The sequence below is a fragment of the Leptodactylus fuscus genome, chromosome 2, assembly GCF_031893055.1.
Source record: "Leptodactylus fuscus isolate aLepFus1 chromosome 2, aLepFus1.hap2, whole genome shotgun sequence".
Classification (NCBI taxonomy): domain Eukaryota; kingdom Metazoa; phylum Chordata; class Amphibia; order Anura; family Leptodactylidae; genus Leptodactylus; species Leptodactylus fuscus.
Genome location: NC_134266.1, coordinates 142,080,376 through 142,224,554, shown reverse-complemented (window position 1 = coordinate 142,224,554; position 144,179 = coordinate 142,080,376). Strand labels below are relative to the sequence as shown.

The 144,179-nt window shown below is 41.2% G+C and overlaps 3 protein-coding genes across 5 annotated transcripts in view; all 3 read right to left on the bottom strand.

Annotated features, from left to right (window-relative positions):
* The window catches only part of ALDH3A2 (aldehyde dehydrogenase 3 family member A2), a 24,316-nt gene extending 12,451 nt beyond the window's left edge, over nucleotides 1-11,865 (bottom strand). For both annotated transcript variants that reach the window (XM_075264738.1, XM_075264739.1), the window contains exons 1-5: nucleotides 11,788-11,865; nucleotides 6,900-7,068; nucleotides 5,810-6,041; nucleotides 2,390-2,475; nucleotides 707-915 (exon numbers count right to left, since the gene is read on the bottom strand). In XM_075264738.1, coding sequence (XP_075120839.1) covers nucleotides 707-915; nucleotides 2,390-2,475; nucleotides 5,810-6,041; nucleotides 6,900-7,055 — 683 coding nt within the window. In that variant the 5' untranslated portion in view covers nucleotides 7,056-7,068; nucleotides 11,788-11,865. The remainder of the gene's footprint in view (nucleotides 1-706; nucleotides 916-2,389; nucleotides 2,476-5,809; nucleotides 6,042-6,899; nucleotides 7,069-11,787) is intronic.
* A 17,618-nt stretch (nucleotides 11,866-29,483) lies between these two features.
* On the bottom strand, nucleotides 29,484-106,997 carry ULK2 (unc-51 like autophagy activating kinase 2). Of its 2 annotated transcripts, XM_075264753.1 has the most exons (28): nucleotides 106,632-106,997; nucleotides 96,960-97,052; nucleotides 82,792-82,833; nucleotides 71,483-71,515; nucleotides 69,888-69,924; nucleotides 65,784-65,957; nucleotides 61,316-61,389; nucleotides 56,147-56,248; nucleotides 55,165-55,223; nucleotides 54,807-54,889; nucleotides 49,239-49,289; nucleotides 48,510-48,601; nucleotides 47,560-47,731; nucleotides 46,342-46,402; nucleotides 45,979-46,071; nucleotides 41,922-42,059; nucleotides 41,032-41,171; nucleotides 40,275-40,358; nucleotides 38,809-39,092; nucleotides 38,273-38,466; nucleotides 37,839-37,948; nucleotides 37,569-37,709; nucleotides 36,650-36,858; nucleotides 35,958-36,136; nucleotides 35,630-35,748; nucleotides 35,385-35,542; nucleotides 34,159-34,294; nucleotides 29,484-31,983 (listed from the first exon to the last, which is right to left on the bottom strand). In XM_075264753.1, the coding sequence occupies exons 1-28, from the start codon at nucleotides 106,719-106,721 to the stop codon at nucleotides 31,922-31,924; spliced, it is 3,210 nt and encodes a 1,069-aa protein (XP_075120854.1). In that variant the 5' UTR covers nucleotides 106,722-106,997; the 3' UTR covers nucleotides 29,484-31,921. The 2 variants fall into 2 exon arrangements, with proteins under 2 accessions (XP_075120854.1, XP_075120855.1); XM_075264754.1 differs by lacking the exon at nucleotides 45,979-46,071.
* Nucleotides 106,998-119,227: 12,230 nt separating this feature from the next.
* On the bottom strand, nucleotides 119,228-135,001 carry NLE1 (notchless homolog 1). The gene is made up of 13 exons (XM_075262766.1): nucleotides 134,904-135,001; nucleotides 134,177-134,313; nucleotides 133,455-133,672; nucleotides 133,294-133,373; nucleotides 130,865-130,941; nucleotides 130,335-130,432; nucleotides 127,512-127,704; nucleotides 127,013-127,148; nucleotides 125,701-125,747; nucleotides 123,343-123,545; nucleotides 122,353-122,512; nucleotides 120,291-120,361; nucleotides 119,228-119,590 (listed from the first exon to the last, which is right to left on the bottom strand). Exons 2-13 carry the CDS (start codon nucleotides 134,309-134,311, stop codon nucleotides 119,578-119,580), a joined length of 1,431 nt encoding a protein of 476 aa, XP_075118867.1. The 5' UTR covers nucleotides 134,312-134,313; nucleotides 134,904-135,001; the 3' UTR covers nucleotides 119,228-119,577.
* Nucleotides 135,002-144,179: the final 9,178 nt, after the last annotated feature.

Below are 144,179 nucleotides of genomic sequence, written 5' to 3'. Positions count from 1 at the left end.
AATAGCCTCTCTCTTCTTCTGGCACGCCTCTCTGCAATGTCTTCTTCTGTCGGCTTCCTCTGGATTTAAAATTCATGCATGCGCAGTTGGCTCGGCTCTTCCCACACTCTAAAGTTAGGGAAAATAGGGATTGAGAGCCCATATGGGACAGTGACTGACAATATCTGTAAAAGCGCTGCAGATGATATGATGGAGCTATAGAAGTAAAATAAATAAAGGCTCACTGCCCACACCCACGTGAGCAGCAAATGTAGAGTGAGAGCAGACAGCTAAATCATGGCAACTGTAGTTTGTCCACAGATTCACTGCATGTAAACAACAATGATACAAGGAGCAACAAGTAAAATAAAGCTAAGCAAAGGGTGCCAAGGGAACAGTAATTAGTTAACACTGCTCTGGTTGTATTTGTAGATACGTTTTTGAAGCTGGATAACCCCTTTACATTTTTTATTAATATATTGAGATATTGAAATTCCTTTAACTTTGCATCTCAAAGTCACACCACAGCCAGAAGAGGTTTTCCCATTCTCTTGTATGTGGTGTTCGGTTGTCACATCAGCAGGATAAAAGCATCAGTTCAACTATTACCTAGATGCATAAGTCTTCTACATGATTTGTATATACTTCCAACCAGGCCATTAACTAAAAATCCTGATAACCACAGTTCCCCGTAAACCTTGACTTTTATTCTCTCAGTAAAACTTACCTGCTTGCAATATCAATATCACAGTCCTTATCAATGTAACATGGACTCTTCCCCCCCAGTTCAAGGGTGACAGGCGTCAGGAATTTAGCGGCTGCTGTCATGATTATTTTGCCAACATTTGTATTCCCAGTATAGAAAATGTGGTCAAATCTTTCAGCAAGCAGCTCTGTTGTCTCAGGTACCCCTCCATTCACCACTGGGTACAATTCCTAAAAACCAGAGAAAATACAAAAACAGTATCTTGATTTTAGTATTATGCAGGGGAAATTTAAAATAAAAAATGGAAATAAATGTGCATTTTCTTTTGTATATTAATATGGTTACTTCTACAGATTGTCAGTGGGAAAATATTAGGGCTTGGAATGCTACTTATCCCCCTTACCTAATAACTCTTGATCCTGAGATTACAGTCTTCTAGCATTTCTCTCCTGAAGCCAGCTATATAATTATATTCTACACATATTATTACATATATTTACTATTAGGTTTACATACACTTATAGGCTAGTGATATGATAATCTAGCATGGGAGTATTTTTGTCCTATGTGCTGGATTGTTATGATCTGTGGACCATCAGTTTCATATATAGATCACTATTCTGCTCATCTTGCACAACTTCTACGCAGGCACGATTATAGAGCTGTGCTGTAGGAAGGGAAGCGGAAGTATTCCTCTCAGGGTATAAGCACTATTTTTGGGGGACAATAAGGACCACTTTATTGTGTGGGGACACTAAAGGGGAATTAAATGGTGGTGGTGGGAACCAATATTACATTAGTGCCTCTTACACAGTATAATTCCCCATTATTGCCCCCCACACAGTATAATGTCTTATTATATTGTTTGGAGGCACCAATAGGACATTATGCCATGTAGTGGTCACTACCGTGGCTTTGTGTATGTGCACGTTAACTATTAAAGAGATCCTGTCAAGTCAATTTGGGACACTAAACCTCTGACAGGTCCTTATATACCAGGGGATTCGTGTCCCAAATCTCTCCGTTTTAAATCCATCTGTGGCTACATTTTAACAAACAAACAAACAAACAAAACACCTCTTTGGTGCTCTCCAGAGTATGTCCTGTTATGTCCTCCAGAGTATGTCCTGTCAGTGAAGAACTGAAGACTCCTTTTTTTGCAGGCATGTATGGCTTTGCAACAGGGTTATTTGAGACACTAATCTCCCAGTCCATAAGGACCTGTGGGCGGTTTAGTGCCCCAAATCATCCCGACAGATTCCATTTGACTATTAAAACCCTTTATCTTCCCTAGCATACCAGTTAGAGACATTGATCCCAATAATCCTTTGAGAAACAGGGAAAGTTAAAATTAACCTCAAAAATATTTTTTCTTCTAAATTTTCTTGCTGAAACCTGAAGTACATCTTGTAGTTAGACATATCTCATCATCCACAAAGTACATTACATATTTTTTTTCCCTTCAGATTGCTAATCTTGGGGATTACTGCTGATAAGGAACTTTCATGTTAGGTCAAAGGGCAGGGCATTTCTAAAAGTAGGTTATGCAACTAAAGGAAGATGTACATTTACATGAAACTGTAATTGACTGAACAGCATTAATTCCCGAAATCAATACTTGAAGCCTGCAACCAGAAAACTCATTTTCCTATAAATACACATACACATTGTGTCTAATAAGAAATCAAGGTATACATTAAATACCTTATCCAAGTAGCGTGGAACAAATTTCTCCATAAACTTAGCAGTGTGTTCAGCCACCTCTGACGGTTTGATCACCACAGCATTACCTTCACAGAAATAGGAAATAGAATGTTAATGGCTTCATTTTTGAGAAGTATAGGTTAGCATGAAAGTCTCGGTATTGGCAATTTACTATTTTTTTTACCCACTTAACCCCTTCCTGCCACAGACATTTTTCAATTTGGACTCCCCGCCTTCTAAATCCTATCACTTTTTCTATTTTTCCATTCACAGAGCCATATGGGCTTAATGTTTGCGGGACTAATTGTTTTTCATAATGATAACATTTATTATACTCTACAATGTACTGGGAAGTTGGAAAAAAAAACAAAAAACAAACAAAAAAAAAACTGAATTGGGTGGAACTAAAGATAAAAGTGAGTCTGTGCAACTTTCCTACACACTTTGTATTTACAGTGTTCATTGTATAGCCAAAATGACATGTCACCTGTATTCTGTTTCAGTACAATTATTTACATTTTAATCCCTTAACCCCTCCCCGACCACCCATTGGGTTTTTACATTCGAAAGGTGGTTGTCTAGTTCTGCTTGGACGTACCAATACGTCTAAGCAGATTTCAGCAGCTGCACGAAATCGTGCAGCTGCTGAAACAGGGAGCTGGCTGTAACTTCAGACGGAGCTCCGAGAGTGAATGTTTATTATCTTTCCTGCCTTCCCAATCGCTGTGTATACAGTGCTCAATGCTGTATACACCGCTATGGGTGCCACCTTGATTGCCCTCTGACCTTGCGATCACGTGATCCGCCAGGATCAGCTCTATAGTTAGGGGCTAAATGTACCAGCCCCAGTTACAGGGAAAAACAGCCTTCCCCCAAAAAAAACAAACTGTTAAGATCTTCCCAAAAATCTATTATGACCTTATGGAGACACAATGTGAAAAATACTAAATAAAAATTAATAGAAAAGTAAAATTAAATAAATAAAATAGTACGTCAATAACACGTCTTCATCACATTATATTTTCCTGGATATAACCCCCCCCCCCCCAAAAAAAAAAAAACAACCAAAAAAAAAAAAAAAAAAAAAAAAAACACCATGCAAAAATAAAAACATAAAAATAAAGCCCTAAAGATTCAGAAAGGAGTTGAATAACCCAAATGCTAAAAATGTTATAGCCGTCAAAACCGCACATGCAATAAACCTGAAAATATGTCTGTTCCTGGATCACAAATTGGCCCGGTACTTAAGTGGTTAACAAAAATGTAAAACTTTTCAAAACCATAAAAAACATTTTTTCTTAAAGTCGCCATCTTCTGACACCCATAATTTTTTTTTTAATATTTCCATGTACAGGGATGCATTGGGCACTTTTTTTTTTTTTTTTTTTTTTTTTCAGGGAATGTCTATTGCTTTGATCACTTTTCGAAAAAAATGGCAGTTTGGTACTTTTGATTTTTTTTTTTTTGTCCTCTTTTTTGGATCCTTTCATTGAAATCCTGCATTTTTTCACTTGCATAGGCTAACTTCCTCCATCACAGGCAGGATCAGCCAGGAACTTGGGTGCCTTAGCAGCCTGGGGTCACTGCCTAGACCCCAGGCTGCAAATTATAGATGCTGGCACCCCCCGATCTCGCCGCGAGGGGTGCCAGCAGCAACATAACAGAACCCATTGGATGCCGCTATCATGTTTGACGGCGGCATCCAAGGGGTTAAAAAAAACAATCGGAGCGGAGCTTCGGGGGTTTAAGGAGCAGGGTGTTAGCAGTCAGATACAGCCAACACCCGCTCCTGATGCCGCCGCTGGCATCCTGTAACTCCGACAAACCCTTAGGATTCCGCAATCTCTATTGATCGCGGCATCTTAAGGGTTAAACAGCGGGGATCGGTATAATCACCATCCCCGCTGTTGTAACAATAGCCTATGTGATCTCCATCACGTACATGCACATGGATATGCAGTAAGTAGCTACATTCGCTCACTTGCATGCATGTGATAACGTGTGAAAGGGGTTAAAGCACCATTAAACATAAAAATAACATGTCAGCAATTCCTCCATGAATGCTCTAATCGATCATCTTATTTTGGCTCTTATTACAATCAAATTACCTTAGTTGTCCCAGACATTTCTTCAGCTCACAATCTTTTGGCTGGCTCTAAAATGACTGGCTGCAAAATAAACCTTTGAACTTAGCATAACTCATAGGGCCAGAATTTTGTTCTTCAGGATTTTACAGGAAACTTCAATCTCTTCCCGCACAGCAGATTTGTCTGGTGACCTCTGAGGGTCTCCTTTAGACTCTCAGCAACAGACCCTAAAAAACAGGCATCAAGCCTCCTCTCTTGCATTCTCAGCACAATCTTTTTTTCTGAATTCACTGTTGCTGCCTCAGCCTTTCCAAACCTCTGCACATTAATGGAATCGGCAGACAGCTTTCTGAAACCTAAGGGGACTCTGCAAGATGACTTCAACACAGGACTCCTTTTTGCTGTAATTCTTTGTAAGGAATGGAAGATGCTCTTTCAGTCACAGAATCTTTTGGATGATTTCTGTTTTGTGGAATGTATGGAGTAGAAGTTTACCCATTGTCTGAAGCAAGGTTATGTAGAAATTAGGCTTCGTATCTTAGCTTTTCCAAGATTCAGATGATTATTTATTAAGAACAGTCAGTTATAAAGAAGTCAAGAAAAAATTAAGTCAGAATGTTAAAACAAAAAAAAAAAAAAAACCCATACAGTTAATTTAAAAACCCATTCATTTCAATGGGTTTTTAAAGCAAACCGCTAGTGTTTGTATGCCACCTCTCTGTCGTGAAAACGCTTTTTTTTTTTTCATGGACACATAGTCGGACATGCACAACTTTGTGTCCATGCAAAAAAGCGGTTTGACAGTGGAGAGGCTGCTGCATACGGACACCAGTGGTTTGCTTTAAAAGCCCATTGAAATGAATAGGTTTTTAAGCTGACCATATGCAAGTCGTCCCCAAGCTGTTTTTCCTGTAATTTTAGTAAAAACACAGTGGGTGGACAGAAGCTCAAATGTTCTGTTAGGTAAACTATAAGAGATCAGGAATAAATGAACCTCTGAATAATTTCCAGAATTTTGGTTAAGGAACATATAGAACATGCCGCGGCCTAACAATCACTTCACTGTTACAATGCCAAACGTAGTTAGGAGAAAGACTCTTTCAGTCATCTCAGAACATCTCACAAAGGTTTTTGCCACAAAATCAAACTTAGCGACATATAGTAGTCTTACTTAGTTTTTAGAACAAACATTTAAAATAAACGCAGGACAAAAATCTGTCTCCTATTCAAAAATGGCAAGTCATGCATGTGGAACAACAGTGTGACAAAATAAAAAAAAAATATATATATTAAACAGACTCACTAAAGCAACCACATTTACAAGAACATTTACCTGCTGCAATAGCCCCCACCACAGGCTGCAGAAGAACAACAAGGGGATAGTTCCAAGCTCCAATGACTAGGACAACTCCAAGAGGTTCATAGTTGATATATACATCATCTCCCAGAGTCGTCAGGTTCTTTTTCACATGTTGTGGTGCAGCCCATGTATGAAGATTGTCAATGGTCAACTCAATTTCCGCTAGAAGACCCATGATCTCATAACTATAAGCTATAAAGCCGCTCTAGATATTAGAAAAACAAAAAGACAGGTTATATCTATCAAATGTTCGCCAGCTTAGCTCTATGAAAATATGGCACTGTACACTTAGTTTTAATAATGTACACATCACATCCCCCATGCAAGCAGGACCTTTAGCTCTGACGATTTCAGTATAAAAATTTGTGAAGACAGGACAGGATTTCCATTTTTACGGGTCCCCAAGCAGATCTGAAGAATGGAAACCCGAACGCTAGAGTGAACCTAGAGTTAGTAGGTGGGAGGTGCACAACATATATATATATATATATATAAGACAATATATAAATGGAAACTGATGTGACTTCATTATTCACAAATTTTATTTTTTTATTTTTTTTTAGCAGCACACAGTGCTAAACCCTAAGATTAGGGTAACTATGGCAACTAATTTTTTTTATTTTTTTATGTAGATTGTGAGCCCCACATAGAGCTCACAATGTACATTTTTCCCTATTAGTAGGTCTTTGGAATATTGGATGGAAATCCATGCAAACATGGGAGAACATACAAACTCCTTGCAGATGGGTTATTCATAAATTTATGATAACAAGATGGTTTAGAACATGTCACTCTCCATCAGTGATTTTCAATTTTAAGACTTAAAAACGCTGTTCAGGCTAATTTTATTTATTTTTAAATTGGGCAGGTAGAGATGAAAAAAAAAACACAAATATACTCATTTGTCCTGGTTATATGTGTTGAACCATTTCTGATTGGGAAACTTATACTTCATAGATTCCACCAATAGTCTAAAGCAAAGTATAAACGTAGCCATGGAGAGATCGGGCTTTGTCTGTTAGATAATATAATTTATTATATTAACACTAAATTACTATAGTACCTTGTGTAAGTCAGCGTTTAAAGCCTGCTTAATCTCTGCATCATTCTCAATGATCATTCTCTTCATAGCCTCCAACTGCTGTATCCGAAAATCCAATGAACGAGTCTTCCCAGTGGCAAATGCTGCCCTTGCCGTGTTCACAATATTTTTCATCATTTTGTGCAGTAAGCTTAAAAATATGAATGTGCAAAAAAATTTAATGTTTGCAATAATACCATTTGAGCCAGCCAAATAAGGCTTAGCTACCTTAGCATCATACAAAGCCTATTCTATTTGCATTTTTGATATACTTTGGTAATAAACAGTACAGTTTTCACAATGTAGTACAGGGTTATCAGTTTATCATTGTTGTGACTCCAAAGATCAGTTTTTATCATTACATGGCACTACGTGAAAGAAGTGCAGGCCTGTGCAAGTTTCCTTTGAGAGGGCAAGAATTTAAGTCTAAGGCCACATGACGTCTTTGGCCGCAACTCCCACCACATGACCAAAGATTGCCGTTTCACACTGACTTCTAGTTGCAAAAAAAAAAAAAAAAAAGTCTATGTTGATGGCACCATCGGATTTGCAATGCCACTCCATTACGAACATAAGAGAAGTAGTCGCAGAGCAACACGGCAATCTTTGGTGGAACAGTGCTGCTGAACATAAAACCTATCACCTGCCCTTTGTTTCCAGCAGTGACTGCTGTGTACAGGCCCCCTGGCTTATAGTAGCAGTTATTTCCCATTTGTGTGAGGTGACTGAAAGTCAGTCACAGCGGTGACCTCTTCATAAACGGTACGTAACAGAGGTTTTCTCTGTCTCATACAGTAATAAAGGCTTAATCTGGGATCATATTTGCGCTTAGGTTTCCATTCTGCAAGTCTGCTTGAAAATCTGAAAAATGGACACCCAATCCACTTTCTAAGCGATTACCTGCAGATCCCATAGACTATAATGGGGTTCGCCCAGTTTCAGCATTTTTAAAGTGGAATGGGGAACGGAATACCAGAGCACTCTCCAAGCACAGACGTGAACTTACCCTTACCATCCATTTGGCGAATAAGAGAAAACTTACATATAATCTTCCAGTGGCCATATCTTTTGAACAGCCAAACAGCGACAATGGGAACAGCGAGAACCAAATGATGTATGAAAATTAGTATTTTGTTCTTGTTGACAAAACCACTTTAAAGAGGACCTTTCACGTCCTCGGGCACATGCAGTTATATACCATTAAAAAGCAGACAATGCGCTGAATTCACTGTGTGTAGCGCTGTACTGTGAGAGGGCGTTCCTTACCACCCAAGAATGACGCTGAGCGGTGAGGAAAGCCCTCTCAGTACTAGTCTATAGAAGAGTAGTGTCAGGAGGGGGAGGGCGTTCTTCACCGCTCAGCGTCATCGCTGGACAGTAAGGAATACTCCCTCACAGTACAGCGTTACATATAGTACTGTCAGGAGGGGAGTTCACAGTTACACTGTCAGGAACGTCCTTCTGACAGTGAAGAGCTATCGGTAACAGCACAAATAGCTCTTCACCCGGGGCACATAAAAGGAAAGCCAATAGTGTTCATCGTACTGTTTGCTTTCTAGTGGTATATAAAAGCGCATGTGCCTGAGGACATGAAAGGTCCTCTAATAGCGATATATGTCAATATTGCTTAACAATATTTCAGAACAATTGAACAGTAATGTTTACTGGTAATAATGAGGCCCCAGGCACACGACCGTAAGAATGGGGCTCCGATTTGACAATTATATAGCAGGTCCTATCCTGTTCTGTGATAACAGATTGGTACAGGATGGAACCCTCCCCCATAAAATTTAATGAATTATGGAAGGTACATAAACTGTAAAAAGAGAAAAAAAAAAACCCACAAACATACACAAACACCCTCTTGTCCTGCACACAGTTTTGTACATTGGTTTTTATAGAGGACCTTTCACGTCCTCATTGATATGCGGTATTACAGCTAGAAAGCTGTCAGTATGTTGTATATGGGAGAGCTGTAGGGCTTAGTTCACACAGGGGCATACTGGCGGATTTTGGTCCCGATTCTGATGCGGGAAGCTGCGTCAGAATATGGCCAAAATCCGCTTGCCGCGACTTCCGACAGTCATGGCACTCCGGTCCGGAATAGGCCCAAATGAATGGGCCTAATCCGGAGCGTGATGCCGCAACGTGGACACCGCAGCTGAATCAGCCGCTCAATCCGCCTGAAGAAAGGGAAGCTCATTTCTTCATTTCTAGCTGTCTACATAGACCACCATTGAGAGGGGGCGGATTATGACGTGGATTCTGCGCCAAAATCTGCCCCCTCTTGCCCTGTGTGAATGGGGCCTAAGGCCCACCCTTCCGACAGTGAGGAGATATCGGTGCTGAAATTAACGGCAGGGATGAGGACTTGAAAAGTCCTCCTTAAGGTGCCATGCACATGACTGAGTGTCCAGGACAATAGGGTGCCGATGTTTTTTCTATTTTATCTTTTTTGTTTGGGGGGGGGGGGGTTAATATTTATGTACCTTCTGTGGTTCATTAATTTTTATGAAGGGGTGTTGCATACTGTACCAATCTGATATCACGGAACAGGATAGGACCTGCTATATAATTTTCAGATTAGAGCCCCATTCTTACGGTCGTGTGCTCTGTGCATAATTACTAACAGTAAACATTAATGAACAATTGTTAAGTTGCTAGAAATATTGACATACAATGTGATACATTGCTATTATGGAGGATTTGTCAACAAGGAAAAAATACTTTACATATAAATTAGATAATTTACATACTATTCTCATTCTCACAGTTTTACCTGTTCAAAAGATATGGCCACTGGGAGATTTCATATAAGTCTGTGCCCTGTTGCTGGAGATATCAGTGCCGTTAATTTCAGCATTGATATTTCCCCACTGTCAGAAGAGCGGGCCTTACAGCTCAGTGTCATCACTAGGCCGTGAGGAATGCTCCCATCCCAACAGTACTCTTAGGGAGCGTTCACACGAACGTCGGAGTCCGACAGCTAGTGTCCGCTGCTAATGTCCGTTCAAAATCTTGTGCAGACATTAGCAGCGGACACTAGCTGTGTCCATGACATTTTGCATTCATTTAAATGGACATCGGGTGCGTTCTTTTACTGTCTGTGGGTGTCCTTAAGTGTCCGTTCCCAAAGATGTCCGACTTTTCAAGTGGACAGCAAAACCTAACATGAAGGTTTTTGCTGTCCGCCTGAAAAGTCGGACATCTTTGGGAACGGACAGTTAAGGACAGAATCAGACTATAAAAGAACGCACCCGATCTCCATTTAAATCAATGCAAAATGTCAGCTAGTGTCCGATGCTAATGTCCGCACAAGATTTTGAACAAACATTAGCAGCGGACACTAGCTGTCGGACACCGACGGTAGTGTGAACGCCCCCTTACATAGACAGTGCACCTCGGCTTCAGTGGCCATGGGGTGGTCCTTGGACATGTACAGTGAAGTCAGTGTATACATCTTTGGCTTCATTGAAGAACAGCACAGGCAGCACCAGAAGAGAGTCCAGTGAAATTCCATTCTATGCAAGTGTAAAGCTTTTTTATTTTTATGCACCTGCAGATGGTGTTATGACAGAGCAACTTTTTGAGACAATAAACACCTGGTCCATAAATACCTGTAAATGATTTAGCGTTAGTTCACACGTGAATACCGTGTGGCATAATTTGGTCCAGAAAAAAAAACGCTTCCTAATTAGTTAGCAGTTTTTTGATCTTGAGGCATTTTTTGGAGTGTTTTTTGGCAAAAACCTCAGAAAACGCCAGGCGGTGACTGGATCTTAAAATGCAACGTGGTTTCCGCCTCCCATTCACTTGTATTGACTTCCTGAGGCGGAATCCACCTCAAGAAAGGATCATGTTGCTTCTTTTTTCCGCTAGCGGCAAAAAAACACTAGCAGAAAAACGAACGCTAGCGGTCTACATAGACCACCATTGGGAGGGGGCGGATTATGACGTGGTTTCCGCACCATAATCCGCCCCCTCTGTGACCGTGTAATCGAGCCCTTAATGTTCTAAATTGCCCTGACAGGTTCCCTTTAAGCATATTCACTCACTATGAGGACTATGACATAATCTTAAGTGATTGCTTCATATTGAGGATTGCATCATATGAAGCCAAGAAAACAATTGTGGTTTGGATGAAACAGAAGATGCAGATTATTTTGTTTTTCAATTAAAAAAGCATTTTCACCCCAGTTTGTGTATGGCATGAAAAGAGCTTGACCGATCACATGTAATTGGCGCTGTAGCCTGTACCCATATGCTGTAATGTATGTGTATAGTGTTAGGATAGGTACAGGCTTGGTAGACAGTACATACAGAAGTGATACAAGAACAAAATATATACATTACACACAGTACTGTAAAGTGGTTTGAAGCAACAGTGTTAATAGTTTAATAATGGGAAAAGAGGAATTTTCCACACCTGCCTAAAACTTTTGCCCGTCACACCTACAGTATATGTCGCACTGAGGTCTCCCATGACAGGTTCCAAGGTGCATGCAGATAACATCCTAGTAAGTTTGTGACCCCACTACACTATTACTGGACACAACACAGCCATTAGAGGAGATGCTTCCATGTAGCAATGGAAACCTAGCCTGTAAGATAGCAGCTAGGCTTCAGTAGCAGATTTCCGCCATAGCTGTGCTGCCCTGTACTTACCTCACACCACGGGCTCACTATGGACCCGCAGGACACCCTGCCTGTAGCAACCCTGTCACACAGTTGGCAGGAAGCTCCAGACCGCCGCACGCCCTGACACCAGCTCGGTTTGTTTTGGTCCAGAGCAACGTCTATGAGGAGACGAGTTGCAGATGGCCGGAAACGTACAGTGACGACATAATCCCCCCCTCCGGTGCAAACCTACCTGCTGAGGTCTGACGAGAAGCAAAGAGGACCCGCGAGGACACCGGAACCCTGACTGACTGAGCGATCCACTGCGACCTCGCCCACACTCTAGTCACGTGATCCCGGGTTGGACGAGCGACTTGATAGAGCTGTGCTGTGGGTGAAAGGTGAACGTGGGAGTGTACGGAGAATAGGCAGCCTATGGAACTACGAGTCCCAGCACACCCATTTACTCCGCTCTTCTTGTACCTGCCATAGAATTGAATGGAGTCAAGTAGACTCTTTACAAGCATCAAAGCTATAGTACCCTGTACACATTGCTAGCTTTTTTTTTCTGCTAGCAGATTTTTCCAAAAATAAGCGACACTTTTCTTTGCAAAAAAACGCACAGAAAAAAACGCGATGCGGTTTTTTTTTCAGCCCATTCACTTTACAGGAGGGCAAAACAGCCTGGCGTTTTTCTTGAAGCTGTTTTTACAAAAAAAAAGCTCCAAAAAAAGCTTCCTAATTAGGAAGTTTTTTTTTCCAGTGCCAAAATAAGCCACACGTTATTTACGTGTGAACTAACGCTAATATCGCAAGTGCCTAGTTTTTTAATGGAACCAAAGCCGATAATAGAATTATAGGCTGCGTTTATTTTTTGTTTTGAGGAAGGAATAAGTTGTTTTTCTGGATTGAAATGCAGAGACATCGGTGCTTTTCTATCCAGCAAACAAAAACTTGAATTTTTAACAAGATCAAACAAATAAGTCAGCGGATATTATTTATTTATTGTTACATTCAGCGGAAAACGTTATTCCCTATTTTACACAGATTTCGATGTCTGAGGCCACTTCACATCTGCGTTGGATTCTCCCATATGAGACTCTGCCACAGATTCCACTTGAAATCGGAAGAGAGAAAAGTCAATTTCAGTATAAAACCGCCAGAAAACGTAGGGTTCCACATGTAACCGTTTTTTAAGAGGACAAGGTCTTTTTCTTTTGGGTCCCCATGTGGACCCTAATGACAGAGACTCACAACGCTAGTGTGAACATAGTGTATGGCTAGGTTCACATCTTTGCCGGTCTCTCCGTCGTTCAAATCCGCCTGGGGCATAAATGGAAGAGAGCAGGAAGATTAAAACAGTGGTTACACATAGACACTGACGGACCCCATTGAATATAATACTGAAAATACCATTTTCATACTGAAACCGGCAGTGAGAAAAGTCTTCCATGCAGGGCTTTTCTCTCTGCCAATTTTTGGCGGTTTCCGTGGCAGAATCTCCAACTGAAACTTTGGCGCAGATGTGAATTTAGCCCTACAGGGGATGTCCAGGATAACAAGGTGAAAAAAAACCAAAAGCATAAGACCAATTAGTGGCCTCAGTAGAGGACACAGGACATCACTACCTGTGACGTTACGTGTCTTTTCCCTAGGCTGCTGATTGGCTTCAGTCATGTGACCGCTGAGGCCAATCAGTGGCCTAAGAAAAAGGAGATGGGACGTCGCTATGTGGCAGGGAGGTCTGCTGGAAGAAAACACCAGAGTAGCAGGACCAGACTGCGCTGGGAGACACTGGAGCACCAGGGTCAGGTGAGTACGTTTTTGTTTTGTTTTTTTACCTTTCCCTGCCTCATAATTTTTTTTATCCTGGACAATCCCTTTAACCAAATGAATTTTCTTCCCTACTTTAATAAAGCGTGGTGGTAGATTGCCTGTGGCCATGGTCTTCCATAATTCTCCGTTTTTTAACCCTTAGGATATGTTCATATGACTGAATTTCATGATGATTTTGAGATGTATTCTGCCCTCAATCTGCCTCTCATCAATGGTTGGCAGAGATCAAAGCAGGAAAAATAAGCCCCCTTAAGGGAAGTTCACACTGCCATTACTAATGTCAGTTGCTGTCTTTGGTCATAGGATGACAGCAACGGACATTAAACTGTCACAGACTGATTCTGTGTCCATTTCCATTTATACCAATGTAAATAACATGATGGAAGCTATTTTCTGTCATGTTTTTTCCTTTGTAATGGAAGATAAAGAGTGATGATAATGTCTATAAAGTGGTGCAGAATATGTTGGCACCATATATACAAACAAACGAAAGATTATGAAGATAATCTGTTTTCCCTTAGCCCAAACAGCGGCACAACATGGGGTATTCCTGCCCCTGTGTACTGTTTAGGACAGGTGGAATAAGTTTAATCAACTAACAAGTCTGACCTCCCCCTCCCCTATATTAGGTCAGAGAGACCTCTCCCCCCCTGTGTTAGTCACAAGAATAATCCATCTACCTTACAGACAGTAAATCTGAAAATAAAGGGAGGGAGCCTTGTGCCGCTGTTTGGGCTAAGGGAAAACAGATTATCTTCATAATCTTTCGTTCCCCCTACGCCAAACAGCGGCACAACATGGGGATCTAGCAAGAAGGTACCCCACTAGGGAGGGAGACCCTGGCAGGCCGCAGCTAAGACGGTCTGACCAAAGGCTACTGCATCGGAGGTGCGCCAGCCAAGTTTATAATGCTTAGCGAACGTGAGGTGAGAGCTCCAGGAAGCTGCACTACATATTTGGTCCACTGAGAGGGAATGCCTTTCTGCGCAGGAAGCAGATACGGCCCTGGTAGTATGGGCCCTTAGGCACTCAGGAACAGGCAGGTCCTGAGTTTGTAAGGAGCCAATGATGGATCCTTTATCCATCTAGACAGGGTAACCTTGGATGCCTTGTTACCTTTGTTGTGACCAAATATATTTATGAGTAAGTTCTCCGACTTCCGAAAGGGGCTTGTCCGCTCCAAATATATCCGCAAAGCCCTCACCAGGTCCAGGCTATGCAACTTCTCCTCCTGTTCTGAGGTAGGGGAAGGAAAAAAGGAGGGTAGGGATATTACCTGGTTAATGTTATCAGGGGTGGGAACCTTGGGTAGAAACCCGCGGACAAACCGCAATTGAACCCTGTCGGGAAAAAATTGAATATAAGGCTCTGAAGCTGATAGAGCCTGTAGCTCTCCAACCCTTTTGGCGGATGTTATAGCCAATAAAAATGTTACCTTAAGTGTGAGGTATCTTAGGTCCACCTCAGACAAGGGTTCAAAGGGTGGTTCACAGAGACCCTGAAGCACAGAGGCTAAGTCCCACTGCGGGACCGGCTGTTGCACAGGAGGGCGGAGCCTAGAGGCCCCTTTCAAAAATTGTTTAACCAGAGGATTCTGGGACAACCGCGTCCCTAGATGAGCAGACAGTGCCGACACATGTACCTTCAAAGTGGCCGGGGTTAATCCCTTGTCCAGGCCACCCTGCAGAAATTCCAGAACTGTTTCAATGGACGAATTGTCGGCCTGACTCTCTATGCACCACTCTTGATAAATCCGAGCAATCCTTTGGTAACTGCGGTTGGTAGAGTCTGCTCTTGAGCTGGCCAATGTCCTCAGGACGGCCTGGGATAATCCTCTGTCTCCACATACGGTGCGGTTAACCTCCAGGCAGTGAGGTTGAACCTGTCCAGGTCCTGGCAGAGCTGACCGTTTAGAGTTACCAGGTTGTGGACTTGTGGAAGCCTCCAGTAGGTCCCTCGACTCATTGACATGAGGTGGGTAAACCATGCCCTTTTTGGCCAGAATGGCATGATCACTATTGCCGATGTCTGGTCCTGCCTGAGCTTCGCCAATACCTTCGGAATCATTGGAATTGGAGGAAAAACATAAGCTAGTTTGAACCTCCATGGTATTGACAGGGCATCTATTGCCAAGGGATTGTCCTCCCGGTAGAGGGAGCAAAATACCCCTACCTTGGCATTGTATTGGGTGGCCATCAGGTCCACCTCGGGGAGACCCCATCTCTCCGTAAGATGATGAAATATACCTGGATCCAGTGACCATTCGCCTCTCGTCGCTAGGCCTCTGCTCAGTTGATCCGCTAGGATGTGGAGCTGCCCTCTGATGTGCACCGCTGACAATTGGGATAAGTTGTCTTCTGCCCAGGTGAAAATGCGGTCTGTCACTTCCATGAGTGAGGGGGACCTGGTTCCCCCCTGGTTGTTGATATAGTGAACCGCCGTCAGGTTGTCTGATCTTACTCTCACCGCCCTTCCCTCTAGGTAAGGGGCAAAGGCTAGGAGGGCGCGGTATATCGCCATCAGCTCGCGCCAGTTGGAGGAACGGGTCTTCTCCAGTTGACTCCAGGTACCTTGGGCTAGGGTCTCCCCCATATGCGCTCCCCAGCCCGAAAGGGAGGCATCCGTGGTCAACAGGGTCCAGGAAGTCTGGGCCGTGGACCTCCCGTCCTTGAGATGAGACCACCAACTCAATGATCGAAGGGCCCTGATGGTTAACTGGATTGGCTTCTGCAGTCCTCTGGGACTGTGGTTCCATTCTCTCAGGATCTCGGCTTGAAGAGGGCGCATGTGCCATAACGCCCAGGGAACTGCCTCGATGGTCGCGGACATTAGCCCTAGGACCTTCATTGCCGTCCTTATCGTAACCTTCCGGGTTCGGGAAAGGTGTCGTGCCGCTTGACCAATCTTCTCCTTGCGCGGAGAGGGCAGGGAGATCATCATGCTGAGAGAATCTAGTTTGAATCCCAGGAATTGAATCCGGGTGGAAGGAACCAATACTGACTTCTGCCAGTTTACTAGCCAGCCCAGCTCGGTTAAGAAAGCCACGGTGATACTCAACTGTGTGGCGAGGGTCTCTCTTGACTGGGCTTTCAGGAGCCAGTCGTCCAGATAAGGGACAATAAATATCCCTTGGAGACGCAGGGCGGCTACGACCGGGGCCACCACCTTGGTGAAGATGTGGGGGGCCGATGATATACCGAATGGGAGAGCTCTGAACTGAAAATGGCAAAGTTTTCCGCCTAAGCGGACAGCAATCCTTAGGTACCTCCTGTGAAGGGCAAATATAGGTACATGGAGATAAGCGTCCCTTAGATCCAGGGTGACGAAAAAATCTCCTGGCTGCAGAAAGGGTAGGACCGACTTGATGGTCTCCATACGGAACCATACTCTGCAGATATACTGATTGAGGTACCTGAGATCTATGATCATGCGCCAACCTCCGGACGCTTTTGGGACCAGGAACACGGGGGAGTAGACTCCTAGACCCTGTTCCTCTATAGGTACCGGTTCCAATGCAGCCTTGTCCACATACTCCTGTATGGACTCCTCCAAATGAAGTTGTTTGGTGCCCTGAAGAGGGCGGGTCCTGATGTATTTGTCTGGAGGTAGTGTAGCGAAGCTGATCTTGTAGCCGCTGTGAATGATGTCGAGGACCCATGGGTCTTTGATGTGTCGGGACCACTCTGAGGCGAAAGCGGAAAGGCGACCCCCTACAACCGCGGCGCGGTGCATGGAGGCGTGATAGTCATATGCCTCTCTTTGCCTCCTGGGAGGAGCCCCGACCGCCGCCTCTGGATTGACCTCCCGAGCGCCTCTGGAAGCGACCTCTTGCTGTTCCTCTTGAAGGGCGGTAGGTCCGAAAGGAGCGCTGGCCTCTTCCGAATGACTGTGGCAGGCATTTGCCTTTAGAATCTGCCAGCCCTTCCATTATTTTATCCAGCTCCTTCCCAAACAATCTTCCGGCCTCAAAGGGGAGACTGCACAAGGTAAACTTAGAGGCGTTGTCCCCCCACCATGGTTTAAGCCATAGAGGCCGCCTTGCGGCCGTAGATAACGCCATGGCTCTAGAGGCCAGTTTAGATTGGTAAAAAACGGCCTCGGCAAGGTAATCCACCATGAGACTAATGTCCGATATGGACTCCAGTAACTCGTCCCTATGGATTCCTGCATCTGTGTCCTTGTGCAGGGTGGCTAGGTCAGACCGAAGCTTGGACACCACCTCCCCTGCAGCAATGCTTACGGAGGCCTGAGCTGAAGAGGCGGCATATATTCTCCTTAGGGATCCCTCCGACCTCCGGTCCATGGGGTCCTGTAGATTGGAACCGTCTTCTGCTGGAAGAACTGTGCGTCTAGACAGTTTAGCGACCGCCATGTCTACTTTCGGCGGTGGTCCCCAGGAGCTCAGCTGGCTTTCGGCAATGGGAAAGAGGGTCTTGAACCTCCTGGACGTATTAAACGCCCTCTCCGGCTTCTTCCACTCCGCCTCCATCCTCTTGATTACCTCAGGGCTTGCTCTGAAGGACCTGAGAGATCCAGACGGGCCCTCACCGGACTCAGCCTCTGGTTCCCTGGCCCTGACAATCTTTAGCAGCCTAGGGATTTTCTCAAGCGGGAAGGAAGCCTTTACCGGTTCTTCCGGTTCTTCCTCAGAGGATACCTGATCAACAATCTGTAGGCCTTCCAAAGACGGGAGGGACAGCTGTGGAGACTCCAGTCGAGGTCTCTTGCCTAACTGGGCAATGGAGGTCTCCAGTTTCCTCATAGAGTCGCCTACGAACTCCTTCACCCATCCCACGACATCACGCAGAGAGGTTTCTTCTGAAGGCAAACCTCTGCACCCACGGCAGCACTGGTAGGAGTACCCATCAGGTAGCGGGATGTTGCACTTTACACATGCCAGGTGCTGGCGCTTAGCGGCGGACTTCCTTGGTGGGATGTCCCGTGTAGAGGAAGAAGACGACATCTGGAAGGCAAGAGACAAGGGTTAACCCTGTATTGGAACCTCACTCCCCCTCCCCCTCCCCCAAAGAACTCCTTAACTTTAAGCAAATAGGGCACAGAATCCTAATACCACAAGGATACCAGTGTTCCAGCTTGAGTGCATGCAGTCAAGCACTCAGTAGCAGGAGCAAGGGCCTTATAAAGGCCGGTGGAGGAAAGGAGGAGGAGAGGAGGACAGAGGGAGGAGACAGGGCGGGACTCTACAAGTCCCACCCCCTTCCAAGGAAACCCCCCCCCTAAAAGACCCCCCCTCCTTCTCAAAAGGGGGGGCAGGGGGCAGCCTAAGGCGGGAGAGGGGACCCCCGAAAGCCACAGCCAGATAGAGTCTCAATCCGAGCTCTATCGGCTCAAATAGGCCGGGCCGCGGCGCCAGGAACCTCTGCGCATGCGCGGCGGCCCGGCCGAGTGCACAGCTAATACCGGCCGCCGGGAACCAAAACCAGGAGGTAGGTTCCCCGGAAACAAGGATCCTATGCGGCTGAAAGCTGCCGTGCTGCTGCAGACACACAGCGGGACCCGCGTCCGCAGGCACAGGACGGAGGCTCCGAAGATCCCCCAAAGCTAAGTAACTCTAAGGGGGAGGAGAGAGATCTCTCCCCCCCATCCACCTGTCTCTGTCCACAGGACAGAAAAAAACACAGGGGGGGAGAGGTCTCTCTGACCTAATATAGGGGAGGGGGAGGTCAGACTTGTTAGTTGATTAAACTTATTCCACCTGTCCTAAACAGTACACAGGGGCAGGAATACCCCATGTTGTGCCGCTGTTTGGCGTAGGGGGAAATAAATAATACAATTGTATCTGAGGCTAATAAAGTTGTGGTAGAAAGCACTGTGCCAGAAGATGGAACAGAATCTGAGGCAGAAGACAGCCACAAATTCCATTTCTCCTGTACTGTGAACCTGGCTTAGGATATGTTCACACAAGGGAATGGGGAGAGGAATTTCAAGCAGCTTTCTGTGTTAGATTCCTCCACAAAAATTGTTCTTGTTAAAGTAGTTGTCCCAAAGCAACATACAGAACTGCCAAGTTCTCACAGGGATTTGTGTTCAGAACGGTCCCACTTCTCAGCTACAAGCCAGGCCTGTTATGTCAGTCCAGGTAGCTTAAACGGGGCTAAGGAATAGCAGTAGGAAATCTCGCCCTGCACTACTCCCACTAGCTATCCCGGTCCCTGCCTCACGGGTGTGGGTCGGCTGTTCTCAGGCTAAGCCTGACCCCGACGGCTCCTCTCTCACTGATACCGTAGGCCTAGAGGGAAGTGGGAGAAGGAATGCCCTATAAGATCTCTAGGGACTGGAGACTAAAGGGGTCACCCCTAACGAACAAGTGAAGCTGCTACTGACAGGGACTGACAAGGGTGTGCGCTGACTAACAACACAAGCAGCACACAGGAAAAATGTGGGAAACGATTCCCCCAAACCAATATGGGAAGGAACCTTACACTAGGAAACAAACACAGGGAAACTGAGTAGAAATCAAAGGATAAGGCAATTCACTCACACAGTCAATAACACACAGAGGTAGGATTGGTGAACACAGAAGGGAAAACACCCAAACCAACTTGTTCACCCAAACCTCCCAAAAACCAACCACGGAACTTCCTCTATCCCAGATCACCACCTACTCCTCCTGCTAAGGCCTAGCTCTGTAAAAGCGACACTCAGCACAGAACCATGGGAGGCATGGGTTTAAATACAGAGTAGAGACCACTCCTCCCAGGTGCAAATGGGAGGACAGACTAATCAACCAGGAAATAAAGCTGCCTACCAACAGTGCGCGCGTGCAAGTCAGAAGGTGTGCACCAATACTCACGACAGGACAACCCCGCAGGGCCAGGATGCCACCCCAGACACCGCGCAGCCAAAAACTCCCCAGGTAAGAAAAATAGAAAGCAATGAACCAAAATACTCCTAACAAGGCCCACACTACTAGCCTTAGGACAAAATCAGACCAATCCTGGAATTGCACCACATGGATGGGTAGCTGCAAGCATAGGCAGGGAAAAGCTCTCATTTATAGGAGTCTTTACTGCCCAGTGTGACTAGAAAGTGTGAGGGTTGTACCTTGGATGGGGGAAAAGGACATTGCCTGGGGCATAACCAATAGACCAACTCAGGTTTGTTAGAATCATCACTCCACCCTATTCTTAGAAAGTGCTAGACCGAGGAAGGGTTAGTGACTTGGCAGAAGTACAAAGTGACTGATGCATCATACAGTGCATACAGCATATACACAACAATAAACAGTGCTAAGGCCATTTTATTTTTATCTAACTTACGCCTACAGTTGCCACCTAGCATCCATGACAACCACTTCATTCTTCAGGGGCATCAAGGAAATCAAGCATGATTGTTGGCAAGAAGCCATTCAATACCTAGGGATTCAGGTGACATCTCCCAGGTCGCTCTTCCATTGTAAATACTTACCTATGATTAAAAGATGACACTGAAAGAATGCTGGTGGCAGACGTCTCTTGGATTGGACACATTGCTGCACTTAAAATGTTGCTGTTACCGAAGCTCCTTTATTTGATTTGCATCCTCCCAATTAGAGATGAGCGAACAGTGAAATATTCGAGATTCGTTTCGAGTAGAGCCCCAATATTCGACTACTCGATCGAATATCGAATCCCATTATAGTCTATGGGAAAAAATGCTCGTTTCAGGGGACACCACTATTCGACTGAAGGAGAGTCACCAAGTCCACGAATAGCAGGAGGGGAGTGTTTAGGAGGAGCGCTGTGCAGTTAAAGCGCACAGACCCTATTATAGTCTATGGGGTCAGTGCACCTTAACTGCACAGCGTTTGCAGTTGCGCTGATAAAAAGTAAGCTCCCTCGTAACCGCAAGCTGCCAGCTCTCCCGACTAGCAAAGACGAGCCTGCGAAAAATCAATGCTGGTACTGCAGCAGGCTCGTCCTTGCTAGTCAGGAGAGCTGGCAGCTTGCTGTTACGAGGGAGCTGACTTTTTTGTCATAGGAATGAATTGACCAGCGTTGATTGGCCAGTGTACAGCATTCGGCCAATCAACGCTGGTTCTGCCGGAGGCGGAGTCTAAGATCGGACCACAATGGAGACTGCTATGGTCTGAACTTAGACTCCGCTTCCTCACAGACGAGCCTCCGGCAGAACCAGCGTTGATTGGCCGAATGCTGTACACTGGCCAATCAACGCTGGTCAATGCATTCCTATGAGAAAAAGTCAGCTCCCTCGTAACAGCAAGCTGCCAGCTCTCCCGACTAGCAAGGACGAGCCTGCTAGTAGTATTCGATTGAGTACGAATATTTTGAATATCGTAGTATTCAATCGAATACTACTCGCTCATCTCTACTCCCAATATCTCTCTCTCTTTCTTATTTTGAGACTATACATAGAATGATATCTAGATATATATGGAGTGGTAGGAGACCTAGAATTAACAGAATGTTTTTTATTTAAACATAGGCTAGCTGGAGACCTGGGTGTTCCAATTGCACACAACTATTATCTGGCTACCCTCGCAGCACAATGTGCTAGATGATGGACGGCAGATATTTCCATTCCATGGATACAGATTGAGCATTGTGGCTTAAGGATGTTCTTTTGCTGCTCTTTTGGAACATCTCGCCAACCAAGTCATTTACCCCGATTATGCGAGCCTCGCAAAATCTCAACCCCAATTCCATTATGGCACCTCTAATACTCTTGTCGCTCTTATCTTGGGCGGTTGCAGACCCCGTTGTATCACTGTGGGAAAAGCAGGGAATTACCCAAGTCTCACAGCTATACTCAGAGAACAACGAACTACTATCTTTATCCGAACTAAGGCAATGGTTTAGTATCCCATCAGGACATTATTCTAAGCATTTTCCGATATCACACTTCCTATCTACATGTTCCTCTGCACCCACATCACATAATCATATGGTTTTTACTTGGATGTCAAAAAATATGAGGGGTCTGTGGCTTCTCTATGATCTAATGTATGACACCTCATCCTTTACTAAATCTGCTCCCTTCCGCTACTGGGACAGAGACTTGGGTGTAACCTTTACCCCATTGAAGTGGAGTCGAGCCTTTAAATTGATTCATTCTTCTTTGAAGTGCAACACTTGAAACAGCGATGGTACCGCACTTCGTCACTTCTACAAATTGCATACCCCTCTGTCTCCGGGGAGTGTTGAAGAGAATGCGGGGGCAGAGGAACACTATTTCACATCCTATGGCAATGCCCTACTATTTCCTCATATTGGGGATTTGGGTATTCCTCATATTTGATATGCTTTCAGAATTATTTGGTTTTAGACATACTCTTGCCCCACCTCTGGCCATTTTGCTGCTCCAAATTCCCCACACTACTGGCCCCCATAAAAAGCTTCTCAGCAAAATTCTGACCATGGCTAAACTTGTGTTGGTTCAAAAGTGGAAATCTATAGCCTCCCGCCCGTCTCTGTCTTGATAGACATGATTAACACTACCTTTCCTTATGAAAAGACAATAGCTTTGGGTAATCATTCCTATTGTTCATTCACAAGAATCTGGGAGCGATGGTCTCAATCTAGGTTTCTGAAGTAGATTTTTGATACGCATTTACTTGTCTTGAAAATATTTTGCTGTATTATCCTGTTTGAGCTGCCTCTGTGCCAGATCTGCTGCTTTATACATCCTTGCTCCCCCCCATCACCTCCAATACCCTGCCGTGCCGCCTTTCATCTTGCCCTCTTCATTCTAGCCAGACTTGATCTTGATTGGCATACGCACTGTTTTGATACAAGACGGTAACGTGTCTACTTGATAATATGCTGCACATTTACTGTTAACTACTGATAAGTTGTTAATGTTTTATTTTGTTTTAAAATCAATAAAAAAAATATTGAAAAAAAAGAAATCAAATATGTGCCAACACTACTCACCCTTTCACAGTACAGTCACCTAGACTCAACTACAGTATGCCTCTACAATGGTCTCATTTGCAGTCAGCTTTTGTGTCTGCTACAGAAAAGCAAAAGCAACCACACAGACATAGTACTGGGACTCCACTCTTCAGTCACCATTGACAAAACTTCATGACACAGCTCTTTAGATGCCACAGTTGTTTAACCCCTTCCCACTGACGGCATTTTTTGATTTTAGTTTTTGACTCCCCTTCTTCCAAACCCCATAACTTTTTTATTTTTCCACTCTCAGAGCCATATCAGGCCTTAATGTTTGCGGGACAAATTTTTCTTCATGATGCCGCCATTAATTGTTCTGTACATTGTACTGGGAAGCTGGAAAAAAATTCAGAATGGGGTGGATTTGAAGAAAAAGTGCATTTGTGCCATATTGTTATGGGCTTCATTTTTATGGCGTTCACTGTGCAGCCAAAATGACATGTCACCTGTATTCTATGTTTCGGTATGATTCCAGGGATACCTAATTTATATAGTTTTATTTACGTTTTAACCCCTTAATAAAAAAAATACAAAACTGTGCCAATTTTTTTTTTTTCTAAAAGTCACCATCTTCTGACATCTGTAGCTTTTTTATACTTCCGTGTACGGGGATGCATAGAGCGTCTTTTTTTACGGGGCCAGGTGTACTTTTTTGTTCTACCATTTTGAGGAATTGCTTTTGCTTTGATCACTTTTTATTCAAAACAGTGAAAAAAACAGCTATTTTTCAATTTTGACATTTTTTCCAGCTACGGCATCTACTGTACAGGAAAAATATTTTGCAACTGCATTGCAAAAACCCAGCTCTTCTATTGCAGGGTACATAGAGTAGCCTGCAATAGAATCCATTGAATGACAGACCGGGGAGCCTTCATAATGCTCCCGGCTGTCATGACAATGCAATCCTGGCTCCGGAGCTTGCTGTAGGGTGCTGGCGATCACCGGCAAAATGGTGACGCCCATGCGCCGCTGGGATAATGGCGGCTCGGTCAGCTTTGATTGAGGCGCCGGAGGGGGTTAACGCCCCCGATTGGTGCGGGCACCGACCGGGCATATCAGCGTTGGGTGTCTACTGTATAAAACAGTAGACACCCGGCGACTATGGCGACCGCCCAGCTCCTGGGCAGCTTCCATAGTTAAACACCCGGCGTCCGCCGTACTAGTACGGCGGATGTCAGGAAGGGGTTAATGTCCATGCATACATCTATATTGTATTGTTAGGGTTAGTTCACATGTGAATACCGTGTGGCATAATTTGGTCCGGAAAAAAAACGCTTCCTAATTAAGAAGCAGTTTTTGGACCTTGAGGCGTTTTTGGAGCGGTTTTTAGTAAAAACCACTTCAGAAAACGCCAGGCGGTTTTTGGACGCGGTTTCTGCCTCCCGTTCACTTGTAATGAATTCCTGACGCGGAATCCGCCTCAAGAAAGGTCATGTCGCTTTTTTTTTCCGCTAGTGGCAAAAAATGCTAATGGAAAGACGGACGCTAGCGGTCTCCATAGATCACCATTGTGAGGGGCGGATTATGACGTGGATTCTGCGCCATAATCCGCCCCCTCTGTACCCATGTGAAAGGGCCCTTAGATGTCTCTCAACTCCAGAAGCTCCTTCCTGCAAAGGAGCTGTGCAGAGCGTAAGTATCCAATTACTGGGACTCGACCGCCAGGAGAAAGGGGGAACCGAAAATCCCCTTAAAGCCTACTTCTGAATGTAGCCCACAGTCCGCTTGCGTGACCATCACTCCATCATTCACTTCTACAGGGCTGAGGGCACTGTCATAGTTTATAGTCCTAACAGCCACATAATAGTAAATGGAGCGCCAGTCACACAAGTGCACTGGTTCTCCATTTACAAAGGGGCTTTACAGGGACCTTTAGTCCTCTGTCTTCCTTATTGTTGGTTGTCTTGACAGTTGGACCACAAGCAAGTGGACACTTATCGTTTCACTTTTGGGGGTTTCCATTGTCCTGGTACATTGAGGCTCTGAAAATGTGACATGGCACCGAAAACTATTCCAGGCAAATCTGCCCTCCAAAGGCTCTTTCCATTCTGAGCCCATACCCATACAGCAGTTTACTATCGCATGTGAGGTATTCCCGTATTCCGGAGAAATTGTGTAACAAACTTTGGGAATCTTTTTCGCTTTTATCCTCCTGTGAAAATGAAACATTTGGCGCTAAAATGATGGTTTATTGGGGAAAAAAAAGGTAATTTCATGCCTGTGTGTAGAAAGACCTGTGATAAAAGCCATGTGATCTTGGGAGGGAGACTGATTCCTCCTTCCCAATGTCACATAGCCATGACATCATCGCAGGTCATTGTTTTTTCCTTTTAGTTTACCTACATCTAAGTCAACAATGGCACATTCTTCAACCAATATTCATATGTGTAGCACTCTCCTTAGCTTGCAGATGGGTGCACTTATTCCACTAGTGGCTCACTGGAACCCACCAATTTAAATAGAAGCTTGTTTTAAAGGATGCACAGCGCTCCAGAGCTTGCTAAGGGAAGACATACATCTCCCCCAATCCTTGGGTTCCCTACCAGGACCAGTTCTCCTGGGCCCCATGAAAAATATATTTTTGCTAGATATGCGGCAGCTATCACACCTTCTTACTCGGATTCTAAATGCCTGAGGAAGAGCTCTCAAAGCCCGAAACGTTACTCTTGGCTCTTTCTTCTTACAATAGCTACACCTTTTATATGATATATTGGTCTAACATGGAATAAAATAAAACTAACAAGCAAACTCAATTACCTGGAGTACATTCTTCAACCAAGGGCTTGATGAGTGTCCAAGAGATTAAAACAATAATTTTTGAAAGTGATGATGAAAGTGAACTTTCTTTGTCTGATGAAGACTACCTGCCACCAGATAATCACTCTGCTTCCTCGTCCAGTGATTCTTATGATGATGATGAAGAAGAAGAAGAAGGATGAGGTAGAGTTAGGAAGCTTCACCACAGCAGGAGGATGAGTACAAAGCCCCAACCGCCGTGAGGAAGGCCCCTGAAAACCCAAACCTAGTGAGAGTGGCAGACATAAAAGACCAATCAAGACGGTCAAAAGCCTTTTCAGCATCAAGGCTCAAAAGGAGTGCAGGGGTAGCCAAACAGTTAGCCACATCAAGTTCACAGCCCTCCTAGTGTTATCTCCCTCTTGACGACAAGGGACAAAACCCACTTGGTCTTTGTGGATCAAAATGACAGAAGCCAAGCGTTTAGCCTGTTAGCCAAAATTTTTGTAAAAAGCTTTAAGTCAGTATTTAACAAGGAAATGGGGCGGTAGTTAGAGCAGTCTTGATGGTCCTTATCAGGTTTGGGAATCAGGGTTATGTGGGAGTTAAGCATAGAATTGGGAATGGAGTCACCATCAAGAAATGAGGTGAAGAGGCGGCGCATGTGGGGGAGATGGTCGGGGCCATAGGTTTTATAATATAGGTATGTGAGGCCATCAGGGCTCAGGGCTTTGCCATTTGGGAGCCCTTTAAGAGTATCACTGATCGCTATGCATACTTTCTAGTGCAATCTATACCAAATTTCTCTCCCATTGAGATAGGATGTGATGAAATGTAGAGATTAAATATTAAAACACAAGACACTGAGGGACATACTGCAGAGGAATAACAACACAAAAACTTTTCTAAAATTACATTCAAACATCAAAATCCACACCAAACTCCATACCTAAAGTCTTGATAAATTTACATAATCTTTTGCATCCATGTGTACCCAGGGGCTTAACTACCGGGGTAGCAGCAGCCACAGGGCCCAGGACATTAGGGACCTGGCGACAGCCACTACTGCTGCATTTTTTTTTCTTAATAGGCCGTTACTGACTGGAGTTACGCTGCGGGCCCCACAAACACTATTATTATACTCGGGGGGTCTTTTCAGACTCCCACCCCCGAGTATAATGATCAGAGGCCCGAGAGATAAGGGAACATAAAATACAGTGTTACTTACCTCTCTGGGTTCAGACAGGCTTCGGGCCTACTTGTGTGACATCCCTGACTTTATTTAAGATGGCCGACACCACCAAGGAGTGCAGCGGAGCCAGGGAGAGGTAAGTAACAGTGGTTTTTAATGTTGATATCCCCTCTTGGTCTCTGAATATTATACCCCAGAGTATAATGGAGCATAATAGTATGTGCAGGGGCCACTATGGGGCATAATACATTCATTTGAATGGGTTTTAAAAGCAAACTGCCGGCGTCGGTATGCAGCCTCTCTGCGGGGAAACTGTTTTTTTTTGGCCAGACACAAAGTCCGGGGTTTAGATATAATTGAAGAATGTGCTAAATATTTGTCTCGTGGTGATGCTCGACACCGTAAATGACATTTGAATCAGAATGTTGGTGCTTCTAAAAACACTCCTTATTTATGAAGGTCCATATGACAGACAAATTCATAAATAGGTCTAAACGTATGAACCATATTTGCAGTTTAAATTCAGTGCAAAGTTCAAAGGTATTGTTAAATATGCCCCATTAAGTATTATATTCTCAACGTACAGTAAGTGAATTTAAGCTTGCCTGGAATAAACATGTCTTTTCTAAAATAGCATTGCGATAATATAAGAGCAGGATAGATGTGGTCATTTTTTGCCATCAATCTTCTATGATTAAACATTGAATGGTCAGACAACAACTTTAGGTGCCTTTTCACTAGTATGAACAGTGCTTACATGGCATATTTAGATCAGAGCTATTGCCAATTTAAGGACATTATGTGCAATCTATCCTGTTTAATCGATCCTGTTTTTTAACTTGAGATATTGATTTCATTTGAAAGACCGCAAAGCATAGGTCAATGTTTCTGTCGAACAACCAATAGAAAAGAAGTAAATATATTCTGCAATGTATGACAGTGATTTTTTTCTATTAACATATACTGCAGCCTAGGGTTAGCAGCTGATCAAATAGTCATGTGACATGACATACTCTGAGCCCTCACTGTAGCTTCATTCTGGCCATACACATCGGATGAATGTTGGTCAAACCCTTTCGCCAACTGTTCAATATGTACAAGTTAGTCCCAACTATTCTAATTGGGCTTGTGAGGGTGACTTTCTAATAGTATACACATAATCATTTAATATTAAGCCTCAATCACATTTCATATCACCATTTCGCCTCAATGAAAGAGAAAAAAAAAACAAAACCTTAAATAAAAAATGGCTTCGGCAGTAAATAGTTAAAATGGTGAACTTCAAAATGCAGCATTACCACATGGCACCAGGGCCAGTATCTGCACCCAGCAAACCCAGGAAAGGGCCCCAAGCTCCTGAGGGAGCCCACTGGGCTGCCGGGTGTTGGCTGTGTTTTTTTTTTTTTTTAAATAGGCCAGTGTTTTCATAGGTATAATTGACATGCTGCAAATTTCCCATTCATTGTGCAAGAAATATAAAATGCCATTGTTTTTCCCATGGCGTTTTTGCCACGTGGGGCCCCATCCCCCACAGTTTTTGTGCTGAAAAAGCCCCCCTCGGCTTATACTTGAGTCAATATATATACATACATCTATATTAGATTTTTTTTTTTTTCGGGGGGGGGGGGGGGGGGGGTTATGACCAGCCGCAATGGTAATGTATAGAACCTCCCATAAAATAGTGGGAAAAAAAAGAAGCTTTAAAAAAATAACGAAGTAGTAAATTAAATAAAAGTTCTAAGTCACTCCTTTCCCTAGAATACATATAAAAGTTGAAAATGACTGTGAAACACAAACACATTAGGTATCCCTGTGTCTGAAAGTGCCCGGTGTACTGAATATAGGGTATCTGCAGTGCTCCTGTTCTGTCGGAAAGGGGTTAATAGGAGCACTGCAGATACCCTATATTCAGCCAGGCTGAATTCCAAGTGGGGGGGGGAAAAACCCAGTAAGGACAGTAAGCTCAGGGAAGTGGCAGACAGACAACCAAAACACCCCCTCCCCTTCCCCAGCAACTACTGCACCCAAAAACTCCGACCATTTTAATTTTTGAAATTTTCCAGTAGCTGCTGCATTCCCCCCCCCTTGGCTTATACTCGAGTCAATAAGTTTTCCCAGTTTTTTTGTGGTAAAATTAGGGGCCTCGGCTTATATTCGAGTAGGCTTATACTCGAGTATATACGGTACAATTATAATGACTGGATTATTCTTAATTTCCTAGCGATAAGTAAGGAACCTAGCAAGACAAAGAAACCAGAGAAACTTTTCCTGTTTGTTTTATTTACTCATAATATACATTTATACAAGCCATAATAAAAAGGCTATTTTTGCAACGGTTCTGTGAGTTATCTAGATTTAAGAATAATGCATGCAGTTTACAAACGAGAGGTAGAAACACGGTATTAAAGACCTAGAAATGCACAGATAGGCATCTGTATATTTCACAAGCAGGTACATAAATAAAAACACTTCAAATTAATTGGCAGAATTTGAGATAAATAATATAAAAATGGCTGTCAAGTAAAATGAAACACATGGTGCGTTTAAACAATATTAATGTATGGCAGCCATGGTGTATGTATTACTTTATGACCAACAATATCAATAGCAGACATCTCAATATCTGCTATTAAAACAATGTTCAAGCATCAGAATTTAGGAAAAGAAATTGTACTGAAATTTGGCTGGAAACAGATTCAGGTTTTCTCACATACTGTCCTGAAGTATTTAATAGTGAACATTAGTCTTGTTATGTAGTAACAACCATTATGTAATGGGTACATGCAATACGTCAATCTGCTTTTAGTAGGGGCTTTAATACCAATACTCATTGTGGCACACTGATAGTAGAAACCTGTAACATAAAAAGTAAGAGGTTGCATACATATCAAAATAGTATTCTGTACCACATGGTGTGAACACATTGTTTTACTCAAGCAGAGACCTACGTCATATATGCCATGCATCTGTTCCACAAGGGAGCATGCATGCATATTTTCAATCTGCATAGCAGGTCAATGAAATGCCTCCATTAAATTTAGTGACCAAGTAATATACATATAAAGATGAAAAAAATCATAACCACATGTAAAGCCGCTGGTATTTTATCATCACCTCCAAATGCTTTCTAAAACTTAAAATATGACCACTGCGCCACTTCTATGTATTCGAAACAGTGAACATAAATGCTTACATCTTAAAATCAAAAAAATCTTAAACATCTAAAACAACAAGCTTAAGCTGGCATAAAGGTTTTTGTTTTTCTAGTTTTTTTTTTTCATAGGTGAAAATTCGGCATAAACCTAGAACTGTTACAATAGCACTAAAACTATGAAAATGTATATAAAAGTAAAGAAAGAGTCCGTTTGAAAGGACTTGGACTTAGGTGTGACCATTTTTTGCTATTGCAGTTTCATTAATGGAAGATGACAGAGGCGTATCCAAAATGGCTGTGAACTGTGACATAAAAAAAATAAAAAGTGGCATTGTAGACACAAAATTAGTGGCACCACTGTTCTTCAAATAATAAAAAAAAAAAAACCCTTTACCAAGTACTGGCCTAGTGACCATAACGCTAGTCATACAGGTCACACAGTAGTTTTGTCTACTAACCTTTGGTGCCATAGCTGTGAACTGCTCTTACTGCGCCATCTACTGTTCAGACATGTGAGCTGCACCCTAATATTTGCAGGCCACACTACAGACTTAGGGGTATAGTTTTCGGATAGAAGCTACTGTCTATTAATATCTAACAGAGTAGTAGTAGTCACACACATGTCTATATTACAGCACTGGTTTCCTTTTCTAACACTGTCCATGGAACAAATTTACGTCTGGTAGGATAACACCCGATTAGAGAACTAGTAAGCACATAACACATGCACAAACCAATATATATGCAACACACAACACCTGTATAGAAAGCAAATACCAACAAAATAAAACATTATTGAAAACAAACATATTAGTAATCAAGTATTAGACAAATAGATACAAAAGGGTCACAAGTCTTTTTTTTACAGTTTGTAAAGTTTTTAGGAAGCTACATATTAAATTCCAACTTTTTGATACATACAATGAAATGATAGCTTTTTTTTTTTCAGTAAATCCATTGTGCCTTTTCATAATGATAAGAGTTCCATACAAGATAATTTACAGTTTTAAGAAATTAGTGCAAAATAAATTGGTTTAAAAGTAGAACATCAAGTAGCCACATGAAAAGGAGCGTAAATGAACCAAGACTCTGCATGGCCAAGTTTGTTTGTTTTTTTCATCCGTTCCTACTCAAAATAAAGTGCTTCTCTTTTATTTCCGTTGGATGGATCCTCTGGGTTCAGACATTGTACCAGAAACCCTGTGTGAGTAGGTAAACATTGAACACTTCACTACTGGAATACTGGGTTGCTGCTTGTGAAGGTTACGCCTACTGGTGTCATCACCTCCACCCTGTCTCCTGGTGCAACCATAGTTTATTAGCGAAAATACATTTCCAAGGATAAAAATTTTCTTCCATATTACATGTATGTTGAAAGGCAAGTTTTGCAAGGAGTGTAAATAAAATAAGGCAGCCTTCCTGCAGTCCCTTGACGTATTTCAACTTGGAAAGCCATCAATGGAGGTTAGTTTCCACGTATTAGATGTACATTTACAGAGAACTACAATACAGTGGTCCCTTGGTTTGCTCTTCAGCAGTCCAGTGGATACCAGTACTATTCATACACAGCTACGGCTCCATAAAGTGCAGATAGTCTTCCTTCCACACTGGCTTTATCTGGAAGAGAAGAGGCAGGAAAAGTTTAGGAAACAATCAGAACAATAAAAACTGCACAAAGCACATAAGTGTATGATGTAGCTACATTAGTAACACTATAGACACAAGGAACTCCTACTCATCTATCAAAGTTAACGGAACCCCACTTACCCCTGTCCCACAGGCCCGATGTCTTGGGGTAACCCTGGACTCTGACTTATCCTTCAAGCCACATATTCAAACCCTCAACACCTCCTGTCGCCTCCAGCTCAAGAACATCCATCGAATCCACTCCTTCCTCACCCCTGAAACTACCAAGATGCTCGTCCAGGCCCTCATAATCTCCCGCCTAGACTACTGCAACACCCTTCTCCATGGACTCCCAGCAAACACCCTCGACCCCCTCCAGTCCACCCTAAACTGCGCTGCTCGTTTAATCCACCTCTCCCCCCGATCTTCATCGGCTGCTCCCCTCTGCCAGTCCCTCCACTGGCTACCCATAGCCCAGCGAATTGAGTTCAAGCTACTAATATTAACATACAAAGCCATCCACAACCTGGCTCCTCCATATATCTCTGACCTAATCTCCCGCTATCTGCCCACACGTAACCTCAGATCCTCTAACGACCTCCTACTCCGCTCCTCACACAACTCCAAGATTTCTTTCGTGCATTCCACATACTCTGGAACTCCTTACCAAGACACATAAGACTGATCCCCACAATCACAGGCTTCAAGAAGGCCCTGAAGACTCACCTTTTCAGGAAGGCCTACAACCTCCAATAACACTACTATCACCACACCGCCATCTGTACAGTCTCCCCCTCTCCTTCTGTCTCTACCCCCTTCCCTCATAGATGGTAAGCCCTCGCGGGCAGGGCCCTCTACCCCACCGTGCCAGTCGGTCATTGTTAGTATTATAACTACCTGTATATTTTGTGTATTGTATGCATACAAATGTAAAGCACCATGGAATTAATGGTGCTATATAAATAATAATAATAATAATAATAATAATAATAATAATAATAATAATAGTGCGGAGACCAATTCCAGACAGGCATTTAACACGGTACCAGTTTTCAGGCAAATACAAAATTCTCTCAAATATTCTATTATTACTAATGTGTTAAAATATAAAAAGCAAAAAAAACTTTGCAAGTCTTCAGTAGGTGATACCTTTTTTAATGGCTAACTCATAATGATGACAGAATATGACGTTTCGAAGCTTCCTCTGAGCTTCTTCTTTTTTGTTTTTTATATTTTATAACCACTGGCTAACACGGTACCAAAACAAACATTTTCCTTTTACTTTATGTGTTAAATTAATCTAACAAAGAAAAAGCTAAATTCAGATACTAAATCACTGCAGGAGTAAGCAAAAATCTAAAACATAACAGTGAGGTTTTTTCTACAGTTTTTAATGAGTCATGATTTATTAATAATGGGCCAATTTTAATGAGCAACATTAAAAGTTATGTTTTAGATTTTTGTTTACTCCTGCAGTGATTTAGTTGATACGTGAGTAATTTACCCGTCAGTGACAATAAATTCAGATACTGAACACTTCAAACATAACTGGTAAAGGACTGTACATACTTGGGTCAGCTTTCTATTTACTTTCTAACAACATTAATCATATTTTCACTATAATTTCCGTCAGATTTCATGGCCTTTTATAGTTATAGTTCGTATTTAAGGCCACACATTTTGTGTTTGAGGCCCCACAGTGCGGAAACGCAGCTTTTTTTTGTTGCAAATTTTCCTGTGTTTTTTGAGCCAAAGCTAAGAATGACTACAAAAGGAGTGGGAAAAGATATAGGTAGTTCTTATAGTTCTACCTACTGCTCAATCCACTCCTAACTTTGGTTAAAAAAACTGAAGCAAAAGCTAACAAAGCTAAAAAAGCATTGTTTCCACAATGTGGGCCTAGACCTAAGGCTGGATGAAAAAACATTTCTATGTAAACAAACAGCTTGAGTAAAGATAAGGGGGAGAGCAGCTTAATAAGTGGTGAAGGAAACAGATATCCTTAATAAAATATGATGTTAAGTTTCTTATATACAAATATACTACACATCTATGAGGTATGCTTTAAATAATTTAGTGAATTTTGCATACAAAAGCAGATATGTATTTACATACTGCATAAACATATGATACTAGTATCCATTTCTCCCACTCCATGTATCTTACATTTATGGACATTATCAATATCTGCAGGGCTCTGTAGAATCTTTGTTAGGCCTTCTAAAAGAAGTGCTGCTTTGTGGTAGCGATAAGCAATGTCTTCTGTTTGCTGGAACATTTCATCTAAGGCAGCGGACTGAACCTTGAACAAGCAAAAAATAAAACCCATCAAGACCAATACTCAGAAACATATGTATGTGCTAGGCAACAATAAGCAGAACAATAAGCAACAAAAGTTCATTAGATAATAAATATGGAAAACAGTTACTCATTTTCAGTAACTTATATAATATAATGTAGTACTATTTATTTTGTGTTAGGCTTGATTCACATCTACGCATGGGTTTGGGTCTGCTTGGGGACCCCCGAACGGAAACCTAATCCGCATACAAAAGTGGTTACCTTAGGAAACCCACGGACCTCATAGACTATAATGGGGTCCGTGTGTTTTCTGCTTGGAGAGGGGAATGGAATCCTCGAATGCAGATGTGGTGTTGGTATACAACACAAAATAGACTCATGGCATAATAAATAAAACGAGCGAGTAAATGCCCGTGACAACAGCATTTAAGGAAGAAAACTCTGGACAGTGCCATATTAATGCATGTAGCTTCTGCTTGTGTACTCACACAAACGGGTAAATGTCTGATATAGAGGGCCATGAATATGAAATAGGACTAGACGTAGTAAGTTATATTCTTGCTTGGGTGAGGAGAACCAATGCATACAAGGGGACACTCAGGAATCAGAGGGATAATGGGGTGAGACTTTCCAGAGAGTTTATCTATCCATGGCGTCCTAGAATCCTGAAATCTGTCTACTAGACCTTCTTTTTATGAGAGACTTTGTTTCTTGTGCTCTGCTGGTATAACCCTCATACCCCAAATGAGTTTTTTATTATTAGTTCTCAGGGATTATAGCTGCCTGCCTGCCTGCTTTTGAGAACAGCTGAGCAATGGTAGTGCTGGGTGTATATTAGGATAGATCATCATAAAGAAATATGTAGTACCTATGAGACTAAGACTTGGTGAAAGTCTTCATGTTCACATGAAGCTTGATTTTCTATTTTTTTTTAATTAAATCCCCATCTTTATCAGGAGTAATAAATGACAGCACACATGGCTGCTTGTATACAATATAATTTTGTTTTCTTGCATTAAAACAGTCAACGTAAATCCCACATAATAAAATCAAAGCACTTATTGGTATTGCCATATTGAGAGTCATCTTACCATTTCCACAGCACAATTGTAGATTAATTTTTCGGCCGTGACACTGTTGATCTCATCCACAAATCTTTGTTTGTCTGAGAAAAAGCGATTGAGCTGCTCAGTCAGTTTCTTGCACATGCTGATGCAGAACTTATACCGGTCGTTCATGCTCTTCACAACTATAACAATACGTTTAAAGGGTCAGTGACTCTGGTTTTTACGATCGTACTTGTAAATAAACCTTGTGTGTAGGAACAACATTTTACCTCGTTTTACAGTACTTGAAGGGATCAGCTTTGCTGATTTGATCTGTGATTTGGCAAGCTGTAGGGAGGATGCCAGAAACTGAGCGGCTTTCATGTACAGTACCAGCTGTTCCACTTGTCTAAGAAAACAATAGCAGTGAGGTCAATTAATGCCCTCATTAGTTCGCAAGGTACATAGATCATGTTGTAGCCACCAGATGGACTACGCAGGGTTACAAATCAAACATCTCCCATTACCAAGGTTAGAAGACCCTGAGATGTTAGAGCACTTGCCCAGCCATTACATTTTGTATCTGGTATTAAACACAGACACTTCTATTTCACTTACCCCCACTCTTTGCTCAGCTGACTTATCTGATCTACCACCACACTTTCCTGTATCTGGTAAAGGGACATAGCAGAGGTGCAGAGATCAGCATTTCCACTACGACTTGCGGTCAGCTCCATGACACATTCCGTGAAGGCCAGCATCAGGTTAAGGTGTTGCAGCGTTTCAGTGTGTTCCCTCTAGAAACAAATGACACAAATACATAAATCACTACATGCCTGAAGTGCTACATATGCTGCAATTTCCTATTTTTCAGTCTCAGGCCCCATCACAACAGTTTACCAGAGAATGTCCATTGTTTTCTGCATTCCTCAAAATGATTAACTCTTTACCACCTGAATGCAAATGCACTCTAAGGCCTTTGCACAGATATGCATGTAAAAAAAATCCACAGCTTAATGCAGTGCCATTTTATTTTTATTTATTTATTTTTTTTAAGAGGGATGAAATCCACAACAAAATCCACATAGCTACAACCTGAATGTTTCCCTACATGAAAAAAAAAGTTGTAGAGTTTATTTTCTCATACGGGGAAACACTGACAAGTTGCGGCAATGCCACGTTTTTATTGTGATTTGCAGGTGCTGCTGTGGAACCATAGTCTTTAATACCAAATGTAGTCTCCTACTCTGATCAATTTCTAGTTGAGGATGTCATATTACCATACTAGTAGCATCAGCTTTAATACTTACCTCCATGAGAGTTTCCTCAGGCAGTTCAGGGGCCTCAAACTGTATAAAATCTTCCAGACTAGGTGGTGATGTACCATAAGACATGTATTTTAGAGTTGGCGCTGCATCTGCTCCAGGAGGAGAGGAGCCCATATGAATTCCAGAGGGGGATCCCATGTACACTCGGCCACTAGTAGAACAGAGCGAGCCACCAGAGCTGTTTGAACCAACTGTGAACAAAAATAAAACAGTATGTATTAGTAATGACAGAAATACTAGTAAAACAAATTAAAGTATCTGACATCATTACGAATGCATAATGTGCGGGCAACTATAAATGTGATTTAAGGCCGTGCATTAGTGCTAATTTTATAACTATGAAAATAACTAGATTTCAGAGAGTTACCTTACACATTTTTATGCTTGAAAATGTGCCACAAAAAACACATACTTCCAAGTATACTTTCCTATACATATCATCGCCTAATCACAAAATGTACAATTGTTGGTGATGGGTACAAACACTAACCAGGCGTCCCAAATCTTTGAATGGAGCCGCAGTTAAGCACGAGCGGTGTTACTCCATTCGAAGTCTGTGGGACTAAGAGAGGTGGCTGAATACTCTTCTTTGCTTGTTCAGTCAGCCCCATAGCTGCTGAATATAGTTGGAGTATCTATACTCAACCACTAGATTATTCTAAATTCTCCTCATGGCTGTTATAGAGCAAGGAAGAACAAGGGACACAGGATCCCCTTCATCAAGTGGTTGGTAAGGATTCCAACAACATCATAAAGTTATCACCTATCCCAGAAGAAAACAATATGATTTAGGAAAACACCTTTCATCTGCCTTAGCTCAGACAACCAAAAGCATACTCTTGCAGATATGCCACACATGTTCTACCTGGATATCAGGAAAAAAGAATGATGCAGGTCCTACCTGATGTAGCTCGAGCCCTCATCATCATGTGAGTACATGTGGGTGGGGTGGCGCTGCTGGGGGGAGATCCAACAGTAAACATCACGGCTCGATTTGCCAATGCAGGCACTGTGAGGACACTACCTGTAGCACCAGAAGGGACTGAAAAGAAATGCATACTATAAGAACAGATTTAACATGAAAGAAAGCTACATATCTACAATGCAATTCATACTGGACACATTTCAGAATAAGACGAAAAGTAAATGTTTGGCATATGAATAGCCATACCTGTATCCATGGGACGCTCAGAGTTCAGGCTGTCTGTGCTGCCCTGGTAATGCTGCCCCCCTAGAATAGTTCGGCTGGTCTGATCTGAGAGTTTCCCAGCACTCACAGACCTGTAAAGGAGAAATGCATTGTTTATTCTTGTTCACATGGAAAACATGCACATACATGTTCCTTCACCAATGCTTAACTTTGTGGACGTTTCCTAGTTTTAAAAAAAAAAAATCAAAACAATTGAATGCCTTATACAAAATAAAACATTGCTATCTCAGTAATGTCCACTAGATGGCAGTTAGCAACTTTTAAATTCAGGCGCATGGGATCTTGATACTTTTATAGCTAGGCCAAATTCATGTTTGTAGATCTCTTGTTTACACATGAGGTTTAGATTTTATTTTTGCAAATTTTTTTTTAAATTTTTTTACACGTGATCTTACCTTCCAAAAGCAGATTTGCCATGCTCTGCAGTGCCTGTCTTTTCACTCCCATGTGGGCAATGGAAATGAGAGCAATCCCTTGGTTCCAACAAGTCTTTGACATGTACTAAGGTGTCTACAGGTCCCTGACGAGTAACCAAAGCAGGAAGATTTGATGAGGCTTGTGTTTTAGGAATCTTGAATGGAGCAGTGGCCTGGAAACCAAATACAATTAAAACTTACGTTAAAGAGGTTTTATGGGATTGTAATACAGATGACCTATTCTAAGAATAGGTTGTCAATATCAGATCAGTGGCCAGATACCCAGGAACCCCACTGATCAGCTGTTTAAAGAGACCGCAGCATACACGTGAGAGGCACGACCTGTTCAATGAATACCAAGAACAGCATTGTAGATTGTACAGGGGTGCAGCGCTGAACACAGGCCACATGATGAATGAATGTGACATCATTGTTCAGTGGAGAAGCAACAGTCCTCAGCTAAGCTGAACTATCACTTTGAGGAGTTGATATGTGGGAGATATACCATAACAAACCTTGGTGGGGGATCCTATGATGGTCGGTAAAGGGCTCTTATAGAGCCATTCTGAACTTCTTGGTGATGATCCCATGTGTTTTGTAGGAGATGCTCCAAGACTGACAGGCCGTGTTGGTTGTGGAGAATGGCTAAAACCATGTCCAGCATATGAGGGGCAGACAGGGTCCGAATGTTGCTTCCGTAGCTTCTGTTTGTTCTGGTAGATGTCTGTGAGGGTCGGTGCACTTGGCAGCCTTCCACCTAGTAAACACTGAGGTGACTGAGACTGTGGCACTGGGGATCCTGAACAGACAAAAAAAAAAAAAAAAAAAGTAAAATAAGCTTTTATGTATGCACTCTGTGAACCTTAAACTTATTGAAAGAATAGGGCACAGGCCTGAGGGGGCTTTAGACACATGTATTCTCTCAATCACTGAATTCTTGTGCAATACGCTATCTCCTTGAGTGTATATTTTGCACAGAGGGTTTATTAAATGATCTGAAAGCACCTTATGAATATTTTTAAGAAGACTGGCATAAAGATCAACTATTATTTTTACAGCGCTGTGAAAAAGTATTTGCCCCCTAAGAAATTGTCACACTTAAATGTTTCACGTTATCAAACAAATCAGTATTGCAGACAATGATAACATGAATAAATACAAATAGCGGTTGACAACATGAAGTAGGCCAAAAATCTCAAAAAGCAAGACATTACGCTCTGAACAGGAGAAAAACAAAGGTATTGATGTCCATCAGTCTGGAAAAGATTACAAAGTTATTTCTAAGACTTTGGGACTACAGCGAGGACGTTCACCTTAACTTCCTCTTCATTTTCCATAGTAACACAACAACAAGTAATAAGTTTGCTCAGGTGAGTCAGGCATAGTTCACCCTAAGTGATTTTTCCCCAGCGTCACATATTTACAGCTTGGTATAAGGCCTGCTAAGGCTATGCAGTCACATTTCCATAAGTGAACAGCAGCTCTCTATAGTACACTTACAATTATATTACTTGCAGAAGAGTCTACATTGATATTCAATTTTATATGATATGCAATTTTAGGTTGAATTTTAATACAGTTTCCTCAAGAGTCCACTGCTAGACAACAGGCTGCCAAAAAACAGCTTGTCAGCTGACAGGTTAGGATAGAATCTAGTAATGGACCTCAACAATATCCCCAGTAAGAAACTCTGTCTTCCTAGGAATACATTATATGAAGGAAGGTTTAGCTTTATATTAGCAATTTTATTGGTATGAATAGGATGTATCCAAGGATGACTCAATCATTTTCTGTAAATGGACAGTCACTAATCACTCCAATAAAAGAAGTCATATAATATTTCATGTTTTCACATTATCTACTGGAAATATAATCCAATTTATGTAGTGTATTCTAAAACTATATTTGTGATTACAAGTGCCAAACCAATGCAATTGTAATGTTTTCTATTGGTGCATGTGAGGATTATCTGCAGACCTACCTCCTGAAGAGCTTCTACTTCTGGACTCGTGGCCTTGAGCATGACCACAACAACAATGTCCAATCTGCTCTGGAATGGTTCCCACTGTACAATAAAACAGAGCACAGCTTACTTAAATGAAGACTGCCATGACTTTTAGGAATTGTACATGCTGTTTGTTCAGAGTTGTATGAACAGTTTAAGGACAAGGCTTCCTTGTTGCTTACTAATATGTAGCAGTCCATATTATTCAGCTGTTTACATAATGATAAGAAGAATGTGTGTCTGATATACAGTAACAGTTTTGTTTTTCTGTCTAAAAATATGAATTGCGCTAGGTCAACATCTGTGCTCGGTTCTCCATTCTTCGGGTGCGCTTGAGGCCACAAAAAACAGAAATTCTATCCACGTAAAAAAAGTGGTTACCCACGGACGCAGCAGATTTCTGCCCGAAAAACGTGGAGAGAAAAATCCTGCTTCCAGAGTCCTGCCTCTACAGAGAAGACTACCAACCAGTGGTATGTCTGTTGTGCCCCAGGGATAGCATTGAGAGTGAGTATAGCAAAATAAGGCCTATATTTATAGGTGTATGCCTACTAACAGGATATATGCCCTCACAGAAGTCTCTGATGGTCATTTTGTTCCCAGAAGGAATAAAATGACCATCAACAAAGCGTACATAAACCTCAAGCTCGGAGTATCTCACTGGCCTTGTCTGTAACTCTAGTCAATTAAGACTATCCAAAGAAATTTATTACATATGAGTAGTGGACATTACCCAATGGAGAATACGGTCGAGAAGAGCCAGTAGATAAACGACGTCCAGTAGCCGACACCATGTCTGCCGAGTTTGGAGAACCAGATCCAACCTTTAAGAAGCCCATGGGGCTGGTATTAGAACGCCTCACTGCCCCAGATCTGTAGAAGAGGAAAATAGGATTCAGACCAGGAATCATTCATTCATATGTCAGCTTGTCCCTTTCAGTTGCTACTTGCTAAGCAGGACTTCACATGACAGCTTATGGACTCATATGATGGGGCAGATCGTCATGAGGCACGAGCCTTAGTTTTAACAGTGATTATGCCACTGAAGCCACAGTAAGACACAGGTTTATTCAGCATGCTGACCAAAAATGTGTTCTTCACTGCCTCCCACTAAAAGTAGGAATAATAGAGCACTAAAAGTACATATATTTAGGGATTGTTGAAACTGAATAGTGGCTGAATAGTGATTTAGAATAAAGATATTTAATCTCGGTCATTCTATTTTGCATAGAGACATATGATTTTTGAATACTATGATATCCAATTTGAGAATGCAGCTTTCTTTTGCGGAATAAGGACCAGGTAATTCTATTTATCCAAAAACCTCTGGACAACGTATAGATTATTCAAATAAATGTGTTACGTACATAGTCTATATAGAAGCAATATATTAATTCTGAACATTTAGGTACTATGTACAGGATTCTCAGCATTTCCCTCAGTCAAAACACACTGTTTTCTACCTATGATAAGTACACATTTGTAACTTATAGCTACGATCAAGCACATCCAATATAAATGGCAGGCTATGATGTCCATTATACAAGAAGCATTCAACCTTCTTAACAACGCATCAACATGATAGTTGTTCTAACACATTGTAACAAGGACATATGAGCATACCTGGGTGACCCATGTGGGTTAGATGTTGGACTAGCAGTAGATGAGAGATTCTGCTCAATTCGCTGGTAGTTCCGTAGCTGAGTTGGGACAGGTATGGGTGCCGTCTCACTGCGTGGTGATGTTTGAGGCTGATTCTGCCTATAGTCAAAAAGCATGAACAGTGGGAATAAATCCCTGTGTATTGGCCTCTGGGTTATCTGAACCATTGCACTACAAGAACAGCCAAACAATAATAAAATGACTGGAGTGTTAAAACTAATGGATATAAAATCAATTTCTTCCGCTCAAAGTGTACAAAATGCTTTTATCTGAGCCAGGGTAGAAGAAGTCCCTGCTGTGGATTCTTCTATAGCATACAGAGGCAAAGTAAAGCAGTGCCTGTAAATCAGCAGGACTAAGTCCCTCCCTGTCAGCAGAGCACTGCTCATAACAAAGCAATTCTAGGAAAGCCAGCTTCCAGGAGAACAGGAAGTACACGGAGAGTTCACACCAGCCGAGCTGTTTACAAGAGCCTGAACAAGTACAGCAGGTTACATATAAGGACATATTATGTACGTTCACCAGGGCAATACAAAGAGCGCTTATCCAGATCAGTGAGCACGCACACTTGGGTCAACAACTTTCTCAATACAGCCACAAGCTCACGTCTATTCTAAATTAGAAGTATTTACATAGTTAGTTACACTGGGTAGAACTAAGGACAATTCCCTAGAATAAGAACACTGATTTTTATCTGTATTGATTTTGCTGACAATGATACCTCATAAAATGGAAAAAGGAAAAAAAAAAGAAAAAAAAAAGAAGAACATACCAGGTAACAGTTTACTGACCTTATACTACAGGTGACCCAATCTGTAGTCTATGTTATATTAAAAATTACAAAAACAATGTTTTTCCAGAGTGAACAACAGCTTTTAAGTATTATCATAACCATATAAATATGTACAAAGTCTTTAAGGCTAAGGCCACGTGCCAGTCAATGAAATAAAGATGAATTCCTCTATTTTAGAAAAAAAAAAAAAAAAAAAAAAAAAAAACAACTCAACTTTCAATATGCACTACAACAAAACCATAAGGTATATGACTATAATAAATAAATGCAGACTTAATGTATAGCTGGATAGGTAGGGTGAATAATGGAGGATCAAGCCATCCACTAATTATTGGCCATGATCAGGCAGTGCATAACGTCCACATCAAATCCTATGGTGAATGAATGTTAGCCCCAGATTCTCAGAACTGGATGTCCACATGTGTTCGGTGTCATCCACCAACACATAAGCTCAACCAAGCATGTGAACATTGGTAGTAACTTCCAAAACACTTTGGTTAAACCTGACCGAGGAACTATTTTGCCGTGAATCGCCAGGCCCAGGAACGACATCCGGGTCCAGTGATCCATTGTCATTACAGTTGAGGGACTATAGAAGGCTCCCAGGCTTAACGAAGCCTGTAATACAAATGGCATAGTTTTGCAATGCAGGGGGGTTAAAGGGGTCTAATAATCTCCATATACGGGACTGACAGGATTCTCTGAACTTGTAACTACTTATAGCTGATGATGGGATATTATTCAAAGTAAGCATGATGTATGTGTACAGCGTCAACACACGTACCGGTCTTCAAGACCTCTATGACGCAATACCACATAGTATCACACAGCTCCGTCATACAGATGCTGGATTGGCCCTCACATGCTGGTATCTACTTGGAAGGTAGGCCAGTCTCCATCGTCATATAAATCTCGCATTACCTCTACATATATTCCATCCGCTTACCAATGTGAATTTATATCAATGTTGTAGTTTGCCCATGTTGGCAGTTCATATTGTTTTTGCTTGCACATGTTTTCAGTGCCATCTTTTTAATTTTCTACATATTTTACTTGTACCCCTGTGTTCAATATTTCTATATAGCCTCTATATAGCTTTGTAGTCTTTTCATACCTACAGTCTGTGTTAGCATTCTTTTGGTATTACTAACTTATATATAAGGTATAAAAACGAGTGAGACAAAAAAAGTCATGTATAATTTTTAGGAATTCTATTCCTTTTAATACTTCCCTTTTTATACGTGGATATTCTACATACTCCAGAAGTGTCTTATGAGTCATATGTAAATATATATATATATATATATATATATACACACACACACACACACACACAGTATATATATATATATATATATATATATATATATATATATATAGTCATACTTTGCTGTTCCACGGTCTTTTAGTGATAGTAACTATACATGATAGCATTATACGTACCAGTTGCAACATACTATTGATAACCTGTGTAAAAGCCATCTTTTCTAATGTTATTAATTCCACTTACAGATTGGGTCTGAGAAAGGTCTGAAGACACTGAAATGTCACCTGTATAGTCTGTGGATATCTATATTAAGAAACTCTTGTTTTGGTGGATGATCATGAAATGATATGACATAATTATAAGCAATAAACTTTAATCTTTTCAACTTCTTATAGGTATCACATCCTATCATTACGAAGTTGGAGAACCCTACCACGGAGCACCATGTATATTGATGAAAGGGAATGCAGAACCACCGCTTCTCTATTACATGTTTAATATGATCCTTGAGCTGGGAATACCCCTTTATATACAGAACAGCGTTTCTTGTGGTTCACCTCACAGTATTCAATAAAAACAGACTGTGGTTTAACATGAGAGACTGCCAGCAAAGTATTAATCCTCAGGAAACAGCTGCATGACAACTGGATGCTTTGGTCCACTGCAGCTCTCACATCAGACCAGGTCTGCAGTTCCAACAGGACATTACTCACACATAAGAGGTCAACAGCAATAAAGTAATTGCCATGAAACACATGTATGATTTATGATTATTCCAACATATTCCAATATATTGCAAGTAGACTGTAAACAATCCTATTAGTGTAAGTAGTAGAATTAGATGGTTCATTTTTGCAATAGGCCAAAGCGAGTTTAGAGAATATGGCGTTTGTTTTTGGCTTGATTATTATGCCTTCTTTACAAACAATTCTTTTTACTAGACACTTCTACATGCATGATGGCATACACTCTGCAATTCCAACGGAGAAGCCTGTGGGAAAAACACATTAAGGCTAAGGCCCCAAGTAGCAGTCCGTGGCAAAAAAGTGTTGTTGAACAAACTAACGGCAATGCAACACTTTTCACAGAAAGTCCGCAGAGGTTTCCTTTAAGAGTCATATGAAAGAGGAGATTCTCTTCTTTCATGTGTCTCTAAGGGGCCATTCACATAGAGCAAAATGGCGTGGATTCCAGGCATATTATGGCGCTTTCCCGCACGGCATCAGAGTCCGCATGGTAAAAAAGCCTCTCCATGGAACTCTATGGGGAGGCTTTTTTACCATGCAGACTCTGCCCCGGATGCCGCACAGGAAATCGCCATAATACGCACGGTATCCGTGCCATTTTGGCTCTGTGTGAATGGCCCCTAAGGCTAGATAGCCGTGCTACAAAGTTGGGAGTAGGATATTTAAATGCAGCTGTATAATATATATGATAACAAAATTATTAATGACACAAATACTGCCAGAATATCAAACGTTATCCAAAAGTTTAGTTATTCTTTAAATCTGCCCCTTCCATGATAAACCCAACTATTTCCTTCTACGTCTTGCCACCTCATCAAGTGGGGTCAAAAAAACAGAACTGTGCTCAGCATGTAGATCAGTTATTTTAAGTGAAAATTAGGCACTTTTAAGTTTAGTTTTTATATTATTTATTCTTCTCCACTGTTTCTAGTGTAGTTCATACTTCACTACTGACTACAACTAACCATTGCATTTTTCTGGAGGGAAAAAAAAAAAAAGCTGGAAGCCACAAAAATAACAAAATTGTCCAAAAAAACTCAACAACAAGATATGCTTTTACAAAAACATGCATTCAGGATTAGATTGGATACTAAGATAAGATATTTTTATATGTTTTGTAGTGCATGCTTTGTGGCAAATGTCTAGCAGTACATGGTTAGCAGTTCTCTCTTATTGTGACGGCCATTTCTGAAGACCCCTTTCTGGACACACCTGTTAGAAATAGTTGAAGAGCTGCAACGAGAGGAGCTACAGGGGCCTTTCTGCACTTGTCCACACCCACCGGATATATTCAAGGGAGACTGCCTGGAAAATGGGGAAAATATACGGTATATGTGTGACTACACACATTGTTTTGTATTGACTATATAGGATGGTTTCTAATCTATAACTAGCACAGGAAGTATTTATACAGATAAAAAGATAGCATCTAGAAAATCAGGTTACTACATGGAGAGGCTTCCCTACACAGCAGACGTATTCTGTTACATTATTCATCAGTTATACTGACGGCAGAGAATATTCTACATGGCACGAACAAAACTCAAAAGTCCACACGATAAAGTAATGACCTACCCTCCACACATCAAGAACTCACTAGACGCCCTGCGCCCGGCTGTCCCTGTAGGCATATCATCTGCAATAAAAGGGACACAATTTAAGTTCACAAGAACAGGCTTGTTTCTAAACACCATGTATTTCTTTTGGGTGCAGATTCTTTCTTAAATAAACCAGTAAAGTGGCCTATAGGCATGACAATTTAATTTATATTTTACCTTTGTCTTCGTGATCCCGATGGATCAATTTACAAGGAACATAAGAACATATACTAATCCAGTCTAACTCTTAAATGGCGTAAATTTAGACAGTCTAAAGATGTGGGAAGTTTACAGAGGCTATCTGAGAAATCTGGTGCAACTTCATAACACCTTTAGGCTAACCCCTTGTTCACATCTGTGTTCGGTATTCCGTTCGGGGAGTCCGCATGGTGACCCCCCGAACGGACTACCGAACGCAACTGCAAGCGGTGTGCTGTAAAAGCACACGGACCCCATAGACTATAATGGAGTCCATGTACTTGCCACGCACTGCTCACACGAATCATGCGGAAAGGAAAGTAGACACTAAACTACTATCCTGTCTGCATGATCCCTGCAGAGATGTGGTGGCAAGCACACGGACCCCATTATAGTCTATGGGGTCTGTGTGCTTTTATTGCACACCGCTTGCAGTTGCATTCGGTATTCCGTTCGGGGGGTCCCCATGCAGACTCCGCGAACGGAATACCGAACGCTGATGTGAACGAAGGGTAAGGCCCCATATAGCGGGCCGCAGCGAAAAAGCTCAGCGGGAAAAACCACAGGCAGCAACAGACTTTCTGCCTTCATTATACCTATAGGAAACTAGTATAATTGACATGCTGCGTGTACGTCACACATTTTTCCGCAATGTGTGGATGGGATACGCATTTACGCCACGTGGAGCTCCAGCCTTAGCTTGGCTTAGTTTGTACTCGATTATTTGGGCAGAGTGCATGGAATTGTCACAATCTAATCCACGCACCCTTTCTCAGTAAGTCACAACCCACTTGTCTAGACACATTTGAAAAGTTTCATCATTTCTTTTTTGTCACATGAATTTAATAAATATTTCTACAATGAGACAATGATGACCTGTTTTATTTAAAAATCTGCACTTTGAACCAATATACAGCACATTTATATGCAGCAAACACAATGAATAATATTTTATATACATACAGCACAAACACATACACTGCAACAGGAATCTTACATGAGTGGTCAGAAGAGGGGTTGCTTGGTACCAGGACAAAGTCATCTGTATCACATGAAGAGTTCTTGCTGCTTGTACTGGCAGAGTCTTTGGAGATTTGTAAATAATTTGGAGGGCCCAATGGGGGTGATGACAAATTTTCTTCTTGGATATGCTGCATATCTGGCAGAGACTGGGAAAGAAAAATTTAAATTACTACATCAATTGTTGCTGTGCTCAGAAAAGAGCAATTCTACATCGACATAAGTGAGTATACAGTCAGTGAGCTGACCTGGTACATGTCCTAGCCTACACAAACTGTTACTTTTAAAAAGTGATATAGTTTTATATACAGGCCAATGACCAGGTTTCCCAACCAGCATTCCCTGGAACCTGGACAGGTTTTTCCCAGGGCATACTAACAGGAAGTAATTCTTACAAGAAGAATGCAAAATTCTAGAATGCTTTCCATTCCCTTAACACCAAGCTTTTTAAAAGTAAAAATGGTAGTCGGAGTTCCAAGGGAAAACAGTACTTTAAAAGGGGTTCAACATAACGGCCCAAGAGAAATTATCTGGATCCTTCCTTCTGACAAAGTTCATACCAGTTTTCACTCCACTTGTAAGGTAATGGCTATAAAACCAAACCCTCTCTCCTACTGCTTTCTATGCGATAGAAGAAAAGGCTTGCTAAGCTGTACTATTGGCAAAGCCCCTGCCTAAAATTTACTTGAACAGAATTCAGACTGAATTACACCTCTAAATACTGAATTATCAATCAGCCATCATGGAAGCTAAAAGACCATTTTCCCTGTTTATATGAGGACAAATGTAAATTTTGGCACTAAAAGCCCCTATCTTTTATGCCATTGATATATCTCATAGAACAAATATTGGCATTTAAAACGTATGTTTACAAATATCAGATTAATTAGAGCAATATAGAGAGTGATCGACTTTCCCTACACTTACAGGAGGAGATGCAAAGCGACAAGATGGGGAGCTTCCACAGGAGCTGCCTGAAATACTTGACCCCGAGTAAGTAGGCACTGGGACAGGACATGCTAGAAATACAAGAAAAAAAATTGTATTTACATCACCAATAATGGAAAACTAATATTTAATACAAAGCCAATTAAATACATCACTATACTATCCATATGTGTATAATTACTATTCAATCCATTTATCTATGGACAAACGGAGGATCAGGATTAACATCATAAGTATTAATCCATCACATCAATAACTTTGTTCCAGCCATAAAATAAATAGTAAATAAGTACCTCCCGTATCCATCAGTTGGATATCATTCCAAATGGTACACACGGCATTAAAGTCAAGACAACTAATGCAAAACAAGGCACAATCCTGTTGACTGCAGAAGTTGTAGGTTTCATGAAATATGTTCTTCTTACACTTGGAACAAATGTTATCTAAGGCAAACAGCAACAGATGTGCCAAAACCCCATGGAAATACAACTCAATATTTTATTTGGATGAAAGTGAGTTATGGAAATACAACAGTTCAGCAAGCATCTAATGCCATTCTCTGATTAGAACTGGAACAAGTAAACACAGTAAACCAATTCACCAGCACGTACCTGCAAATGTGTGTGCTTTAAGTATGTCCGGCGGGATATAGCTAACCACAAGACATCTCAATATTTACACTGAATATAGTCCCCAGAGTGTACTTACACTTTTTGACTGTAGACACCTGATCTAAGAAAGGATGATTGAAAAATCCCTCTGTGAAAAAAAAAAAGAAAAAAGAAAAACATTCTCAGCAAAAATATAATTAAAGGGGATGGTTCAAAATCTAGTTTTACTTTGGCATCATAAGACTCCTGACATCTGGAAAAGAGGAACTTCATTTCAGCATGATTAAAACTGGAGTTTTGCCACCAACCTAGAGAACACATGAAATATCAAAACACTTCTTTCTACACAGATATTACATAAAGTTAAAGTAATAGGTTTTGTATATTTTGCTATTGCATAGAGAAATATTTGGTGAACATTTTTGTAATATACTATTATTAACCTATATAACTTTCTATTAATAGAATGCAGGCTCTAAAGTTCTTACTATCAATGCTCTAACTAAACAGGTCATGTACCCCAGTGCTCAATGTAGAGGCTGCCAAAAGGGGGAAGGGTAACTTAGAAATATGGTTCTGGTGTCATATGAAGTCAGAGGGTCTCAGCTCATGTGTAGCACTAGTCATAAAAACAGAGATACTAGGTATAAATAGAGATGAGCGAATATTCTCGATCGAATACCTTGGCCACATAGCTACCGGTGCAAAAACACTTCCAGGGCTTTGAATTTTTACTGCCCCTCCCACCGGGAGCTATGCGGCGAAAGTATTTGATCCAGTATATTCACTCATCTCTAGATATAAACACTGAACTGCTGCATATAAAGCTCAAAACCGCACCCAACTTTAGCTCTTCCGGGTTTTGGGTTTTCTTTGCTATATATAGAGATAGATAGATAGATAGATAGATAGATAGATAGATAGATAGATAGATAGATAGATAGAGCTAGTACTGTGTTTTTGGTGACATATGAAATCCGAGACGCTCAGCTTTGATATGATACCAGAGCTTTTCTAGGTTTTATAAAACCGGAGTTACACCTATGTGAAGTGACCCTTTGGCAGCTATTATATCTATCTACACTTGCAATACAGATGACGCTAGGCTCACACCTGCGTTCAGCACTCCGTTCTGTGGTTTCCGTCTTCTACATGCAAGTAGACGGAAAGCACAGACAGGGTCTGGCTGTGAGCGGCGGTGAGCGTTTTATGCTCTCCGCCGCGAAACCGGTTTTTTAAATCCGGACACAGAGTACTGCATGTCCGACTGTGTCCGGATTAAAAAACCCGGTTTCACGGCAGGTTTCCGTCTCCTGCTCTGTTTTATGCAGGAAACGGAAACCTGCAGAACGGAGTGCCGGGCGCAGATGTGAATGAGCTCTGAGTATGGATTTTGAATCTTGCTACATACATAGATTTACCAACTAGTGGTTGAGGTTTATTGCTTCATTGATGAAAACCGGAAAACAAAAAAGTAGTAACTATCACATTTATTGGTCTACTGTTGAAATAACCAACTATCTCAATTTATAGTAATAGTCCCTTTAGAGACTCCACACTTTTTTTTTTATATATACACACAAATATAAATTGCGTTAGTTGGTTATTTTAACAGTGGACCAATAAATGTTATGTTTTAGTTACTTTTATTTTTTCTGTTCTACATATGAACAAGTCCAAATGAAAACGGGTCATAAATTGAAGACATTTTTTGTGCTCTGCTCCATAACTAAATGAGGAAAGTGAAGAAAACTACCAAGCAGCATACAGAAATCTGAATTTACACACTGAGATAGCAAAGTGTGTGTATATATATATATATATATATATATATATATATATATATATATATATATATATATATATATTTAAATGTTATTTTATTTTTATTATTTATTTATTTTTAAACACTGGAAGTATGACTTAATATTTTTTTTTTTTTACATCTATATTTGGTTTACTATATCAGGGAAAAACACAAAAAGCCTAAATAGCAACTCCTTTGTGCTTAGCCAACAATTAAACACTAGTACACTATAATCACAGCCACTCAAACACAAAATAAAAAGCGATCCTAAAAATAAAAGTACCGTAATTAGAAGCCAAAAGCCTGTTTTAGTTTCCATGTAAGATAATACATTTTTTTAATTTAATAATTAAACTTCAACAATGAAAACATAACACATAATGGAAAACATATTGTAGATTTTATGGTTCTGAAGAGTCATAACACAACATTGGAAAATGCTTTCTTTTGTTCCTCTTAAGCTATTTCGGTCTATATCCAGACATATAAACAAATTATTTGGTTCGTCAAGTCTTGGCACACTTACAGGCTGACTAATAATTAACTCCATGAAAAAGAAGCCAAGACGAGGTGTGCACGGCTGCTCGCTCTGTTGCCATGAGAGAGAATTTCGACACCGACTGTGCTGATCACAACGCCCCCGAATCTTCTGATAGGACAATGAAGCCTTGGGAACAAAATGTTCCCTGGAGGATAAAAGCTTTTATTTTAAAACCTTGGAAATGTGGCAAAGCACCAATAACACCTTGCTGTACACAGCTTATTCAGATTAGAATCTCCTGAAAGATGACAAGTCGCCACCACTTCAACAGCTATGGCAGCCAGAAAAAAAATGACAGTACTCACACTGCAATTTCCAGCTCAGAAAATACATAGCTTGCTAATATAATGGAAACAGAGTCCATTATACCTTCATGTGGCACTTTAGGATATGCATACTTCTGTTACAGCTGGGATGAACAATACCCACATAATGTTAAATGTGTTCTCTAATTGCGCATTTAATGTTACACGATGGATTCTGCACAGCAGTTCATGTCCGTGACACATCAGTAAGGCTAGCTTTTCATCATGGTTTTTTACTATACTGCTCAAAATGTGTTTTTTTTTATTTTTTAAAAAAGGACATTGTTTAAATGGTTGCTGTATTTTCAACAGACTTCGTATAAACCAATAGGTAAAAAAGGAAACCTTGCAACATATAGAAAAAAAATGCTTTGTTCTCTAATTATCAAGCTTCTTTCCCCCTCATGTTCAGGTTTGGTACTCATCATAACATACACAGGCATAAAAGCTTGTTAATACAGACTGGTGCCTGGTACTACAGCTCCCCATTCAAATGTATGAGTGCGAAAGGCCCTTCATTGAGCTGATAGACACGGGTTCCATGTAGAATAAGGGCAATTAATTGGAAAATAACAGAAAAAGAAATTCCGCTCAATTGCCTTTCTACAAACAAATTACAGCGCTGTGCTGACGGCTCTCAGCACTATAAGGTACTGTGGTTAGTTTAAGTTTTTGATGCTGACAGACTCCCTTTTTATTGCAATCGAGGTAAAATCAAATTATTTGTAATACTGATATAGGTTATTATCACCCAGCATATGTCCATGGATCATGAAGCTCCACACTTGACATATCCATTAATGTAGGATTGTTCAACTATGTTCATGTGATAGAGAACCCCCTTTAACTAGCAAAAAGTCTGGCTGCTAAATGAATAGCTAAACATCACATCAATGCCTTTTCTAAAATGTAAACTGGAGGATAACCTTCCTATATCTACCATACAAAGTCGCAATCAGGATACAGATTGGCATATATGGCAGCCTCTATTTTGCAGTCTGATTTAGAAGATAAAAGACAACCACCCAAATTCACGTTCATGCTTGCTCAAAATAGAAGATAGCCTGTTTACAGATGTATATTGAGCAACAGCTGGATATACCATTCATTATACATGTATGCACGTACATAAAGTGTGCCTATTCTGGACACACAGGAACCGATTCTTCAAGTCCAGTGTTTTCTCATGTGAATCTTAATAATCCCTGTCCCACCAGTGTTCGCATATACTTTGTCATAATTTAGACACATCCTTGGGTCCATGCACCTAAACAGAAATCTATGCTAGCTCCTCATTGGCATAGATATCTGGCAGGATTTACTTCAGAAAACTAGAGTAAATGATGATAAATCTTACAAGGCCTGGGGCTCACACGGTGGCTCAGTGGTTAGCACTGCAACCTTGCAGCGCTGGAGTCCTAGCTTCAAATCCTGCCAAGGGCAAAAAAACATCTGCAAGGAGTTTGTATGTTCTCCCTGTGTTTGCATGGATTTCCATCCCATATTCCAAAGACATACTGACAGGGGGGAAAAAATGTACTTTGTGAGCTCTATGTGAGGCTCACAATCTACATAAAACAAAACAAAACAAAAAAAACTTACAAGGCCAATGGCCTCATCCAACATACACCTTTTGAGGAAAGTTGTGTGAGAGGCACAAAGCAAAGACAAAGACTCCACGTAGTAAAACACAGCAAAAAATGCGGCGGAAAAGATCACTGCAGAAACGCATCTTTTTTTTTTTGCAGCTGAATCATTTTTTGCAGCGTTTTCACAGAGTTTTCCTCTGCAAGCTTTCTGCCTCTATTATTCGTAAACGGAAAACGGCAATGTTTCTATAGGTATAATTGACATGTTGCAATTTTCAAAAATACAGCTGCAATGTGTGGATGGGATTAGCAGAAACTTTTTTTATGGATTGTATGCCAATTGTGTGGCTCACAAGCCAAAATATATCAGCCTCCTATTGTAATATATATTAAATCTAAAATGTAAATTACAATGTGTGATCACTCAGAAGGTAAATTAATATACAATGCAATGGACTCAATAACCCATGAAACATTTTTTTTAAAGAAAATTAAAATAGGAAAAAATTCTGAATTCATGAAAAAAAAAATTACTGTAAACCACACACACGTGAAATGGCTAAAAATGTCCCTTTAATACTTTCTCAGAACACCAATTCTGGTTTATTTTCTCTAATGTGTTCAATACAGAATGCTATTTTTATCTGCAATACCTCAGTCTATGTTATTCTGTCATACCCTGCGCTGCCACTCAGCAGATAATCACCATGCACAGTACATTGTGTGCTCATCTGTATTCTGACAGAACTGTCTTGATACATTTGGTAGGTTATCTCCTTATGTACTAGAAGTTTAACACATGTAAAGAGGAGTCATTGCTTTTTATTGCCATACCGCCTCCAATTATAAAACTACTTTTCACAAATGAACCGCACTGGTGAATATATCAGGCAGTTTTCTTCCTCCTTCCCATCACTAAAACTCCGATCTCTATTTCACTCATATCTGTAGCTGTATAATGTGCATGGTCCATGGTTCTAGGTTATCCAGAAAAGTGGTTGCACAAAGCTAAATTAAATACACTTCCCGATAAAGAAAATTTATTTATTTACTGTAGATGGTGAGCCCCATATAGGCCTCACAATGTACAATTTTCCCTATCAGTATGTTTTTGGATCATGGGAGGAAATCCACGCAAACACGAGAAGAACATACAAACTCCTTGCAGATGTTGGCCTTTGTAGGATTCGAACCCAGGACTCCAGTGCTGCAAGGCTGCAGTGCTAACCACTGAGCCCCCATGTTGCCCCCTCCAATAATGTAATTCATTTACTTTGAAGTCAAGTATGAGAAAACACATTTTATTGCTAAATTGATTATTCATTCCAGTACACTTTTAATGTAAAATGAAGCATCGGTTTTGGCCACTGATTATAAACTAACAAAAAAAAAAAAAACACTGTATAAAAGTTTTGAAACCTACCAAAATCTAGCCTGTCTTTTTGGTTTCTCTGTAGTAGTCCCAATAGCAAGGCAGATAGATAAGCTGAGGTTTCTCCAGGAATGCTGTAATATATTAGATAAAAAAAAATCAGTTGCAACTAATATTCCATAACAGTGCATGTACAGAAGAAGAAATCTGCTGACGTATTTGTCTACAATGACCATGTTTCATTAAATATATATATCTATATCTATCTATACACACAAAATCCCCCCAAAAGCTAGTGCTGCATTTAGCTTACACTACACCAAGATAAATGTTGCACACACTATCAAGGGTGATACATATAATTTCCTAAATCTACTCTAATATGTAAAATAGTAATATGCGACACTACCTTGGGACTAGGTTTTTATTCTTTTCATAAAACAGTCTCAGATCTTGAGGGCTATTTGCCTGTCAAAAAGAAATTAATAAGTATGAATAACATAGCCATACACAATTTCCCAAACAGTAACATACTTATTTCTGCTACACACAATGGGTAACTGGACACATTCAGTTCTCCAATATGTCATGATTAAAACAAGCTCACAAGCAGTGCATGATGTTTCTGCATTTCTGTGGTTTACAACAGATTATCAGCCTATTGCACAAACAATGACAGCATTGGGTCTGTATTTTGCAACAGTATTTGTAATCTAAAAGCAGGAATGGAAACCTACAGATAGAAAATGATCATGGAAAGTTGTGTCTCTTCTGTGTTGAACATGCTCCAGGTTTTAGTTTCCAAATGTTGTTGCAAAATATTGCTGTCCATCCCAAGGGCCAACAAAACTAACCTACCCCAAGTAGGAAGACCTTTACATTATATAAAAATAAATAAAATAAATGAAAACCACTGCAACCACAATATCACATTATGATCATTTTAAGGAAAAACCATAATAATATCACCACAACTGACTACACAGTTGTACATTTTTAGACATGTATTACAAACGTAGACCGATCAAATCACTGGATGGTAAGACAGATAGTAACACAAACACATTAGGACATGGTCTGTCAAATGCAGGCTTTAGTTCCCCACGTTAAATGTAAACATAGTAACAACTGCATAAAACTCTATGACAAATCGTAAGTGCATAACATTTGGGTTAGAGCATCTTGTACAGCACACACCCTATTCCTGACCGCCTTGTAAACAAGCAGCTTAGACCCTTAACATAAAGATATATTCATATTAAGAGTAAAGCTCATTTTATGGTATCAAGAAGATGCCAGGAACCACAAATCGAAACTTAGTACGTTTCTGAAACCACAGGCAGTAAATTATTCACCAAAATAAATCTAACTGTAGCAAGAACAGTGGTTACCTGGAAGGGTGGCTTGCCAACTAGACATTGATAAATGACAGTTCCTATGCTCCATAGGTCTGCCTTTGCATCATAATGTTGAGACATGATAACTTCTGGGGCCTGGAAAGTAAAGCATATCACTCTTTACTAGGAACTATAGCAATAGATTTACAGCATATATTCTGAAATATTAATACACACAAATACCACCCTATATATGGACGTTCATAAAGGAGTGTTACACATTGGAGAACCAGAATCAAATGCAGTAATGGCTATTAAGAACCAGCCTATTCTTGGCCTTCAGGTCACAGCTTTCTCTTTCTTTTTTTAACCCCTATCAGTATGTCTTTAGAATGTGGGAGGAAATCCACGCAAACACGGGGAGAACATACAAATTCCTTGCAGATGTTGTCCTTGGCAGGATTCGAACCCAGGACTCCAGCACTGCAAGTCTGCAGTGCTAACCACTGAGCCAAGCATTTTCTCCTTGTGTTTATTGCCACATTCCGTTACTAAAACCATTCTGACATATATTGAAAAAGAAAATTAAAGAGGTTATCCAGAAATAGAAAAAAAAGGCTGTTTACAAACACAAATAGCGCCAAGCCTGTCTACAGGTTCTATGTTATACCGCAGCTCAGCGCTATTGAAGTGAATGGCACCGAGCTGCAATGTTGCACACAACCTGGAGACAGGAGTTGTATTATTAAAGGAAGAAATTAAGCCATGTTTTTCTAATCTTGAAAAACACATTTAATAGGTTTTACTTTTACTCTATGGATAACAACAACTGAAGCCTTACTAAACATGTGTAAAGGTTTTTTTTTCCATTCTTTCCTACTTTTGCACATTAAAAGTTTATTTTGTAGAAAAGATCATTTTTCTGTTTTACCGCTGACATAGCAATACGAAGGTTTGTTTTTGTGGGACACGTTTTCATTTTTATTAGCACCATTTTGGTTTGCATACCATGCAATATAAATGATGTTATATGGTGCTTTCTTTAATCTATGGGTCATTACCATTTCAGAAATTCCTTGGAATATTGAGAGGCAATTTATTAAGCTATGAATAGCTGGTACGTGATTCAGAGTAAGGGTCTTGTCTTACATATGGACATCACCCTTTAACTGCTGGGGTTCTCAAACTTTTTTGATTAATGTGTAATCTTAAAGAAAGTGTATAAAACTTTGCATGGTTATGGAACTGATATATACTAGATTTTGTTTAAAGTTAGAGATGAGCGAATAGTGAAATATTCGAGATTCAATATTAATTTCGAATAGCCCCTCAATATTCGACTATTCGAACGAATATCAAACCCCATTATAGTCTATGGGGAAAAATGCATTGTTTCAGGGGAAGCCACACTTCGACTCAGGAGAGTCACCAAGTCCACTATGACACCCCAGGAAATGATGCCAACACCCTGGAATGCAACTGGGACAGCATGTCTGGGGGCATCTAACATGCCCAAGTACCTGTATTACTATCTCGTCGGGATCCCTGTCAGCTTGCAATATGCGGGAGCTGACTTTTTCCCATAGGAATGCATAGACCAGCGTTGATTGGCCGAATGCCATACAGAGTACAGCATTCGGCCAATCAACGCTGGTTCTGCCGGAGGAGGCGGAGTCTAAGATCGGTCCACAGCAGTCTCCATTCTGGTCCGATCTCAGATGTAGTAGTGTTGAGCGCACAGCTCTGCTACACGTGAAATGTAGCAGAGCTGGCCGTGCGCACACCAGAGATGTAGCAGAGCTGAGTGTGCGCTGAGCTCTGCTACATCTGAGATGTAGCAGAGCTGGCCATGCACTGAGCTCTGCTACACCAGAGATGCATCTCTGGTGCAGAAGAACTCAGCGCACACTCAGCCCTGCTACATCTCGGGTGTAGCAGAGCTCAACACTGCTACATCTGAGATCGGACTGAGGACCGATCTTAGACTCTGCCTCCTCCGGCAATCAGCTCTGCTACATTTCTGATGTAGCAGAACTCAGCGCACACTCAGCTCTGCTACATCTATGGTGTAGCAGAGCTCAGCGCACGGGCAGCTCTGCTACATCTCAGGTGTAGTAGCGCTGTGCACATGGCCAGCTCTGCTACATTTTAGGTGTAGCAGAGCTGTGCGCTCAACACTGCTACATCTGAGATCATATTTGTTGATAGCTCTTTTTTTCTTTTCCACATAGTTTTGTAAAAAGCACCAGATTATCTGATCTTCTAGACTTTCTAATGCCAGATTTAAAGAAATTCTTTTATCCTTTATACCCTTATCTGCATTAAACCATCTCAGAGCACATGGTACGCAAACTCATAAAAATTATTATAGAAACTGAAGAGGACTGAAAAGAGATAATAGTGTCTCTTTGATTATCGAACAGATTGATGGTAGCAGATTTATGGTCAAAGGAGGGCCTGGGATTATTATAATTTACAACACTGCACCATAGACTATAATGGCGTGTTTATAGTCAGGACCACATCAGAAAGTGGAAATCCTTTAGGTTACATGTCCTATCCACAGACTCCAAGTAATATCTGATATTCCTTAGATGTAAGTACTAGGTCACCGAAGTCTTATGCACTAATGTTTTGCCACCAGATAACAGAATTCCAGGAATTGATTGGTAAATTCAGTCGGTATCAAACAACTGTGGGTCACAGTGACTCTCAAAGCGCACACTGAGTTCTCTGAGCAGATACTGCAGAACACAATATTTTGTTCTGAAGGCAGCAGAGTGAATGAAGGAACTAAATCACTTTCAATAAATGTACACATTGGACATCAATGTAAAAGATTCCATTAGCCCATAGCAGAATTTGTGTGTCCAGCACGCAGTCAAACTAGTCCCACAAATCCTTCTAATCTAGTAGTTTTGAAAGTATAAGATGGCCATACACAAGATAAAACTCAGCCAAACCTACAGTTCAAATCAAGATCGGCAAAATAAACTGTATGAAGATCTCAGGACTCTCCACAGATGGCATCTGATGGAGATGACCATCTTAAGTATTTAGAAAATGACAGTCTATGACAAAATGCAGTTGAACCTTGGGCCTGTAAGGAACAATGGTTGTAACACATGGATGACTTGTGAAATCTGGCTGATGACCCAAGACTGATAAGATAAATGCACCTCTTTGGCATTAATAAGTGAAGGACATACATCTATAACTAAATGTATTCAAAAAGTTATCAGTCTTACGAAACATTGCTCAATTTGTTGTTCATTTCCATGCTTCACAGTACTGTAGGTAGGTGACTTCAATAAGATTCCTTTTTGGATTTATTCAGAACCTGTGTGCCACCTCTCCCTCAGCTTGCCCTACTCCCCTGGCACTCCAAGTACCCACAGGCCCAGGTGTTCTGTCCCTCTGCTAATCACCACAATCTATCCCAAATTGACCAAGTTTGGGCAATAGTAAGACCTGCTCCCAGCTATTTGACATTTCATATTTCCCTAGGGCGACATCTCATCATATGGTAACTCTCCAGGCTCCCCTCAAAATTGGCATATACAGCCATTCAGATTCATAAGAATAGCTGCCAATGACTGCATCCCTGACCAGTTGCACGCCTTGGATATCAATTCCACAGGTAACGCACGCACCATTTTATGGAAAACCACCAATGCGTATTTGAGAAGATGTATGTCATCCATCATCATGTATTAAGAGAGTCCTCCTCTTTAGAGACCAATTTGACTGAAATGTGTTCCCTAGATGATGCATATAAACTCACTACTGACTTTATACACTGCCCCATCTTTCCGCACAGCCCTTAATACATTTCCTGCTTAAATTGGAAAACTTGTTAAATTGCTCCCATGACCTCACATGTCTCCTGACCCCGTGTTGTATCTCTGGGTCCAGATTGCACGGTCCTGACTGGGTTACACTGCATTTTGTTTTTTGTATTGTTGTGTTCCTATGTGTGCAGTACAGGTTGATTATTTACTACTTTTTCTCTTGGCTCTTCTGCCTGAATCTTCTTTTGGACCATTTATTGACTTCCTATTATGATACCTATGTTATGGACTTTGCAGCATGGTTTTGATTTTTCAATTCCAGTATTTAATGTACAGAATTTTAATTGTATTTGCTCTGTCATTTCTTCTGTACTTCTTTCAAACAGCATACCCTTGTAGTACAAACTTCAATAAAAAGACTTAAAAAATAAAAATCATAAATATAAGTTTTGATACCTGTATCTATTGTGTCCATGTACAGCATATATTAGTATCACTACATGTTCTAAATGTTATGCCTACAATCCTTTTAACTAGACCTTGGTTGACAAAACAACTTATGCAAGATTTTCCATGCCTCTGCACGCTTAGGGTTAGTTCACATGTAAATAACGTGTGGCTTATTTTGGCACCGGAAAAAAAAGCTTCCTAATTAGGAAGCTTTTTTTTTGCACCTTGCCAAGCTTTTTTTGGACCTTGCCAAGATTTTTTTTGGAGCTATTTTTTGCAAAAAGCTTAAAAAAAAAAAAAAAAAAAAAAAAGCAAAAGCCAAGCTGTTTTCCCCTCCTGTAAAGTGAAGGGGCTGAAAAGAACCACGTCACGTTTTTTTCCGCACATTTTATTGCAAAAAAAAAAAAGAAAAAAAAAAAAGCGTATTTTTGCAAGACAACACGCGGAAAAAAACACGGGTTTTCGCCTCCCATTCACTTCTATTGCTTTCTTCAGGCGGAAAATGCCTGAAGAAAGGTCATGTCGCTTCTTTTTCTCTGCTAGCAGAACAACCTGCTAACAGAAAAAAAAAAGCTAGCAGTCTCCATAGACTACATTATAAACATTATATGGAGGAGGATTATGACGTGGATTCCGCTGTCAAAATCCTCCTCCATGTACCCGTGTGAACTAGCCCTTAAAGGGGTTTTCCAGTGAATATGAAAAAAAAAAAAAAAAAAAAAAACCTTAAACCAGTGAAAACAGAGGCATGGCAACATAACAGAGGGATACTCCCATCTCTCCAAAAGTCAGCTTTTCAGCTGTCCTCTGTGCTCCATTCCTCGTAGTTTCCCAGGCCACACACGAAGTGAGTTACTATCTGCTGAGTGAGTACTTACAGTACCAGTTTCAAACAGCATAACAAATTTCTACAGGAAGGCAAAACAAAAAGACATTTTAAGCAAGCATGTCAATTTCTGAACTTTTAAGAATTTTTACTGACCATGTACATTGGTGATCCGCATAATGTAGCAGCCATCATGTTGCTCTGTAAATAACGTGCAAAGCCAAAGTCCGCTATGGCAAAGAAGAAGAAAGAATATGCATAAGGCTCTGTATAAACCACCAAGAACAGTGAAAAGGTTAATGCAAGATAGATATGAAGGAGATAAAATACATAAGATGTGATTTATCAATGAGTCACCATCAAGCTTTAAACAGGCTCACTGAACTCCCAATTGGCCTCTAGGCTAGGTGGGATCCAACCCCAACCCTGAATGGCTCAGTGTACACATTGTGCTTTACATATATACTGATTATACAACTTCTCAAACAGGCTAGTGTGTGTCAGTATAGTATATTTAATAAGCTATCCAGTTTATCTTTATATACTGTAGACACACTGGGAGGCAGAGAACATCTAGATGCATTGTCTTTGGCTCACAGAGCGAAGAGTCCTAGTTCAAGGCAAAATCCAGGTAGTAGGCTACTTACAGGCCGCAGGACAATCAGAGGCAAGGGCTAGTCATCAAGATACTACTGAAAATAAATTTGTGTTGGCAACATATGGAAATTTGTAGACATGTAGGTACCCAGAATGAACTTAACTGGTGGGCCCTAGGCACCCCCAGTTTAACACTGTTCATCATAAAAGCACTACAACAGCAGATAAAAAGAGAGTCAATACAGAAAGTATGAAAGTCACTAAATACTCATAGAAAGGAACTCAAATACATAGGGCATATATGTAAGCATTACTAAATCTTCTTTCGGACATGACACTGTGATGTGCTGCCTTGCAAAGAGGTCTTAGACAGGGTTAGCATTATGCCTATCTAATACAGGTCTGCAAACCTTCCAAGATGCTAAGAACAACTTTACTACCAAGATAAAACAGTTTGTACTACTACTAATCCATGCAGATCAGGATACGGCACTTTCTACCATTGTGCAAAGTCAACCAAAGGCGTTCTAAATTAGGAGAACCTCCAGCATATCACATATAAGGTTTCTATCTACCCGTGCAAGCTCATTCTCTTGGACAAGGTTCTCCATGTTGCAGACTGTTGTAATTTAGTTGGTAACAGGTAGTAATCCACTTTTTAATTCCTCTTTACAGATCTGCAAATATCTGTTTCAAAATGTCCTAGAAATAACCAGCAGGATGCTAGAATATGTGGCTGCTCTACAGGTGGATTGCAGATTTCCTTAGACTTTACTTTTTCTAAATAAAATGAAGCATAAAGGTAGCGGATGGCAAAATCATGTTCATTGTAAATCACAATAATCAATAATTATCCAGCATGGCAAAGTTCTACCAATTCTACTGCACAGCAAATGTCACCAAGATCATCATAACCAGCAAGTTTTGAACTTGGCTCATAAGACTGCATTTCTTTTTCCTATAAAATATATGCTTAGTATATCCAGTAGAATATTGTGCCCATAGCCTTGCAAATACCACCTTTACACAGAAGCCAAGTAATAATAGGAACCACAAGCAGAAGATTTTATTCTATTGTGCCAGTAGTTAGGTGGGGGAGCAAAGGTCAATGCTCAGAACACATGGGTGAACAAGTAACAAAAACATGATGAGATCATGCAGAACTAAGTAAGTAAAACCTAAAATGGCCAAGATGATATCAAGTGTATGAACCGCGATTGATGGAAAAGCAAAAAACATACATGCAAAATGTATAATTCTTTATATGAGAAATGATTGCTTTGTATAAAATTAATTTCCATTACAAATCAACTCTTACCAATATTGTCAAATGTTCTTATATACTGTACATCTTTGCTGTTGGAGTATTAAGTTAGACACATCAGACCATCAATAGCACAAAATCCTCCATGACCACTAACCTTGTTGCTGGTCAGAAGAGGTACTAATGTACTTTACGAAACCTGGTGACATTGGGTCAGATCAATTAAGACTGGAATATCATACGCCAAACTTAACCCCTTTCAATTTTCATTTTCTACTCTTTGGGATACCAATGTGTATGTGTTTCACATTATTATTTCATTATTTATTTTTGTGTGTGTTCAAGGGAAAGGGGCAGGATTTGATTTTTTATTTCTTTTTAGACAATAGGCTCCCAGCTGTCGTGGTAAAATGATGCCTAACTCAAACCTGCAGTTACTGATTGCAGGCATTAGCACCAGGTTTCTGCTTTAGAATACAGTGGAGACCTGGCAGCTATTGCAGCACGCACAGCTCCTGAGTGGTTACCATATTTAATTACCTTTTACCATTATGGTGGATGTCAGGAATGGGTTAATAAAGGTCCAAACTGGTGCAGTGAATGAAAGATTTACGGTGTGTAAAGTCTAAGGCTGGGTTCACACCAGTGTTGGCTCTCCGTACAGGGATTCCATTCTCCTCTCTTCTGCAAGCAGCGCTTTTCTCTCCACATTTTTCGCCCTTTTCGGACGGAAACCATGCGGACCCAATATAGTGTATGGGGTCTGAGGGTTTCCGTGGGTAACTGCTTTTTAAAGTGGATTAGGTTTCCATTCAGGGGGTCCCAAGCGAACTCCCCCGAACAGAAACTCGAACACAGATGTGGACCTAATCTAATAGACCGTGTATCCTCTACTAGAAATTCTGGGAAAGGAATATCCAATTAAGTTCTCCTTAACAGAAAAAGAAAAACTCACTCTAGTGCCAACTTTGGAAGGTAGCTCTATAGATCAATGCCTGATTTTCTATGAGCCCTAGAGACATTTAGGGGAATTTATGAAACCATGCAATCCAGGATCTGGCAAAGACTTTTTGCACCAAACACTCCACTTTTCAAAAGTGAGTTGGAAAGAAAGTGTGGTTAGTCTGTCTAGATGTCAGTAATCTTGATTTATAAACAGCAACTCACTACAATCAGTGGGTAGAATAAAAAGTGGAGTAACAATTCAAGGGAGACATGCCAGACTTATAGGCTTAATTTATCAAACATCACACAACATTTCATAAATTTGGCACAAATTCTACCAATGCAGACTGCAGAAAAACAGACTGGCATCATTTCCAAAAAAAAGGAGTCAAAGTTATCATTAGGGGAATTTTCAAACTAGAATCTCTCTTCCAAAAAGAAAAAATGGGTTTCTTTTCCTTTTGGAAGAGATGTTCTGGTTTTGTTTTATTTCCAGACAAAGTCTCTAGGTTTCATAGAAACAAGGCATTGATCTATGGGAGCTGCGTCCCACAAGGCAGAACTAGAGCAAATCTCCCCCCCCCCCCAACAAGGAAAACTTATTTACATATTCCTAACCTTATTGTTAATACCCAATACCTAATTTACAGTGTTTCTGCCATAAAAAAAATAAATTCTTATTTCATCTCCACTAATCTGAACTGCAGTGGGCAGGCATTGGACAAGATCAGTCTCCTTCTTGCACTGGCACCTAACAGCACTGTACCTTCTTACCATTTCTTCCCTATTGTAGCACCATACTACTGCAGGGGCTCTGACCCTTCCCTGACAAGCAGGGTTGGGTGCCATTTCTATTGACTGCTCTAAAGTGAATACAGGAGCACATCATACTTACAACTGGCTGTGGGAACAGAGACTAATTGGTGTGAACCAGCAATAAGCTCATTATATGGATGTACACATTGTTATAGACTTTCAACATGAACTATACTGTTCAAGTAAATAGCCATGAAAACTGTTCATGTGATCACAGCATGTAAATGCTAAACATCATTCATTTTTATGCTTTATACCAATGTTTACAAATCAAATATCCCCTCAAAAAAAAAATTTCAATCAAGCAAGTAGTGTCCATTATGTGACAAATCCTGCTCCCGACTTCAAGCAGGGAAGGAAAAAAACATGAGTGCGCATAGCGAGCCAAGCAAATCTTTCTGCTTATGGGTCACCTGTAGCTGGCACACATTAAAAGTTCTGAGGGCCTTTTATCTTCCAACCAGCTCTTCCCTCATCACATCATAGACCAAACTGTCTATTCAGCACAGACTACCCGCTGCTGTAGAGGAGACCTGCTCTGTTAACCCTGACCCAACGTCTTCTGATGCCTACGTCTGCTTTGCAACCACTGTGCCTAAGTATTTGAAAACGGTGGATGGTTTGGGAGGAAGTAGTCCCCAGGAGCCTCAGAACCTTAGCACTCACTAATTCTGCCACTTCCAGAGCATTGATTCTCAACTAGGACACGTATCTCCTGAGACTGTGAGAAAATGTACTGCAAAATCTAATCTGTTATTCTGGGATATGACAACTCGATATATCACAAACACAGAATGATGGAATAAAGAAGACACCTTGTATCATTCATAGTTATGCATGTTGTGAGGCCACACTTTGTATGCTCAGGGCTTAAAACAGTATTTGCTTACAAAATATCTTTTAATCTATACATACAGATTACAACGTAAATTTCAGATGGGGATGAATTTAAGAATGACTTTACATGATAACAGACAAATACATCTTTCTACCATGACTTACCAATCTTTATTCTGATGCCACTAAATGTTGACTTCTTCCGACTGGCATAAGAGAGAAGTATGTTTTGAGGCTTCAGATCCCTGTGGATAATGCCCTTGCTGTGTAACACCCGCATGGCAGCTGCAATCTGTTGCAGAAAAACTCGTATGGTGTCTTCACTCAAAGTACCTTTGGCTGTATTGTAAAATATAGAACAATACGTTACTCAAGTTTATCTAATAGAGCCTTCACATAATGTATTTGCCTTTGATCAACTTTTTATTTCATCTACATTCATTTTACATCCCTAGGCAGAACTCGCTTTTGCAGGACCTGTTTCAGAAAAGATAATGCTATCTATTCTATTCGCCAACTTGCTTACAGGTTTTGGAGAAAAAAAACTGCTTTAGGCTCAAGACACACAGGATGGCTTTAGGCACACTGCAGAGGTAGAAAACCGTATAAGAACCCACAGCAATAAACATGCTGCAGGTTGTTTTCTGCGGTGTATGGACGGAATTAGTCTAGATCCTATCCACCGCACATGTATTGCATTTTGCTGTGGGTTAGCGGCTATTGATCCTGCCACAGCCAACCAGCTGCACTGCATGTGGTAAAAGAAGCCAACTTGTGTATTTATCCTTACTAAATTATAATGTACATGTATATATCATTAGTGAATATATTGTTTACATATGTCATCAGCATATTACATTGGTAATGTCTGGAATGGGTCAGGGGTGAGACTGTACTCTCCCTGTGATCACATGACCAGATATCCTGCCATTTTTATTACTCTGGATAAGCCAGTGGAGGTGCGGCAATTTCCAAAAGAGTCGCTTTTTTGGAAACCACAGAATGTCAATTGTACCTACGGAAACACCAGCAGTATCCCTATAGATATAAGTGAAGCAGAAAGTCCACAGAGGAAACCTTTTTTTGCTGCAGCCCGCTATGTGGGGCCTTAGCCTTAAAGTGTGTTTGCATACGACTGGTGGGGAGACGCGTACATATGCGAGTGGGACAGGGCAGCACAGTGGCTCAGTGGTTAGCACTGACCAAGGACAACATTTACAAGGCGTTTGTATGCTCTCCTTGTGTTTGTGTGGGTTTTCTCCGGGTACTATGGTTTCCTCCCACACTTTGAAGAAAATCTGAAAGTAGATTGTGAGTTCTATATAGGACAGTGATTAACAATGTCTGTAAAGCTATACAAATAAAATAAATACTGAGTGACAGAATATTTGGGGTGCCTGGAATGTGTTGGGGTGTAATTTAAGCTCAATTTGCAGCTTGAGGGAAGATTGAGTGAGTGGAGTGAATTAACCCCAGACAGCTGCATCCATGTCATGTGCTAGGATGGTCTGTATGTGATACTGCAAACTTGTCCAGTGTATCCCTGGCCTTGGTTTTCTAACTATGGTGCTAAACTAGGCCCTATGGGAGGAATTTAATATTAACTTTTGTGGGGGCAGCAGAGAACAGGTCTCTTTTCTATAATATGTTTTGTTAATATAAGTAGAAGGATGGGTGCTCATTCATTGCAGAGATTAACAGTGGCTTTCTCAGTATTGGGACATATGCTTGCCATGGAGGGGAGCCGATACCCATCTAGGAACAAAATTGGAAAGTCATTCTGGCAGGTCGACTCAGTTTAACGTGCAGTTAATTTAATTTTCGACATTATTTCAACTACAATGCATTTAAAAAAAAATTATCACAAAAATTCAAAAGATAGGGATATTAAAGTGCAATGCAGCATGCCCCATCTTCTGACACTTTTAGCCCCCCAAAAAACCCCAAATAAATTCACATAGCCACCTTAAACTCCAAAACAATTCAGGTGCTGTTCTGTGCACTGTATGTCATAGAACAAAATATATAAAAATAAATAAATAAAAACCATGACAGAACGGTTTTGTGACATTATTGCAGATCAACCTGAGGAGACCTATAGCATATTGTAAGTCAAGACTTTAGATTATAAGACTGTGCTCTTTAGGACAGAAGTCTGCCATTCATGTCTCAAGCAGTGTACTGTTGTTTTGGTTTTCCCGGAGGAAAACATTATGTATCCGTGCCTCCAGAATTGTTGACTTCTTTCATGCAGCATTAGCTTGACACTGTTGCTGCCAGCGCCAAGCCCTGTGTTTAGATGGGTTAAGTAAGGACAGGCTTTTGGCACTGAATGCAGATTACAGTGAGAGCTCGCATTCAGAACCGAGAGGTCTTTCTGTACGATGACACACACATTAAAAAACACATGTAAACGTCCACAATAAACACTTCCAAAGATAGAAAAGATAGCATAAGTTTGAAGGAGGAAGTGAATATTTTAACGTGCGTGGGTACATAAATATTATGTAATTCAGAAATACCAGATTTTGCAGCCACATAGAAAAGGAATTCAAATAGAATACATAAAATATCACAAAGGCATAAAAATAAGCAATTTGCAGATCCCAGGTTATGGAGAACAAAAACTCACTTTGAAGTGAATGATTCTGTATTATTATTTATTGGATATTTCCAACTCAGACATTTGGTTTTTCACAGGATATGCCATAAGTGTTTGACAAATGTGGTGACCAAATGAAACATGTCCCACCTGGTAAGGTAGCTGCTGACTGCAAGCTAAAAGTGCAAAGAGAACTATGCATCTGCCTGCATTTATTTCAATAGTGCAAAGAGAACTATGCTTCTCCCTGCATTCATTTACAGGGGCTGTTTACATGCTTATTAAGTGAAAGCAGGTGCAGACAAGGTTATAAAACAAGATACTAAACATTACTCTCCTGCCACCCCAGCATTGATGCTCTCAGGATTACAGCAAGTCTTTGTTTAGGTTTCCCACAATGATGGTATGCCATACATACAAGAGACCACCCCAACCAACCATCAGCGTCAGTGTCCACGTGCTATACATGCTAGTGAGGCCAGTAACTGGCTGCAGCCATCCTGTATATATGGTACATTATTGCTGCGGGCAGGTAAACAAAGACTGAAGGGGGCTACTGAGGCAATGAAACTGGATTAACTGGGGATTTAGGGGGAGAGTAATTTTTGGTCTGTTTTATAAGGTTGCTTGCAGCTATTTTTTTTCTTATACAATGAGTACCCCTTTAAGTACAGGCTTTGTTTATCTATGGTTTATCACTGAAGCATGATGAACTGTTGAAAAAGAACATTGTCTTGTCTAGACTAAAAAGAAACAATGAAGCAATATCACTTTTGATTGCTTTTGTTGTTACAAAAGAAAATGTAAGTGAAAAGTTCCCAGTTTATTACAGGACCGAGTTCATGCGTTTTCCATAGTTAAAGCCATGTAGACGTAGATGCATATTTTACCTCTCAATATAGAAATTTACATAGGATCGGGGAATAAGTGCCTGATCAGTGTGGGTCCAGCTGGGACTCTCACTGATCATGAAAACAGTTGTCTTACGTCCCACATTTTCACAAATCTGCTGCCACTTCACTCAATCCTAGGGGATTAGATGAAGATAATCAAGTACAGCACTCTGGAGCTTCCAAAAATAGCCACAGACCTGAATCAAGACCACCACTATACTTTAAAGGGAGTCTGTCGGCACCAAAAATTTTTATGAAACCAGCTTTAGAACCTTAATGTGCACAGATTTGAGCACTATGAGGTACTGGAGCCGATCCCACATTTTCCTGATCTTGTGGAATAAGAATAGATGAGCAAGGAACAGATTTTAATTTGATCGGTGTAAAAGAAAAAAAAAATAGCCAACAGATAAAAAGTGTAAAACAATGGCCAATAGAGAAGACAGTCAAAACTAGTTTGAATCACTGTTTGAATCACTATTTTGCCAAACCTTTGTAACTTTGGTTTGTGTTTAGGGAGTATGAAGTCCACTACTGTATGGTTCTCTCCATGATCAACAGACACATTGAAGGGAAAAGAAAAAAGAAAAAAAAGAAAGGAAAATATAGTACACCTTCACCGCATAGCAGCCAAGACAATGAAGCTGAAAACAAGAGGCTCCTCTTACAGCTAGAGGCCTGACTACAGGGCCCGGGTTCTTTTAAACAAAAGACTGAATAGGAAAACCAGAGGTGTTGACTTTTTTTTTTAACTTAAAAATGTGAACCAAATACCTTGTAAATAATCTGCCAGGTCTCCTCCATTGCAGTACTGTAGAAAATAAGAACATGACCATTATTCACAGGCAAACAAATCTACAAGGCTTGCATAATAGCAGTCTAGTATGCTGGCAAAGAAAGGCCCACAATCTGGTAAATATGTTTTCAGACTTTTCATAACCACCAAATGTTCAGACAAAGTTTTACAGTTCCCTTTTCTGCAGTCGTGATAAACAGTAGATGAAACAAAGGCTCAGCGAGCTTGAAACAATATAAACCACTTGTCCTCTACCCACATGAGTGCACACGACTTGTTCAACTGCATTTGGGAGCAATGATATACTAGATACACAGATTTTATATACTGATTTATATACTGATTTTATATACTTAGTTTAATCTGCCTGTCTCTATAATATCCTATTCTACTTAAAAAGAAACCTGTCATGAGGATTTAGCCCCAAAACTGCCACCTATCGGTTATTTAAGAAGTGGACAGTTAACAGTTATGCCATTTTGGTAAACTTGGTGTAACTTGGGGGGGGGGGGCAACTTCGTACACTGCATTCAAATAACTTGACGGATGTCATGGAGGTGTGGAATGAGTCATGTTGGCTAGTCCTCCTCCTGGCTTGATAAACATCCCACAAGCTTGATATATCATCACGGTCGTGTCTGGCACAGACAGCCAGTATACCTTGCTTCACTGTACAAGAACAACTAGAAGTAGCTTTTCTATGTTACGCTGAATACTCCAGAATACAGGGTATCATGGTGAAACAGGACAAATAAATGGTGGTTTAAAGAGCAAAACCATAAAAAGGCCCCCTGAAATTCCAACTGGTGAAACCGACAAGGACCATTATTGAGGATTGCTTGCAATGTAGGCAGTATTCCATGCATATAAATGCACTCACTGTAGATGCCAAAGGAAACGTACCTATATGCAATAAGTGATGCCAGATCCTCTACTAAAGCAGTTGTATAACTCTCAAATATAAATGTTAAGATCCAAAATCACCGAGATAACACAGATTTCCCATCACTGCCTTGCATTACACGCTTTCTGCAAATGCAATGCTGACACAGATCATTCTTATCAGAAACAACCCTGATTGTAACCCACAAGGCTGCAAGGAATTTCGGATTCCCCATCAGTGCCCCATAAGAATTGCCAGCAGAGCACAGGCATTCTGCATATGTAGAACTAACAGGTCATCACACTCTGATAATAGGGAATGTAGCAGTGTCAGCAGGGTGGCACCAAGAGAATCTATACAATTAAGTCACTCACAATGGCCTGTGTGTGAAAAGCAAATAGGAATCAAAGTGTATGTGGAAATAAAGTAATTCGGACTGGAGCAATATATCTCCGCATGAATGGGATTGGTATATGAAGTATCCAATAAACACAGTATTGGATTGCCATTTGCAGTTGTAAACTATACATCATACTAAGTGATAAGAGTATACGCCTAGAAACACTTTACACATCTTAAAATTACTAGTCATTTCCTTTATGTTTTAGGTTGAGATCTGGTCTAATATTCTATATTAAATAGCAATTGAGTATAAAACACTAGAACAGTAAACAGTAGAAAACATTTTACCTCCATAACCAAGAAAACGGAGTTGGGCATTTCCTGTAAAACAAATATGAACATATAAGCAAAGAAGCAACTTCATCAGAAGTCTCCAATACAGAACAATTCATTTCTAGTAGAACATTTCATTTTACATCTTAGGCCCAGTTCACATCTGCGTTCGGTATTCCGTTCAGCGAGTCCACTTGGCTACCCCACGATTGGAAACCCATATGCCTTAAAAAGCAGTTAACTAAGAAACCACATGGACCCCATAGACTATAATGGGGTCTTGGTGGTTTCCACACTGCAAACAGCACTTTTATCGCCACGTTTCGTGTGGAAACAGAGCGACAACCACACGGACAACACAATGGTCTATGGGGTCCATGTGGTTTCTTAACTAACAGCTTTTTAATGCATATAGGTTTCCTTTTGTGGGTCCCCAAGCGGGCTCCCCAAACGGAATACCAAAGACAGATTTGAGTCGAGACTTATTTATCAAAGACATTTTATGAAAAGACGACGATTACAAGGTTATTGCCACAACACAGGTTTCATGGTCACCAAAAACAGAAGATATCAGCACCATAAACATACCAGGTCAGGTAGGTTAAATGGCCATGCAACTGGTATTGTGGGAACAGTTGTAAGTGTTTATAGAAGATACTCATCAGGAGGAGAATTTTCAGTGTCAGTTTTGCCAGAGTCTGCAATGCCGTAGTTTTCGGCCAGATTTATCTAATTTTGCACAATGCATGATGAACATGAAACATCCTTAAGTCTAACACTTCTGTCCTAAGAGGTAACTCTACTTTCTATGCCACTCCCTACTTGAGGGCATTTGCCAACTCAATTCGACAAACTAACAGTTGCCCCAAAAGTCGCAAAGCCCTATTTAGTACAGCCAAAGGACGCAGCCACAAATCACTGATCTGTAAGTTTGCTACGTTTGCTCAGAACACTTATAAATGCTGTAGCATGATTTACTACTCTAATGTCAGTGTGATCAGGCTAGTGCCCCCTCTGTTAACTTCTGGCTGCACCAGAGACCACTTGCTAGCCCCTGTATAAAGTATACCTTCAACATAAAGCTATGATGTATCCCACTGTATAGGCATACTAAAAGGTTCCCATTGCAAAAACAAAGTTGTAACTTTTTTTTTTATTGTAGATTCGTATATAAAATCTCAGTCTACTATACTAATATTGCAGCAAAAACAAAACTACTTTATATATTTTACTGAAATCACTTTCTTTTAAAATCGTTTTACTACTACCCCACTCTACCCAACAAAAGTAAATCATAGCCAAAGTGTATCAGAACAGCCAAGTGTTAGCATGTGTGGATTAAAAGAATTTACGCCACACAATGCGTCTTCTGTCACGTGACCTCCGTAGAAATAACGCCAGAGTCCTTTGGCATGATGAGCGATGTATAGGGTTCATTTCTCTCCATCCCTCATCGCAAGAACATAACCTATTGATCTTTCCATGGACACACTGAGGATGCCGCTTGACTACATGGTCGGGCATCAAAGTACACCCAATCTGTACCTTGCTGGCTCTCGAGACACAAGGTTAGATGAATCAATCCAGGAATCCTACAGCCTTAATGATTTATACCATTAAATCTAATATCTCTTATTAGAAGAGATGGTTTAATGGAACTATGTATCGTTAAATTAAACTTCTCAGTAGCCATCCTACAGATGTCAAATTATTAAGGGTTCCTGTTATACACACATTTGTGTTATTGCATGCCTGCAGATGACGTTAACCCAACTTCTGTGTACTATGTTTGGAGAATGTCGGTCTACATTCCCATGGACTTTGTGGAGAGCTCAGTATATGAACTTTCTAGCGTGTGATCTTGGAAACATTTTTCTGCAGTTTCTTAGAAAGAGCTTTTCTAGGAAAGTCAATAGGACTGACATCAATCAAGCGTATAGCCTCTGAAGGCAGGTGCTCTCAAGCCATGCAGCTCAGATTACACTCATAAAGTTCACTTTTGTACGCCACACAGCTGGATGTGGGTGACCCCATTATTTATGAGTCATGTGCCTCTCGCTCTACGGTCCTAGTAATAATTGGCTACAGTGCTTGTAAATTACCAGAGGCGCTAGACATAGTGCTCAGCAAGAGAATATTATTGTTCACTATGCATGCACATACTTCATAAGAGGCGAGGCTTGTCCTAAGTAAATTAACTGCAAAATACTTTACTGGCTCCAAAAAAAGGAATATTTTCAACTCAATACAGCATCAGGAGACTTGGCCGTTCAGCAAAAGCGGACTATTTAATATAGATAGTGGATTACCACGCAAGTTGTCTGATCTTATCTGTGCTTGCACAGAGTAATGTCATAATCAGACAGATAACTGGAAGCAACGGATATGCATGAAAGAGCAGGAAAACACAAATATCAGCCAGGTCTGAATATTCCTGAATACCGTGATGAGAAAGAATGCAAAAAGAAGAGGAGGAGAAGGGGCGAGCGTACGTAATTCATGTCTACCTTTATGAAACATTGCAAATACAATGCCCGTTGTAATTATTTCATAAGACAGTATCACTGGAGCAGAAACTGGTGAATGGAGGGTAGGGAGTATTACAGCAGAACAAGCAGTGCTTCACTGCACGCAACATAGTCGTGATCAGTGTCACAGGCCTAAGAAATGTTTGTAGAATCTGTCATTTACTTATTTATTAATACATTTCTATGGGTTTTTTCTATGCTTAGAAGCAGTAACAGAGTCCAGTGGGTGGTCCTGACTGTGATTGACAGCTATCTCTGTATGCACAGTCAGAGAAGACAACCGTCAGTCACTGATGGACCGCCCCACTGTTACAACTTCTAAGCACAGGAAGAACAATAAATGACAAGCTACAAAGTGACTCTTTCCCTATAAAACTATACATCCATGCTGCCTAAGGATTACACTCCATTTTCCCTTTAAAGGTGCATTGACATGGTAAGCATTTAAAGGTGTCGTGTAGGTTCTCTACCTCTAGAACTACCACATGTAGTAATAAAGATGATCATGTGGCCCCTTATTCACTACACCATGGTCACCACAATCTCCATAGAGATTAACTGAGAAATGGCCTTCTCCGAAGAAGTCTACTGGCCTTACTGATAAGTCTTAAAAAATAAATTCTCTATTTCCATGACTAACCGGAAGATGAGATGGTAAACTCAGCAAATCTAAAAATCTCAAATGTCTTATCACGAGAGGGAGATGTCCCACTAAGCAAATTATGTAATCCTAGAGAAAATCTTACACTATGGACATCTGTATTGGAGGCTCCATAAAGAACTACCGGTATTTTCCTGTCAAAACAATAGAGACCACACTGTTACCCAACAGACTATACTATTAGTCAATGGGGTCTATTTATGGAATCCTAATGGAAGCAAACCATAGGGCTGAAACCTAACATTAGTAAATCACTGCAAACACTTCACCAGCTGAATAAATATCAGAAATGTCCACCCCTCCAGTACTGGCCAGACATTTTTATTCTGCAAATTCACACGGATTTTTTTTTTCTTTAACTGTGCCAATCGCCTTTGTAAGAAATATTCAGTCCCGTGTAGACATGACTGGGCATAATGCCCAGTTTCAGAAGTAATCAGCAGAATGTTAATAGGAAACTACTCAACACGCTGTACTAGTGATATGCTGATCATTTTCCTTCAAACCTATCTATGTAGCCCCTTTGGAAATCAATTAAAAGAAATAAAAAAAAAATTGGGACATCGCTCACATACATCACTGAGACATTCTGTGACCTTTCATTAAGTGAATGATTCACCTCAGCAGCCATGTACGGCAGAGATCTGCACCAAAACAAGACACCGAAGAAGCAGTACCGGACCACAATGGGGGACACTGAAGCACCAGGAGTTTGCCCCAACGTGTGAGCACAGCCTGTGTAATTGGTATAGTCACTGTAGTGCACAGGCCTGGCTTAATTTAATGGTATCTAATTAGCTGCCAGGGATACTGACCATGACAGACCTTGTGCCACCATGCTATATGGGAGGTGTTAATTCAATTATGATTGATCTAATTAGCAAGGGTTATTGACCATTGCAGACATTGGGGCAACAATTTGTACTGTAGCATATAAACTATTTCATCATACATACCAAAGTTAGAAAAAAGGGTTTTTTTTCATAACAACATTGAAAAATGCCTTTAGATTCAATCTATAATTTTTTTATTTTTTTTTTAAACATTACCCACAGTAGCACTGTCTCAGTACAGTAGATCTGCAGGGGTCTTCGGTGTCAGCCCACTGCAGACCTATTGTTGATGGCCTATCCTAAGAATAGGATAGAACCAAAAAATCCCTTTAAATATTTTTTCAAAACACACCGCAGGGGTTTAATACAGATCAGGTAAGAGTTTAATATCATAGTGCTTGGCTTCTCTCTGTTTCTCATAGCATGCTCTCAGGTAGTCAAGCAGAAGTCACCTGACAGGTTCACTTTAAATTCTATGCAAGCCTTTAGAGACACAGAACCAATAAGCGAGGCACTATTACTCTGTGTCATCCTTGCTCCATTCAATTAGTACATCTCATGCTAAAAGGCAATAAACAATACTATTAGCTAATTAGCGATAACGCAGCTACCTACTGGTACGTAGAAGGATAAAAAGTCATTAAGACTCACCCAAGAACACTATGTGGATTAAAATTCCATCATGTGGCAGAATTTGCTTCAGAAGTAAAAGAACACATAAAAAAATAAATAAATAATAATAATTGTGTCACCAGTATTACAACAAGTGAACACTGGACTTGTCCTCTTGAGAATTATATTTAATGTGTGTAAACAGTGTTAGGATGTGAAAAAACATGGATATCAGACTAACAAAGCACCCATTTGTGTGTGTGGAGTCTTAATGTTTAAAAAAGAAAAAAAAAAAAACCGAAGAAAGCCCACAATCTATTTTTAGGGCCCCTTCACACGGAGTATACGCTTACTGATTCTGAACGTAAGGGCTAGTTCACACGGAGTTTACGGGAGCGCATTCTGGCACATATACACGTGTCAGAATGTGAGCGCTCAAAACAGATCCCATTCATTTCAATGTCTTCAGTACCTAACCATATCACAAATATAATAACGTCATTGTTTTAGGATATTGCTTATCAGTTCCCTCCATCACCATTCTGATGTGAAGACACATTGTCATTAAAGCTAAGTTCACATCTCCAACAGAGGCTCCACTATCTTTTTCCAACAAAATGCTGGAAATCTTGGCAGAACCAAATGGACCTCTTTATCAGTCAATGTGATTTGAACACAACCAGTCCCAATGTGACTGCGTCTCACTGTAAGGCTGCCAGCTTTGGAAGGCAGGTGCATATGCATGAGCCTTGTGATGCCAGCAACAGTACAGGGAGTAAGTAGTGGGCACAAAGGTACCTGCACAAAATTTCATGCACAGTTCAGGAGACTGTTCACACAGTAAGTAACATGGCGCCCATCTGAGTGAGAAAAAACACCAGACAAGTCCTCTTTAAAAATGTTCAGATTTTTCCAGTGACATAACTAGCGTCATTTTCTTATTATGCATCGATCATTTGGACAAGCATTTATTTTGGCCAAGTAGTTGCTTAGGCTCTGTTCTTTTTCAGCACTTCTCCACTGTTTTTAGACTGTTTGCATTGTGTAGTATGATCTGCTCATTATCCAGACATAAAAAAATTCTAATTATAGAAATTGTAAATCTGACCATTAGCAGCGTGACCACTTCTGCTAAAGTCATGACAAGCACCAAAAGTCTGTGAACCATGACCCCTTCCTATGCACAAAAGCAGCAGAGCCTGAAATGCATGTAACGTCCGAGCTTACTGCATATGCTCCCAAATAATGAGCTGCAATAAATGGTTTTTCTGACAAGCTATGTAAGATTCTGAGCGAACAGAAACTGAATGCCCCAGGGGATTAGACACAAAGTGGTACAGCCTGTGTGCTTTAGATACCTTTTGAACTCTCTATTCAAAATGATGGACTGAATATAAGTAGTAAATAATATATGCATGCATCTATGACGCATACATTGCAAAATTTCACACTCTGTTTTTAGATTTCTGAGCTAAAAAAGGAATGTTGCTATGGTATTACTAGAAAACAAGTGCAAACCACTGTATATGTTCTTCTCTCCTATGCTGCCATGATGGGATTTGATCCGATCCCAAGTGCTAAATATAATGGGCCACACACAGAGGCATATGGCCATAAGGCTATTTGATCACATATGGCCAATTTGAAATGAGCATAGATTTGTACAAAATTTGGATAGGCTCAACAATTTCTGCAAATTTGTATGAACATACCCTTAAGCCTGTTCCATCTGTGCCTGCTACCTGTTTTGCGTCCTGCAGTCACAATAGAGGGATAGAAATAGAACAGTGTACATAAGATGGATGCCTCTCTCCCCCTCCATTACCCAGATGTGCCGATTAATACCCGGTTCAAATCTGCGTTAGGGTTTCCTTCAGGAAGTTTACTTGGGGATCCCCCCCCCCAAACGAAAACCTATCCACATAAAAAAAAAGCAGTTACCTAAGGAAACCCGCAGACCCCATAGACTATAATGGGGCCCGTGTGGTTTCTGCATGAAAAATGCAGACAGAAAAGTCCTGTATATAGGTGAATGGAATGGCCCGAACGCAGATGTGAACCGGGCCTATGCAATTTATGTTGGTTAAATATAGATATGGAGTGAATGAGTGCATGGAGTGAATGAGTTCACATTGTAATGAATCTCTGCTGTCATAAAGGTCAACAATTCTGTTCATTGGTTCATAACTAAAATGGAGTGACTGTCCTGTATCATGTAGCCTTGCACATGATATAGGTCTCGCAAGACTTCCACTTTGCCAGAAATAACTTTACAGTGCCTTATGCAGAGGTAAAAATGTGCTTTAGTTGATGTGATTTTAGATTTCCAGATAGTAAACATGTAGTCTAGTTAGAAGATGTTTAATATTTGTTTTACTATTCAATTTTGTTAAGCGTGGATACACACACACACACACCATACACCTATGAAATCTTAGATATTTCTGTGAACAAATAGCAAATGCTTTTCACGACTATGTTTAGTTTCCCTTTGTAATGTGAAGCTGGTAAACTATAACAGATATACAGGTTTAAGCTGGAGTTCTGCACATTGCCCATTTTACCCTTTCTGATCTGGTTCCAATTGTGTCTAAAGGCCCTGGCGCAGAAAAATTTCAGCATGTACAAATATTTTGAAAGGTTTACTGCTGTAATAATGTCAAGGCCATGGGAATAACTTTGCCAAGTACTAGGTACTGTCCAGATCAGCTTCACAAATGGTACAGTAAGTCTCCTGCCTGGTGTTTTTGCTTTGAAATTTATAGAATTGTAACAAACATTGACTTTGACATATATGTTTACCACTACATGTAACTCCGTAAGAACAGCCATCTGCTCTACACTGCCATAAATAATATTATGTTAGTATAAATTGAAGTATTATAAAACATCATTGCAATTATAAAGAACTGGAAGGCTAGGGGATTTACCACCTTCATACAGACATTCGTTGTGGTAACCTAGATCAGCTATTGCTACTTGAAGAAATTCGCTGGATATTCAGACTTGATGCGATGAAACCTTTTGGTCTTAAGGATACAAATTTGGGTTTTTAGACACTACATCTGTGTTTAGAATATTTTAGTAATGATTATAGTCTTTCATTAAATTAAAGTCAAAAACTGTAATAAAAATTTTTTTTTTATCCCCCCCTAAGGCTGGTCTTACACGACCGTAATGCATTTGCGGTCCGCAAGTTGCTGATCAGCAACACTAGTTGCTGATCATCAACTTACACTCCGCAGATGTCCGTGAGCTGCCGCACTCGCCCATAGAGTTCTATGGGCGAGTCCGTGCAGTGCCGTGAATTGTGGCCATTGCGGACATGTTCCAAAAAGTGCAGACCTCGGTTGCGGCCCGGCATACCACGGATAAAATATCCGGTGGAGTACGAGGCCGCATTGACTATAATGTTTCCACAAATGGTCCGCAATTGAAAACCCTCAATTGCGGACCATTTGCGGACTTAAACTACGGTCGTGTAAGACCAGCCTAAGCAGACATAGCTATATGAAATAATTAGCTGCATTATGCAGCCTCTCTAAGGTCTGGTTCACATCTGCATTCAGTATTCCGTTCAGGGAGTCGGCTTGGGGACACCCCCGAAAGGAATACTGAACGCATCTACAAGTGATGAGCTTATGAAAGCACACGGACCCCATAGGCTATAATGGGGTCTGCGAGTTTTCTGTGTGGTGTCCGCACAAGTCATGCGGAGAGAAAAGTACATCATGAACTACTTTCCTCTCCACATGACTCATGCGGACACCGCGCGGAAAACACATGGACCCCATTATAGTCTATGAGGTCCATGTGCTTTCATTGCTCACCGCTTGTTAATGAGGACTACCTGAATGGAACACTGAACGCAGATTTGAACCAGGCCTTATATGTTATGCTTGCAAACGATAGTAGAAAAAAAAAAAGAAAAGGTGTAGGTGATACTTTGTATCTTTATTTTTAAGAATCGAAATGTCACTATTTACAAACACAGACTTCTATTTTCCTTTCCATTGATCTGACTACCGCTCTCATTAAGTTGATTTCCATGATTCCTCTCATGTCATTCTCATAAAGAGAAGAATAGAAGCAAACAGCCATGCAGATCTATGTTTCAGTCTATTGGAGTTATGTGAAAAGCCAAAATCGGTGTACATCAAAAGGGCAGAAAACACCTTTAGGCTGATGCCCCACGTTACGGAAATGCAGTGTTTTTTGTTGCTGATTTTTTTGCAGTTTTTTTTTTTTGAGCCAAAGCCAGGAGGGGATTGAGCAGAAGGTAGAAGTATAAGAATTTCCTACATATTTCCCATTCCTTTTGTAGCCATTCTTGGCTTTGGCTCAAAAAAAAAACGTAAAAAAATCAGCAACAAAAAAAGCTGAGGCCCCACATTACAGAAACAAAGCATTTTTTGTTGTAGATTTTGCTGTGTTTTTTAGAGCCAAAGTCAGGAGTGGATTTAACAGAATGGAAATGTCTAAAGATCTTCCTTTATATTTTCTATTCATCTTTAAGCCATTCCTGACTTTGGCTCAAGAAACTGCAGCAAAATTTGAAATAAAAAACTCGTTAGGGGTTAAAATGATACCAGTATAACATCCATTAGAATGGCGTAGAAGACATCCAGGAGTTAATCTCTTAAGAACAGGGCAACATCGCTACCTGGTCACTAGACTGAAAATAGGACACTGATCCTATGAGAAGTCTCATGACAAACCTTCACCAGTCTGGAAGAGTTCCAGATTTGGGCAGCACGCTTCCTAGCGTTAGCTTACTCCATGCTCAGTATTTAGCTAAGTGACTTGCAGTGCACATATAGCATTTCAGACAGTCACATGAGATACTCCCAAGGTCAGCTGGAAGCCACAGGAAACATAACTGAGCTCACATGGACTTGAATATTTCCAAGGCGAGGGCACATCTCTGTGCACCACAACATAACAATAAATGCGACCTTTGCATTTGCCTCAGACATTTTTACCCCCATAAGGTAAGGTCACAGAAATGATATTTGTAAGACCATGTATTTTACAGTGGTTTAGATAATTTTCTCAAGTTTTAATAGAATGTACGCAAGTCAAATATCGGCCATTCAAAGACAGGTCAAAGGTTGACACCAAATATTTTCCTTGAACACCCCCCCCCCCCCCTTGCCGATATAAACAGGCATACTCGGTCACATGCACGTTCAGACACTATGTCACTGTAACTTAAAGGAGATACCTAGAAATTACAAAAGTTTGCCTAAAAGCAAACCCACAAGCACCTCCAACTCGCCACTGCTCCAGTGATCCCATACAATTTCTGCTTACGGTACTTATAGCAGTAATGACACTTCTTATATGCTACAGCCAGTACCTTGCCTTACTAATGATACTGGCATGCTGACTGGCTGCAGCATTATTGGTCACATGTACAGTAAGTCATCACTAAAGGATGTAAGCAGGAACAGGCGGAGATCACCAAAGCAGCAGGGAAGCTTCAAGGAACGGACAACCGATGGATTCCCATTGTAGTTAATGGAGTTCATCGGCTCCATGTTAGACCACTGTTGTAGCAATCTACCTACACATTGTTTTGGTTCTCCAACAGACCTAAACTAGTATGAATCTAGCATTCATCACATGGCCACCAGTGACATCATTCACATTGTGCAGAAATGTCACAATTATCACAATAAAAGATGTTTGAAATGTGTGCCCATGAAAACACCAAGGTCCCAGGCAACAAGCCTCCTGGCAACATATATTTTTCTCTATCCAGGTGAATGAACAAAAGCTCCTTTCTTTTACTATCCAGGTGCAATTATGTGCCTTGCGATTATCAAGGATTATATATGTTCAGTCCCAAAGTTATGTAATTTAGAAGATTTATATCTACAGCTCACACAACATGACAGCTAATGCAGCTAATGGCCTTGCTTTGTCTGAATCCGACATTCTCTTTTCCTGAAAACAGATCACCATGTACAGTGATGCATCTGCGGAGAGCTGCAGGGAATTCTTCAGAAGAATCAATCACGGAAGGAACAAGACTCCTCCACTTAAAATAATGCAAGTATAGTAAAAAACCTAAATTCTCCAGGAAGAGACAAGCCCACAGGGAAATCTATTTACATCAAATATTGGTGTGTAAGGTGTTAGCCACTGTATAAAATGGCATAAAATAAGTAATTACAGATTAAGAGGGTTATTCCATTAATATCAGATAAGGGCTTCCTTGCTGATAGGTGGGGGTCCATCCACTTGTGCCCCCCACTAATCACAAGAACAGGGGTCCCGTTTCCCTTTCTGAATGGAACAGGAGGTTGATCATGCCGAATCTCAGAGCTATTTTGAGGGAGAAAAGATCAAGCCGTAATAGGTCAGTACCATGGAACTGTAGATCACTTGGAATTGGTACTCATAACTAATATTTATCCTTCTACTAGAGCTGTAGTTTGTGACTGTAGCCCAGCTACATCTCTACAGGCACCACAACCTGTCTCACTGGTTCTGGCTACCCCTCTAAACTCATTCAGACTTTGTATTTCACAAGCTCATCAGGACATAAATGATTGGAGAGCTGACTAGTATTATAGTAACTGATGTCTCTTCTGGCAGAACTGCAGGAAGAACCTGGAAATCTGTTTTCATATTTTGCTTGGGGATTCATTTCAAGGTTAGTATTAATGTGGACATATATCATACCTGGACATCGTAAAGAGCTACAATGTTTTCATGCTGCAGTTCCTAGAAGAGAGAAAAAAATAAAAGTTAGTGGATAACAGTTATAGATATCACAGTAGAAAACCATTGTGTTACTTTTTTGGTTTGTATTGCAAAGAGTAAAAGCTATGGGTGAAGCCCACAGGAATAACTAACATGCTGCGGGTTTTAAACCTACAGCACAATTTGCATATTTACAAAATGTCAATATCTCGGCAATGTAGGAACCAAACCAATTCATAAGGGGAACATAATGTTCAGTTTAGATAGCCCCAAAGTTTCCATCTCTGGGGCTGGGTGGATACGCTTGGCCCTGGCGACTTCCTTTTACTCTGCCCAGATAATATTGATTGTAGGGAGTTGTAAAAACCAATTACTACCAAATTCTTAGGTTTATTTTCACATGCTGCAGTCATGCTCCATTTATTCTTCAACTTTTTGAAATCTTGGAAAAAATGCAGTTATGCGAGTTTCAAATTGGAAAAAAAAAACAGCTACCCTGACTGAAACATGAGAACAGTCCCTTAGCACCTTGCATGAAGGACGTTATCTGTAGAAATGTCAATCTGTTAGATTAATGTTGGATTTTATGGTTGTTATTGGGCATGATGTGACATATGGCGTTGTGGTTTAGAACAACATGCCTGTTATATAATCCAGGGAATAAGCACACTTGCTAATTTACAGCAACTTAGCATTACCTAAGACATCCCTGTTTACAATTCGATGTGCACATTTCTTAGGGCAATTGTGTAATTTGGTAATGCAACATGACGGGACTATGATCCATGAAGTCATTCAGGGACAAACAGCGCTTTCAAAGGAATTACTAATAAAGACAAATCTGACGGCATACTAACATCTCAAAGCCAAGTAACATTTATACTCACTCATACTGCCCTGCCCCGGTGAATAAATAAGATGTGTCATTTAGATATACACAGACACCACATTGTGCCCTGCAGCTTGAACAGCTGTTAAATTATAGATTATTGATCTCTATGGTTACTGCAAAGTCAGAGAGCATGCTGACTTTTTCCTTAATACATGTTGATCCATTAAACCTGCTTCAATGGACTCCGTCTATAATAATAATAATAATAAATTTTATTTATATAGCGCCAACATAGTCCGCAGCGCTGTACAATTTGTAGGGTTCAGATACAGACAGATACAAAACAAATATACAGCTTGTAAGTGTATGCAAACAAGCCATTTGTAGCAAGATAAGGAACAGTATGTTGTTGAACTTTCAGCAACTTGAAGACTTCCACAATTCTCCAAATTTTTATATACAAATAAAATATACAAATTATATCTTTATATACAAATATTATACATGGTGTATGTATTGAACATTCTCCTTAGCTGGAGCATTGCAAAATCACCTCTGCCACTCATATTCCAACACTTCTTTATCAAAGAAGAAATTATCAAACCACACACACAGAGGACATGCTTCAGAATTATTTTTCTAAGAGCCACTGCCACAAAAACCACCTGAAATTGGCCAGGGGTCTCCAGCTGCTTTCAACATTAGTAGTGCATAAATGACATACTGCCAATTTAAACACACAAAGTGCTATGAGCTTTAGCCATGGAACGTGGATGAGACTTAGTAAAAACCCTTTCATAAACATTGTAGTAGGTTGATCGCTTGTGAGTGGGTGCATTTGCAACAAGGGTGACAGTAAGGGCCACTTTAACCAAAGAGCAAAGGGTGCATCAAGCCATATGATGCGGTCACACATTTTGGGTGCGGTCCTGCTTTTCTTGGTGACAGGTAGTGATATCCTTATGAGGCAGATAAAGTTGAATATGATGGATGAGCAAATGGCTATCATCTATGTGTGCCATCATCTAGACTTCCTCAGATATCTGTGACAGGGAGATGCCATGAGTGCAGAACCACAGACATCACTACAGCTAGAGTCTGCATGAAGTACCGTGAGAATTAGGTTAGAGGAGCGATTTTTTTTTTTAATATGCAAATATTTGATCTATCTATCTTAGTAGGTAGTGTTAGCAGTCCACAGGTTAGCTAGAGAAACAGGGGGAATCTGAGTGAACTGCAAAGCATCATGGTAGTTGTAGGGTAAGACAGCAGGAAAGCTACCCATGTAAGCACATGTGGGAGATACCAGTAACTTCCACAAAAACCCAGAAATCACTCGAAACACTGCCAAAGGTATTTGGGTTCACTTATTAACCCATTGATAGCACTAACAGACCTTTTTTTTTGTTTATTTTAAAAAAAAATATATATATATTTTTTTTTTTTTTTTTTGCCCGGAAAACCCCTTTGACTTATACCAGCATAAAACAGCTATATTGTACCAGCAGAGATATTCTGGCACTTCATATCATAGAATCTGATTATGAAGGGATCCGGGATTGCACTCCTTTGGACAAAGGGGTCAGTATTGCCTATATAGATGGACTCCTTGGCCCTTTACCATACATGTAGCTCAATATAACTGAGCACTGAAGCCTAGAGAGTAAAGGCTGGATATACATTTTGGGTACATTCATGGGAACTACAGAAATTCATAAGTTAAAAGCACACCAGAAGTGAGGAGTCCAACTGTGTCCACACCCCTTCACAGCATCTAGACAAACTAATGTAATATTCTAACATAATCTAAGATATTACAAACTGGAAAACCATAAGTAACATATCGTGTGTCTGAAAGCAATTCCACACTTCTCTGTTCACTGCATGTTATTTCTTCTAGTGACACATTACATTATATGTGGTGGCGGAGTGACTTATGTTCAGTTGTGGCTTTCCAGGCCTAATGATTTTAGATGAGGAAAACATATCCAAGCTTATGACCTATTGTACGACTCTTCACTGAACAATCATCTGTCACAACGCCAAGATTCCTGGTATTCCAGAGACATAGAGGGAGGCTGTACAGTTCCCAAAATACATCATGAGTTATGACCACACAAGAGGGGAGGAGAAATGCTTGTATAACTGTGTTTTGGGATACATGAAGAATGACTCCCACATAATAAGCTATGGTAGTTTATAATAGTAAGGCACTTGGTGGCCTACACAATATTAGGCAGCATGTGACAAAGGACTTTTTTTTTTTTTTAATTCAATCTTTATTAATTTTTTCAAAGTACAGAGAACAACAACAGTACCATAGGCAAAATAAGAGAACAGCAGAGAAAATGAGCATAAGACCAAAGACCATGACCATCCATAGAATAACAGCTGTCCATGGTATACGAAAAACTGTCAGGACCAGGCCCAAGCGCAAAGATGCGCTTCAGCATAAAAAGGCCAGAAATAACAATATCAATATAAAATTTGAAAATAGAGAAAGGTAAAGGAGGGGGGTGAGGCAGACGGGAGGGTAGGAAGGAAAAGGTAAAAAAAAAAAAAAAAGAGTGAGGGGGGAGGAGGGGGGGGGAGATGAGTGAAAAGAGCAAAATGAAATGAGTCGCAAACCAGAAAAAACTCCAATATGAAAACAAGTAAAGTCCGCGCAACCATCTGGAAAGAACATGGCAAACGGAGCTATCAACTCTCAGCAGAGGCCGACGCAGCACCCAGGGATTCAGAGCAACTCGGTGGAAGTTGCCAAGTCGCCGGTAACTGTAGCACCTCTTCCTGCACCGGCATCCAAGAGGGAACAGTGATAGGAGGGATGTTCAGACAAACTTCTACCACTAGATGGTTACAGTCTCACATATCTCACAGTCACTGTATATACATATGTATCCTTTATGACAGTGTATAGCTGACATCATACAACTATAACACATAATTATTGTCTACCGACTAAGGCTTCAGAAGCTACACAGTTGAGTCCCATTATTATGACCCCCATGAATGAGTGACGTATCGTGGGCCGGCTTGGTGGGTATAGAAGTTCCGAGACTGATGTGTGTTCAGGAAGGCTCTTTATGTTGTCATGGATAAAGTGCAATTTGTCAAGTTGCAAAAAGGGATGCTTATTAGCCCTCAGGCAACAGTATTTCGCAAACATTGTGTCAACCCTTCACCTGCTGCTGTGGTGAAAGTGTATTATACGTGGACAAATGGCACCATTGTGAATAACTGACAAGAAGCCTGCAGAGCACCAAGGTCAATTAAGGTGAGAGATAAACATCAGCTATGAAGGTGTGCGAGGGCCAACCGACACGCTACAGTGGAGCAGCTCCCTGTGAAAACAACCCAGGGGGCTACAAGACACCTGTCTAAAACAAAGCAGCTCTGTTGCTTACGGGGCTGCAGAGCGGGCAGCTGATCATTGCACCTAACGTGTTGTGTTTCGTGTAAGAGTTTTCAATGAAATGGAAAGACGGCGCTCTCAGGTCACAACAGGATTTTATTCAAAAAGACAATGATGCACGACGCTAAAAAATCGCCGCGTTTCGGGCACACCTGCCCTTTCTCAAGTGCGTAACTAATTAGAAAATAGATAAAACAAGTATTCACTTCAACGTTTTTTTGGCCAGAGAAGTGAATACTTGTTTTATCTATTTTCTAATTAGTTACGCACTTGAGAAAGGGCAGGTGTGCCCGAAACGCGGCGATTTTTTAGCGTCGTGCATCATTGTCTTTTTGAATAAAATCCTGTTGTGACCTGAGAGCGCCGTCTTTCCATTTCATTGAAAACTCTATCTTCCCTGGCCTTGGCCGGTGTCCATCAGACGTGCTGCCTCCTCCACCTGACGGTAAACCCCAAACGTAGTTGTGAGCGATTGTCACAACCTCATCAGGTGAGAGGCCATTTGGTCCTTTTAAATCTTCTGGTTATTTCCACCAAAATTTATCAGACATTCTACACTATATAGTGTGCTCGGTGTCTCTTTTGTTTTTTATTCGTGTTTCGTGTAAGAGCAGACATCTGGAGACTACATGACAGCCCTATTAGACATCAGACAGCCATTGGCATTTTCAGATTAAAATCTAAAGCCCTTGGCTAGATTGAAGCTGGCCATACACAAGATTTATGTAGTCGAAACCCACCCATTTCAATGTGCTCAGCCAAACATCTAATGTGTATGATGTCCTACTGACTAAAAATAGTGGCTTTTGCCCCTCTCCTGTACATGTGCTGTTGAGGGTGCACAAACAAATAGGGTAGTCAGAAGAGACAGATGTCAGCCAGAAGAGCCTTCGGCTAACAGATATCTCATGTGAATGGTTGGCTCTGCTAACCAGACCAGCTATTGCTGCTCCTAAAGAGGTTGTCCCTACATTAAGAACCAGTTGATATTTTTGCTCTACAACAAAGCTATTTTAGTACATACTGCACATGGCAGACTGAGACAACTGTATTCAAGGACCTCGCAGTGTTGCCTTTTCAGATGTAAGGCATAGACACAAACTCAAAAACCATTCATTTGTAGCACCAAAATTTTTCATAACACTATACAAATAAAGTCATCACTTGCATTGTTCCCTGTCCCCATTGCAGCACACAATAGAATTTTCAAGTATGGGAAAACATACAAACTCCATGTAGCTCTTGCCCTTGGTGGGATTCAAACCAAGCGCTGCAAGGCAACAGCAGTAAAACCAAATACAGACAATAGATTTAAAGGGATCCTATCATTCACACACTATTTTTTCTAGGTACCACGTCGGAATAGCCTTAAGAAAGGCTATTCGTCTCCTACCTTTCGTTGTCTACTCCGTGCCGCCATTCGCCTACAATCCCGGTTCTTGTCGGTATGCAAATTAGCTCTCTCGCAGCACTGGGGGTGGGCCCCAGCGCTCAAACAGCACTGGGGGCTTCCCCAATGCTGCGAGAGAACTCTCTCTAGCACCGCCTACATCTTTGTCAGGAGCGTCCTCTTCAGCCTCTTCTTCCAGCGGTGGCTTGTAACTTCTAGGCTTCGGGCAGAGCAGACTGCGCATGCCCACAGGCCACGAGAAAATGGCCGCTTACAATACTATGCAAGCATTTTCTCCTGAGGAAGACGGAGGCGGCGCTGGAGAGAGTTCTCTCGCAGCATTGGGGATGCCCCCAGTGCTGCGAGAGAGCTAATTTGCATACCGACAAGAACCGGGATCGTAGACGAACGGTGGCACGGAGAAGACAACGAAAGGTAGGAGACGAATAGCCTTTCTCAAGGCTATCTCAACGTGGTGCCTAGAAAAAATAGTGTGTGAACGATAGGATCCCTTTAAAAACTGGATGGAAAATAAGGCACGTTACACAGTGAGAGTTTTCACAAAATTGCAGTTTACAGTTCTCAAAAATAGGTTAACTAGTAAAATGCTGAGCAGAAGTTGGCAGAGGACAAAGCAAGGACATCTGGAGTCATCTGCAGACCAGACAAGAGTAAAGGAAGAAGTTGAGAGACTGTCTACATATGAAGTCTGGGTTAAAATAAATAAATAAATGAGAGGGGAACGTTATGGAAGGTCTCTGGCAAAATGTCATCCCAATAATCCTAAACTAGTGATAGGATAGATGCAGTCTGATTTTCTGGTAACCTGAATCTGTGTGCTTTCTATGGTCTGTCCACTCTTATCCACGCAGGGAGAAGTCTACATATTCAAGTTACAAACTGAAAGATTACATATAACTAAATGAGGATGTTAAAGGGAGTCTCTCACCAAACCCAGCATATCAAACCAGCCCTGTAGATCAACTGATTCAGGTGACCCTAACAGAGTTTTCCCCTTGTGGATTGATTGCTGAAATATTGACACAAGTCAATAAGAAAATGTGCTCTTTGGAGAAACAAGGAGGGTGGTGTGGTCCCAAATAGTTAAGTAGCAATGCTTTCCATTGTTCCAAAGAGATCAGTTGCTCATTGGTAAAAATCTATCTTGGCAACTGAGACACTAATGTAAAAGGGTAAAACACAATTTGATAAAAATGACCATATTATAATAACCTGTCTTATCTACGTGGCTGGGTTGACATGCTTTGTTCTGATGACAGACGCTCTTACTCCTCTTCTTCCATTTACCTTTTGTTTACTTCTCTGTTTTTTCCGCCTTTATATGTAGTCATTCATGTACACTTATGTACTTATAAACATATCTATATACCAGAGATTGTTTGGATATTGAATTGTGCTCACAATTGTCTCTTCATCTTTCATACAGCCTGGGGAATGGCAGTATTGTACAAAATGTTGTGCTATATTGCCATACATGCACCAATTTTGAAATGAATGCTCTATATCTGAATCTATTACCGCACGTAATATTTTGCAGCTGTTAGCATTATATGGATCTCAGTATTGTTGCAAATAAACCTACTAGCAAGCTCAAAAGAGAAGTTTTAGAGCACTGTCCCATTTCTTCCTACAAGTTACTGTGTCTGCAGGGAGTACAGCTAGTTCCCTTGGAAAACTGCACCCACCATTACCAAAGAGAAGCGTTCTACTTGTCTACTGAATAAACGCATCCACAAAAGGGAGTTTTAAATATACTGTATAATAATGTTGAAAGACAAATTACAACACTCAGTGTCAGTTGTTACAGGGTTAACCAATTATTAAAGGGATTACCTTCACAGCATTGCGTGGCATCTGTTTTATCAAAGGCAGAATAATCCTCTTTACGGCATTCATTTGCATTTCGAGCACTCAGAGGTTTATCATTACAGCTTGGCTGCACTGAGCAAAATACTGGCTCAAGGAGCTTGGCGAATACTAAAATGATTACTTTTCAGCAATGACACCCAGCAATAATCGCAATGGACACCATAAATTATAGATTTATGTGCATGTACATTACTACAGTTTATTCGAAAAGTATATCAGATAGATAGATAGATAGAGCAATTCAATAGAGTTTTAAAACACCTGCTCTCAATAGAAGTCATAAGGATAGGGGCCATATGGTGGCTCAGTGGTTAGCACTGCAGCCTTGCAGCGCTGGAGTCCTGGTGTTCAAATCCCACCAAGGGCAAAAAAACATCTGCAAGGAGTTTGTATGTTCTCCCTGTGTTTGTGTGGGTTTCCATCCCATATTCCAAAGACATACTGATAGGGAAAAATGTACATTGTGAGCTCTATGTGGTGCTCACAATCTACATTAAAAAAAAAAAAAAGTCAGATGGATAGAGCGAGCCTTTTGGCTTAATCTCAAGTAAAAACAGCTGCTTTCAACATGTATCTTAAGATCGAAAATTCAATGGATGACCTCAAAAACCTTTGCTAGATCTTACAGGAGCAGGAAATTTACTGTTTTAGATGGTATATATGGATTGTCTGCCATGCTATAAAAATTCATGTATTCCACTGCTAAATTCTGGTAAAACTGGCCTTGCAGGATAACTCAGTACCTGTTGTCCCAGCTTCATGCTTATAGATTCATTTTCACAGAATTTTTTTGTTTATATTGATTTCATCTTCTTTTATACCACATGAAATTTCCAATATCAGCAATTTTGAATAAGGTCTGTCAGGCAACACAAAATAAGAAAGCTTATCCAGCTTTTTGCTGCTAACATACAGTGAGATGATATCTTTCCTGGCGCTGTACTGCGAGGGTCCATTCTCCCTTTTGTATAGAATGGTGAACACGTCTAAAAATTCTAAAAAGTAAAAGTAGTTGCCGTTATTTAATCCAATAATATCACACCCTGTCAGAGAGGTAACTTGAAGCACCCAGACCCCAGTACTGAATCTGTAAGAGACCCCCTAACTATATTGTGTCATTTATAATAGTATATTGTTATGTGGCAGAGGGACATCCACAGTCTCCCCTCATGGTCCAGTAGCAACTGCTAACGCTGCACCCCATATAGCTACACCCTTGAACCCAGTTTGTCTAGATAAAGGGAGCCTTCACACGGAGTTTACTCTCCGCTCATTCAGACATGTAAACATGTGTCAAAGTGACCGCTGTAAAACACAATCCCATAGACTTCAATGTGTGCTGGTTTTACGCGCGCTACACATTGAAATCAATGGGTTTAAAAACCTCCCATTGATTTCAATGTGTAGCGCACTTAAAACCGACACACATTGAAGTCTGTGGGATTGCGTTTTACAGCGGTCACTTTGACACGTGTTTACGTGTCTGAATGAGCAGAGCGTAAACTCCTTGTGCAGGCTCCCTAAGAGGTATTTCGGTTTATAAAAATGAAAATGGTTCACTGTATAACAAAACATAATTTGTACCTCCAATATACTTTATCAGTCAATAATTACTTTCATTAACATTCAATTGTGTATTCCAGTACATAAGAAATTGTATATAACAGCACATACAATTTGTGAACTTTGTGTTCTGCAACCAGTTTTACAGAAGGAATACATGAGATATTTGTTTTTTTTGCTGGACATATATACCTTAAAATGTCCAGTGCTTCTAATAAACAAATAACAGACAGCACAGCATTACCAGATAGAGATAATGTTTGCTTCTGACATTTGAGAATCCTCATTACATGCTGACACTGTCTAACAGGTTAGAAAATCTCTCTGCAGTGAACCTGATCCTGCAGGTTACTATTTGGGAGATGTTCACATAGCGTGCACCTCATCAATTAAGTCTTGCTTGCGCTGCATAAAAGTACCCAAAGTGTGCAGGTATTTCACTGCACATAGACACTGACATCCATAGTACACGGTCAGCAGCACAGATCAATAGTAAGGGCCCCTTCACACGGAGGATACGCTGGCTGATTCTGAACGTGTAAACGTTCCGAATCAGCAGCATTTAAAACAGGTCCCATTGCTTTCTATGGGAGCCGGCATACGTGCGCTCCCCATAGAAATGAATTGGCTGCTTTTTCCCATTCATTTCTATGGGGAGCGCACGTATGCCGGCTCCCATAGAAAGCAATGGGACCTGTTTTAAACGCTGCTGATTCGGAACGTTTACACGTTCAGAATCAGCCAGTGTATCCTCTGTGTGAAGGGGCCCTAACTTCACTAAGAACTTCAAATGTAACAGGAACCCAAAGGAAGGAGAGTTTGGGGAAAAAAAAAAAAAAAAAAGTTAAACTACTCAAGAATAAAAGAAAACTGCAGCACGAGGGGAACCAAACACTAAAAGACCATCAGAAGACATGTAGCACCTAAATTTGAGATGAAAAAAAAAAATATATATATAAGGAGAATCTAATTAATGTGAGGCACATGGAGTTACTGAAACTAAATAAATAACCCCAAACGCCTGACATTAATAGGCAGAGTAACTAAAGGAAGGGCCCTGTGTGTGTCACTTTACTGTAGCTTCCTCTCCTCCATACAACAGACATCTTCCATAAGACACAATGAATCCTGGCCACTCATCTGCAGGGTAGATGCTAAATCCTAGTGTGCTAAAGGACCTCTGATGACGTCATGACCATGTGATCGCATACCTCCCAACTTTTGAAGAACTGAAAGAGGGACAAAATGTGCGGCGCGCGTAGCGTGCCACGGCAAATTTAGCCCCGCCCACTTTTGTGTTGACTCCGCCCACTCGTTAATTTTTCATGTGCCCGCACACAGTATAATCCTCCTACAGTCACACGTAAATTATATGTCCCCCCTCTATCTCTCCCCCAGTTTCATATACACCCTTCATCTGCCCCCAGTTTCATGTCCCTCCATCTCTGCCCCCAGATTCATGTCCTCTCCATCTTTGCCCCCAGATTCATGTCCCCACATCTCTGCCCCCAGATTCATGTCCCCACATCTCTGCCCCCAGATTCATGTCCACTCCATCTCTGCCCCCAGATTCATGTCCACTCCATCTCTGCCCCCAGATTCATGTCCCTCCATCTCTGCCCCCAGATTCATGTCCCCACATCTCTGCCTCCAGTTTCATGTCCACTCCATCTCTGCCCCCAGATTCATGTCCCTCCATATCTGCCCCCAGATTCATGTCCCTCCATATCTGCCCCCAGATTCATGTCCTCACATCTCTGCCCCCAGATTCATGTCCTCACATCTCTGCCCCCAGATTCATGTCCTCACATCTCTGCCCCCAGATTTATGTCCCTCCATCTCTGCCCCCAGATTCATGTCCCACATCTCTGCCCCCAGATTCATGTCCACTCCATCTCTGCCCCCAGATTGATGTCCCTCCATATCTGCCCCCAGATTCATGTCCTCACATCTCTGCCCCCAGATTCATGTCCCTCCATCTCTGCCCCCAGATTCATGTCCCACATCTCTGCCCCCAGATTCCTGTCCCTCCATCTCTGCCCCCAGATTCATGTCCTCTCCATCTCTGCCCCCAGATTCATGTCCCCACATCTCTGCCCCCAGTGTCATGCCGTCCTCTCCATCTCTGCCCCCACTGTCATGCCGTCCTCTCCTTCATCTGCCCCCAGATTCACGTTCCACCTCCACATTAAACTTACCTTCTCCTCCGCTCCCTCGCCGCTCTCTGCCCGCCTCTCTCGCTGACACATGCGGCTGAAGGAAGGAGCTGACACAGGTCAGCTCCTCGCTTCGCCGCTGCGTGTCTCTCTCCCTGACACATGCGGCTGAAGCTGCTCGTGTGCTCGCTTCGCCGCTGCGTGTCTCTCTCGCTGACACATGCGGCTGAAGCGAGGAGCTGACCTGTGTCAGCTCCTCGCTTCGCCGCTGCCGCCGGCTCCTGGCTTGTACATCGCGTCTACAAGTCAGGAGCCGGCGGCAGCGACGAAGCAAGGAGCTGACACAGGTCAGCTCCTCGCTTCAGCCGCATGTGTCAGCGAGAGAGACACGCAGCGGCGAAGCGAGCAGCTTCAGCTGCATGTGTCAGGGAGAGAGGCGGGCAGCGGCGAAGCGAGGAGCTGACCTGTGTCAGCTCCTTGCTTCAGCCACATATGTGTTCAACTCAGATCTGCGTCCTCTGGACGCAGATCTGAGTTGAAATCGGGACATACCTCCCTCCAACCGGGACCGCGGGACATGTCACCCAAATCGTGACTGTCCCGCGGAAATCGGGACGGTTGGGAGGTATGTGATCGGACTCTGGTGTGGACGGAGCTACTAGGATTTAGACTCAACCTTATCTGCAGATGTTACATACCAGTGGCTACAGGACCTTAGATGACATCACATGACCTAATGACAAGCCAATCACAGAGCAGTAGCACTAAAGGACCCCCCCCTTCCAGTTTTCTGTGCTCCGTGGACCCTGACTTGTGCATAAGCTGAGGAGAGCTTTCACAGCATGAAAAATATGCTGAAAAAGTCGGCTTATACTCGAGTATATACGGTAGATATATTTATTATCATACATTTATCTATATAAAGCTTGAACAGTAAATTAAACCCATTTTTGTACTACACTTCATTAAATGACGGCCACAAAGCATTGTAACAGACATAACGCCATACCAGTTATACTGTTATGAACCACACAATAAAATTAATGCAATATTTAACATGAACATTAAATGGTGTGAATAAAAATGTCACAAATGTTTATTTAATTAGTAACAATCTGGGGTTGCTATTATCATTATATAGCGTCTGAATACAGGTAGCTTTAACCCCTTCCCGACATGCGCCGTAATAGTACGGCACGTGTCGGGTCTGTAACTATGGCGACCGCCCGGGAGCCGGGCGGCCGTCATAGCCGCCGGGTGTCTACTGCTTTAAGCAGTAGACAACTGGCTCTAATGCCTCCGATCGGTCCCCGGACCGATCGGAGGCATTAACCCCTCCGGCGCTGCTGTCAAAGGCGCCAGAGGCGCCATTTTCCCGGCGGCGCATTGGCGCCGCCATTTTGGCAGGGATCGCCGGCTCCTGGAGCATGCTCCAGGGCCGACGTCATGTTGCCATGACAGCCGGGAGCCTTGTTAAAGGCTCCCAGCCGGTCTGCAAATTCTCTCTTTTGCAGGCTGGTGTATGCAGCCTGCAAAAGAGATGATAATTTTTTGCAATGCATTAGCATTGTAATGCATTGCATTAGTGATCAGACCCCCTGGGGTTCAACACCCCTAGGGGGTCTAATAAATGCAAAAAAAAATAAAATAAAAAAAAGTAAAAAAAAATATAAAAAAATATAAAAAGTATTAAAAGTTCAAATCACCCCCCTTTCCCTAGAACAAATATAAAAGTAGTTAAAAACTGTGAAACATATACATGTTAGGTATCCCCGCGTCCGAAATCGCCCGCTCTACAAATCTATAAAAATATTTTTCCTGTTCGGTAAACGCCGTAGCAGGAAAAATAGTCAAAAGTGCCAAACCGCCGTTTTTTCACTGTTTTGATTCTGATAAAAATTTGAATAAAAAGTGATCAAAGCAATAACATTTCCCGAAAATGATAGAACTAAAAAGTACACCCGGCCCCGCAAAAAAAGACACCCTATGCATCCCCGTACACCTATGTATAAAAAAGTTACGGCCGTCGGAATATGGCGACTTTTAGAAAAAAAAAATTTTAACACCGTTTTGGAATTTTTTTTAGGGGTCAAAATGTAAATAAAACCATATAAATTTGGTATCCCTGGAACCGTACCGAAACACAGAATATAGGGGACATTTCATTTTGGCTGCACAGTGAACGCCGTAAAACCAAAGCCCGTAAGAAAGTCGCAGAAATGCATTTTTTCTTCAAATCCACCCCATTCTGAATTTTTTTCCTGATTCCCAGTACATTATATAGAATAATTAATGGTGGCATCATCAAGAAAAATTTGTCCCGCAAAAATTAAAGACCTCATATGGCTCTGGGAGCGGAGAAATAAAAAAGTTATGGGGTTTAGAAGGAGGGGAGTCAAAAATGAAAAACGAAAATCAAAAAATGCCATCGGTGGGAAGGGGTTAAAGGACCGAGCCTCTTGAAAAGGCTCCTTCCAAAAGCTACCATTCTTGAACCACCCTGTGAAGGGCTCTCCCAGGGTCACATTTTTGGTACTTTTATTGTGACTGGGATTTTATGTGGGCTGATGAAAGAACTTTTTTTCGTATTACTTTATACATTACATTTTTCCTTTGTATGAATTTTGCATATGAATGTACAAAATCTCTCTTATCTTTAGTGCAGTGTGGGTAGCCACGACCTTCCATTCTCTGGATTTTTTTTCCTAATGTTTTTAATGGAGTAACAATTGACTATATTGTTCTTCATAAAGATTAATACATGTTTTGTTTTAATAATGTATATGCTTCATTCTTTGGGTGGTGGGCACACATGTAGGTAGTACTGTTGTTGTTGTTGTTAAGCGCCATCCCATTTGTGGACTCACTTTGTAGGTTCATGACATGAGTAATGAACTTTACCTTCAAAATTTTTATTTCTTTGCCAAGTAGGATCTGCGACTTTGATAAGTTCTTTTTATTGATGCTTTTAATAGCCACCTCCCAGTCTGTTTTCTAAAAAGAAAAAAAACAAGGTTTAAGAAACTTTTCTACAGAAGCAAAAGCAATGCAATAAAAGTAATAATAAATTACATTTCATGTTGCCCTGCTCTGAAAACTTGGCAGCAATCGCCAAGCTGTTTGCCAAATCCCTTCAAGACAACTGTGCCCCGTCACTGGCATGTATTTAGACAACAAATATTATTAACACAACTACGTTTCACACAGTGATGACGTGACAAAGTAATATAAAAAGATAAATAAAGGAAGCTCCTTAAAGGGATATTCTAACCAAGGACTCATAAGATAAGGTACATTCACAGGACTCACAGACATTACAGGAGGTGCCATGCTGGTTCTATGGTGCCAGGCCCCTTCAATCAGATAACAGGTGGGTTCATCAAACATAAGCATAGCATAATTAAAGGCAAGGAAAACCCTTTAAAGCTGAGGCTCAACCTTGTGGAAAAGCAGCTTTTTTGTTGAGATGTTTCTGTGTTTTTTTTCCTTTAGCCAAAGCCAAGAATGGCTACAAAGGGAATGGGAAATATACAGGAAACTCTGGGAATGAGCCATTCCTGTTGTAGCAATCCTTGCTTTGGCAAAAAAAAAAAAAAAAGTTACATTTCTGTAACATGGGGCAGCATGTTGTATAATGGGTCTTTCCTGCCTCGGTCATGATTGGTCCTACATGACTAGTCGAGCGGCAGTGCTCTATACTTTATGTAACTTCCATAGAAGCGAACAGAAGACACAAACAGTAGAGCACAGCTGTACTAAGTAGCGATTTGTGCTTTCTGTAGATCCCTTTCACTACTATGGGAAGTGTTGTTTAGCTACTCCTATAAATTCCGCCCAGGTGGTTTAGACTCCTATTTTGTTCTCGGCCATGGCATAACTCTTCAACTCTCTTGACATCATGGTTATCTTCATCACAAAACACAATTTTGAATTATAATTCTAATTATGTTGTGTACAGTGTTTTGACTGCGACCCCAACTATAAACAATGAGTGTCTTATGGTTAAGCAATATGCAGATAACAGCTTTTTAAAGGAAGCTTTAGGAAGGTATCTCCATATAGATCAATGACTAGTTTTCTATGAAACCTAGAGACTTACTTGGGAATAAAGCTAAACCACAACATCTCTTCCTATATGTGGAACTATAGTGAAAGTTTCCCTTTTTTTATCAATAAGAACTTATTTGCATATCCTTTCCTAGAATTTCTAATAAAGCACACATGGTCTTTTAGACCTTACATACCGTAAGGTGGCCAGCAAAGATCACATCTCCATAAGAAGACATACTACCTCCTTCTGACTCACATCTGGTTAAAATGGCTACATCCAGGGACAGCTACTCAGTTCTATTCACACTAGCTTTACGTTGCTATCTGAAAGTGTTTTTATTAAGAAGCTCTTATCTGCATATTGCTTAACCATAAGACACTCATTGTTTATAAGTCTATGAGAAACAGTATAGTACAATCTGTAAAAATGAAAATAGCAACCACTGAACCTTACAACAGCTCCTTATCAAATGGGGTATCCCTGGTGACAGAGTCTCTTCAAGTGGATAGCTCCTTGCAAGTCAATGCATAGGTGCTAAAAAGGATCAGACCAATCTCTGAATGCCAGGAAAGCATACGTTGCCTCTACATCAGCAGTCAAACTGGCTGTGTCAGCTCTACAGAGCACAAATCCCTAAGCTGCAGCACTGTCAATCAATCTACATCATAAGACGTAAGCTTGTGCCGGATCAAGCAGACACCTTGATCACAGCTAATGGAAATATGATCACAGCAGCAAGACACTTGGGGCTTTGGCACGTGGCTTCTGCACTGGATCCACTGGCATAATATTACTTTTACAAATAATTACAACCATGATTTTCAATGTAACTGTTTAGCAACAGTAGTTTGTTGACTATGCATTGCCTGTCTTACTATACCAAACATGTTATTAGCAAAGCCATAGGGTACATTTATTCTACCTCATTGACTGTCCATATACCATAACCAGAATACATCTGAGGATGTGAGGAAATGCTTTTATTATTTTTTTTCTACTGGAAAGAAAAATACAAATGATGTTGAGGATGACAGAAATACAACTCTTAGTGTTGCTGTAACTTAGCTACAAGTTCCATGCAAAAGTATTCATACCCTTTGAACTGTCACATGTCACCTTAAAAGCACAAACTTAAAATGTATTTTATTGAGATTTTAAGTGATAGACAACACAAAGTAGCAGATAATTGTGAAGTGGAATGAAAATGATACCCGGTTTTCAAAATTTTAATCAAAAATCTAAAAAGTGTGATGTGCAAAAGTATTCAGCCCCCCCCCCCCATACCAATACTTTATAGAGCCACCTTTCGCTGCAATTACAGCTGTAAGTCTTTGGGGGTATGTCTCTAACAGCTTTGCTCATGTAGAGACTGAGATTTTTGCCCATTCTTCTTTGCAAAACAGCTCAAGCTCAGCCAGATTGGATGGAGAGCGGCTGTAAACAGCAATTTTCATGTCTTGCCACAGATGCTCAATGGGTTTTAGGTCTGGATTTTGACTGGGCCATTCTAACATATGAATATTCTTTGGTCTAAACCATTCCACTGTAATTCTGACTGTATGTTTAGTGCCATTGTCTTGTTGGAAGGTGAATTTCCTTCCCAGTCTGAAGTCTTTTGCAGCCTCCAGCAGGTTTTCTTCCAGGATTGCCCTGTATGACGCTCCATCCATCTTCCCATCAACACTGACCAGCTTCCCGGTCCGTGCAGAATAAAAGCATCTCCACAGCATGATGCTGTCACTACCATGTTTCACAGTGGGGATGGTGTGTTCAGGGTGATGAGCTGTGTTACTTTTCCACCACACATAGTGCTTTGTACTTAGAACAAAAAGTTCAACTTTGGTCTTGTCTGACCAGAGCACCTTCTTCCACATGTTTGCTGTATCCCGTATATGGCTTGTGGCAAACTGTAAATGGCACTTCATATGTCTTTCTTTCAACAATGGTTTTCTTCTTGCCACTCTTCCCTAAAGTCCAGATTTGTGGAGTGCACGACTTATACCAGTAGTTGTCCTGTGGACAGATTCTCCCACCTGAGGTGTGGATTTCTGCATATTTTCTAAAGTGACCATAGGCTTCTTGGCTTTTCTGACCAGTGCTCTGCTTGCTCGACCTATCAGTTTAGGCAGACATCTATGTCTTGGTAGGTTTGCATTTGTAGAATACTTTTTCCGTTTTTGCATGATTGTTTGAACATTGCAATTTGGGATACTCAAAGCTTAAGATATGTTTTTAGAACCTAACCCTGCTTTAAATTTCTCCAAAACCTTATATTTGACCTGTTTAGCAAGTTCCTTTGGCTTTATGATGCTGTTTGTTCACTAGTGTTCTCTAACAAACCAGAGTCCTTCACAGAACAGGTGCATTTATACTGAGACTAAATTACAGCTGGACGCTTAACTAAGTGACTTGTAAAGGCAATTGATTGCACTGGATTTTATTTAGGGGTAGGAGAATACAGGGGGCTGAATACTTTTGCACGTCACTTTTCAGATTCTTATTCGATTAAAATTTTGAAAACTATGTATCATATTAGTTCCACTTCACAATTATGTGCTACTTTGTTTCTGACCATCACTAAAAATCTCAATTAAATACATTTAAGTTTGTGGTTGTAAGATGGCAAAATGTGAAAACATTCAAGGGCTATGAATACAATTGCAAGCCACTGTCCAGTCAGTGTGAAGAGATGCTCGAGCATCACTCAGTACTATAGGTGCCTGCCTTGGCAACCATATGACATAATTTTGTACTCCAATTTTCCCTTGTTCACATCTGTATTTGGTAATCGGCTCAGGTAGTCCACATGGGGACCCCCCAAATGGAATACCATGCGAATAGGCAAGCGGTGTGCAGTGAAACAGTCTATGAAGAGACTATAATGGGGTCCATGTGCTCTCTGTGTGCTGCCTGCACGAATCATACAGACATGAAAGTAGATCACGAAGTACTTTTCTGTCCACATGTTCCATGCGGGCTCCGCGGAGAGCACACGGAGCTCATTATAGTCTATGGGGTCTATGTGCTTTCACTGCACAGTGCGTTTGGTATTCCGTTCAGGGGGGTCCCCATGTGGACTCCCTGAACAGATTACCAAATGCAGATGTGAACGAGGGGTTAATCAGAAAAGGTCCTGTGAACAAGGACCCATGGTGGATGTTGGAGTCATATGTTTACTGCACTAGTCTCTCTGCATTCAAAGTAAGACCAGAGCAGTATATTTATTATATCTGAAACCGAGAAAGTTGGGGGAACGACAAATGTGCAATGTCACATGTACAACTTCCACTAAGACACTGGTATAGTTAATTTTTTTTTCTGAAATGGGGACAGTTTAATAATAACTGAAAACAATACGATACTTAACACCTTACGCTAGGTTCACACTAGTGCCGCTTCGCCATTGTTCGGGACCATAACAATGTAAAGGCGGACCGCTAAAATTGCAGTCACACACGGAATCCAGTGGACCCCATTGACTATAATAGGGTCTGTTTTTAAACTCAAAAAAAGCAGAGTAAAATGTCTGACAAGAACATATTAAATTTTCAAGTACCAATCTCTAATTTGTGGCACATGGGAGGATAATAAAAGCCAGATTCAAAGCAAACCTTTCTAGCCACACGAAAACTTCAAAAATTGGATCATGTGGTGTGTAATAACTGTGCAACACTCCTATTTCACAAAGTGTCGGTGATTGCTGATTGGCACAAACTGAGAGGGACAGAATCCATGAAGAGAGATACCTTGTTTTATCAATCCAGAAGATTTCTATGCGCTTAGACCGAGAAGTTAGCGCTGTTCCGCATAGTGTGTACCTATGGTAGGGACAGGGCCACTTTAATCATAGGGCCAATGTTGAACTTGCACCGGGTCCTATGATAGCTGGGGCTCCATTGGGACAGTCGTGCATATTATGCTGCCCAGTCGGGCTGCTTCACTTTCATACAATGATGAATCAGGGAGCTGTTAGCTTCCTGCTTCACCATCCCTCAGCTCTCTTCCCCGGGAGCTGCAGGTGCAATGTGATGACATCACTAACAAAGCGCCTGCAGCTCCCTGAAGACTTGGGACGAGACAACAGGGGAGCAAAGAGAGGCAAGTAATAGTGTTTTATTTTTTTCATTTTTGTATAGCAGGAGGGACATTAAACTACACTGACAACTGCATAGGGACTTTAACCCTTCCCCTCCTGTCCGGCCAGGGTGGCACTTTAGTTGCAGAGGATGTATGCAATAAGTCCTCGCTACTAATGCCAATTTCTCAGGATCGCATAGGGCTATGAAGATTATCTTGGATTTTAAAGATGAGAATCTTAGATCATGATAGCTCGTAGGGCTAGTTCACACGGGGGCATGAAGGAGGATTTTGACAGCGGAATCTACGTCATAATCCTCCAAGATACAATGTAGTCTATGTAGACTGCTAGCAGATTTTTCTGCTAGCAGAGAAAAAGAAGCGACATGACCTTTCTTCAGGAGTTTCCCGCCTGAAGAAAGCAATAGAGGTGAATGGGAGGCAAAAACCGCGCGTTTTTTCCGTGCAGTTTTTTCAGCCCATTCACTTTGCAGGAGGGGAAAACAGCCTGCCTTTTTTTAAAGCTGTTTTTACAAATTAATAATTAGGAAGCTTTTTTTTCCAGTGCCAAAATAAGTCACACGTTATTTACGTGTAAGCTAACCCTTACAAATACAGAGTGATTCACAGGCGAAAATGATGTTAGGCATTGAGATACCACGGCAGAAATAAATTCCCAAAAGCATTTTTAACACCAAATCACTCTGAATCTGTAAGGCTTATCATGATGATCTCGGTATCATTTTAAAGATGAGTTTCTAAGAGATCCTGAGTAGAGATGAGTGAGTACTGTTCGGATCAGCCGATCCGAACAGCACGCTCCATAGAAATGAATGGAAGCACCTGGTACTTCCGCTTTGACGGCGGCCGGCCGCTTAACCCCCCACGTGCCGGCTACGTCCTTTCATTTCTATGCGAGCGTGCTGTTCGGATCGGCTGATCCGAACAGTACTCGCTCATCTCTAATCCTGAGCAATGAGATATCATCATTGTCTGTGCATAACCTGTATGTGATCCCAGAGACAGGAGAGAACATGGACTTCTGTTCATATTATCCCCTCTCTTGTCAATCACAGAACATGCTATTCTTTTGCTTTCGGATTGTCTCAGAGGGATAATGTAATACCCCTTTGAACCTAATTGGAGGGGTACTCTTATGTAATACCCATATAGACATAACCAGGTAGTTTATCGGAGTTGTGACCCATGCGTTTATCATCACCCAGATTGCAGTGACAAAATGGGTTGCACAAAACACACAACACAGACACAAAGTCATCAACAAAGTTTACATTTCACTCTGTCCATACCTGATCTTTATAGAGTAAAATATGCCGACCACCTCTCTAGTGATATCAGTTACATGCTAAAATGATAACATTAACAATTAGAGATGAGTGAACACTATTCAAAACAGCCATTTCGAATAGCACGCTCCCATAGAAATGAATGCTACATCCATTCATTTCTATGGGAGCGTGCTATTCGAAACTGCCATTTCGAATAGTGTTTGCTCATCTCTATTAACGATTATTACTAGAGATGAACGTAAAAAACATTTCTGACAGGTGGAAAGTTCCATCAGTCAGATAACACATTTTCACCCATTCACCATATAAAAACAAAAACGTATAGCAGCACTCTGACACAGCACAAAGGCTATAAAGAACAGAGATAAAAACTGCATAACAGCTATAAAAATACTAATATGGTCTACAGACTAAATATATAAATTTGAGGTTCTTTGTTGTACATATTTGACCAAACAGTAGGAAACCCATCTACCCCGACAAGGTGACCTCATGAAGGTAAGACCCTACACTAAAACCTCTCATATTTGGGTCTAAGAGAGGTATTAGTGTAGGGTCCTACCTTAATGAGGTGGGCTTCCTACTGTTTGATCAAATATGTACAACAAAGAACCTCAAATTTATATATTTAGTCTGCAGACCATATTAGTATTTTATAGCTGTTATGCAGTCTTTATCCCTGTTCTTTATAGCCTTTGTGCTGTGTCAGAGTGCTGCTATACTTTTTATGTTTTTATGTATTTTACCACAGTTGCTTGCACCTGTTAACATTGGGAGGTGCTGTCTGAATTTTCTTGTGTGTGTATATATATATATATATATATATATATATATATATATATATATATATATATATATAAAAATCACAGTTTTTGGCAGCTTTCAGATGGGTTAATAGCGGGTGGTGATAAGAGGAGGGGGGGTTGGCACTTATGAAACCTTTGCACCGGGCCCACCAATGTGTTAAAACGGCCCTGGGTAGGGAAAGCAACAAACTCTACAGTGCGTAGAGATCCATTCTGTACTGCAAGTGAAATTAGAAATCAAATCCCAAGCCTAAAGTGGTAAACACTGTCTACTAAAACCATCAAAATGTGTTTGCATAACACTGGGCTATGAGCCAGATTTCCTGCTACAGGTAATCCATGGACCTGAAGCCTTCGCTCTCAAAGGCTACCATTGTGCAAGGCAAGACAACAATGGAGGCAGGAATAAAGGTCTACCTCTTCAGCGATGGCTCCTGCTTTTGTTTCAGACGAACGCCATGAAGAGAACATCATACCAGATTATTAAAGATGAGATTCTACTACTACTACTACTACTACTACTACTACTACTACTGGGATTAAGGTAGGGATGGCATAATTTACAGAAGCTGTACCTGTCTAGTCTACATTTCAGATACACCAACAGCTTGCTGTTAGATTGATTTGGTGGTGGTGCCAGTGTTACAACCAATTCTCCAAAGTGTCCCAGGAGCAACATGATACTTGTGCTACTGTGAGCAGTCTAATGCACTACCATGGTCTATAGCATTTCAGGACTCAAGCACATCAGGAATGTCACTGGTCAGCAATTGCAAAGAGAGCTGCCAGCAGCCAGTCTTGATGAGTAGTAATATATTCAGCATGGCATAACATTCCACAAACAACCAATAACCACCTCATTAATAGCATGCCAATGTGTGCAAGTGCATGTAATTCTCAACATGGTACTCATACTTGATATACTAAATAAAGACATTTTGACTATTTTGCTTCAATTATTTTATTTAATTTCTAAAGTTCTAAGATATTTTTCACGCCTGCATTTCTTTGTAATTAGATAGGTACTAAGATTTATCCTCTTGCATGAGGTCTTACTATTACTATTTTTTGTCTGTGAACGTGGAGTCTATTTTATAATAGAGATGTAAAATTTAAAGAGGTTATCCACTTTCTATAATAGATAGTCTATCCTTAGGATAGGTCATCAATATTAGATCTACAGGAGTCAGACACCCGGATCCTCACAGAGCATGGATCCCAAGCCATTGCAGTTTTCACTTCCCTGCTCACTCACCTTACAAACCATAGAGGCAAATATAGGTACTGCAGCTGTGACCCACTGAAGTCTATGGGACAGCACTGCCTCATCATAAGTCTCTTGGTCCCTGTGGTAGTCAGCAGCGCCGCACCTCCCATGAGGCGACCTGAAGCGACCGCTTCAGGCGGCGCTATGCCAGGGCCCCAGGGAGGGCAGCATTTTTTCTTATCTAAGCCAGTCCAGGGCAAGCTGTCCTGGACTGGCTTAGCACCGAGCGGTGGATTGGGGAGGCCACTGAAGCAGCGCTGCTCCAGCTGCCTCCCCTCATGCTCAGGCAGAGAGCAGGTCCTCTCCGTGCCTGCTCTCTGCCTGCGAACGGTGCTAAGCCCCGCCCCCTTCACTAAGCCACACCCCCTCCTGCGGGGAGGCGGGGGCGGCTTTCTGTTGTTCGCCTCGGGCGGCGAAAGGGGCAGGTTCACCCCTGGTAGTCAGGTTATTTATTAAGACTTGAATACAATAGGCCAGATTTAATAAATTTGCCTAAATGCGTGGGCAAAAAAAAAAAAAAGTATTTGTTTGGTTTGATGGTTTGCCACAGTAAAAATATAACCTTAGTCAAACATGTTCTGATCCAAAAATAAAAAAAAATGCCAGCCAATGCCCTTACCTATTACTCACAACAAATCACATTATTACAGGGAAATTTATCAAAACTAGTGCATGGAAAAAAGTGAAGGCGATCCCAACAACAACCAATGATGTAGCTGCTTTCATTTACTCAGGGGCCTCTGACAAATGATAGCTGTAATCTAATTGGTTGCTATCATCACTTGTAAACTTTTTTCCCTGCATATACATATTGTATATACTTCTATGTAGCTCATCTGGTCAGGCTGGGGGTATACAGTGGCACTGGGACAGCTGTCACTCCATGTTGTAAGTGACAGGCAGGGATCAGTCAGTGTCCATATAGGTCCTGGCACCCACGTAGCTTGCAGCAGTGTCCTATGAGCCTAGGATGTGATCATTCTCTATATCCAGGCACACAAAGGCAGCCGTGACACTGGCTGCTAGTCTGAAGAGTCAGTCCCTAGGAGGGAGGCCGCTTACCTTCCTATGCCGCCCTTTAAACACCACGGCGAAGGCTCCATGCCCGATCAGGTCCTTCCTGCAGTACTCGAAGTCTCCCACCACCTCCATGTTGGGACTGCGGGGCTGTCATTCAGTAGCCCCAGTGGCGCCCCTCTCTCAAGAGCAGGTCAACGTCAGCCGCTGTCCATGCCACTAGCATCCTTCGTGTCCCCAAGGGCCCTGACATATCCAGGGGTAGGTCACATGATGTGTACACAACAGCCGCTGGAGCACTCTGCTACTTGTTAAGCCTCATACACGGCAGCCGTCTCCATTCCTCCGCAATGCTCACTACAAAGTCTTTGTGTCTCCGCTTAACGGGAGAGACTACAGCTGAGGCCGGAAGCTGGGAGGTTTTACCCTGCTAAACACTGCTGCTCCCAACTCCGCCCAGCACTTCGCCGGCAGCCAATCAGAAGGCATACAGAGCACACCAATAAGAGCACAGAGCATGCAGACATGCCGTCAGTCCGGGGAGCGCTGTGATTGGCTGCTGAGCGGCTGCTGATGCCTGCGGGGAGGTGAGCTCTTCTTCACTATAGTGACAGAGAGGGTGTCTGCTTCCAAGCCAGTCACCTAGCAGAAGGGTGACAGTATGGCTGACTCTCATGTCAGCTGATTGTCACAGGAGTGGAAATAAAGACCTAGAAATTCTTCTCACGTTTTTTAATCTCTGCATGCAAAGAAAGTTATAACCCTTTTATTTGCCTGTCAAGCTTGGTTTTTGCAGGATAAGATAAAATTTTCTAAGGAACCATTTTGGGGGTACATATAATGTATAGATCTACTTTTAAGAACTCATTATTGTCAGGGGCAGTGTTTCTGACAATTTTCTGTTTTTAGCAGTTGCCTACTGGAATCACTAATACTCACCCCTCCTGGCTTCTTTTCAGCCCTACATGCTCCTGCTGTCAGTGTCTGGACATAACATGCGGCAGCTCCTGAATCCATGTGACAGATATGTATGGAGATCACTAAGTGGGGGCAGTAAATTATGCGGGGATAACTAAGGGTCTGTTCACACAGAGTTTTTTGCAGGTGTTATCTGCCTCAAAATCCACATGCAAAAAAAGGCTTCCATTCACTACAATGGGAGCTGCTTGCTTTTTTTCCCACTAGCGATTTTTTTCAGCTAGCGGGAAAAAGAAGCACCATGCCCTATCTTTCCTGCGGATTCTGCGGCTGACTCAGCTGCGGCATCCGCAGGACAAGACTCACACCTGATTAGGCCCATTCATTCGGACCTAATCAGGAGCAGGATGCCGCGACAGGATGCTGATGCACTGCACCGTCGCAGCTAGCCTACCTGAAAAGTCACACAGCGGAAACCTGTATTAGAGGTTTGCAGATATGCAAAATCTATCCCTGTTTATTAGTGGAATGAGAAAAATTGTCATTTGGCATTTGTTTTTATTACATTTTAAGTTGTGCTCCATTTATTATGTGGAATAAATGTTTTTGTTTTTCCATAATTAAACACTTCTTATTGTAATAATGGCTATTTTTTATTTATTGCTTATTTATTGGGTGCAGCATCTAAGGAGTAAATGCATCAAAGTTAGTCCTCATTCTGGTGTTTTAGTAGAAACCCACATGTATACTTCAGTAGGCTCCCGCTTCAGATGGCACAGGCTTAACCCCTTCACTGACCTTCTGATTTACGTTGAGCTCTAAGAAAAGTGACAACAAGAATAAACACACCCTTGACTTAGGGGATTTTAATAAAAGGAAAGATAATGGGCAAATAACCACAATCAGGTAAGTAAAAATTGATAAGAATATAAGGTAGTGGGAACCCTATGTCATGCACACTGGCACCCCAAGATATTAGGAAATTCAAACATGATAGGAAACCTGGCAGATACCTGAAGTGAAATGATATGGTATGATTTGCACCAAACATTTAACACCTTCCAGACTCCTCCACCAGTTTGGAACTTTCCAGAAGCTGTATTGTATGTGTGTTTTATGGTCACTGCTTTGGAATGAGATCTTACACCTTTCTATCAAGCAGTACCAAGACCTTGTACTAGGATAAAGCAAAGTTAGAACTGAAGTAGAAGAATCAAAAAGCAAAATTAACCATATGGTATAATCATATTGTCCAGTGTTGATTACAGCACAATATAATAATAATACTTTTTTTTTCAACATTAAAGTTTATTAAGGGTTTTTCAAAGGGTTTTACAAAAGGGAAGGGGTGGGGAGGAAAGGCAAGGGAAATTCAGGGGAACAATGAGAAAGAAAGATGGAAAAAAAGGGGATGGGGGAGAAAAACAGGGGGGAGGCGGACTCTGACGCAGAGTCAAAATGAACAATGCATTTCAAGTAATCATATTAATGGGAAAAAAAAAAAAGAGAGAACAGCAAGAACCGTGATATGAAAATAGAAGCAAAAGAGAAAAAACAGTAAACTGTAGTGTGAAAATACAAGTAGTAACCATGTGAGAGACGAAAAAAGGGACGCAAGTAGTAATAGAAGAAAATAGACAGGCATCACAGGGGTGAAGAGGGGAAAAGGGCGCGGAAATCCAGGGAGTAATAGAACATGTTACACACAGAAGCCAGGTCTGGTGGTGAAGTCGATCATCAGGACGAAGCATTGCCAGCAGACCTCCATTGTACGGATATGGAGTAACTCTTTAAGCCAGGAAAGGAGTGGTGGTGGTGGGGGGGATTGGGACATCAAATATATTTTATTTATATAGCGCCAACATATTCTGCAGCACTGTACAATTTCTAGGGTTCAAGTACAGACAAATGGATGGCCCGCTGACTTTTTATGGTCTCTTTGATTGGTGATGTGATGCTTAGTTTTTATAGAAGGACAGAAGGGCCATCCTTTGAACTGATAATTTGTTTTTTAACTTGTTTATTTGTGTGTACTGCTTTCCATCACTTGATTCCTGTGTCTCTTTTAGTATATAAATATGCATGCCTTCAGAGATTGTGTCATACCATGCCTGATGAAGAGACCTAGTAGTCTTGAAAGCTTGCAATCTGTCATCATTTTTGTTAGCCATTAAAAAGCTATCAACTACTGAAGACTCAATCTTTATATTTCATATCCACTGGCTAATACGGTACAAAGGTATATTTTTCCTTATTTTAGTAATGTAAATAGTGACAGCATGCGATAGACAGTGGAGAAGGTGTGAGGGGAAAAGGTTACTACTGCAGGTCATAGGGAAAGAAGAAGAGAAGAGCCTGGAGAATTCTTCTGCAACTGGTTCAAAAGATGAGGAGGAAGTCCAGTAGGTGAGTGTACCAATGCTGCCCGTGGATTGGGCAATTATTTCCTGATGGATCTTATCAATTTTGTAATGGAAATAAGTGATCTTGTCCTCGGTGCAAATGCCTGTGAATGACTCCTACCCCTTGGGTGTGAGTAAGAAGTGAAAAGTTTCAAAGAGTCTTTTAGGGTTACTGGGGAGAAGAAATGAGAGTGGCGAAATAGGCTTGTTTGGCGAGGTGAAGGGCATAGCTATAGGTTTTGAGTATAAACTTGAAGTGGAGGAAGTTTGCAGGTGTATTTTCTTCACAGACGTTCAGCACACCTAGAGCACACGTCTGTTTCGTGTGCCAGTGTTGCTGCTTTCTGCATCACAATTTTTGAGTGGAGTGGGAAGCTGCTGCATCCAGTGTACTTATATGGGTTTCATTATAGTGACTGTTGGCCAGATTGGGGCAGGGGAGTGAATAGATGATGGACAGTGAGGACTGTAGAGTGTCTGAGAGGCGCGTAAATTCGTATATGTATTAGGGGTAAGTGTGTCCTGTGAAGATAATGCAACAAACGAACAGCACTCCAAAAATAAATAAAATAAAAAAAGTGAGGATTTATTCCATAGCAACGTTTCGGTCCCAGAAATGCGGGACCTTTCTCAAGTAGTAGCATAGCGCAATGTGCAGACTTTTATAGTGTGTGTGTGTGTGTGTGTGTGTGTGTGTGTGTGTGTATAGCGTGTCCTGTGAAGGAGAGAAAGTACTGATTGTGAGAGATAAAAGGTTATAATCAGAGAAAGGCAGAAAAGAGTTTGTAAATTTAAAAACTGCAAGCAGTCAGAGGAAGACCAGATCAATCATGTTGCCATCTTCTTGTGTGTTGGAAGAGGAAAGTTGTGAAAGATCAAAAGAATTGGTTATCGACAGAAACTGTGAGGCTGCTGGGGCGACAGGGGTTTCAAAGGGAATCTTAAAGTCACTCATAATGAGGGTAGGAATTTCACAGGATACAAAGAGGGAAAGCCAAGAAGCAAAGTGCTCTAGAAATTGGTAGGATGAGTCAGTTGGACGGTAGATTACGGCTACGTGTACCAAGAAAAAAAGTCTCATGGTGTGGACCTCAAATGGGGGAAAGGTCAGTGAGGGTACTGCAGGAATTACCTCAAAAGTGCACTGTGGCGATATAAGTAATGCCTACTTCTCCACCCTGCCTGTTATCAGGCCTAGAAGTAGAAGTTCCCAATAAATATTTTAGGGCGGGGCCCCACGGAACGGGAATGTCGCGATTTGCCTGCAGCAGAAACGCCACGGGAAAAAAAACGGCGTTTTACAGTACAGGCAAAGTGGAAGGGATTCCAGCGAATCCCATGCTCACTTTGCGGTTTTGGAAATCGCAGCATGTCAATTATACCTACAAACCACTGGCAGTTTCCCCATAGGAGAACTTTCTGTTTAAAGAGGACCTTTCACCACTTGGGACACATGTAGTTTTATATAGCACTAGAAAGCCGACAGTGCGCTGAATTCAGCGCACCATCGGCTTCCATGTTCTGTGGCCCCAGTTAAGAGCTAACGGTGCTGGTACCGTGTCTCTTCACAGTCAGAAAAAGCCTTCTTTACAGCAGCGCCTATAGTGCTGTACTGTGAGCGCTCTCACAGTACAGCACAATAGACGCTGCTGTGAAGAAGGACGTTTTTGACTGACTGTCAGAAACGCCCTTCTGACTGTGAAGAGCTACAGTCTGGCACCGATAGCTCTACAGTGGGGGCTTAGAACATGAAAGAGGATAGTGTGCTGAATTCAGCGCACTATCGGCTTTCTAGCGGTATATAAAACTGCATGTGTCCCAAGTGGTGAAAGGTCCCCTTTAAAGCACAGCAGGAAGAACCGCGATGCGCTCCCACCGCAGTTTTTCCTGCAGCGCTTTATTGTTGCAGGATGTCCCCTGGGGCCTTAGCCTTATTGTGTGGCTACAGGTGGAATATTATTCACAGACAGTGAGCAGCTTTCTTGACTATGCATGTGTTTGGTTTTTTTTCATGTGTTTTAGCTGATTTCCTTCTGTTTATTTGATTTGTATTTGCAGTCCAGTGTTCCTGGGTCTCCCATATTATGGTCACTTGGGCTTTCTCAGCTATTTGTTTGCTATTGTACAGTTACTCTTGGCAGTATGGCACAACAGTAATAGAGAGGTGAGGGGGGCAGACTGCTCCTTATTGTACTACGTGCCCTCTGCCTGAGAGAGAAATGTAAACTTTTCTGCAACCCTAATGGGGATATTAGCAGCAGAAAAACTTATAGGACACCATGTATAAAGTCTTATACTTCATATATCATGGAATAGAATGCCCAGCAAGATCCTGCAACTTTTCATGAAAACTCAGGTACCCTTGAAGAAATGCTTCTTGTCTGGTAAATAATGTCAACATATTGTGCTAGGAGTACATTCAAACGTTGCAATTTGGAGACGTTTCAAGCACCAAATTCCATCCTGAATCTGTGGTGGAAGCTTCTTTTCTTGGGATGCTGAAAATACACGCCTCTTTCTCAATTTTACCTCAGATTCTGAAGTGCATGACTGCAGCTCATTAGACACACGGTTTCTGAAACTTACAATAACAGTGAGTAAACTTGTGACCATAAACTGGGATGGAAAGTAGAGAGGAATCTGGAGTGGAAGATCAACTCAACTTCCTCTTCACTTTCTATATGGGAATGCCCTTATAATTTGTGCTTGGTCTTTATTCCATGATCCTGGTTTGCTTGCAAACACAAAGATAAAAAATAATCTTCTCTTGAGTCCTTTAGTATACAAACCAGGATCATGCAATCACTTCATATCCAAGAAAAATGATAGTTGTGTCACGTTTCTACACTTAACATTTTAACTGCAGTATTTGAATTACTGTACGTTATTCTTAGAAAAGGTTCTCTCACGACACGAGGCATGTATTCTAGGAATTCCTGGGGTTACTGAGTTTGTGCACACTATAGCTATCTATAACAGCTGTACTGTGTGTAATCAGCTGACATTAACTTACTAGAAAGACACCAAAACATATCTAGAAGTGAGTGAGTGCATTTTTTCCTCCACCTCTATCGTCACTGGAATGTTAAACATAAACAGAGTACAAAGGCTGACTTTATGTAGGCTAGTAAAGTTCTGCAAGTAAGAAAATAAAAAACAGTAAAATTAAATCAAAGACTAGTACATAGCACTCAATATAGCCCCCTCTACTAGCAAACCCCATGTGCTCAACAATTCTCTATGCCCCCATCCTATCCTATCCTACTTCCTCCTACTAATCCTATCCTATTCCTACTAATATTATAAATTTTATGTTTGTTAATCACGCAAAAACGGCTGAATGGATTTGGATGAAATTTGGCACATACATAGTTTGTAACCTGGATTAACACAAAGGCTACTTTTTATCCCAGTAAATGACATGGTTCACAAGTGTTATCAATTTATGTTACTACTATCCTATCCTACTAATATTATAAACTAGCTTCTGCCCGCAACTTTGTCTGTGTGGACTTAAGAATTGGGTCCAGAGAGAAATGAAAAATATGTGAGTAATAAAAAAAATTAATGGGATAAAAAAATTTCACCCGTCATATCACTTGCGCTGCAATAGAGAAAAATAGCTGCAGTTTTGCGTTTAAGTGATTAAGTATTTGATATGGTATATGGTAATCGTAGGATTGTTGTTTTGGTTTTGTTTCATTCTCTTTACTTATGGTCTTTTGCTTCGTTAATCGGAATTTATTATTTGCTTTGCGATGTTAGCTTGCTTTTGGTTTCATCGTTGTTTGGTTGCTTAGCAACTCAAATTTTGTTGTTTGTGTCTGTTAGTGAATTTTGATTTACTTTTCATTTGTTGTTTTCACTTTAATCCAAATTGTCAGTTTGCCAATTTTAAACATGCTGGGAAAACGAAAATCTCATTTGTCGCAAAATTCTAAAAAAAACGAGAGCTATGAAGGTTGCCAGAAGTCAACAGATCTCCTCAAACCGAGCTGGGGAGGATTGAGCAAGCTAGGTGTCAAGCGGCTCTTAGAGCAGCCGAAACGACGGGACAGGCGGATCATTGACGCCAACATTTTCATTATATAGCGTCCTAGCAAGCTGCTGAGATGCCGAAATAATCATAGGCACGAGGAACAAGTTCAGCGGCAGGCCAGCTTGAGAGCTCGCGAAACGCCGGAGCAGGCAAACCATCAACAGCAGGTGGAATAGTTGTTTAACCACTTAAGTACGGGGCCAATTTGTGATTCAGGACAAGACTCATTTCCGGGTTTTTTGTATGTGCGGTTTTTGAGGACTTCAACAGTTTTATCATTTGGATTATTCAACTAATTTCTGCTTCTTCTGTCTTATTCTGGGATTTATTTTTATGTTGTTTTTATTTTTGTGTGAGGTTTTTTTGTTTTTTTTTATACCTGGCAAAATATAAACAAAAGAGGAGAGAAAACGTGTGTTTCCACTTTATTTTTTTTTATTTATTTCATAGCACAAAGTCTTTAAAATAAATTTTCCTTTTCATTATAGTAAATTTTATTTTATATAGTGTTGTCAGTGGTGGGGCTAGAATCTGTAATAAGGGCTTTTTATTGGCATATTTTATGTATTTTTTAAATTTTATTTTTTTTTTACATTGTATCCCCATTATTTCATAATAGACCTTTGGGAACATCTGATCACTTTTTTTTTTGGAGCTGGAGGGAGGTCAATTTCCCTTGTAATTGGGGCTGGTACATTTAGCCTCAGTTGCAGGAGGAATACAGCCGCCTGCATGTTACTATAGAGCTGACTTGGGTCCCGTAGGACCCAGCAGTTCTAACAGACTCTGATCACATGACCGCCGGGGTCAGTGGGGAGACACATCATGCCCATAGCTGTGTATACAGCACTCATTGAGCACTGTGTACACAGTGATCAGGGAAGGCAGGGACGGTAATACACTGTACCTGCCTTCTCTAAGGGAGCTCCGACTGTACTTACAGCCCCCATTTCAGCAGCTGCATGATTTCAATTTTGTCCCTGTTAAACTCCACTTCTGCTACTATTGCATTGCTGACCTCTGGCTTACCCTTTGACTACTCTCTTGGATTTTGATTCTGTACTGCGTTGCTTGACTTTTACTGGATCCTTGGCTAGCTTACCTCCCTTTGTTGTTGTTTGTCTTGTCACTTATATAGGAAGGGCCTGTCGACCAGTTGTCGCCTATTGTTTAGGATAGGACTGGCAAGGAGGAAGAGACAGTGGTGGGAATTCAGCTTTGGGCTCACTGTCTATTGAGCCCCTCCCCCCAGGGTTCACCAGTAGCTACTGGGGAATTGCTCCTATTGCAATTCCCTTATATACATAAGAATGTAACTCAACCAGTAAGTTAATTGATCTGTTCTGCTTGGTCTGTAAGGTTTACGGTAAGCAAAGCTCAGAAGCTAAAACAGTATCTGGATAAAATATTAAATTTCGCTGCGGCAGTAAAAGTTATTGGGAAATGATGCAACTGGGTTTCCATGTTAGCTATTAAAAATTATTATTAATACGGTTCTACAGGAATATATCATTTTAATAATTAAGCACTAGCTGTGGTTTGCAATATACTCATTATAAATACACATGCGGACGAAATTGTTGGTACCCCTTGTTTAATTAAAGAAAAGCCCATAATGGTCACAGAAATAACTTGAATCTGCCAAAAGTAGTAGTAAATAAAAATTCTATGAAAATAAACAAATGAAAGTCAAACATTGCTTTTCAGCTATGCTTCAACAGAATTTTAAAAAAATAAAATAAAACTGGAAACAAGCCTGGACAGAAATGATGGTACCCCTGAAAATAGTATGACCAAGGGGACATGTTTCCTCATGGTGTGTCCACTAATTAGCATCACAGGTGTCTTGTAATTAGTCAGTGGGCCTGTATATAGGACTACAGATACTCACTGTGCTGTTTGGTGACATGGTGTGGACCACATTCAACATGAACCAGAGGAAGCGAAGGAAAGAGTAGTCTCAAGTGCTTAGAAAGAAAATTATAGACAACCATGTTAAAGGTAAAGCTTATAAGAAGCTTGATGTTTCTGTGACTACAGTTGCACATATTATTCAGAAATTTAAGATCCATGGGACTGTAGCCAATCTCCATGGACATGGCCGCAGGAGAAAAAATTGATGACAAATCAAAGACGCGGATAATATGAATGGTAACAAAAGAGACCAGAAAAACGTCTAAAGAGATTAAAGGTGAACTTCAAGCTCAAGGAACATCAGTGTCAAATCCTAGTTTATATTGTCATCTTTAGTACTGTATGGACTGGAAAAGTTACTTGCGAAAAGTTCAAGCCGCACTAAATTCCCTCTAGGCAGCCCATTTGACAGCCAAATGAAAAAAATGTGCTTTGGGTGTTGAAGAGTCCCGATACCTTGGGTATATAATAGGAAGAGGTGTAATAAAACCCTAGATTAATGAAGTCGGAGCCATTCAAAAAAGCATTTTTGGGATTTGTCGGGTATTATCGCAGATTCATTCCAAATTTTGCAACTTTTGCAGCCCCTCTGACAGACTTCACTAAGGGAACCAGTTCGGTTCTGGTCTAGTGGAGTAAATAGACTGAGGATGGATTCCAGGAGTTAAAAATCGGTGGTATATAAACAGCTGCTGTTGGTCAGTCCCGACTTTACAAGGAGTTTATAGTTCCGACTGACGTCTCTGATGCGGGGTTAGACAGAGTACCGTCTCAAGTGCCTGGAGGTGAGGAACAGCCTGTGACATACCTGAACAAGAAACTTACACCCCTAAAACTCAGCCATTAAGGCCATTAAGTAGGCCCTGAAATCCCTGAGATACTTCTTGTTGGGTCGACACTTCAAGTTAATAACAGATCACTCTAGGCCAAAGAGAGAAACTAAGTGGTTTCTTACTCTGCAGAATTTAAATGTTTCCATTGAACATAGGTCAGGCAAGCTACAGGCGAACGTGGATGCTCTATCCAGTACACATTGTATGATGGCAAATGGTGTCCATCCCCACGCGTTCAAATAAAGGAGGGGTATATGAGAAGGCGACAGACAAGGTGCTGGAAAGTTGCCATGTTTCCCTCAGATTCCTTACCTTTGTCTGGTAGTGCTGCTAGGGAGAAGGCCTCAGCCCAGGTTATGGAGGCCGGGCTCATCACTGGGACTTTAAATGACTGAAAAGTCTGCAGTTCCAGATAGATCCTGGGAGAGAGAGGAGGCGCCTGGGGTTGTCTAGAGAATTGGAACTCTGGTGTGACACAACTGTGAATTGTTGCTATTTTTTTTTTTTTTGTGTGGCTGAAGCAAGCCATACATATAGTTAGTTATATTCCGTTTAGTTAGTTTAGTTAAAAATGACCACGTTTTGGAAACTACACCCCTGACAGAAAATAAGGGGTATAATTAAGGGGTATAGTCAACATTTTGACCCTACAGCTGTTTCAGAGATTAACATTGGAAAGTAAAAATTTAAAATTACTTTTTTTCCCAATAAAACGTTAATTTAGCCCCAAATTTTTCATATTCAAAAGAGGATAAAGAAGAAGCTCCCCAAATTTGTTACAATTTCTCCTCAACACAGGGATACCCCTAGTGTGGTTGTAATCTGATGTATGGGTACATGGTGGGGCTCAGAATGGAAAGAGCGCCATTTGGCTTTTGGAGGGCAGATTTTGCTGAAATAGTTTTTATGTGCCATGTCGCATTTGCAAAGCCCCTAAAGTACCTGAACAATGGAAACCCTCTAAAATTTAACTCATTTTGAAAACTACACCCCTCAAGGAATTTATCAAGGCGTATGCATAGGGGTCACCTGCAAAGTCTATGGCATCCTAGAAAAAGAATCTAACTAAGCTTACAGGTTAATAATATTCTGCACTTGCTACAATATTAAAGCACCATCTAGTGGCAAGTTTTGTTTTTACATGTGAAAACTGAAATTCTACATTCAAAGCAACATAACTTGGTAATAAACAGATTCAAAGAAGCTTTCAGTATCCTAAATCAATTAGAAAAAGAGAAAAGAATTGCGCTATAGCTTACCACATATATACCGATTTTTCAGAGGTGCCAAACCAAACCTCCGGACCCAGGAGGCAGATCATCCAAAGGGTAGTAGATAGAAGAGACTGCTTTCAACACTCTTTTGATTATAAAGTCCAGTCTTGAATTCAGTTCATTAAAAAACATAGTACACACATGAAGAAAAAGTGCCGAAAAAACTGAAAAAAGTGCAAGCATAAAAGAAGACGCTTAACGTGTTTCGGGGTAGACCAACCCCTTAGTCATGACTAAGGGGTCGGTCTACCCCGAAAAGAGTTAGTGTTTTCTTTTATGCTTGCACTTTTTTCATTTTTTTCGGCACTTTTTCTTCATGTGTGTACTAACTCTTTTCGGGGTAGACCGACCCCTTAGTCATGACTAAGGGGTTGGTCCACCCCGAAACACGTTAAGCGTCTTCTTTTATGCTTGCACTTTTTTCAGTTTTTTCTGCACTTTTTCTTCATGTGTGTACTATGTTTTTTAATGGACTGAATTCAAGACTGGACTTTATAATCAAAAGAGTGTTGAAAGCCATCTCTTCTATCCTAAATTAATACTAGGATTCCAAGCAAGTGGATTGAATTGTATCCAGTAAATGCCCACAAAATTGAAAAGTGTGTGCCTCAAGAAATAAATTCCTTACTTAAGGATTAGCTGTGTTCAAATTGGTCCCTGATATTCTCCAGTAATGAATCAGTCTAAAAAGGGCTATGGAAGAGTAAAAAAAAAAAAAAAAAAAAAAAAAAAAACCCAAAATACAAAACAAAACACTCAAACTGTCACACAACATATACCATAATCAGGCTTTTGATGCATTTGTCAATGAGTATCCATTTAAAAAAAAAAAAAGTCAGTTTGTGGCAGATTCTCCCCCCCCCACCTTAGTTCCTTATTCTGAGCATGTGCAGAAAAAAAATGAAGAGGGAAAGACGAATTGCAAAACAGACACACACGAATTAGACCTCAAAGTTAAAGACTGATACGTTGCTGCCCATCATGTATAATCTTTTGAACAGACAAAAGTGCTACAAGTCCCACTTTTGTCTTCCCCACAATAGCAAATACACAGTGAAAATGCTCCAAACTCACACCTGCAGATTGTTTTAAAATCCCATTGAAATCAATGTTTTTTTTTGTTTTGTTTTTTTAAACGACCCTTAAAATCAGTTTTTAGGATCTTGACATGACAGAAATTGTTTAGCTTCTGATTAGTTTACTTGTTTTCTGCAGGTCTGTGGCTGAGGGAATAGGTCTGTGATTACATGATAGATTTATTCTTTGAAATTCTCATTACTCCTATGATCATAATCACAAGACATGCCAGAAATAGAGATCAGATATGTTTTATTAAGGTAAATGTCTGTGCTGCGGATTAGACACGCAGCAGAAAGGCAGTATATTCCATTTAGAGCCAGTCCTTTTGAGGAAACAATGTTAATCACATTTTTAGCCTCAAATGTGTAAATCACATATTACGTACATATGCAAGCTTGATGTGATGGGTCTACACGCCTTCTTTGCATATTACGTTATTTTTTTGGTCAAGCTGTTATAGACCACGCGCATGAACTGTTATCTTCATCATGAAAGGACGAAATCCACTTCTTCGAGCCACATTAGAATCTTTCACCGTCTCCATCTGAAGATGAAAGATATATTAAAGTTGCGCAAACGATTCAGTGGACTGTTTGATGCAAAGGATTAGGTGGCAGAGTTTTATCCAGTAATATCAAATAAATATACACAAATAACTAGATCACATTTATGCCAATTTTATCTTTATACAGACAGCATATTCTTTCAAAAGACCTCTTTTGTGATGCTTATCCTCCTGAGGGCAATTATTTGTGTGGAGGAACCTGTAATAAGACAACATTCTGGAGGACCCAGGAGATCATTAATGTGGAGTCAGAGTAAGGACCAATTTTGCCTGGACTCATAAAAAAAGATAGAGTCTGTAGATAACCCCTTGAAATAACAAAAGGAGAACTACTTGCCTTCTGATTGTACTGCTGCCCTGTGTCACCGGTTCCCTGATGCCTTGCTAGCCTTTTCCCAGCTCCAGAAATGTGCTATCCTGACATTTGACCGCTGCACCTAATCACTGGCCTCAGCAATGACCTCAGTGGTATCGAAATGCCATTACTATGGTCAGTGATTTGCAGCAGTAGTCAAATATTAACATGCTACATCATCGCTGGAGCTAGATATAGTAATCAATGGGACCAGAAAAAATCCTTTAACAAGCTCTTACCTGACTGGCTTCATATGGTACATTTCACAGTACAACTGACCTTATTGGAAAGAGGAAACTTCAAACTTTATATGACAATACTTACATCCTTAAGCATTTATCCTTCCCTCCACTGGCTACTCTCTGCCCATCAGGGCTCCAGTCAACAGCATAGACCTATAGCAAGAAATAAAACATTACAACAGATATTTTAACCCCTTCTCATGGCACACTTTGAAAAATCTAATAAAGAACTAACAAAAATCAAAAAAATGTTTAAGTCACTTATAAGAATAAGCGCATATAAACAATAACTATCAAGAATAAACAAAAAGGTAGCTGGAGAGAAAGGGGGTGAGGACAGATCCAGGTTGATAAAAGATGACAATCGTTATGAGTATTGGGAAAGTAGTACAACAATGCAAATATAAATCAGTGAAAGGTAAAATGGGAGCTTGCAGAGTACCAAATATCCTGATATTTGGAATAGGTAAAAAAATAAATAAAAATACCCAGGGCTATAGTTTGTTCTTCCGGCGGGTTGCATTCAAATCCCGCACGTGCGCAGTAGCGCTCTCTCCGGAGCGCTACTGCACACGCGCCGGCGCCATTTTTGTTGTACTTCTAAGTATCCTTAGAACTACACGAGCATGCGCAGTACGCTCGCGAACATATTCACTCCAGAAAAACAGAAGATGAAGGTGGAGATGAGCCAGGACAGGAGGACGTTGCTGGAAGAAGAAAGAAGAGGAAGGCGGGACCGAAGATGACGTTGGATCGTGCACGACCGCCCCCTGTGCATGCAAAGGTATGATTTACATATATATTTTTATAGTTTTATTTTAAAACGGGAGGGGGGTTTAAAATAGGATTAGCGGTGCCCGAATAGCCTTTTTAAAGGGGCTCTATCACTAGGAAAAGTCATTTTTAACTAATCACACCTTTGCATAGCCCTTAGAAAGTCTATTTCACACCTACCTTTTGTATGTAGATTGCCTCACTGGTTTCTGAATAAGTCCGTTTATATTCATATGCTAATTAGACTAGTGCACGATAGAAGGTGCACACCTCTCCTATTGTCTTCTATGGGAGACGGCTCCTGCTGCTGCTGATGACTCGCTTCCTGTTTGCTTCACACACATAGAAGATAATGGGAGAGAGGAGGCTGCTGGGAACTTCCTGTACTGGCTGGAGGCTCATTAGCATATGAATAAAAACGGACTTATTCAGAGACCACTGAAGCAATCTACATACAAAAGGTAAGTGTGGAATAGCCTTTCTAAAGCCTATGCAAGCATGTGTTTAGATAAAAATGACTTTTCCCAGTGATAGAGCCCCTTTAAAGGCTATTCACGCATATGTGGGGCTCATACAGCAAAATTTTGCTGATAGAGCCCCTTTAATTACTTTATGTAAAGGAGTACCCAGGGTGCTCCCTAGGGCCTCCGAGCACCCCCAAGTCATACCTTTATTCGCGCCCCTCCATTGCTCCGTCTGACCATCCTCCTCCTTTGAGGGGCATGAATAAAGGTATGACGTGGTGGGTGCTCGGAGGCCCTGGGTGCTAGGTGGGCTCATTTACATAAAGTAATTAACCAGGATTACAACAGAAAGGTGGGGAGAATAAAAAAAAAAGAAGGTAGTAGAATAGCCCTTTATAAAGGCTATCCAGAAATGTCTATCTGCAAAACCATTGCACCAATGATAGAATCCCTTTAAAGCGCTTTTGTGCTCATTTGCATAAGGATAAAAAAAAGATGATTTTTACAAGAATGGAGGTGGTCCTGAATAAGAAATACATCATTGTAAACTATTCTGACAGCCCTACAAGGTACTGCGATTTGTTTGATGATGAAGATTTTGTGATGACAGACTTCATTTAAAAATGTTTTTCCAATTTTACAGCTTCCTCTAACCCTCTTCTTGCTTGTTAGCAAGAAGACAGATGGGCATGAAACCTGAAAGCAGGATCAGACTACACAAAAGTGCTCAGCGCAAACTTGGTACAGATAGATTTGCAATTTGTAATCAACACGATCTGTAAAATTTCTTTACTTCATTTTCATTATATAGCAACACAAATAAGATATTTGCTAAAGAGTGCCTAGCCATCATAACATAGCAATTGAAAAACAAAACAAAAACAATTATATGATGGTATAACCTACCTCGTCAGCATGTCCTGGGAGGTCCACAAACAACTTCATGGTCTTAGTGTCCCAGACTTTAAGTGTGCTGTCACTGCTTCCACTAACTAAAAGCCTACTATCTGCAGACCAAGCAATCTGGTACACAGCGGAAACATGGCCACGTAAGGAGGCTAAGTATCTGTATTGAAAAGAAAACAGATAATACATTTCTTTATGTTACAGATGTTTAGACTTATTTACTATGTCTTCAATGGCTGGGGGCCTCTTAGGCTTTACACTCATTTCAATACAGGGAAAACACTGGGAGAAAATGAAGGAAGTAGGGATCCACCATGCACATGTGTCCACAATTTACCCTGAGAATACAGCTGCCATCCCCCAGCGATGTTGAAGATTTTATTTAGGTTTACAAATAATTCTTACAAATTACTTTCCGGGTATGAAATCTTTAACACTTTAAAAAGAGGTCATCCAGGGAGTATAAATTAACTTCTGGAGATTTTCTGGGGTTTTGGACTGATGCCAACATGATCGGAACCAACCCTCCATCACTCTCACTTCCTACCTCCTCTCCTGTTTGCTATAGTCTGTTATCCCCCATAGCACAGGTAAGAAAATAAGAGAAGCGATAAAGCAACCTGTGCTGTGGACTGGCTTCAATCATGCGACTTGGTGGGGTCACAACCAGCTCAGAAACCCCAAGTTATTTTATACTCCTCTGCCCCCTTAAGAGTTATTGTACTTACTGTAACACAATACCAGCAATTAGTATCTGACTGATAATATATGTATATATAGTATTAATAAGCTTATCTGTGAAAAATAAATAAGCAAGCCCTTTTAACCTCCCCAATACAGTGTCAGGTCCTGTGGCTGCGTCTGGTATTGCAGCTCATCTTCCGGGAAATTTTATTGAGCAGTGCTGTAGTAGCAGAAACAACATACAGACAAAAAATAGCAGTTCCTGGGGGGGTGAAAAAGTTAGCAAAAGAGAAGATGTTCACTTACTTTCCAGTCCTACCATCCCATAACTTAATGGATTTGTCAAAAGAGGCACTGGCAATGATTCTGGTGTCAGGGGAAAACAGAACTTCATTGATGAGAGCCTGGTGTCCTGTCATTCTCTGTAAAGGTTTCTTATCTTCTGCTGGGGCCCAGAGGAATAACGTGAAGTCATCAGAGCCAGACACAAGTCTCACAGGATCTTGACCCTGTTTGAGGCCAGATACAAATTCAAAATGAAACAACCTTTTGCAAGCAAGTCACTGGCGAGATTGTATTCCACCATTGTTTGGTGAGGAGTTAGAGGGAGTCTATCATTGGCTATATCATTTTTTATATACGCATATCTTTACATAATCTTTAGAAAGGCTATACTATTAATTAACCCAGTTTTCTTGATATGCTAATTACTCTTCAGAGAGCACTGGAAGCCTTCTCACTGTCCCCTGAGCACCACAGCGTTATCAAACTTCCCAGATTCTCACCTCCCCTTTCTTTATAGACTACCTCTCCTCCTACAGTTCTTCACTGCTTCCTTCAGAGCAGCTGGTCACATACAACATGATTAAAATCTCACACGTGCTGTATGTGACTAGCTGCTCTGGAAGCAGTGAAGAACTATAGGAGGAGGGCTAGTCTGTAAAGAAGAGGGCAGCGACAACCGGGGAAGGCTGATGACACAGGGGTGCTCAGGGAACAGTGATAAGGCTTTCGATGCTCCCTGATGAGTAATTAGCATATCAAGAAAACCAGGTTAATTTTAAAAAATGGCAGTGCGGATCAATGAATGAAAGGTATGCCTAGAATAGCCTTTCTAAAGGCTATGTAAAGATATGCTTATTTAAAAAACGATATAGCCAATGATAGATTCCCTTCAAACTGAGCAAAAAAGCAATACAATTACTCTACAACTCTAGAACTATAGAGTATACAAAATTATCAACACATTTAGAGTTCTACAAATCTCCCAAGACACTTGTTTAGCTATAAGAGTAATCATCGTTCAATATTTGCAGTGTTATGATGGTGAAAAAAGTCCTAAATTCTGTCCTGATTAATATAATAGTGGAGATTTATTATTTAAGTCTTTTTTGCCCCTCTTTAGCTGTGTGCATGCTTTTTATCTAAAGGTGTATGTCCATGCACCCTATTTACTTAAAAAGATGCAAGACTGGCTAGCAGAAAAAAGAAAAAAAAAAGCCCCATACTCTATCTCCAGGAATTCCACAGCTGATTCTGAGTCAGAATTTGGTCAAGCAGAAAAGCTCAACCTCAAATTCCAGTGTTAAGGCTAAGGTCCCACGGGCCGTATCCGCCGCACTAAAGCGCTGCGGGAAGAACCGCTGCGTGAACGCATTGCGGTTCTTTCCGCAGCGCTTTTAAGAGAAAGTTGACAGAGTTTTCCTTTGCGGACTTTCTCTTAACATTACATCTACGGGAACGCCGCTGGCGTTTCCATATATATAATTGACGTGCTGCGATTTGCAAAGCCACAACGGCTTTGCAATTCGCAGCGTGTCCGCGCTGCGATCTTTTCCGTAAAGTGGGGATGGGATTCGCATGAATCTCATCCACTTTGCCTGTACTGTACAACGCTGTGATTTTTCCCGCAGTGTCTCTGTTGCAGGCAAATTGCGGCGTTTCTGGTATGAGGGGCCCCGGCCTAACATACCCTAAGTAAATTGAGATTCTGCTGCTGTACGATATTTTGCTTTTTTATGCTGCATGTTTGCTGGAGTGCAGTTGCCCCTTTTTTCTGTCACAAATGCCTTGTTAAACATTACTGCAGATACACCAAGACCACTTTCCCTGACAATAAAGCAAAGTGCAAGATTTCAGTTTTGGTTTGCTATAGCACACTTAAGGAAAGCTGCAACCTGGCCAGTCAAATGAAATCCAAAACTGCTGGATTTCTGTGTGATCACATTGACTATCATTAGTTAAGAATAAATTTACAAGAAGTTAAAAAGGGATAATCAGAAATTAGCAAAAATTGGGAGAAAGGCATGTCATGATGAAAAATATAAGCAGTTCTTGTCTGATAAATCTCCCACTTCAGTGCTGCTGTACTGGTCTACCCACTGTTATGTACTGGGCTGCAGATAGGCAGCACATAACCATAGCAGCAAATCACTTGTCTCATAGGTTCACCATTGAAGCTAGTACTGACTACAACAATGAAGTAAGCGCTAGTGCACAGTAAACAAAGACTGCCTTGGAGGACCGCAGCAGTGGCACCAGAGCAGCTGGCAGGTAGACAGGAACAGGGAAATAATGCTTATTTATGTTATTTTACCTCATTTAATACAAACAGATTACACAAATAAAGGTCAAACCTAAGTCGTTTACTCATTTTACACTCACCCGAACTTGATTGTATCGCTGCAGAGCCCTTTCTTTCAGCTGCTCCACTAGAATGAAAGATAACACTTATTGATGTGCAAATATCATCATAAAAGGCACCCCCCCCCTCAAAAAAACAACAACAAAAAAACACTGTTTGAATTACAGTATTAGCCCTTTTATGAGTACATAGAATTTATTCGTACAAGCTGTCAAAAATACCCATTAGTTTATCCTACCATCTTACAATTATTTATGGAATGACGTTCTCCGGAAAAAAAAAATTGCAAAAAACAGTAAAGTGTCACAATAAAACCAGAAAACATTGTGAACCTTCCTTAAAGACCGAGATCATATATGTGGAAAAGTTACTTTTTTTTGTTGTTGCAGATTTTGTTGCGTTTTTTGAAGTGGATCTAGCAGAAGGGAGAAGTATAAGAGCTTCCTTCATATTTCCCATTCCTTTTGAAGCCACTCTTGGATTGGTCTCAAAAAAACTGCTGGAAAATCAGCAAAAAACCCTCCAAAAAACAAAAAGCAGCTTTCCCATAACATGTGACCCTAGCCCAAGAAAGGCAAAGACATCTAATGATGGCTTCTGTCAGATTAAACCTTAGAGCCCAGATGTTTACAAATAAGCAACTTGAAACTTAGGCCCAATTCACATCAGCTTTCAGGTTTCCTTTCAAGATGCAAGCAGCACTTTTCTCTTCGCATGTTTTGTGCAGAAACTACACGGACCTCATTATAGTCTATGGGGTCCGTGTAGTTTCTTAGGTAACCACTTTTTAAAGCGGATCTGTTTCCGTTCAGGGGGTCCCAAAGCAGACTCCCTGAACGGAAACCTGAACGCTGATGTGAACCCGGGCCATAGTCAGATCATAAAATGTATCATATACATTCCAGTCACAACAGAGATAAAATGAAATTGTCAAAATAAAGTTAACAAAAAATAAAACAAAACTACAAAACAGAAAGATAACATGTAAACTTATGCTAGATTCACACTAGTGTTGCGGTCGTCACTGTTCTGGTCTGCCAGGCTACCCAGTCTAGAGAGCCAGACCGTTAAAACAGCGGTTACACACAGACAACATTATTAACTAGAATGGGGGCTGTCATTCTCAAACTGAAAGCAGCGGAAAGAAAAAAAAAACCTCGGTGCAGGACTTTGCTCTCCACTGATTTTCGGCGGTTTCTGCAATAGAGCCTCCAGTGCAGATGTGAACTCCGCCTTAGCCCTATTAGGAAACTGTTAATGCAGCGCTAATATATACTGGCAATAAGATACAGAGCTAGGAAAGGTAATGAAATACATTTATAGACCACTTACAGGATCCTTGCATGTCTTGGGGATTGATTGAAGCCTCAGCTGGATTAAAAGCCCCTGTGCGAAGAACATAGTCTGTACTAAGTGCCATGGTGTTAACCCAATGTCCGTGACCTTGCAAAGTGCGGCACAAAACACCCTATAAGAGATTAGTGTTTACACAGGTTCTGCAGTGCCATCCTGGTAATATTTGCATCTTAAACTTTAATACAGCCAAGAACAGTAAGCGTATGCTCACACTTGCAGTTTTTTTTTATGTGGTTTTTGCAAAAAACGCCTGCTCATTGATATCAAGGTGTTTTTCAAGGCAAAATTCGCCTGAAGATGGGAGATAGATTTTTTTCCTCTAGCTGAAAAAATATCAGCTAGAGGGAAAAAAAAAATGCTACTGCCTCCCATTAAAATGAAAGGGAGTTTTTTTTTTTGTTTTTTTTAGGTGGATTCTGGCTCAAAATCAGAATGCAAAAATCTCTGAAAGAAAATAACTTTTTTGAAAACTTACATCACTCGCTCTCCAAGCTTTTATAGTTCTATCTTGTGAAGCTGAATACAATAAGCCATCTCCACCCCACTTTATAGTAGTCACTGACTGTGTATGACTGGTAAGGATCTTCTGGCACTGGCCTAAGACAGTGTCCCAGATACGGATGCTGCAGTCTTTGGATGCACTGGCAAGATATCTGCACTCTGGATTTCTAAAATAAAATAAAATAGAAAACAGTAAATTACTGGGATAACACCTTCTAAAACTGAGACATTAAGGATATGCAAATTGCAGCATTATACCCTGGTATACTGACATATGTGCCAGAAACATGCCTATAAGATGGTAAATGCAAATCCATTACAAACCCTCAGAAAAATGCCAAGAGCCATAAGAATTAGGGAAAAAGTTGGGGAAGAAATCAAGAATGTGTATAAAAAGACTATTCAAAGGACTCATGATCATTATAACTGAAATATATACTTAACAATAATCTGAATAACTTTAGGTATACCACACTTGCACAAACATTCTTTTAAATGTTTCTTTAAAACTGTGATAGCAGATCACTAGGATATGTCCTCACTTTATGATCAGTAAGATTACCACTACTAGGACCTAGATTAGTGCTTCACTTCTTACTCAATGTTTCAAGTGAATGGAGCAGTGCTGCAGCCCCTTCAATACGAGTATCAGTGAAGGCATTTCCTCATGATATACAAAGATCTGTTTAACACAACCCTCCAGGTGTCCCCTAATTCGGCTCAGTATATCAGTGGCAAATCTTTTTCTCACTAGTAATTTAGTAATCTGTATAATAATTTGCCTGAGTCTCTTATATTGTGTTTTATAGAGAAGCCAAACCAATGAGGCAGAACTGCACGGGGAGGTAGACCAGCAATCTGAACCAATGATGAGAAAGGAGGGATGTCTCAGACTACTAAAGAATCCCCGTATCTCAACTATATAGTCAAATATCTTAACTTTGCCATAACAGACATGATCTAAAGAAGCAGCCAAGAAGCAAGAGCACAGGAGAATAGAAAGCAGGTAAAAATCCCCTATAGATTATGACTAGAGATGAGCGAACACTAAAATGTTCGAGGTTCGAAATTCGATTCGAACAGCCGCTCACTGTTCGAGTGTTCGAATGGGTTTCGAACCCCATTATAGTCTATGAGGAACATAAACTCGTTAAGGGGGAAACCCAAATTCGTGTCTGGAGGGTCACCAAGTCCACTATGACACCCCAGGAAATGATACCAACACCCTGGAATGACACTGGGACAGCAGGGGAAGCATGTCTGGGGGCATAAAAGTCACTTTATTTCATGGAAATCCCTGTCAGTTTGCGATTTTCGCAAGCTAACTTTTCCCCATAGAAATGCATTGGCCAGTGCTGATTGGCCAGAGTACGGAACTCGACCAATCAGCGCTGGCTCTGCTGGAGGAGGCGGAGTCTAAGATCGCTCCACACCAGTCTCCATTCAGGTCCGACCTTAGACTCCGCCTCCTCCGGCAGAGCCAGCGCTGATTGGCCGAAGGCTGGCCAATGCATTCCTATGCGAATGCAGAGACTTAGCAGTGCTGAGTCAGTTTTGCTCAACTACACATCTGATGCACACTCGGCACTGCTACATCAGATGTAGCAATCTGATGTAGCAGAGCCGAGGGTGCACTAGAACCCCTGTGCAAACTCAGTTCACGCTAATAGAATGCATTGGCCAGCGCTGATTGGCCAATGCATTCTATTAGCCCGATGAAGTAGAGCTGAATGTGTGTGTTAAGCACACACATTCAGCACTGCTTCATCATGCCAATACAATGCATTAGCCAGTGCTGATTGGCCAGAGTACGGAATTCGGCCAATCAGCGCTGGCTCTGCTGGAGGAGGCGGAGTCTAAGGTCGGACCTGAATGGAGACTGGTGTGGAGCGATCTTAGACTCCGCCTCCTCCAGCAGAGCCAGCGCTGATTGGCCGAATTCCGTACTCTGGCCAATCAGCGCTGGCCAATGCATTCTATTAGCCCGATGAAGCAGAGTGTGCACAAGGGTTCAAGCGCACCCTTGGCTCTGATGTAGCAGAGCCGAGGGTGCACAAGGGTTCAAGTGCACCCTCGGCTCTCCTACATCAGAGCCGAGGGTGCGCTTGAACCCTTGTGCAGCCTCAGCTCTGCTACATCAGAGCCGAGGGTGCGCTTGAACCCTTGTGCACACTCTGCTTCATCAAGCTAATAGAATGCATTGGCCAGCACTGATTGGCCAGAGTACGGAATTCGGCCAATCAGCGCTGGCCAATGCATCCCTATGGGAAAAAGTTTATCTCACAAAAATCACAATTACACACCCGATAGAGCCCCAAAAAGTTATTTTTAATAACATTCCCCCCTAAATAAAGGTTCTCCCTAGCTATCCCTGCCTGTACAGCTATCCCTGTCTCATAGTCACAAAGTTCACATTCTCATATGACCCGGATTTGAAATCCACTATTCGTCTAAAATGGAGGTCACCTGATTTCGGCAGCCAATGACTTTTTCCAATTTTTTTCAATGCCCCCAGTGTCGTAGTTCCTGTCCCACCTCCCCTGCGCTGTTATTGGTGCAAAAAAGGCGCCAGGGAAGGTGGGAGGGGAATCGAATTTTGGCGCACTTTACCACGCGGTGTTCGATTCGATTCGAACATGGCGAACACCCTGATATCCGATCGAACATGTGTTCGATAGAACACTGTTCGCTCATCTCTAATTATGACTAGTCACTGTACACTTGTTCTTTCAGAAAATTTCAGCACTATTTTTTATCAATAAAGTCATTTAAAAGAAAAGACACATGTATGACTTACAAATGTAGAGGCTCCCAACACAGCCATGTTATCCACTTTGAGTGTCCTATTAATGTCTTGCCAATCTGCTTCCCAGTGTTTGGGTCCCAGATAAAAATCTAAAACATTTAATTCAATTAAAACAAATTAAGTATTCGCACAGTTCATATAAAGTAAAAAAAGTGATCGCTACATAATGCCTGTGACACGTCCAGTAATTTTACCATGTTGATTCCACCTGACTTAGGAGATCACTCCTGGCTTACAGAATACGCTTACAACATAAACTGGGTTGATTTTTTAAAAATTATAATTATTGTTTATTTATATAGCACCATTAATTCCACGGTGCTTTACATTTGGGGTTTACGTACAATACACAAAATATACAGACAAATAGAATACTAACAATGGGACAGAGGGCTTTTGTACTGCTCTCATGCCACTTTTGCTTGCTTCCTCCATCACCTTCCTCCTCCACTACCTTTTCACTGTTGTGGTATTACCACAAAGTGTGGTTCGGGGGTATAAGGAAAAAATGATGAACATACCTGGCTATTCTTGCATCCTGATGCCAACTTTTTCCCATCTGGGGACCAGGAAATACTAAGCACCCAGTGTGTATGCCCTGTAATTGACAAGATTCCCACATGATTAAAAATTTTATTAAAAAAACAAAAACAAAAAAAACAACCACCCAAACACAGCTAGCAGTATAATGTGTGAATGTGTAGATTTTAATCTGTGCCCCATGTCAATTTCCATGGATATGATTTTCAAATCCATCATGCAAATACTGAAAAGCTACAGTGTATCCTCCATATGAATATGCTTTAAAGATCAAAGCTGTGGCTTTACAGGTTTGTACCTTACGATTTATCAGCTAATATCCCGCTAATCTTTCACCTCCTTCCTGACACGGCCAATTTTCACCTTCCAAAGGCCATAACCTTTCCTCCCATTCACAGAGCCAAATGAACACTTACGGTAATTTTACTTTATTTTAGCAGTACAAATTATACTTTACCATTTAATATTCTGTATGCACTACATGTACACTTAATTTATACCATTTTGGGGAATGTCTATTTTTTGATCGATCATCCAAATTCTTATGGGAGACAATTTTTTTTTTTTTTTTTTTAAAAGCCAGCGATTCAGTTCTAGCAATTTTTTTTCCTACATTATTATAATTTTTTTTTTTCAGATCAGGGAATTTCAGTCACAAGGTTTTTTTTTTTTACTTGTATATGTGTAAACAAAGGGGGGTGATTTGAATTATTTGTTTTTTCATACTTTTATTTTTTGACCCCCTAGGGGGTTATGAATCCAAAGTGGTGTGTCCACTAATGCAATACAATATAATGCTAATGCTTTGCACTTGATTTAGAAATACCTAGTCTTCTACCACAGGATGCCTTGACTTTAAAATGTAAAAAACACTCTTGAAAATGTGACCTCCTTTATTACAAATTTTAAATTCCTGGTTCAACTAAATATTACTGGCACATAACTGGTATCTTATACGCATTTTAACCCTTTGTTGATCAAATTTAGTTGTAAACCAACATTATTTTATCCCTCTTTGCATTCCCGCTTTCATACCTTTTTAAAATTTCAGTGTAGCTTTTCTTTTCATTTTGTGGGTACATTTGATGTTTTGATCAGTTGTCATTACTTTTTGGTTTTCAGAGGTGAAATTAATAAATTTTAAGGTTTAGGGTTTTTATACTGTACAATAAGTAATATACTAATTTGACTTTAGGAGATGTTAAGGATGTACTTTTTTTTTTTCATTAACAGGGGGGGGGGGGGGGAATTGTCTACTTCTACTTTTTTTTCTGAATAAAACACTTTGGTGCTGCAGTCAGCGTTGACCACAGCATCTAAGGGGTTAAATGGCACGTATGCTTTTTGATTGATGATGTGGGGTGGGTAATATCATGAACAAAAGTCCACTGGGATATTCTAAAGTCACAGGGATAGGACAATGACAGATTATACTCCTCTCCCTGCATCTACATGCATTTCCCCTTTACACTAGTTGAAGTGAAAGCTATAACTATATGCAGCTTAATTTCAACCAGTGACCTCTACCGGGGATGCATCATTTATTTATTTAAAGAGGACCTTTCACCAGATTGGGCACAGGCAGTTCCATATACTGCTGGAAAGCTGACAGTGCGCTGAATTCAGTGCACTATTGGCTTTCCAGATCTGTGCTCTGTGTAAAGCGCTATCAGTCCCGGTACCGTAGCGCTTTACAGTCAGAAGGGCGTTCCTGACACTCTGTCAGGAACGTCCTTCTGCCCAGCAGCGCCTATCGCGCAGCACAGTGTGAGCGGGGAGGAACGACCCCTCCCCTCCTGATAATACTCATCTATGAACGAGCACTGTGAGCAGAGGGAGGGGGGCGTTCCTCCCCGCTCACACTGTGCAGCGCTATAGGCGCTGCTGGGCAGAAGGACGTTCCAGAATTCAGCGCATTGTCAGCTTTCCAGCAGTATATAGAACTGCCTAATTTGATGAAAGGTCCTCTTTAAATGATTAATTTGTTTCAGAGTTCCAAAATCAGCAACGCTGGCTTCTCACCTTGGACTCCCATTCAAGTAAATGGAGAGACCTGTGAATGTGGTGCTATCTCTCTCTTCCCAAGGGTGAAAGTTGGGGGTCCATGTTCACAAGATAGATGGGGGTCCCAGAGTTGTGGGTATAGCCATAAAATGTCCAGATGGACATTTTAAACTAGGGGTGATTTCATATAGTCAGTTTTTTTAAATAGTCTTTTTTTTTTTTTTTTGCACCAACACAACTCTTTGTGCTTTACAAATATCTCCCAATTAACATAATTTTTACATTTGTAAGCAATTGTAATAGAAGTAAATTAAGAAACTGTTTAAACAAATGCAATTCTCTAATATCAAAGTGCACTCACACAATCTATAAAATGTCCACCACTATATGGCATTCTTCTGCTTACCTTTAGATGTAAAGTGAGGTGTCTCTGTGCTGAGGTCCCAGAAACGAACAGTGGTATCTCCTGATCCACTGGCCAAGTGCCTGTGATTAAAGACAGATCACATATTTTTCTGCTGAGGAGGTAGGTTCTAGAAGCATTAATATATTTGCTGTCATACTTACTTTCCTGTTGGGCTGAAAGCTACAGAGATAACAGCTTCAGTGTGGCCTTCTAAAGAGCTGGTGCATCGAGTGACTGCACGGACCTTGAAGACAGCTTGCGGCTGGTAGATTATATCCAACACTTTTTCTGTTTCTACTGTCTGTTTTTCCAATGTTTTTTCCAAAGATGTCACTATCTCCACATCATGGACAAAAAATGCTAGCGGCACGGGCTCTTCCTTTAAATAAAACATAATTCACAAACAATTAAGTCCATAGGGCATCAGGATAAGTGACTACCAAATGCCCAACATGCGGACATGGTTACGGTATAAAATAAATGTTATTCCTCCCAACAACCCCATACAGAGTGTGAATGTGTTCTGAGTGGGTGCAGGAAAGCAAGCTGGTGGCAGCTTATTTTTTATGACAACAGAGGATTTTTGAAGACCAATATGTCTGACATTTATGTCCCCTGGTATCTGCGGAGGTCCTCATACACATTAGATGGTGGCTGGTTCAGATGAAATTCATCTAATGTGAATTTTCCATATTCATTTATATGGGGGCTGCCCCAGATGTCCATTACTAAAGGAAACAAGGTGTGGGCATGTTGGAACAACAGGATTTAAAGCTGAATAACCGCATGAAGTTAATGAGGTGTAAAGATATAGTCTGAACATGTTAATGAAATGATTTACACACTTCTAATCTAGGTACACATACATAAGAGAAAGCATTACCTCTTGTAAAAGGGCATTACAGACTAGCTGAAGTTTATCGGGTGTAATGTCCACAGGTACATCAAATGAAGTTCCAAGCAGCTCCCCACTTTCATTTTTGAACTGTACTAAAATCCTTCCCACGTCTTCCATCATATCTGTAAAGTAAACAGAGGGATTTGGTCAAGCAGCACTTAGGTCTTGAGTCGTGAAAGGGTGCACATTCAAAGAAGGTCTGACCACCTCCCCACAGCATTAAGCTATTATAAATAAAGTTGAATCGCACTCCAATGGGTTATGGTTCTTAATAGTTTAAATTGGGTAGCAATAAATACATTTCAGATTACACAACCCTTCGTCAGGCATAATATAAATAAAAAAAACACAGTTTCAATGCAAGTAGATACTGTATATACACATATATATACCCAGTATCTGACCCCTTTCTTATGGGCACCCCCACCCATCACTGTACTACATAATAAAATGTAATTGTGGGCCAAAAAGGTAGTAAATAGTAGGAGGTTAATGGTGAAGATAGTTGTAGGCAAGTGCACAGAGGTAAAAAGCACAGACTAAAAAGTAAGGGACAGACTGGGTGGTAAACAGAATGCAGCAGTGGGCAGAAATAGGTAGTAAACAGTAGATAAGGCAGTGGTCAAAGTGGTGGAGTGTAGGTAGTACGCAGGTACGGCCTGAAAGGTAAAAGACTACTCAAATAAGATGTGGCCGTAGTCTATTAACTTACCTAGAGCCGTCTTCTATGGGGAGTACGGATAGCGTGCTGAAAAAGCATGCATGCGGCCAATGGAAAAGGTAGTGACGTCATCACGTTACGTAGATTGATGACGGCACTCCAATGAGCCGGCAGTGAATGCGTTCCACGGTGGAACGCACCTGGCCAAACAGCTTGTTGTCAAGGAGATGTTAAAGTGAATGGGACTGTAGGAGGTGATTCGCTCCTATGAGAGTCGCATGTGTAGAAACGGGGGGGGGGGGTTATCTACCTACTATCCTGTGTAGACAAAGCTGGGATATAAAAATAAAATGAGGAGTGGAAAAACGTAGATAGGTAGAGAGGGTGAGAGAAGATACAATAATAAATGGAAAAAGGATACACCAAGCATGATAAATAGGATTGCAAATATATAGTAATAGTGAATATATGAATATAGAGGGCTACAAGACAATGAGAGTATGAATATACATATGGGCCAGAAAAATAGAAAATACTAAAAAGCATGAAGAAAAAGAATGACCAAAAATAATGAAAAATACTATTGATTGCTATTAATATTAAAAGGATTCTACCATTAAAAACTTTTTTTTCTCGTTGACACGTCGGAATAGCCTTAAGAAAGGCTATTCTTCTCCTACGGTTAGATGATTTCTTCGCCCCGCCGTTAGGTTACAATTCCGTTATTTGTCGGTATGCAAATGAGAAAGCGCCCATTTTCTTGTGGCCGCAGGCATGCGCAGTCTGCTCTGCCCGAGGCCTAGAAGATTGAAACCCAGGTCCGGAAGAAGACGCGCAGAGAGGCAGGTTCCTGAAGAAGATGGAGGCATCGCTGGAGACTTTTCTCGCAGCATTGGGGACACCCCCAGTGGTGCGAGAGAACTCATTTGCATACTGAAGAAAACTGGGATTTCAACCGAATGGCAGCGTGGAGAAGACATCTAAAGGTAGGAGAATAGCCCTTCTTAAAGCTATTCCTACGTGTTATCGAGACAAAAAAAGCATTTTAATAGTCGAATGCTTTTAAGCAAATAGGAAAAGGGAACTAGGGGGACACCTTGAACAAAAAGGGCATCAGTGAAGGACCTATCTTCCAAGGGGCAGATTCCCGAACAATCCCAGAAAATATGATACAGTGTGCCCACTTCTATTTGACAACCCCAACAAAGGGAGGGAATACTATGGTTAATGGAATGAAGCAGGGCAGGGGGGGAGAGGGTGGTAACAGTGCATGAGCAATTTATCTTGGGTCTCGCAGAACGTTATACAAGTAGAGGACTTAGCTGCTCAAGACCAAATAATCTGCCACTGTCCGGATGAGATCTACCTGCTCAGAGCCCCAGACCACCTGACCATATACTTACAGTGTTGGCCAAAAGTATTGGCACCCCTGCAAGTCTGTCAGATAATACTCATTTTCTTCCAGAAAATGATTGCAATCACAAATTCTTTGGTATTATCTTCATTTAATTTGTCTTCAATGGAAAACCACAAAAAGAATTGTCAACAAGCCATATTGGATATAATTCCACAGCAAACATAAAAAAGGGGGTGGACAAAAGTATTGGCACTGTTTGAAAAATCATGTGATGCTTCTCTAATTTGTGTAATTAACAGCACCTGTTACTTACCTGAGGCACCTAACAGGTGGTGGCAATAACTAAATCACACTTGCAGCCAGTTGAAATGGATTACAGTTGACTCAACCTCTGTCGTGTGTTCTTGTGTGTACCACATTGAGCATGGAGAAAAGAAAGAAGACCAAAGAACTGTCTGAGGACTTGAGAAGCAAAATTGCGAGGAAGCATGAGCAATCTCAAGGCTACAAGTCCATCTCCAAAGACCTGAATGTTCCTGTGTCTACCGTGCGCAGTGTCATCAAGAAGTTTAAAGCCCATGGCACTGTGGCTAACCTCCCTAGATGTGGACGGAAAAGAAAAATTGAATAGAGATTTCAATGTGGATGGTGGATAAAGAACCTCAAACCTCAAACAAGTTCAAACAACCTCAAACAAGTTCAAGCTACCCTGCAGTCCAAGCGTACAACAGTATCAACCCGTACTATCTGTCGACGTCTGAATGAAAAGGGACTGTATGGTAGGATACCCAGGAAGACCCCACTTCTTACCCAGAGACATAAAAAAGCCAGGCTGGAGTTTGCCAAAACTTACCTGAGAAAGCCAAAAACGTTTTGGAAGAATGTTCTCTGGTCTAATGAGACAAAAGTAGAGCTTTTTGGGAAAAGGCATCAACATAGAGTTTACAGGAAAAAAAAAAAAGAGGCCTTCAAAGAAAAGAACACGGTCCCTACAGTCAAACATGGCAGAGGTTCCCTGATGTTTTGGGGTTGCTTTGCTGCCTCTGGCACTGAACTGCTTGACCGTGTGCATGGCATTATGAAGTCTGAAGACTACCAACATATTTTGCAGCATATTGTAGGGCCCAGTGTGAGAAAGCTGGGTCTCCCTCAGAGGTCATGGGTCTTCCAGCAGGACAATGACCCAAAACACAGTTCAAAAAGCACTAGAAAATGGTTTGAGAGAAAGCACTGGAGACTTGTAAAGTGGCCAGCAATGAGTCCAGACCTGAATCCCATAGAACACCTAAGGAGAGATCTCACAATGGCAGTTTGGAGAAGACACCCTTCAAATCTCAGGGACTTGGAGCAGTTTGCCAAAGAAGAATGGTCTAAAATTCCAACAGAGCATTGTAAGAAACTCATTGATGGTTACCGGAAGCGGTTGTTCGCAGTTATTTTGTCTAAAGGTTGTGCTACCAAGTGTTAGGCTGAGGGTGCCAATACTTTTGTCCGGCCCATTTTTGGAGTTTTGTGTAAAATGATGAATGATTTGACTTTTTTTTTCATTCTCTTTTGTGTTTTTTCATTGCAAGCAAAATAAATGAAGATATTAATACCAAACAGTTTGTGCTTGCAATCATTTTCTGGAAGAAAAGGAGTATTATCTGACAGAATTGCAGGGGTGCCAATACTTTTGTCCAACACTGTATATACATACACATTATTATAGCATACTGTATATACTCACACATACCTGTATACAAACATACAGTACTCACACAGTATACAAGACACATACTTTACGCAATTGTACACATATATACATATTAAACATACATATTTTACCAAAAGAATTTACTCACATATTCCAGCAGTAGTAAACCATCGCAGCAGATGGCTCCTGTCTTCCCCACACCCTATGATGTAAGAGGACTCACTGTGAGGAGGAGTGGGGAGAGAGGGAGGAAGTGTGGGCAGCAGGGACGAGACCTCATAGGAAATCAGCCATAGCTGCTGCAGATAAGTGAAGGAAGCGGCCATTAGCTGATGCTGAAGCTGCACATGCTGTCCTCCGATATGTACAGCTTCAGCATCAGCTAATGGGGGCCCCTGTGTGTGGAGGCAAATGCATTGATCAGGTGCTGATGGGGCCCCGACCAATGCATCTGCATTGGTAAAATGAAAACTTTTGGTCAGGGCTCGGGGCCTATCGTAGAATTCACCGGTTCCCCCGTGGGCCAGTTCGACCCTGGGTATATGGCTCTCTCTGCTCCTGGGAAACCAAGTGTGAGTTAACCTGCTGTGTTTTGTGTCTAGGGAGCTGTACAGAAAGCCCAGCTCTCATAAATTAGGATACCAGTGTTGAAGGTAGAAGCCGGACGGCTAGGATTTTATTTTGTATTCTGTTTTGTTTTGCCTGCACAAGTTCTAATAAAACTGGTTGCGGCCAGTTGCACCACATTCTGCTGGACTGGACTTTCATTTTTTTTGTGCCAAAAGTGCTCGTCTATCTGAGGAGACGACGATCCCCGAGCTAATCCCGTTACAATAAATATATATGTATATGTAAATATATAATTACATATATATATATATATATATATATATATATTATAGTTATATGGAGGCCTACTCTGTTTCTGCATTGAGCGCTTCCATTAACACAAATAAGAACGTTTATTGAACTACTAACAGTATCAGGCCATGTACACACAATGGAATCTGGTCCTGATTTTGCAGCAGACTTCACCATAAAATCAGCAGCAGATTCTTCTATCATTTTGCCTCCCTTTGTAACAATCGGAGGAAGATGCTGGTAAAAAAAAAAACTAGCATCCTGCTCGATCCTGCTGCAGATTCTACAACTGTTTTGGAAGCCATGGCTTGAGACGCCCTGTTGGTTAGCCTCATTCATTTGGGCCTAATCAATGGTTTATTACAGTCCACTCCAGTAGGTCCACCTCAGCCGGCCATCTTTCTCTTCTTCTTCCGGTCTGACGGCGAGACACGCTCTCCTGGCTGCTGCGGGTCCTTGCTGTGCTGCAGCTCCTGACCTGTTTGCTGGTGCTGCGCTCCCCTCTGCCTCCCTGGGTCTGTGGATCACCGCTTCGGCTACTGCCTGTGTCCCACGCTACTACTGCCGACATACTGGTGAGTGTGGTCCTGGTCTGGGGGCTGTCTCATCTGCCTTTCCTGCCTGCCTGCAGACTGTCTCCATAGTGGAGTGCCCTGCTGAGGATCCCCTACTGTCTTAGAGCTCTCAGTTAAGCTCCACTGTATGCCCTGTCTACAGTGACTTTTGCCTCTCCCCTTCTGATTGCCTGCCCCCTCACTCTTGGCCCTGGGACTGTTGTGACTGGCTTTGGGGGTCTGCCTCTGTACAAATTTTAGCCTGCTGCTGTCTCCGTTTTGTGCTGCCTGGGTTTTTTTTTTTTACTAATGGAGCTGTTGATTCTTGCTCTTGTGGACTTGGCCCTATATATCCGCCACCATACCTACCTCCGCAGCACAAAAGAAGGGCGGCGGCGGACTCTCCAAGATGAGTCGCCCGCAGACCACTTCTGCTATGGACCGCCTACGGGGGTTTGCCAGATCTGTCATCCCCCTGCCTCCGTTTCTCCTGCCGCCTCTCCTCCTGGCCCATCTATGGAAGATGCCGAGCCTACACTGAAACAGGTCTCTGCTCAGTTGTTGGAGGCATTCAGGCTGGTACCATCTCCCTGACTGGTAAAATTGAGGAGGTCAAAGTTGATCTTAGCTTTCTCCGCCAGGATTTTCAGACTCTGCAGGAAGGGTGAGCGAGGTGGAGGATCGTGTTTCCCAAGTGGAGGACTCCATTCAGCTCCTGGCCAAGGTTCAGGAGTTGGAGCGGGCGGCGACTCTTGGACGCAAAGAGCGGATGATCTGGAGCACAGGCTACGCCGCAGTAACCTACGGATTCTGGGTCTCCCGGGAAGGGCTGAGGGTGCTGATCCCCGCTCCTTTATTGAGAAGTGGCTGAGAGATACCCTCCTGAAGGCACATTTTTCACCAATATTTGATGTTGAGAGGGCCCACCAAGTTCCGGCTAAACCGCCTCCCCAGGCGGCTCCTCCGCGCCTTCTGCTGTCTCGTCTGATTACTGATTGGGACGCCGCGCTGCGGGCTGCATGCCAGACAGGCGATATTACGTTCAACGGAGCCACGGTGGCGCTCTTTCCTGACTTCTCGGCTGCTCTCCAGAAGACCAGAGCGACCTTTGTTTTTTTTAATAAGCAGAGATTTTTTGAACTGGGTAACCAGTCAAGCAGTTTACTAGCACACCTGGTGCATCAGAATACGACTTCCCCTGCTATTCTTCGTGTGCGCTCAGCCACGGGCGGCACTATTTCTAATAGCCGGGACATTCCATCAATACTATAGTGAGTTGTATCGTTCCCAACTTAGGACTAGTGACCAGGAATTGTATGCTTACCTTGACTCCATCCCTTTTCCCACTTTGTCTGCCAACCAGCGTGCTTTTTTGGACTGTTCTTTTACTATAGAGTAGTTAATGGAGGCGCTGTCGGGTATAAGCAAGCCCGGAAAGTGTCTTCCTAATAGGTAAGATAATCCTTTAATAGTCCCACATTGGGGAAATTTCAGCATGTTACAGCAGCATAGTAATACAGGTACAGGATAATACACTGTAATATAATACAGACGTAGGCACGCATATGCTGAGAAGAGAAGATATACTAGGAGTCCATAGCAGCTAAGGAAAAACTGAAGAGAAAGAGGAAGATGTCATGGTCATCGTCATAATCATTAGTTCTCTGCGCGGAGTGATCTACGCTTGGTTTGATGTAGATTATATAGCCTGGTCGCGGTTGGAAGGAAGGACCTGCGATAGCTCTCCTTCTCACACTTGGGGTGAAGCAGACGGTCACTTATAGTGCTGCCGAGTCCCATCAGGGGCCCATACATGGGGTGGGATTTGTTCTCCTGCATGGAGGTCACCACAGACAGTATCCTTCTGTCACCCACCACCTGTACTGGGTCCAAGGGGCTCCCCAGGACAGAGCTGGCCCTCCTGATCAGCCTGTCAAGTCTATTTCTGTCCCTGGTTGATATACTGCTCCCCCAGCAGGCCACACCAAAAAAGATGGCTGAAGCAACCACAGAGTTGAAGAAGGCCCTAAGAAGTGTCCCCTGGACGCCAAAGGCCCTCAGCCTTCTGAGCAGGTAGAGTATGCTGTGGCCCTTTCTGTGCAGCGCCTCCAGGTGATCAGCCCAGTCTAGTTTATTATTGAGGATTACGCCCAGATTCTTATAGGTCCTGACTATCTCAATACATGTTCCTTGGATCTCCACCGGGGTCGGAGCACCTCTCCGTTTACTAAAGTTCACCACCATCTCCTTGGTCTTCCCAGCATTAATCCTGAGCTGGTTCTGCTGGCACCATTCAACAAAATCCCGGTTAAAGTCTCTGTATTCTCTATCGTCGCCATCAGTGATAAGGTCGACTATAGCAGAGTCATCGGAGTACTTCTGTAAGTAACAGCTGGATGAGTTGTGCCTAAAGTCAGCAGTGTACAGTGTGAAGAGAAATGGGGCAAGAACTGTACCTTGTGGTGCCCCCGTACTACAGATCACAGTGTCAGACACACAGCCCTGGGCTCTCACATACTGAGGGCGGTTTGTCAGGTAGTCTAGGATCCAGTTGGACAGGTGATGGTCCACACCACCAAGGTTCAACTTCTCCCTCAGTAACCCTGGCTGAATTTTGTTGAACGCACTGGAGAAGTCAAAGAATATTATTCTCACAGTATCCCGGTTTGCCCGACCTCTATAGATTGCCTGATGCCAGTCCTGGTCCCGTTATGGTGTGTCCTCCCTATCAGATTTGTATGAGCAAGGTGTCTTTGTTACATTTGATTCCTTGGTCTCCTCACGTGAGATCCCTCGCCATCAATTCTTTCGCTTTCTCCAAATACGTCATGCCCTCTCCTCCATATTCCCTGCTCAGCCATGTACTATCTCTGAATATCCGCTTATTGGTGTGCTCCGTTCCCAGGGTCTGAGGGGCCTGATTTCCGCTCTTTATGAGCATTTAATTTACGCTAAGGTCTCTTTGACTGAGGCCCCAGCCCTGGCACGTTGGCGCACCAATATCCCGGAGCTGACAGATGAGACGTTTCAGGATGTTCTGGAGTCTTCTTTATACGTTTCACTCTCAGCTAATAATAAACTGATTCAAATATTTATTTTACATCAGTGTTACCTGACCCCGGCCCGTCTTTTTAAGATGGGTCGCCTACCTGAACCGAACTGCCTCAAGTGTCCGTATCCTCATGCGGACTTCTGGCACATGGTGTGGAGTTGCCAAGCTGTGCAGACCTTCTGGAGAGGGGTGGTGGACCTTCTGACCGATACTTTGGGTCGTCCTGTTCCGCTCTCTCCTGAGGTCTGTCTGTTTGGTGTGCTTGAGGAGGAGTTGTAGCAACATCATGTCCGGATTTTCCTTCGGGAGAGTCTGTTTTATGCCAGGAAGGCCATTGCCCTCCGGTGGATGTCCCCGCAGTCTCCATCGGTATCTCAGTGGCAGAGACTGGTCAATTCAATCCTCCCATTTAATAAAATTATATATAAGGGTAGGGGCTGCCCCCAAAAATTCATTAAGGTTTGGGGTGGATGGTGTGCTTCTCCTGCTACCCAGTACTCTCCCCCCTCCATGCTCTCGGCGCTGGGCGCCTTTGCACCTTAAGTTGGAGCTGTTGTGTTGCTTTGCTCATTGCTGCATGTCTCCGTGCGTGTACTGGTGGTGGACTGCGTCGGGTTGGCGCCGTGGCAAATCTTTGTTTATTTGTTTGTTTGGAATTTTCTTTGTATTTTATTTTTGAACTTATTTGCCTTTATTTTCCTGACTGCATCGTTTGTTATGTTACTTCTCCTTCAATAAAACGAGTTTAAAAAAAAATAATTCTGCAATGTACATTTAGTTAAATGGAGCTAATTTTCAGTTGGAGAAGTTTCTTTAACAACATATGCATTATGTGAAGGCATCCATTGGATTTTTGCTTTGGGTTGTAATGTCTCATATGTACCACTTGAGGTCCTTTAAAGTCAACTAAAAATTTGTAGCAGCTGGTGAACGCATTTTATGTGCACAGACTTTTGTACAGTATAATTTGAAAGTCAATCTAGTGTTGATTCTGTATTTTTTTTTAATGGGTTATCCAGCTTTTTAAAATTGATGTCATATGCATAGGATAGGACAACAGTTTTAGATTGGTGTGGGACATGATATCAGTAGGGGAAATAAAGACTGAATAATGCTTTAATTTAATTTAATTGATTTGACACAGGGGCAGTTCACACTTGCTCCCGGTGTCCGTCCGCTGTCTGTCTGTGGGGGAAACCATTTTTGTAGCTGGATACAAAGTCTTGCATGTCCGACTTTTTGTCCAGTTTAAAAACAAACAAAAAAAAAAAAGTTTCCCCACGGACACGCCGCAGGCGGACACCAACGGTTACCTTTACAAACCCATTCAAGTGAATAGGTTTTAAAACTGACCGCTTGGTTTCCGTCCCCTGCCCAGTTTCGTTGCGGCTGAAGATGGAAACTCGGCAGAATGCACACACTGGACACCGGGCACAAGTGTGAACCGCCAGTCATTTATTCAATATAACTACAAAAAAAGAAGAAACTTTTACCTGAAACATAATGTTGCATATTTGCTCTCAGAAATAGACGAAATTTATCACTCCAAACTTAAAGGGATATTCCATTGTACATAATCATATCTATATTTGAAGATAATTAAAAGTTAAACATTTTTGCAAATATAAGTAATTAAAAATTCTGCAGAGTTTTAAAGATTTTCTCTAACTTTCTTAGTGGTGACAGTCTTTTATCTTGATTGGTTGCCATAGATATGACCACTAATGCAGAAGCTTTCTATGGTCTGGGACTTGTCAGGAACCCAGCCATGATGTCCTTATTGTAGCTGGGTTATCAGGCAGGGACA

What these genes read in the sequence shown, in the direction of transcription:
- ULK2 (XM_075264753.1), bottom strand. Translation starts at nt 106,721, where the DNA reads ATGGAGGTGGTGGGAGACTTCGAGTACTGCAGGAAGGACCTGATCGGG. An exon ending in CCTGGCAGATTATTTACAAG is followed by an intron (nt 65,958 to 69,887) that starts GTATTTGGTTCA and finishes TTTACAATACAG; the next exon opens with CCAAAGGTACTTTGAGTGAA. An exon ending in TCTTCAACTATTTCTAACAG is followed by an intron (nt 42,060 to 45,978) that starts GTGTGTCCAGAA and finishes TTTTGACTATAG; the next exon opens with GCAGAATCAGCCTCAAACAT.
- NLE1 (XM_075262766.1), bottom strand. Translation starts at nt 134,311, where the DNA reads ATGATGGAAGACGTGGGAAGGATTTTAGTACAGTTCAAAAATGAAAGT. An exon ending in AAGCTTGGAGAGCGAGTGAT is followed by an intron (nt 127,149 to 127,511) that starts GTAAGTTTTCAA and finishes AATCTCTTATAG; the next exon opens with GGTGTTTTGTGCCGCACTTT. An exon ending in TCCCAGGACATGCTGACGAG is followed by an intron (nt 120,362 to 122,352) that starts GTAGGTTATACC and finishes TTCTTGCTATAG; the next exon opens with GTCTATGCTGTTGACTGGAG.